We start from the raw sequence: 144,179 nt of genomic DNA, 5'->3' as shown, positions 1-144,179 counted from the left end.
AAATTCTCACCATGCACACACATGAAACATGTGGCCCTTAAAATACAGGATTTAAAAATGCAGCCTAAAGTTTCTCAAAATGTTCAGTGTTTACTCATTGGGCCTGAACATATCCACAGCCTTTTATCTTTCTCTTGCAGATGGAAAAAAATGTAGATGGACACTTTCAAGGCTTCAGACACACATCAATAGAACAGTGTAGAACTTGAGAAAGGTTCCCATAGAAATCTAATAGTGAAGGATCCATAATGAGTGAGAGAGCATGAGCAATGGGAGGAAGTAGTCTCCATTGAGCTGGTGGATTTTTGTCCACTACTCTGGTGCCTCATCATACAAAGGCGTATCTGTCTCCTGTGCCACAGGTTGATACTGGGCTCAGGTACTGTAACATGAGACTGAAGTGAACCATGTGACCATAGGGACAACGTGAAGAGGGAATGAAAAAAACAGTTTTACATAGTTAAACCTATACAGGTAGTCTACGATGACATATATCAAAATATACCCATTCAGCCACTAAAACGGCCTTGCTATCGGATTTAGTTTGCAGATTATTTTTCGGACATTGTTAGGAGAGGTTTAATCATAAACCCGTCCTGACATTTGAGCCAGTTTCGGTTCACCCACTCACTCGATTAGGTGAGGCGGCGGAAGCGAGCCGTTGTTTTTTTCGCAAGGAGTTGGATTGATCCCCGTTGCTTAAAACGAATATCAACAGTATTCGGTGAAAAGGTGTGTATAATGTTCTGTACAGCTCTGTCTATAATAAAATCCTATACTTCTTGTATTATTATATCGACTAGTTTGTTGCGGAGCAGGTGTGCGGTATCTCTTTACATAAAATGGCTTGGAAGTATTGGAAATGAATTATGGGGCACAGTAAATCCTATACTTTACAAAACTTTTATAGGGTTTTACTTTTATTTCGATAGGACGCTACTTTCACAACATTTACTAAGAATATTATTTATTAATTGGCATTTGTTATCTCAATGCCCTCCCTCCCCACCTACCGGAATAGGTGCAATTGTTCACATATCCCACTAGTTTTACTAAATCAGCCCACCTTAAACGTTTCATTTGGAATAAAGGCCTATATGTCTCAAACAAATTATCCTGAATGTGCCTTGAAGGATCTGAAAACTTTTTTGGGAGGTGGTCATGGTGCTGAATTAATCATAATTATAATTTTGCCTCTGGTCAAATTGACATTTTAGTCATTTAGCAGACACTCTTATCCAGAGGAACTTACAGGAGCCATTAGGGTTAAGTGCCTTGCTTAAGGGCACATCAACAGATTTTTTATCTAGTCGGCCCGGGGATTCTAACCAGCGAACTTTCAGTTACTGGCCCAACGCTCCTGCAGCCCTATCAATTTCAGGTTGGACAGTTTCTGACAGTCTGACATTTTTATAATAACTTGATTCAATCTGTTTTATTGTATTGTCATGGTATGGGATAATTGTTTCTCCTGGGACTTACAATAATTCTGTGAGGAATTAAGTAGAGAGAGCTGTTAGGATTTCATCTTCTCTTGCATTTTATGTCACTTTATGAACCAGACTCAATAATATTGGGATTTCAATAGAGACTCAGGCTCAATGTAGCTCCGTATGAACTGTTTTTTTTTTCTTTAACACTATCATCTTCATCTCTTTAGAGCGCCCTGGGGAGACTGACGCCAGTGTGCTTGTGCTGCTGAGCACTACTCCTGATGAAATGGCCCGACCTGATGTCCAGGCGTCCCCTTGCTGATGATCTACCCTCTCTAGAACCCATCGGTTTGAGTGGAGATGGCACTGCTCCCAGACATGACGGCCTGGCCTGGTCTCCTGGCTGGGAGTGTCCTACTACTGGTCCTGGGGAGTAATCCTGTCCGGGTTATGGGTGAGTCATGCCACCGCCTCTACAATCCCCCCGTCTTTCTTGTGAAATAACCCCATCACCACCACACTGGATTGTCTCTGACCACAGACAAACAATCTATTGTACGACTGCCTGGAACGATATGCACAAAAGCACAAAAGCAGGTTGCACACAACATTCTAGGCATTAAGCAATAAAAACTAAAGCATGCGGTAACATGCCAACAGGTTGTACGAATATTTCGTAATGCGTGAGAGCTTTGGGTAGGAACCATTGGTATGAAAAGCTCAGGCACACCCACTTTTCTTAATGTGGACATGTGATTTCTCTGATAGACGTATGGTAATACTTAATGCTCATATTTATAATGCTTTATTACTTATTTTAAAGCACATATGAGCCCTTATATGTTATATGTTACACTGCAATTCGTCAGTGCACTGAACTGTTAGTCAGGTTCATTATGAGATGATAGTAAGACGTTATAATGGGGTCATATGTGCTTATAGAACGTTTTTACAATGCATTATAGCTGTACATTACTCAGCAAGAAACAATAAATAAAGCAGCCTTTTAGTGGTTGTTCTGAGTGCTCTGGCAGTAACTCCAACAACAAACTCTTCTGCTTTTCTGGTAATGGGACAACACTGAACAATGGCTGCACTTCAATGCAGACACCTCCAAGCTGTAATGTCAACTGTAGTTAGTTTGCTACAATAAACGTATCTGGCTGTTACTGCTACAGGAGGTTTTTCGGTGTCTCATTTTGAGCAAAAGCTGTGCCCCTCCCCCAAACAATAGCCTTGTTTTTTGTTATCAAGGTGTACTTTTGCCCTTGGGAGAGTTTACTATTTTACTATTTGCCTTAGCCATGTCATTAACTTTGTTTGAAATCCCTAAATGGGCGTTTAAGTTTTCCAAGCAAGACATCTACCCTGAATTGATAGTCAATAATCACTTTGACATCGCAGTGACATGGTAATAGAAATATAGTTGTACTTTTCCGGATAATTCTACAAGTAAAACTGTTCAGGGGCTGAGCTCCACTGACCAGAGGCAAAGGCCGCATTCCAAGTCCTCTCCTCCCCCTCTCCTACATTCAAGTAGTTACTGTGCGGGATGTCACAGAGTAATCACATGGCTGGTGATGGAGAAAGTGCCTGAACAAAGCACTGGACTTGAGGAACCCAGTGATCCTATCGCATTGCAATAGGCTATTATGTTGTCGATCTATCAATCTAAAAATGACATCAACTTCTACCTTTCTGTTTTGTTTCCCCCTCCGCTGTAAATAAATTACTCTTAACTGTATTTAAGTAACTTGATGTGTTAAAACTTTTGCTTATTTGTTTATTATTTGTTTATTGGGATCCGCATGAGCTTTTGCAGAAGCTGCAGCTACTCTTCCAGTGGTCCACAAAAAAACACAAAACATGAAAAGTAACAAAACACTGATACACTGATAGACAAGGACAGTCACACAAATTTAAAATACAACGATATACAAACAATACAACAACAAAAAATTACATAAACAATACTCATATGAATGCTTGACTTTAGCCTGTTGTTCTGGTATGTGGTCATGTGTGGACATGTAGGTTGTTGCCTCAGAGCACCACAACTGTCATTTTTATCACCTGCAGTTGGTTCAGTGTGTCATTTGAAAATGTCCTGTTTTTCCACATTGTTCAATCCTATTGTGTTATCCTACATTGAGCAAAGAGAGGGTGTATTTGTATTCTTGTAGCAAACTATTACAATGACCTGAGTGGTAATCTTTAATGCTTTCTACAGGGGACAACACAACTAATGGATTACCCTCTAACACAACTGCCCCAGTGAGTAAACTGCTGCTATCTTTATCTCTGTTTCTGTTAGAGGAAATTAAACCAGAAGTATCCAGAGCTTTATTTGTGAGAATGACTGCTACCCCTGTATTGTTCTGCCTCTAGGGACCCAACATTGCAGCTATTGTGGCCCCGACTGTTATACTGGGGCTGCTGGCCATAGCATCTGCTGTGCTAACGTGGCTTTTCTGCGTGGTGAGGAAGAAGAGGCAGTCTGAGGGGACGTACCGGCCCAGTGCTGAGGAGCAGACAGGGGCCCACAGTGTTGAGACACCAGACGCTCTCAAACTGCCCAAGGAGGAGAGACTCATCTGAGTCTAGTGTCTCAGCTGTCTCTCAACACCTGTCCTGTACATCCAAGCAACAGCAAAATCCTGATGACTGAAGAAGCTCCAACTCAAGAGCTTATGATTACCTTTACCGCGGCCCCTATATTGGCCCCAATATTAGATATTAGAGGGTCATGACACAACGTTGACAGATACAGGATGGGACGAGAGGTACACAGGACCTAGCCCTGGAAGAGGAGGGCCCATGCTCCCTAGTGGCGCAGCGGTCTAAGGCACTGCATCTCAGTGCTTGAGGCGTCACTACAGACCCCCTGGTTCGATTCCAGGCTGTATCACAACCGGCCGTGATTGGGAGTCCCATAGGGCGGCGCACAATTGGCCCAGTGTCATCCGGGTTTGGCCGGTGTAGGCCGTCATTGTAAATAAGAATTTGTTCTTAACTGACTTGCCTAGTTAAATAAAGGTTAAATAAAATGAAAATAAATAAAGTGTACTGTATGTACTGCAAGCACATGGACTAGTGCTAGTACAGGACCAGGACACAAACGTTGGGATAGCTACCACAAATACCACAGCCCTCAACTAGAACAACTAGAACTAAGGTCCATGAGGTGCTGACTGCTTTCTCTATGGTGTGTTATTTAATAGCACTGGCATATTTGAATGGGATAGACATGTACACAATCATTCAAATGGTCATACTGGAAGAGGAACCAAACCATCACCTGCACTAGATGGAAGAGGACCAGTATTCAGTCTCTGCTCATACTCGTCTTTGGTAAATACATTTCACTCTGAGTATTTCAGTCCTCTGTCTAGGCAATTTGGCTCTCTCAACAGCTACTAAAAGACTGGATACAGTTGAACTTCTATAATCATAAGCAGACCTGTGCTTGCTTGATACATGCAAAAAATAATATTGTAATGTAAATGTTTGTATAAATTATTTATAGATTACTTAAATGTATAGCGTGCAATAATATTTGTTTACGAGGAAACCACTATTGATTGTCAGAAAAGCATTTCATTGTCTAGACTTTTACACTGATTACTTACCTCAATACATGTCTTACTACTGAATCAGTCCTGTATTCAGCTTTACAGATAATGACTCTGTAACCTAATATTATCTAGAAAACATTTCTCCCAGTGGGATATTCTCTGTTTGTGGATACTGTGTGCAGAACAAATAATTATTCAATTCTTAATCATATTTAAGCACAAAATGAATCATTGTTTACTCTTGAATAATTGTATTGTAGTATTTCATAATTGTCATATTAATTTAACATTGGATGAAATTGTATATTACATTAGATCGTATATTCCATGTGTGTTCTTACCAGTATGTTGTTTGTATGTTGCAAAGCCCATGATGGGATTCAATTCTCATAATGTAGAGTTGTTTTACAATGTCATGACATATTTATCTATTGTAGCCTACATGTTAAATAAATACTAATAGTCATTTTTAGAATTGGCTACCTCAGTAGATTTTTTTTGCATAATCAGTGCTGGACTTTGATCAGATGGTGTCAAGACTTGCTTCTGGGTCTCTCTGGTGTGAAAACACAACCACACTTATATGAGGAATTAACCAGAGGACAAAAGCAGAAGAAAGAGCATCATATCAGCTGACATCATGTATCAGACATCCCTAAAATGGTGAGTGTGAACTGTATGAGAAATGACACACTTGACACAGCATGCAGACCTTACTGGTCAGCTTTTGGTGAAGCTGTGATTGACAAAATAGCTTCAGACAGAATTATTAGCCAGCGGCAACTGACTGCAGGAGCTGGGAAGTGATGACGACTGTTGAAAACAATGCAGCCAAGTCTTTAACAGTCACTATACGTCAGTCTCATTTTGCCTGTTGTTACATTCTAGGAATGCATTCCAATGCAGAGTGTATTGCTCTACTAACTCATTAGCATGCACCACAGTGGGCAGTGCAGTTAGTCTTCAGCCTGTAGTGAATGCTCACTAACAAACCCAGTTTTCAAAAATCTACTTTTACCTTTGACATTTTTGGCTCATGGCTTCAAATTCACATAGCTTACAGTATGTGGAAATACTTAAGTTGTGCATGCTGACTTTAATCTAGTGTGTCATTTCAATTTCCTGTTGTACAGTAATCAATTCTATATAAGACCATATTCATTATTTATAACACCCATCAAATAAAAACAATGAAAACACAGAGTAAGTACCAATTTAATTGAAACTTTAATCATTTTCCAACTTGAAGGCTTCATAGTTAAAATCACTTGCTTTTAATTCCGCAAAGCAATGATTAGATGAATGTAGCTAAATAAAAACTATTCAGTGGATTTCCAACATACAAAAACAAAATAATGTAAAATGTTCAATACTATCTGGTAAGATCACTGTCTAATGTGGAAAAACATTCAATTCATATAGGAACATCTGCCTTCCTGAGAGAAAGCCGATGATAAGGATGAAGGGATGGAGTTGGGGACAGGACGGAGGGGAGTGATAGACTGTTTGGCAGGTGAGTGACTGGATGGTTTAGGCGGCTTCCTCTTCTCCCTCCTCTTCAAACTCGCCCTCCTCAGCAGTGGCATCCTGGTACTGCTGGTACTCAGACACCAGGTCATTCATGTTGCTCTCAGCCTCAGTGAACTCCATCTCATCCATACCCTCTCCGGTGTACCAGTGAAGGAAGGCCTTACGGCGGAACATAGCAGTGAACTGCTCAGAGATACGCTTGAACAGCTCCTGGATGGCTGTGCTGTTGCCGATGAAGGTGGCAGCCATCTTGAGGCCACGGGGTGGGATGTCGCAGACAGCGGTCTTCACGTTGTTGGGGATCCATTCCACAAAGTAGCTGCTGTTCTTGTTCTGGACATTGAGCATTTGCTCGTCCACCTCCTTCATGGACATGCGGCCACGGAAGACGGCGGCCACGGTGAGGTAACGGCCGTGACGAGGGTCGCAGGCCGCCATCATGTTCTTGGAGTCGAACATCTGCTGGGTGAGCTCAGGCACGGACAGGGCGCGGTACTGCTGGCTCCCCCTGCTGGTGAGGGGGGCAAAGCCAGGCATGAAGAAGTGCAGGCGGGGGAAGGGCACCATGTTGACAGCCAATTTGCGGAGGTCGGCGTTGAGCTGGCCAGGGAAACGAAGGCAGGTGGTCACTCCACTCATGGTGGCTGACACCAGGTGGTTGAGGTCTCCGTAGGTGGGTGTGGTGAGCTTGAGAGTGCGGAAGCAGATGTCGTAGAGGGCTTCGTTGTCGATGCAGAAGGTCTCATCTGTGTTCTCCACCAGCTGATGCACAGAGAGGGTGGCGTTGTAGGGCTCCACCACTGTGTCGGACACTTTAGGAGAGGGCACCACGCTGAAGGTGTTCATGATGCGGTCTGGGTACTCCTCGCGGATCTTGCTGATGAGCAGGGTGCCCATGCCAGAGCCAGTGCCCCCACCCAGGGAGTGGGTGAGCTGGAAGCCCTGGAGGCAGTCACAGCTCTCTGCCTCCTTCCTCACTACATCCATGACAGAGTCTACCAGCTCTGCTCCTTCTGTGTAGTGGCCCTTGGCCCAGTTGTTTCCAGCTCCACTCTGGCCTGCAGACAGAAGTGTCATAACCCATTATTTCACTGGACAAGACTTTAGTAGTAGCCTACCACCAAATCTCATATCTCCACTGAACACACCATCCACTTACCGAAGACAAAGTTGTCTGGCCTGAAGATCTGTCCGAAGGGCCCAGACCTGACAGAGTCCATGGTGCCCGGCTCCAGATCCACCAGGATGGCACGGGGGACATACTTTCCACCTGAAAAAGAAGGGAAATATTGGGCATACTGAAGCTATTATTACTGAGCACTGTATTTGTGATCATAGGGTACCTCTGAATGCCAGTCTTTTTTCATTGTTAATGCAAGAGTCTATTTCTGTTTGTTTCAATAATTGGAGACATTATTATGTGGTTTATGTATGCATTGCTATATAATATGCATACTGTACCCGAGGCCTCATTGTAGTACACATTGATCCTGTCTAGCTGCAGGTCGCTGTCTCCATGGTAGCTGCCAGTCGGATCAATGCCATGCTCATCACTGATCACCTCCCAGAACTGAGACAGCCAGAGAGAGATGGGTTGAGATGCAAGTCAATAGCAATACACAGAAGCATCCATTTAAAAAGCAAGTTAGAATGTAAAATATAAATAAATAGTTATAATGCAATGTGTATTTTCTGTTGCATGGATATTTACCTTTTTGTGAGCAACACAAATAGCATGACTTAATGCATTAAATCTTCCCTTTACATAATTATGTACACCTCTAAATGATTCAAATTAAGCATTAAAATACAATTTAGATATAAATATTTATCAGGTGAAATATGTCATGTCATAAAAGAAAGGAGGAAGGTATTCTAGTATCGTTATCTCTCCCTTCCACCGCACGCCCATTTAGGGACCGCAAATAACCATTGGGAATGAGTCAGCAGAAACAATACAAAATCAGCCCATTTCATATGCAACAGTGTTTCAAACTGATATTAATCGGATATAGCTGTTGTTTAGACTATTTCTCTTATACACATTTGTATTTTGTGCACGGAATGACCATGCATTTTTCATGCATGTTATATTATAGCCTATCGATAATGCACACAGTTCTGCACCAGCTTTCTCTATACATTCTATGGATGGATTACCAGCGGCCTTTCTTTATTTTGCTACGCAGAGTGCAAAAAGGCGTATCTAGCTCGCTTGCAATCATTCACATGAAGCAATCTATTTTCTTTGGGAAATACAAAAGAGTCAATAATGATACCTTTGCTCCGATCTGGTTACCGCACTGGCCGGCTTGCAGATGCACTATTTCGCGCATTATGGATGGGTGGACGGGCGTTGGCTGTGAGGAGACGGCAGTCGAGATTTGGCTCAGAGGACGCTTCTTCTCTTCCCACCCAGCTGACTGTCTGATGAGCCCGCCTCTCCTCCAACTACTGGGCCGAATCAATGGGCGTTATCCCCATAGTAACCAAAGACCGGAGGAGAGAACGAGGGATCCTAGGCTCGTGGAGAGCGGATAGGATGCTGTTATTTGGAAGTCTTCATCAATGAGTGTTCCAAAGATGCGCAGTTACCCGACCCTACTCACTGAGTGGTGTAGTGATAGCTGCATGCATCCTACAGTAAAATAGACTCTTGTGAGTGAGCTGAAGTGATCATTGTCATCAACCCACTAATGAATGTTCACGGGAGATTTTCCCCAGGAACACAGTGGTCACAATCACGAGTGGTGAAGCACAAGATACAAACCACACACTGTGGACTGATGATATATTGACACCAACCAAAAAAATACATATTTAAAATACCATACTGTATATGGAGGCGGATGGTAGTAGGCTATTATTAAATCAATATTCTGAAACCTACCTTGGTCAAGTGAAACACCCTGCAAGTGTGGTCAAACAGGTTGGCCACCTGTGAAGCCCCCTCCCATGATGTAAATCCAACAATTTACACAGGCTTCACAGGAAGAAACTTGGTTTGGCATTGATGTTGTGTACACTGTAAAGGGGTTGCTGTGAATTTAACAGTAATTTACAGGCAGCTAGTGGTAAGTAAGTTACTGTATTTCATATTGCAGTAGAACTACTGTAATCTAAATACAGTATCAAAGTAATGTGTAATGACACATGGTAAAATACAGTATAATTTAGTGTATTATACTGTAAAAAGTAAATGCTACCGCAATCATAATGAATGAATTACATTCATTGAGGGGAGATGGGGTTTGTATTTCACTGTAATTACATGAGATTGGTGCAAGCAGGTTGGCTGCTAGTTAATACATTACAGCATATCAATGAATATTTTGTGTTTGGTATCACTTGCACTTCTAAAGGCCTTAACAAAGGCTTCCAAACCAGCAGCGACTACAGGGCAAAACAGGCCAAATGGACATGGCAAAATGCTCAACCATTAAAGGTTGATGTCTTGCTGTCACTATTACCTGTCCCCTATATATTTTTAATTGATGGGGCACTGTAACCACATAGTGAGAATGCTGTACCAATCTAACTCCTAACGGGTGCAAAAAATATAGCCTCTTACAAGGCATGCCTCAAAATATATGAATTAGCCATAAACAAAACGTTTTTGGCGCTCCAAAAATACAGTACTGTATTCTGTGGGATGGAATTACAGTACAATTCAAAATACAGCAATTCTTTCCCCGCCCACCTTTTCCCACTGCACCACCATTTACCTGCCATGGTCCAAAGTATTATATCTGCATTCCTATGGGATATCTGACCTGCTGGTTGTACGTCAGTACTACTTACTGACATACAAGCAGCAGGTCAGATGATGGACTGATAAGAGTTTTTACAGAAAATAACTGTTGTAAACATAGAAAATTATCTCAGGTATTGAAAGGGTTATTTAAGTAAAGCAACACACCTGGCATGGAACATTGTTAATTTATTCACAATTAAATTTAGACATCTAGTAATCGAGTTACAGCTTGCTGCTTTCATAAGAAACCTCATGTTAGAATATCCTCTGACTTCTAGGATGATCTCAACGTAGCACTGAAAACCTTACAAGATACTAATTAGACTGAAGGGAACCTCTGAAGAGATGCTTGAGCACATGAATTTAATTATCACAGATTCAGTTTCCTTTTCATTAACATTAACTTAAATCAATCAAGTTGTGCTTTGGGGACAGGACGGAGGGGAGTGATAGACTGTTTGGCAGGTGAGTGACTGGATGGTTTAGGCGGCTTCCTCTTCTCCCTCCTCTTCAAACTCGCCCTCCTCAGCAGTGGCATCCTGGTACTGCTGGTACTCAGACACCAGGTCATTCATGTTGCTCTCAGCCTCAGTGAACTCCATCTCATCCATACCCTCTCCGGTGTACCAGTGAAGGAAGGCCTTACGGCGGAACATAGCAGTGAACTGCTCAGAGATACGCTTGAACAGCTCCTGGATGGCTGTGCTGTTGCCGATGAAGGTGGCAGACATCTTGAGGCCACGGGGTGGGATGTCGCAGACAGCGGTCTTCACGTTGTTGGGGATCCATTCCACAAAGTAGCTGCTGTTCTTGTTCTGGACATTGAGCATTTGCTCGTCCACCTCCTTCATGGACATGCGGCCACGGAAGATGGCGGCCACGGTGAGGTAACGGCCGTGACGAGGGTCGCAGGCCGCCATCATGTTCTTGGAGTCGAACATCTGCTGGGTGAGCTCAGGCACGGACAGGGCGCGGTACTGCTGGCTCCCCCTGCTGGTGAGGGGGGCAAAGCCAGGCATGAAGAAGTGCAGGCGGGGGAAGGGCACCATGTTGACAGCCAATTTGCGGAGGTCAGCGTTGAGCTGGCCAGGGAAACGAAGGCAGGTGGTCACTCCACTCATGGTGGCTGACACCAGGTGGTTGAGGTCTCCGTAGGTGGGTGTGGTGAGCTTGAGAGTGCGGAAGCAGATGTCGTAGAGGGCTTCGTTGTCGATGCAGAAGGTCTCATCTGTGTTCTCCACCAGCTGATGCACAGACAGGGTGGCGTTGTAGGGCTCCACCACTGTGTCGGACACTTTAGGAGAGGGCACCACGCTGAAGGTGTTCATGATGCGGTCTGGGTACTCCTCGCGGATCTTGCTGATGAGCAGGGTGCCCATGCCAGAGCCAGTGCCCCCACCCAGGGAGTGGGTGAGCTGGAAGCCCTGGAGGCAGTCACAGCTCTCTGCCTCCTTCCTCACTACATCCATGACAGAGTCTACCAGCTCTGCTCCCTCTGTGTAGTGGCCCTTGGCCCAGTTGTTTCCAGCTCCGCTCTGGCCTGCAGACAGAAGTGTCATAACCCATTATTTCACTGGACAAGACTTTAGTAGTAGCCTACCACCAAATCTCATATCTCCACATAACACACCATCCACTTACCGAAGACAAAGTTGTCTGGCCTGAAGATCTGTCCGAAGGGCCCAGACCTGACAGAGTCCATGGTGCCCGGCTCCAGATCCACCAGGATGGCACGGGGGACATACTTCCCACCTGAAAAAGAAGGGAAATGTTGGGCATACTGAAGCTATTGTTGCGGTACACGTTTTATGTATGTATTATTTAATTGTATGTCTGTAATATGTAATTTTTCCTCATTAAAACAGCAGTTTATTTAATGTATTATGTGGTTTATGTATGCATTGCTATTTAATGTGCATACTGTACCTGAGGCCTCATTGTAGTACACATTGATCCTGTCTAGCTGCAGGTCGCTGTCTCCATGGTAGGTGCCAGTCGGGTCGATGCCATGCTCATCACTGATCACCTCCCAGAACTGAGACAGCCAGAGAGAGACAGAAAGAGAGGGGGGGGGGGGGGGGGGGTTTACAGGGGGATGAGATGCAAGTCAATTGCAATGCACAGAAGCATCCATTTAAAAGTGCAAGTTAGAATATAAAATATAAATAAATAGATATAATGCAATGTGTATTTTCTGTCGCATGGACATTTACCTTTTAATGAGCAACACAAATAGCATGACTTGTATTAAATATTACCTTTACATAATTCTGTAATAGTCTAAATGCTTCAAATTAAGCAATAAAATGCCATTTCGACAGAAATATTCATTAGGTTGAATATATCATGTCATAAGAGAGAACGGAGGTTTTCTAGTAGGCTACCATTTCTTTCCCTTCCACGCCCATATTACAAGGACCCCAAATAACCATTGGGAATGAATCAGCGGAAACAATAAAAAAAAGCTCAGGACATGTCACATCATATGCAACACCGATTAAAATTTTGTTTATCTTGTGCACAGAATGATCATGCATTTTTCCGTGCACAATAGGCCTATATAGGCCTATTATAGCCTATCGAGGATGCAGTCTTATGGGTGGATTACAAGCGGCCATTCTTAATTTAGCTACGCACTACGCAGAGTGCGAAAGGCTTATATAGGTCGCATGCAATCCCTCACATGAAGCAATCTATTTTATTGATATACAAACAAGAGAAGAGTAATACCTTGGCTCCGATCTGGTTTCCGCACTGTCCGGCTTGCAGATGCACTATTTCGCGCATTTTGGATGGAAGGAAGGGCGTTAGCTGTGTGGATTCGACGGTGGAACGAGAAGGTACTAAGCTTGGAGGACGCTCTTTGTCTTCTTAACCAGCTGACTGTCTGATGGCCCCGCCTCTCCTGATACTACTGGGCGGAATCAGTGGTGCAACCTGACGTCATCCCCATGGTAACGAAAGGGGGATACATCATCCTAGGCTCGTTGAGAGAGCGGAAAGGATGCTGTGATTTGGATCTCGCCATGAATGAGTTTTCCAGAGATGCGCATTTACACGACTCTAGTCACTGAGTGGCGCAGTGGTCTAAGGCACTGCATCGCAGTGCTAACTGTGCCACTAGAGATCCTGGTTCGAATCCAGGCTCTGTCGCAGCCGGCCGCGACCGGGAGACTCATGGGCGGCGCACAATTGGCCAAGCGTCGTCCAGGGTAGGGGAGGGAATGGCCGGCAGGGATGTAGCTCAGTTGATAGAGCATGGCGTTTGCAATGCCAGGGTTGTGGGTTTGATTCCCACGGGGGGCAAGTATAAAAAAATATATATATGTATTCACTAACTGTAAGTCGCTCTGGATAAGAGCGTCTGCTAAATGACTAAAATGTAAAAATGTAAATGTGTAGTGATAGCTGCATGCATCCTACAATAAAATAGACTCTTGTGAGTAGCCTGAAATGATCATTGTTATCAAGCCACTAATGGATGTTCATCATAGATTCTCCCCAATAATATAAAGTGGTCACAATCACATGTAGTGATACACAAGCTACTAACCACACACTGTGGACTGATGATATATTGACACCAAGCAACAACAACAAATATTTAAAATACCACACTGGAGGTGGGGGCAGATGGTTGATTTGTTTTTAACCAATATCCTTCAGTTGTCAAGTGAAACACAGGTGAAACACCTCTTTTATTCCCCTTTCCTAAAGTAAATGCAATGAAACTGCACAGGCTTTTGGGGAAGAAACTTGGTTTGCATTGAGGTTGTGAAAGGGGAAGATTAGGCCTGCAGAATACCTTTTGAAGCTTTGCCCTATATGAGCATTCATTGGTGTCAAAAGCACTGGCATATAATTATTGCTTTAGATTACACAGTTATCACCATTGTACGTTTTATTAGCAAATTATAAATATAGTGCAAGGTACAAACAGGTATAACAGTTGTATACAATAGGTAATGATGTGTATGGTATTTACATTAGGCCTACATTGTACCTGCCTTTGTAATAACCATGTGAATACATATGTTTTAGGAACACAATGTAATGTGAGGCCAATTTATAATATCACTTTATTAATGATGATTTTAGCCATAATTTGTGTATTATTTTGGTTGATCATATTTTCATCCTGCTTCATCCTGCTTCATGAGATTAAATATATCCATATTGTCTATCTAAATATATATACTGTATCTTGACCGTCATCTTTCACTTTTCAGTCTTATAAAGCCTTTTGAAGTTATTGATGGTGTATTTGCACGCATGACTGTAAGTCGCTTTGGATAAAAGCGTCTGCTAAATGCCATATTATTTATTTATTTATCTCTATCCACACCCTTTAACAATGTTGCTATTCAAAACATGTAAGGCTAAACCAGTTTGCAGCTATTCCACATGTGACCAATAGGGCTCGACTTCCTGTTACAGTGGACTCTTGCTTACGTGCTGCTGTCTGTATCGCAGTACTGTGTCTCTGGAGTCACACACAAACACAACTCAACAGACAGGAAAACAGCCTGCACTTTTAAGGTCTGGCATTACAACAAGAACAATGGACTTTGAGTATCTGTTTTGAAAAGCTATAGGGAGGGGATTTCTGAAAGGAACAGTAAATAAGCTACATGTTTATATGCTTGACATGAGAATTGTTTAAGCCAGAGGATATCTTCTTCACAGAGTCCCGGTACATAGTCAGGTGAAGACAGACATGTCATCCAGTGTGTCTCTCCCAGAGGAGGATCTCTCCTGTCCTGTGTGCTGTGACATCTTCAGGGACCCTGTCCTCCTACCATGTAGCCACAGCTTTTGTAAGAGCTGCCTACAACGCTACTGGGACACCTCAGCCCTCAGACAGTGCCCTGTCTGCAGGAGAAGAGCCTCCAAGCGCACCCCTCCCTCCAACCTGGCTCTGAAGAACCTCTGTGAAGCTTTGCAACAGGGCAGGAGTCAGAGCTCAGCGGAGGGGAACGGGTTGCTCTGTAGTCTACATGGAGAGAGACTCAGACTCTTCTGTCTGGTGGACAAGCAGCCTGTCTGTGTAGTGTGCCAAGCCTCGAAAATACACAAGAACCACGACTGCTCACCCATAGAGAAGGCAGCACAGGATTGCAAGGTGAGAGACTGAATCATATTTGAAATTACTCTAGTATGTACATGCATGAAATAACTTGGCAACGTCTGTTTTCATAGTTTATGTTGCCATTTTCTCATGTAAGGAACCTGTGGCCCCTGGCAGTAAAATGCTGTTAATCAGGTCTATCCTTACAGTAAATGTGAGAGTACAGTATTAGCAGAGAAATATAGCAGAGAAATTCCAAAGTGTGTAAAGTATTATATCTGCATTCCTATGGGATAATATCTGACCTGCTGGTTGTACGTCAGTGAGTGGTGTTGATAGACATACAGTGTGTTTGCAGAGTAAAACATTTTTAAACATAGTAAATTATCTCAGGTATTGAAAGGGTTATTTTAGTCAAGCAACACACCTGGCATGGAATCTATTGTTAATTTATTCACATAATTAAATCTAGACGTCTAATCGAGTTACAGCTTGCTGCTTTTATAAGAAAGCTCCTGTTAGAATACCCTTTACTTCTAGGATGAGCTCAATGTAGCACTGAAGACCTTACAGGATACTCTGGACTCCCTCATTAGACTGAAGGGAACCTCTGAAGAGATGCTCGGGCCCATTAAGGTAATCTCCACAGATGTCATCTACATTTCCTTTTCATTCAAATGAACTCAAATCCATCAAGTTGTGCTCTACTTGCCCATTAGAATCAGGCCCTGGAGACAGAGAGGCAGATAAAGGATCAGTTTGTGAAACTCCACCTGTTCCTGTATGATGAAGAGGCAGCAAGGATAGCTGCTCTGAAGGAGGAGGAAGAGGAGAAGATAGGGGTGATGAAGAGTATGATGACAGAGGCTGCAGCAGGGATGCTATACCTCACAGAGACTATTACAGTCATAACACAGGAGATGACAGGTGCTGAAGACATGACATTGCTCCAGGTTTGCACTCTCACAACTTACACATCACACACTCAAATTAAATAAAGCCAGAACAATCATTTTTGAGGAGAGGATGGGAGTTTTTTTATTCAGCCTCAATATTACACTTTCTTTGCTTTTCAGAACTTTAAAGCCACTATAGAGAGGTATGTTGAAATCCCCCACATCTCTTTCTATCACTCTCTTTTTTCCTCCCTCTCTCTGCTTTGGAATACTGAACAGGACAAATTTATTATTTTGTCATTTCAGAGCCCAGTGCACAGGGCAGGGTCCAGAGAGGATTTCAGGGGCGTTGATTGATGTGGCCAAGCACCTCTGTAACCTCAAGTACAGAGTCTGGAAGAAAATGCTCCTGCATGTTGAATACAGTGAGTACATTTCAATGGTTAACAGAGCTGAGGAGATAAGGAGGTAACTCCCACAGCATTTTAACCTGGCGGAGAGAAGCTAAAACAGTGGTGAGTGACCCAAACCCTTTTCCTGTCTCTGGCCCATTTCCTCCTCCTCCTTTTCAGTTCCTGTGACCTTGGACCCAATCACAGCCCACCCCTGCCTCTTCCTGTCACATGACCTCACGTCCCTTCAGTACACCAGCCAGCCCCAACGTCTCCCTGACAACCCTGAGCGATTCCACATGAGTGCAGAGGTCCTGGGCATGACCGGGCTCAGCTCAGGAAGCCACTGCTGGGTAGTGGAAACAGGATGTAATGACGACTGGATTCTGGGTGTGGCCTGTATGTCTGTCACCAGGAATGTGGAGGTCCAGGCCCGGCCCGAGAACGGGTTTTGGACCATATGTCTGCGAGACAGGGAGTACAGAGCGATGACCTCACCTCCAACAGCCTTGACAGTCACAGGGAAACTCAAGAGGGTCAGAGTGCAACTGGACTGGGACAAGGGCCAAGTGTCTTTCTTTGACCCTGCTGATGACAACGATACACCCCTTTACTCTTTCTCACACAAGTTCACAGAGAAAGTGTTTCCGTATTTTTATACGCAAAACAAACACCCTCTGAGAATCCTACCTGAGAGGGTGTGTGTTACAGTGCAACATAGTGGGGCAGGACGTCCTTGTACAGTTCCCGACTGATCTTTTTTTTTTTTTTTTTTTTTTAACAATAAATGAATTTCTGTCAATCCACAAATAGGTTAACTTTTATTTACAGGGTATTGTATGTCAACTATGTAATTGATCCTCCATAAATACAAGCACAGGTTTACAGAAGGTTTCCTTTTTCATCTACTGCAGGTGACCCTTCACACAAGTATCTGTTCTGGTTAAGAAGAATTTCAATAAGGGAACTTTATGTTTACAATCTGTAAAATGATACAAATCATAAAATGTGATGTTCAGAACATGATACAAATTGTAGATCAAAGTCAACCAAAATCAATAAACAATTGAAAGTGTCAGAGAAAAACAAACAATGAGTAAATACATAGTTTTAACTAAAAACACAAAATCTACTTAAGATTTTCCCATCCTAGATAAAACAAATACATTTTCTTTCCATAGTTGAGTTAAATGAACTAGTATTTACTATTAACCACTTATAACATGTTAACTGTTATAACATAGAACCATTATTATAAAATGAATAGCTCTAGCCACGCATTGTACACTGTGTTCATAATCTTTTGCGTCCTGGAGTAAGTTCTTGATGGGGTGGTGATTGTAGATGGTTCCAGATGATTCCCATTGATACTGCTCTTCAGTGATGATAGGGAAGATGAAGAGGATGGACCCGTCCATTTTAAACAGCAGGATCCAACAAATCCATTTAAAAAGGGGGGTCAAAATCAGAATGGTCTATAGTAAGATAATATCATATTCCATTTGAACATTTTAAAGCTGGGTGTCTCTGTATGATGGCGCTCTGAATTGTGGAATAGTCCATTTTACAGGGTGTTGTGGATGAGTCCATGTTAAATAAGAGGGTATCAGAAGGGTCTCTGTAGGAAGGCGATGGGCGGGGAGCCCACACTGCTGGGGCTGCGGAGGTGAGACTCATACGAGCCGGGGGTCATACCCACAACCCCCTTTGTCTCCGGCGTCTCCCCTCGCAGGAAGTCATCCTCATCTGCATCCGAGCACTGAATCAAGAGAAAACAGCCAATCAAACCACAAAAACAACCAATAGGGAGACACACAGCATCCAATCATGTGTGTGCGTTAAAGAATACAAGAGCGTCTGTGTTTTACCCTTCTGACTCTCTTGGTGGTGACAGTGTCCATTTCAGTGTCTGCTGGCTCCTCCCACACCTGGTAGAGGGGCTCGATGAGTTTACTTGACCTAGAGAGGAGAGAAATGAAACCCCATCAGAAATGGAAAATGAACGCTGTTCTTGGACAAGTTCAGGTTGTACTACTGCCATTTCCAACCAATTTCTCCTGTTTTGTGCCTACTGAGAAGTGGTTGCTGGGAAGGGTTCATGGGTTACCTCTTGAGCAGGTAGGGGTCGAAGGGGAAGAAACTGTCCAGGGGGTTGGTGTTGGTGGACACACAGTCGCCCCCCACGGAACTGCGGACCACAGGGAGAACATGGCGGTTGTTCCTCTCGATGATTGTGTAGCAGAACACCAACTGGTACTTTCTGTGGATGGATGGATATACGTCTGGGTCAAACAACCACTTCACATTTTTAGAAGCAGACAGACAGAAACACAGTGCTGTAGCAGAGTGTAATTGATGTGTGACTGGCTGACAGGGTGGTTGGTTGGTGCACCACTGTACCTGGTGATGGCAGCAAACATGTTGGTGACGGCAGGCAGGCAGACCTTCAGAGGGTTGAGCTGACACATCACTATCCTCTCTAGGTTCAGACCCTGCAGGTACGCCAGCCCTGGGAGGGAAACAAAGACACACAGTTATATAATACTGGACACTGGTAGAGAGCACCTTCCCACATAAACACAGATTGCCAGGCCAGTGAGATATTCATACCAATTGATACAAAACAATTTGATTGTGTGTGTAAGTATGTGTTTTCCCCTACCTTTTCTCATGTTGCCCTCCAGAATGCTTCTGTGTCTGAAGAGGAGTGCGTAGAAGACGGCCTGGCAGGCGTTGTAGAAGGGCCCGTGCAGCGTGATGTCACAGTAGGCCCGGGAGCCGGAGTCCTGGCTGTCTATGTATAGGTGGAGCCAGGGGACCAGCAGGTCCAGACACGCACGCACTGTACTGCAGGACGGAGAACACAGTCAGAGAATGGTAGAGGAACTTAGTTAGGGAGTTAGGAGGGACCACAGAGAGTATACTGCATAGAACCAACCACACCCCAACATGCTCTATTGATCTCTTTCTGAACAGCAAAAATAAACTTTTGAATATTTAGGAGGACAGAGGGTGTGACTCACGCGACAGGCAGGAAGTTGGCACGGGCCAGGAAGCTGCCCATGTAGCCAGCGGCAGCCTGGCGCAGTACTGCCGGGTGAGACGGGCTCTGCAGTAACCTCCACAGGTGTTCCAGAAACGCCTCTGCCAGAGCCTGAGAGGGGTCAAACACATACACAGCCAATCAATCAATCGATTTACCCACTCAACCGTTCTATAAAATGTGACTACTATACAGCCGCACACTGTTGCGAGTACTGACCAGTCTGAAGCTGCAGAGGTAGAAGAGGGCGTATTGGACGTGACAGGAGGCGTGTGTAGGTAGGATAAGTTTGTCAAACACACACACCAGGTCCTTGTACAGATCCTTAGTCCGCTCCACATCCAGACAACCTGCCAGAGAGAGAGTAGAGGAGGGGAGAGAGATGGAGGGGTGGAAGGGGAGAGAGATGGAGGGGTGGAATGGGAGAGAGATGGAGGGGTGGAAGGGGAGAGAGATGGAGGGGTGGAAGGGGAGAGAGATGGAGGGGTGGAAGGGGAGAGAGATGGAGGGGTGGAAGGGGAGAGAGATGGAGGGGTGGAAGGGGAGAGAGATGGAGGGGTGGAAGGGGAGAGAGATGGAGGGGTGGAATGGGAGAGAGAAAGGGAGCAGCGTAAGCACAGCACTGTGTTGTCATATGTCTAGTGAGTGTGTGTGAAGCCCCTGTGCTCACCGTTGACATGGCACATGTCCTTGATGAAGGCCAGCAGCACAGCCATGAGAGTGTCCAGTCTCTCAGCGACAGGGTGGACCATCACATTGGTCTCTGCTGGACTGGACTTCACTGAACACACATCCTCATCCTGTGTGAGAAAGAGAGAGGGGAGAGAGATATGAGGGAAACTTCACACCACATCAGTTGCAAAATGGAGAACTATCACACCAGTGACTATCGTATGTAAACCCTAGCAGGTCTAGTCACCATGTCAAAGAGCCCCTCCTCCTCCTGCTCTCCTTTCATCTCCTGCTGCACAGCGTTCTCCTCCACCTCCTCTATCTCTCCCCGAGGAGCACTCACCTGGAACACAACACACAGTATTAGCACACAAAAACCACCTATTTCTCAGCGAAGAACTGGAAAGCCAACACACACACACACACACACACACAGCAGCAACTGTGGCTTAACTAACACACACACTTACGTCCAGTTTGAGCATCCTACTGATGATGAGCTCCAGGATGTCTCGTCGTAGCGAGGGGATGTACACCGCCACCCGCAGAAGGTTATGGACATAACACTCCTGGGGAGAGAGAAACAACCATACCGTACAACAATCTGACAATAAATAAATAAAAAATACCACAAAAAACACGAGGCTACTGTAGCCACTGCTTACCAGGGTTCTGGAAGATTTCTGCACAAAAGGAAAGTTTTCAATCAGAATGGGCATCAGGAAACGGCTGGTGCTGAAATGAGGAGGGAAAAAACATTGTTACCAGTCTGCATTGGGGGTCAACAATTCCCAAGGTCAGACCTGGGTCTGAAAAATACCATTAAGGCTACTTCACTTGACACACGCAAAACAGGCAAGGATCCAGCAACATGTTGTAGGATTGTCTTATGGCTACTTACGATGGGACATATCTGGCTATCAGCTGCAGGGCCTGATGACACTGGTCAAAATTTCTGGGAAGGTCTTCAAAAATCAAGAAAGAAGAGAACGGGTTAAAATTGTGCATAAATGAAAAAAAGTATTCGCTGTTTTGAACTAACATCCAACGTTGAACAAGTTGGATCTGTGAACTGGGTGTCATTCTACCCTTTATATTGTAATGGAACATGGTTCTGTAACATTCAACGTCAACGAAAGTAGTCAGTCTGACAAAAATCAGTAACACTAAGGGGTGGGATTCCTGCAGTGGAAGTCACCAGTGCTAGTCTCCGTCTATTATCTTATCTACACCTCACCTCCCCTCTTATCATCCTCACTCTTCAAGGACTTTAGAAGTGTGCTTAGTTTCCCTAAAAGGACGAGCGGAGCAGCCTTTTACCAACCGCATTCTCAGCTCACTATGAATTTACTGCAGTGTGTATTTCAATGAAACATTTCAGGGACTGTCCGTTGAACAATCTTGGTTTTCCATTGCAAACAGTAATGGAACAGTAACACCTACTTTCATCGTCATCATCCGAGTCGGAGATGTCCACTCCTCCCTCACAGATCTTTACTCTCTCTGGAAAGGAAGGAAAAAGAACAGGTCTTCAATAATAATATAATATAAAATAATATGCCATTTAGCAGACGCTTTTATCCAAAGCGACTTACAGTCATGCGTGCATACATTTTCGTGTATGGGTGGTCCCGGGGATCGAACCCACTACCTTGGCGTTACAAGCGCCGTGCTCTACCAGCTGAGCTACAGAAGTAGCCATATTGAGTTATCAGACTGTCCACGCAGACAGACAGGAACTCACTGGGTGTGAAGTTGGAGACAACCATCTTGAGGCAGGCCCGGAGGTAGACCGTCTGAGCAGATACCAGGTTACTGAGGAAGGCCAGATACTCCTCCACTACGGCAGGGCTTCGGCCCAGCCACGGCAGTCTCTGGTACACAGAGAGACACAAGGGGTAGAGTCTGCATTAGCAAACTGTTCCTGGCCTGGGCTGTACATCTCTTGATTCAAGTGTTCCATCCTCACCAGAGCCACATAGATCAGCTGCTCATGGTCTTTGCTGAGTTGTGTCACACAGTTCCGGAACTCCTGCAGCCAGTTGATGATTTGGGCATCCTGTCAAAAAAAGGAAGACACTCCGTTATCAGTAAGACCTCTGGAACATTTTCCTTGTTACACTGTACATGTAGCCGTAGCCTAATTGCTAGTCATGTCTGTTTACCTTGATATCTGGATCTGCCAGCTGATGTTTCAACAACTCATAGTCACTGGTATCTCCCTTGAAAAACAAACAACCAGCAGCAAATACTATCATATGTATACGAGCTTATAACTACATTCACTGCATTATATAGTGAATCACATAAGTGTTTTAGGCATCCATATGTTTGGTGTCACTGGATTGGAAATCTCACCTGTTTGAATTTCGCTAACGTGGCAACAACATTGCCCCCAAACCGCACCGTCTTCAATGGGGGAGTGTTCATGAAATCTCTCCCCTCAATCTCCATGCTTTACACACACGCGCTGGGAAGGAAATTGACTGAGATACAGAATGGTGAGCAAGTATTGTGAAACATAAGGAAAACACTGTCATTTAGAAGCTAATGTGAAAGCTTGACAAAACAATACAGTTAGCAACAGCTTGCTAGTTAGCTAGAAATGTGCTAGCTCCCTTTAGTTTGATAGTAATGCATTTACATTGACAGCAACGTATTTGAAAGGCTTCATTCTTACCACTCAAATGAAATATTGTACAGATAGCTACAATTCTATTTGCGGTGCAAAAGGCTGTTTCGATCGTGACAAAATGAAACGTGCCTTCTCCATGCCGCTTACGTCACAACAGGAAGAGAAAATGGTGACCGATTTTATTTACGGAAATGAATGGTAGCTTCTTCTTCCTGTACTAGCGCCGTTGTCTTCTATGGTGCGGTCCTGCTACCTACCGTGGCGGAGCATAGGCATATTTGATAGAACAGTACCATCAGACCGTGTCACCGTTGGCGTCGCTGCCTATCTGGATAGAGCGTTATCAATCAATCCAACTCTAATACTGCACTCTAAATTTATGGGGAGGGGTTAGAACATTGGACAGTGCATTTGCAGGAAATGTTTTTTCAAGCAGTAGTACACTAATTGACAATGGTTACCTCAATTCAAGACGTGGTGTATTTGTGAAATCATGAACATTCATGATGTCCTTGTCCTGCTCTGAGTGTGTCTCTTCCACCATCTCATAGTTTGCCCACCAGTCCATCCAGCAGGCTCCCGTCATGCACGACCTGAGCCACATGGGGGCGCAGAGGTTCCACCCGGGCATGTAGCCTGGTCTCATTGACTAGACATAACATAGTAAACGTAAAATCTGGAGACTCAAATTAGTATTATATGTTACAGTTGCTATGGTTACATAAGACAGATGGTTACTTAAGGCAAAAATGATAGTAGGGGTGTGGTCGGGGTAGATGGGTAGGCGTACAACGTGAACGTCTACCAATCCAAGGGTTGCGAGTTCGAACCTCATCAGGGACGACTTTAGCAAATGAGCAACTTTTCAACTACTTACTACTTTTTAGCTCTGCAACTACTTAGCATGTTAACTCTAACCTTTTTTAGTTAACCCTTCCCTAACCCCTAGCCTAGCTAACGTTGGCCAGCTAGCTAGAATTTTGACATTTCATGCATTTTGCAAATTCGTAACATATTGTACGTTTTGTAAATTCATAACATTTAATACGAATTCTAATTCGTAACATATCATACGAAATGGATGATGGACATCCACAAATTAATACATACCATACGAAACATATACTAAATGGACTGACTCGGATTTACATACAGAATAGTACGAAGTGCAATGAGGCCAAGTTGGGGCATGAGACCAAACCAGATGCTGGCTGAGCAGCAGCAGCAGTAACAGCAACAGGCCAAGCAGCAACAAGAACAGTACCTGAGACAATAGGCACTACGAGTATGTTCTTCTAACTATAGTTAGCTGTACAGTTATCCTACCGCTCCTGTTGTTCACTGTCACTTCATCCTCATTGCACAACAGACAGTGCCTTTAGAAACTCTGTTGTCATTACGCATCGATTTACAATACAATGCATCGGCTCTAGGCACATTTATTGCCACTGATTGACCAGATATCTACTCAATACTCTCAGTCGCTATATCTCAACACTACTCATACGCTCAAAGCCCTACACATCCACTCAGACATGCCTATACACACAGTATTACATATCGGTCATTGAAAATGTTGTGCCCACTAGGCACAAACAGGATGAATCAACTGTTTCCACATCATTTCTACAACAAAAAATGCAATGTGATAACGTTGAATCAACATTGATTCAAGCAGTTTGTGCCCAGTGGGTATGTTCAATGACCGAAATGTACTGTAATAGTATACTAAATTATATACAGACTTTTTTTTAGCGAATTTCGGGAATTTTTGTATTTTTTTTTACACGACGACGGCTTTGTTTATTTCACCTTGAATTGACGTTAGTTGACAGTTCAATCAAATGTAAATCAAAACTAGACTTTGAACTGACGTCTGTGTCCAGTGGGTATGTTCAATGACTGAAATGTAATACTGTGTGTTTGTGTCTCAGTTCTCAGGGCAGGGGATGCTTCAGACTCAGCAGCAGAACGCAGCACTTGTCCGGAAGCTCCAACAACACCTCTCAAGTAAGAAAGACATTTGTATCAATGGAGATCTATCATAGCCTTGTAAAGATAGAAACATTTAATGTATATAAAAAATGCGGACATGTATAATATTCCATCATATCGGCTCTGTTCATCACATTTCTATCTGCAATGTTCAACAACGTTTGCCTTCTGAACGATCTCTTATGCTCGTTATTGTGCTGCTTAGTTTAAATGTGATCTTTTTTTTTTAAACATTTGCAGTCATTTCAGGTGTGTTGATAACACTTTTGTTATTTTCCTCCCCAGATAAAAGACCAGGACAGAACACCAACCCATATTACTGATAGTTCTTGTTGGGTATTTGTGTTTGGAAGGATAGGGAGACCCTGTGTGTGGGAGTGTCCACAGCCAGCCCCTAGAGTGGCAGAAAAATGTGTCCAATGCCCCGCAGGCCCCTGTTTTAGAGATAGTAGGCTCTTAAGTGGGAAGGCTGCAGAACAAATCAGTTGCAAGGGCATTTCATTTCCATAGGGGGGCAGGTTTTTTCATGGGACCTCTCATGTGTGCACAAGCTTGCTTACATGTAGGCTACTACTTGGTATAATTCAGAGTTGGCTAAAAACACTGTAATTATTTTAATATGATTAAAGTCTAGAAATTAATATTCATTGAACAAGACCCATAGAAGTGACTTTATGCTCAGATCAAAGAAACTGGCCGACATTGTGATGCTGCATAGATGCGGTAAAGAGGTCAATCGAACTCAACTAAAACAATGGAATTGCATGGAAACGCGTGGGAGAAAGGGCTGTGGGGGAAAGATCCCGCCTCTCCTCATTGTATGCTAGCTATGCTAACCAGCTTATACGAACGGGAGTTAGTATTTAGCAGTCACTTCTTCTAAACCTGAAAAGGGACAACTTCTACATGTTATGCAGCGAAAACAGCCAAATATATTAAAATTGGACTTAAGTAACCACATTGTGGGCCTATTACAATACATAAATCTTGACGTATTTGACAAATATCCACATTGTTAGATCAGATTTGTTGAATGTGCGCCAATCTGGTCAATGGAACGTCTGCGTTCAATTGACTCCTTTACCATATCTATACTATAGTTGCCATGGTAGTAGCATTGTTGCATCGTGTGTAGAACACTGAGGAAAGCAGAGAAGTCTATAATTCTGAGCAAGCTACAATAAAGCTGACTTTTCTGTCTCTATGCGGATTATTACAAAGCTTCTTTAATCAATTCAACTCTTGCCATCTCAACACCATTGGAAAGTTTGAGCCTGTGATCTTCCCCATTGGCGCAGGTAAGAGCTAGGGTGAGTATGATTTTAATGTTGTTGCCTCTCCCATGTCCCTGGAGGAGTTTTACAAATGTGTTGTGGATTCCACCAAAGCGATTACAAACCTAAAATCATGTATGATAAAGTAGGCTTCAAAACAATAACTAGATAGGGTAGGCCTGTTACGAACCCCTTTAAAAGGGTTAGCGCTTATTAGAGCAATGGGTAACAGGTCTGCCTACAGGCCGGGATATCCCAGTTAAAGATCCGCAAGGATAGTTGCACTGTTTCCTTGGTATGGTCCCTTGGGGGCCATTGGAGAGGTGTGTTCATGTGATGGACTTGCTATAGTGAAGCATGGGGACACACTCTCTCGAACAGAGGGGATATGTATAATGAACCTAGCCTAGGTAAGGCAACGTCTTGCATCTCGCTTATCTGCAATATCTGCAGTTCATCCTGCTGCTCATGGCAACATCATATTGCTGAGTCTCACTTTAACCCTTATTGGAGCAGTGGTTAGCAGGTCTGCCTATGGGCTGGAATACCTGGGTCGAGATCCGCAAGGGTCACCTCACCGTCGCCTTTCGCTAAACATGCTACATTGGTGGCAGCCGTGGGATGGTCATTGTGGAGGCCATTGGAGAGGTATGCTCACGTTAGGACTTGCTATAGTGAAGCATGGGGACACATTTTCCCGAACAGAGGAGATAGTGTAACGAACCTTGCCTAGGTAGGCCTGTTACAATCCTTCCAAAAAGAGTAACCCTAATTGGATCAGTTGTCAAGTCTGCCTACAGGCTGAGAGATCCGGAATTTAGATCTGCAAGGGTCGTTGCACTGTCTGTTGTTGCTCCCTAAATACAAAACCGCTGCAATAGTAACACAACTTGTAACTTTGTTTATTTCAACTTAATAAAATAGAGAACAATTTCAACTCTATTGTATTTTGGGTGATTATTCAATCAGGTGCAATGCTGGCAATGTTAACAAGGTAATTCATGCTTCAGCGTTTACCGTGTATGTGATCTTTTTGTATGTCAAGAAAATTGCCTTTAAAAGGAGCATTGTCAACAACACACCTTTTATTGAATCCTGGCCTTGTTAAACTAAAGAACAATAATAAAGTTGTCCTCCGAAGAGGGGGAGGTGGTGGCAGGGCATAAAACAATGATAGTAATACAACATGTAATCATAAAGGTGTTTTTTAACTTGATCAAAAGAAGAACAAACGTTGTCCTCTGAATGAAAAGAGGTGATTGGCTAAAAGAGGGCTATTTGATTCACCAAGTTCTGCACGATGGACTCTGTCTCTGCCCTGTGGATTTTGCCAGCTACGCCTGAGTCAAGAAAGCTCAACCAGGTACGAAATATAATGCAGTACACCTTTTATGTATTCCATGTGTACACACTGCACAGTAATAACAACAAGACAAAAAAGTACTACTATTGCTTGTTATTAATATAATTTGCATGTAAACCATTGTTGCTAAGTTTTTCTTTGTTGCTTTTTCTTTGGGTAGCGGGTAGTTTGTGAGTGTTACGAACAAGCTACTTCAGGGAGCGATTTCCTGTCCTAAGCGAGTCCCAGGCTTAACTGGCCAGGCTGTCAGTAGGTAAGGGCCCCTTCCATTACGCGGTCCACTCACTAACCTGTGACATCTTGGAGGTTATGGTTACCACACCATTGGAAAGTTTGAGCCTGTGAATTTTACCATTGTTGCAGTTAAGAGAGAGCGTGAGTATGATTTTAATGTTGTTGCCTCTACCAAGTCTCTGGAGGAGTTTTACAGATCTGTTGTGGATTGCACCAAGAGCTGGGATGAGACTCATGACATCATGAGCATTACAACAAACTGGTTGAAAAGAAGAATGCACTGGTAGAAAAGGACAACAATATGTAAGTAGAACAATTTTATTTCTATCAACAACAACAACAAAAAACGTCCCGGAGTCTTGTCGGGCGGGTAAAGCTGTCAGCTCCGCAGCCATTTACTTCCCTCCGCGGCGCATCCCGGTTCAGTACCCGCATTAGGTACTGAACCGGGTTCGGAATTCTGTTGTTCTTTAACCTGCTCCCTTTCCTCCTTTCCTTTCGTAGCCACTATTCTCCTATCATTTTTGAGCTTCCTTTCCTAGTTCCATTTCCCTTTCTCCTTTCCTAGCTTCCTTTCCTTTTTTAGTGACAGGCCAGTTTTAGTGATGGGCCATGCAGCTGGATGCATCTCAGCTAGTTAACGTTACCCAGAAATACCCAAGGATAGATCCTGTCTTGTTCTGGTCCTAGAATCAAAGGGGCAGAACCCCTTTTGTGGTTTTTAGCTAGGTTTCTTGTTTTTCTTCTCCCTTTTGGTCAATCTCTCAACAACGATTGGTAAAGCGTTGTATATTTTGGCAGGTTGGCAGCCAATCTGAATTCTTTATATCTATTCAAGAGTTGGTCCTACTAACCCCTAGCAGGTTGGTAGGACCAAATTTGGCACATATTGGCCCTGAGGTCAGTTTATAAAAAGTTAATAAAAAAAACATGCAAACATACAAGAATTGGTTTAATGGAAGAATACAGCAGAGATCCTCCAGGCTCGAGTGGAAGACCTGCAGGCAGATTCTGGAGCAGCAACTGGGCGAGATGACTGCCGAAAAAGAACGTTGGTGACATTATTCCAAATGAGGATGTCTGTTTAATTGCATATATTAAATTATGATTTATGGAATCTCCAAAAATAATCGTTTGGAATAACACAGATGTCGGATCTTAATTTGATAAATATTTTGTTGCGGAAAATGTCCTGTGCATCAGGAAATTCAAATGAGTCTTGTGATTTAGATACGTTCACTGAAAACCCGCAGTTCTCTTTCTCTCTATGTGGGGGCAGTCGAGTCAATCGGACCAGAGGGGCCATATTTTCCGTATTCTGTAGACTACCTGTTATTCTATCCATTATCACATAATGAAAGGTGTGAAAAACGATAATAGGCTACTGTTTGTGTTTCCCTGGCTGAGTTCATGAGCTGAGTTGACATCTTAAGGTTTTCTAACAAACCTAAGGTTATGAATGAACTGTCAAAATTAACTTAAATTGTGACCTTGGGTGGTCTAGCGGTTAGGGCTGTTGTCTTCAGCGCACACATATAGGTGGGTTTGGTTCCAGCTCACGCCCTTCTGGCACAAATAATTACATCCTACCGATTGACTTGATTTTTTGTTACACATTTCAAATATGGACAGTCCAGGTATATTTGACCCCTGACCTTGGTAAGAAATGACCATACCAGACCCTTTTATTTTAAAGCGGCAATCAGCAGTTGAAACAATAACAAAGCGGGAGCCCCACGTCTGATTCAGTAAAAAGCTGAGGGATGGGGCTGGAGAAATATAACCTCTCTCAAATTCAAAGACAGAGCTATGGATGCAAGGACTGATCATCCATGATATCAAAATTATAGTTTAAACATGTTTTAAGGCTATATAGTATTTGATTTCATTTTCTTTGTTTACAAACATTGGCATAAAACAAGCTTATATTTTGGGTTCTGGTGGGGTACAACAGTTGAACTAAGCTCAAGACATTTATAAGTTATATTCTTCAAGAATCAATGGGTACATATCATTAATTTATAAGTCCACAAATGGATGTAGCAATTTTAAAGACAGTATTTAATGGATAACATAAATAGGAAACAAATACAATAATAACAGTAGGCAATCAACATTGGTTTCCATTCCTACCAAGTGTTGGGTAAATTGCCACAGTTGATTTGCCATGGTAAACGAGGAAATACTTTATTTCAATTGTATGGAATGCTTGTCAATTAGATAAATCACCCTTAGTCTGTACAAAAAGGACTAAGTTGTTTCCGATAATAATAACAACCACAGGGAGAACATATCTTCAAAGACTTTGGTTGCAAGCTGGACTATGGTAATGTCGACATCATCTTTCAGGGAGCGGTAATGAGGGGACCAATAATAGTTGCAATTGAGATCAGCTGTGCGGGTGAATTTAGCGTGCATTGATGGTTTAACAAGACATCAGCTGGCGATAATCTAGTGCAGGCTCTCCAACACTGTTCCTGTTGTTGTTGTTGAAAAATGTATGTACTCACTAAAAACTGTAAGTCGCTCTGGATAAGAGCGTCTGCTAAATGACTAAAATGTAAATGTAAATGTTGTTGTTCTTCTTCTTTGAGATTGGGTTGGCGGATCGCATCCAACTTTTAAGGTGCATACCCTGCCACCTACTGTCCTGGAGTGTGAAGCCAGTCACGACCTACCTACAGTTGTGGTCAAAAGTTTTGAGAATTGGTCTTCACAAAGTTCGCTGTTTCAATGTTATGAGATATTTTTGTCAGATGTTACTATGGTATACTGAAGTATAATTACAAGCATTCCATAAGTGTCAAAGGCTTTTATTGACAATTACATTAAGTTTATGCAAAGAGTCAATATTTGCAGTGTTGACCCTTCTTTTTCAAGACCTCTGCAATCTGCCATTGGCATGCTGTCAATTAACTTCTGGGCCACATCCTGACTGATGGCAGCCCATTCTTGCATAATCAATGCTTGGAGTTTGTCAGAATTTGTTGGTTTTTGTTTGTCCACCCGCCTCTTGAGGATCGACCACAAGTTCTCAATGGGATTAAGGTCTGGGGAGTTTCCTGGCCATGGACCCAAAATGTCGATGTTTTGTTCCCCGAGCCACATAGTTATCACTTTTGCCTTATGGCAAGGTGCTCCATCATGCTGGAAAAGACATTGGTCGTCACCAAACTGTTCTTGGATGGTTGGGAGAAGTTGCTCTCGGAGGATGTTTTGGTACCATTCTTTATTCAAGTGGCTTCTTTGCTGCCCTTCTTGACATCAGGCCATCCTCCAAAAGTCTTCGCCTCACTGTGCGTGCAGATGCACTCACACCTGCCTGCTGCCATTCCTGAGCAAGCTCTGCACTGGTGGTGCCCCGATCCCGCAGCTGAATCAACTTTAGGAGACGGTCCTGGCACTTGCTGGACTTTTTTGGGCGCCCTGACGCCGTCTTCACAACAATTTAACCTCTCTCCTTGAAGTTCTAGATGATCCGATAAATGGTTGATTTAGGTACAATCTTACTAGCAGCAATATCTTTGCCTGTGAAGCCCTTTTTGTGCAAAGCAATGATGACGGCACGTGTTTCCTTGCAGGTAACCATGGTTAACAGAGGAAGAATGATTTCAAGCACCACCCTCCTTTTAAAGCTTCCAGTCTGTTATTCTAACTCAATCAGCATGACAGAGTGATCTCCAGCCTTGTCCTCGTCAACACTCTCACCTGTGTTAACGAGAGAATCACTGACATGATGGCAGCTGGTCCTTTTGTGGCAGGGCTGAAATGCAGTGGAAATGTTTTTGGGGGATTAAGTTCATTTTCATGGCAAAGAGGGACTTTGCAATTAATTGCAATTCATCTGATCACTCTTCATGACATTCTGGAGTATATGCAAATTGCCATCATCAAAACTGAGGCAGCAGACTTAGTGAAAATTAGTATTTGTGTCATTCTCAAAACCTTTGACCAATTCTTTTCATTTTCCTGTTCCTCTAAGAAAGTGAAATAGAGCCCTAGACACCACTTCCCTCCCGTTTCCTCCTCTCACTACACCACCCAAACCCCAACCCCGTCCAGCCTCTCTAACCTTTTCACACAATCTCTCCCTATCTACGTTATACAGTTCACAAAATATCAACACATGCTCCACCGTTTCCTCCACTAAACACTCATCACACAGACCTGTTTCATGTCTCCCTATCATCAAACAACGTGGCATTCAAACCTGTGTGCCCAAACCGTAGTCTACTCCACACAACTTCCTCTCTCACACATCCCATACTCCCCACCTCTTCCTTAACTGACCGGTGCACGCAGTAACATTGCCTCCCCTTACTACTAACATCCCAGTCCCTTTGCCAAAGATCGAGCCCTTTTGCCCAGATCAAGGACTTGACTTCCCTATTGCCCAACGGGACCTGAATATCTACCCCCTCTCTCCTCACAGCACTCTTATCCACCACATCAGCCTTCTCATTACCCTCCACACCCACATGGGCGGGAACCCAGCAGCGTACCATCCCTCCCATCCTCTCCAATCCCATTAACAGCACCATCATCTCCACAAACAAGTGTCCCCTATCCGACCTTCACACTACACACAACACTGCAGCCGAATCAGAGCAGATCACCACTCTGAGTGGTTTCACCTCCTCCACCCATCTCAAACCTAGAATCATGGCCATCAACTTGGCCGCATACACTGACACAATCAGTTAACCGCTTACATATTCTAACATTGAAATCTGGGATATACACCCCTGCCCCCACCCTACCACTGACTGGATCCTTTGAACCATCTGTATACTGTATATCCTTAAAAACAAATACACCCGATTTAGCTATATATATCGCCACACCCCGTCTCACGTCCTCACCCCATTCTCTCCCTCAATCATATCCACATCTACACATGGTTTCGGAAACAGCCACGGAGGAACGTTCCCCAATGCAATTGCCGGCCCTATCTCGCTCTCCCCCAGTCCATATTCTACCACTTTCTGCACAATTGTCCACCCGTATGCCCTCTGCTTACCCACTCCTCGCTCCCAACATTCCCCAGTTGCCGTAACCACAGGATGTCCTTCTGAACTCCCTTTCAAGCTCGCCCAGTACGCTAATGAAAGTTTGTCCCGCCTTATCCTCAGTGGCAGTTCGCCACTATCCACTTGCAATGCCTCAACAGGTGTGGTCCTGAAGGCACCCACACACAATCTCAGGGCCCTTGACTGTATCCTATCCAGGCGCTGTAGTACCGTTCTGGCTGCCGATCCATATACAAAGCACCTATAATCCAAAGATGACCTGATCAATGCCTGATACATACGCTCAGTGTTTGTCTATCTGACCCCCAATCATATCCTGCCACTGCCCTCATGAGGTTCAGCACCTTCCTACAATTAATTTCAATATACTCAACATGTCTCTTCCACGTAAGCCTCTCATCAAACCACATACCTAAATCCTTAAAGTCAGACACCCTACCTATATCCTAACCGTATATTTGCAGCCTAACATTTTTAACCTTCCTCCTAGAAAACACCATAAAGCAGGACTTGGCCACAGACATCCTAAACCCCCATGTTACATTTACATTTACGTCATTTAGCAGACGCTCTTATCCAGAGTGACTTACAAATTGGTGCATTAGAGACCAATCTTCCACAACTTCTTCCTTCTTCCTCATCACATATTTCAAATTTCCACCTCTCTTCCATACAGCCCCATCATCAGCATACAAGGCCACACCCACTCCCTGTCCCACCTTTTTAAATATATAATCTATCATCAGGGTGAACAACACCGGACTAACCACACTTCCCTGAGGAGTACCATTGTCCACTTCAAACCACATTGACAATTCTGGCCCCACCCTCACCCGTATGACCCGATCGAACAGGAAGTCCATGATCCAGTGCACTCAACTTGATCTTATTATACAACACTAACACTGCTTCCAACACACTGTTCGGTGCATGCTTAAACATCACGTAACACACCCTATCTTCTCCAGGAGCAGTCTGCCCCCATCCCTCCAACGCCCTTGTCATCTCATACATAGAAAACTCTGCATTCATATCTTCTCCTGACTCCCCTTTTCTCTTTAAAACATCTCAATGCTCCTTTAACTTTTCCCTACGTCTCCTCTTACTTTCATCACACAGGCGCTCACATCTATGAACCGCAGTAAATGCACCACCTAGGACATTTGCCTTTTCTTTACTTAATACAGCTGTGACATTTGTTTCTACCAATACTGGAATTCCAGCATTTTTACCCTTCCCCATCATTTTTAAAAACAGTTTCCAAACCGCACCAATTTTGGTCCTTCTACCAATAGTGGAGCAAAATTCCCGCCATGCCTCCCTTCTCGCTATCTTAACTGTTCTTCTCGCCATCGCTCTCTTCCTTTGATACTCCATGAGATTCCTTTCTGTCAAGACATTCTTATGTACCAGTAGAGCTATATCCCTTTCCTGTACCACCTCTGAGCATTCATCTGTCCACCATGACACCACCCGCCTCAGCACACTCATCCACAGACCCCTCCATTGATCACTTTTGTCTTGCCCGCTCACACAGGTACTTGAACATCTTCCAGTTAGCTTTCTCAAAGCACCACCTCATGTTATTGCCTCTACTCTACACACACACACACACACACACACACACACACACACACACACACACACACACACACACACATCCATATTGACCTTACATCAAACCGGAAAATGATCACTCCCTACAGTGGTTTCTCTCATCACTTCCCATTCCTCCCTGCCACCGCCGCAGATACCAATGTCAAGTCCAAGCATGACTCTGTACCCCTCACCACATTAATTCTCGTCCCCCTCCTATCATTAACACATACTAATCCCGTTATCCGTAAATTATTCAACTATACTCCCATTGTTATCTTTATGTGTACTTCCCCAGATTTCATTATGGGCATTAAAATCACCACACCATATTACCTTCCTACCCCTACACGTCCTATCAATCCCTTCTAACTGTGCTAACATGAGAGGTTTGCAGGGGTTATAAAAATTAACTATTACAATGTTCCTCTATTCCTACATATTTCTATCCCCACACATTCCAATTCCTGTATCTCCAATACTCTGTACGCCATCCCCTCTTTAACGAACGTTGCACAACCCCCACCCGACCCCTCCGTTCTATCACTCCACTATCACACCATACCCAACTGAATCTTGGAATCACAAACTCCAGTTGAGGTTTGAGCCATTTCTCTTGTACACACACTACATCTGGTACTACATCCATGTAATATCCAGTACCAGTCAAAAGTTTGGACACACTTACTGAGAAAACGCCAAGAGTGTGCAGAGCTGTCATCAAGGCAAAGGGTGGCTACTTTGAAGAATCTAAAATCTAAAATATATTTTGATTTGTTTAACACTTTTTTGATTGCTACATGATTCCATATGTCTTATTTCATAGTTTTGATGTCTTCACTATTATTCTACAATGTAGAAAATAGTAAAAATAAAGAAAAACCCTAGAATGAGTAGGTGTGTCCAAACTTTTGACTGGTACTGTACAAACTTCTTAAACTCCTGCCCGTTAGCTATTAAGCTTCCAGCGTTCCATTGAAGGACCACAAAAACCATACTAAATAGGTTGTTCACCTCTTGGCTGATTCAACATCTCATGCATCATTGTTCCAGTTGCTTCTGTAATTCCCAGGAAATCTTTGGTGCACGTACCACCACTTCTATGCATGCAGAATTTCATCACACTACACGTGAACGCCATTAAGCCAACCCTGTTCACCACCAACTATTATTTTATGACCACACACTGATGGTCACATTTCGTAGAGACCCTAGTTTGTGCTACTCCCTCACCTCCCCCTTCCATCGGAGGCCGCTGAACCAATTTCCTCACAGGTTCTGTACTTTGAACTCTCCGTGCTGCTTCAGCATACGTTACCTTGTTTGTAATCACTTGCCGAAGTGTCACAAACTCCCTAGCATAAAAGCTGATGAATCCTAGATGTACTTGTCTCGGAAGATTCCCTTCAAACTCTAACAGCACTCTAGTGCTTTGTATTTCACCCTCCCTTTTCTTACTGCTCATTCACCTCGCCTCAACCACTTTCTCCCCGGTGACCTCCCTCTTAAACTCCTCCATTGACACCTCCATCGGTACTCCCGCAATCACCCCTCTCACTCTCGCCCTACTGCCAGGGACATGGCATTTCACCCTACATCCATTTAGCACCTCCATTTTCAATATCTTGTCCTTCTGAACTATATTAACCGCAAATATCAATACCTTTCCTTTCCCTTGCATCTTTTATATGTCCTATATCTTATATCTGACGTTATCGGATGTTACATTTTACTGGTTGGCTCAGAGAAAACCACCGTTACTTTATTCTCCTTTACCTCATCTCCCTGCATGTTTGCTCTCCTAGATTCCCCCCTTCCATCTCTGTCCCCATCTGTGGTAAATCCACCCTCATCCCCTTATCTGAACCTTTTCCTTTTTACCCCGTACAGTAACCGAATGTTATGATCGCAATCCCAGTTGTAACTAACCTGATTCAGTTTATCATAATTATTAGAATCAGGTGCTCTCCAGGAACAGGTTTGGAGAGCCCTGATCTAGTGCCATCTACCCGTTAGCCTATCAATTTTTACATAACGAATGGTGGGAAAACCGACAATAGGCTACAGTTTCCCTGGCATTTTAGGTGTGTATTCTGCTTTTCACCAGATATCAGAGGCTGCTGAACCTGACTAAGAAGGGATACAATATGACCACGGCTTTTCTGAAAGGCGGGTGTGTCCAGGAAAGCCGTGGCCGCCACCACTCCCATTACTGAGCTCTTCATAGCAGACAGACAGGTGTTGGAGCAATAGCCTTTCTGTAACAATCTCACAGATCTGGCAACATTATGCACATAAAAGATGGTGGGTGATATTCAAGTAAAGGTCACAGAGATGAAGACATGTTTTTCTTGTTGCAGGACAAAAGTACCTTGTTACATTCAATAGTAGCAGTATAAAAATAAATTGTATATTGAAAATTTTGTCAAATTATGGTATTGTGATACTACTGAAGTTTCGGTATACTGTGCAACACTACTGTGTACACACGTTCAGGGGCACATTTCCAGTAGTGTTGCACGGTACACTGAAACTTTTGTTAGGATTGTGATACCACAATTTGACAAAATGTTCAACATTACATTTTTGTAGCCCTACTTTATCAGGTTCAGCAAGGTTGCATCAGGTTTCAGTGACTGCACCCTGTGTTCTGTCTAAAATGTGTGTCCATGTGTTTGTGCATCTTTTGTGTTTTGTTTATTAAAAAATATTGATTTAAACATTATGCTTCTGATGCATTTCTTCATCACCAACAGGAAAGACAAGTTTAAGCATAGTGATTGTTTGTTTCCCTCTTGATTTATTTCCCCAGGTGCTCTAGTGTCAAAAGGTCAACAACAGCTGCACATTTGGATGTGTTGAGTGATTATAGCATATTAACTGAATTCAAGTCTTTCACTTTATTTAGATAGTCCCAATGCATATATTTGGAGTGATTATTGCATATAACTTAATGAAGCAGTCTCACTTTATTTAGAGTGTCTCAATGCATATCTACAGAGGGTTACTACAATGTTAGTGAATGAACTGAACATGCTCAACAGTTGATACATATTTAGTATGTGAAGTAGATGGTCTACAGACTATCTACTTTATTTGGATAGTCTCAAAGCATATCTACAGATATGCTCTTAAGTTGTTACTGATATTCAGTGAGATGCTGCTGATACACTGGCCTACTGGACACCCCTGCAGCCCCCGCAAGGCAGAGAGCTCACAAGCTCTTGGGGCCCATGCGTCTGTCATCGATGTCTATTGTTTTAATTCAATAAATATTTTGACGGTAACCCTACAAAAAGTAATTCATAAACCTTTTGAATTTCCATATGTACACAGAAGTTAAGTGTTTGTTTCTTGGGCTTCAGGAATGTGAAAGTGTCTCAGGCCTTGAGAAAGAAAAAGGTGGAACGTGGACAAATGCCGTGCTCAAGGCTACGACGGCGCCAGTGCAATGCGTGGAGCTTATTCAGGTGTTCAAAAGCGCATATCAGACCAAGAGCCTAATGCTTCTTAGGTAGTTCTTTATGAGTTTTAGTTTAGAAAACGATCCCTCCACAGAAGCGTCAGTTACAGGGATGGTAAAAACAGCTTGACTGCCGTAGCAACATCAGGGAAACTGGGCAGAAAGTAGTTGTGCTTCAAATACAGCAGTTCTGCAACATCTTTAATTGAGCCTTTTCATTCTCCTTAATTCTCCTTAACACGTTACGGAAAAAGATTAACTGTATAGGAAGCTCTGGGGTCAGGTTGTCTGGATACTGGACAGGCAATAAATTGGCAGTCCATTATCTCTGGTATATCTTGGCATGCATCATTCAAAACCAAGTTTAAATTGTGTGCAGTGCAATGGACATAGGCCTATAATGTACAATGTTTCAACAAAGTCAATACCGAGTATAGAAAACAGTCGGGACCGCAACCTGGACCTACAGGCCTTGGTGAAAAATTTGCACACAGAAAAAACGAGGACTACAGGAGACCAGGGGAGTCTCTCAAGTTGGATTTTAATTTAACGCGCCGAGTTAAACAATAAATAGTGGCTGAATTTATCCTCAAGCTGACTACTTCTTTCCTCATTTTTAGGCTATTTGATGTGCAATCTTTTTAAATACGGTATAGGCCTATATCTATAGATATTGCACTGCATAATGAAACAATCCCTAGTGTTTTGAGGGTGGACTGACTGTATTATTTGGCATTAATAGACTGGTTTTACACACAACAACTTTTTATCCAAGCTGGGAGAGAGCGCGAGGACGGCTCATGTCATTCAGGTTCAGGTAACCTATACAAGACAGTTGTATATTATTAAAAAAACATTTGGTAGCTAATTAGTATGCTGTTCCATCTGACATTTATTTTACAATCTGTAACGTTTGAATTTCCAACTTTAATTACATTATTGCCACCAGCCAGCAGTCTAAAAATGACAGCATTGAGACCCTGTGTATAGCTTCGTGAAATTTACATTTACATTTGACATTTTAGCCATTTAGCAGACGCTCTTATCCAGAGCGACTTACAGCAGTACATTTTCATACTGGTCCCCCGTGGGAATCGAACCCACAACCCTGGCGTTGCAAGTGTCATGCTCTACGAAGTGAGGCACACCTCTCCAGTCCAAGTCCTCCATACTCCCAGACATTCCCTGGCTCCTGTTTAAGATTGAATCCCAAATTGTACCCTATCCTCTATATAGTGCACTAGTAGGGAGGAGCATGGGCGGTGTGTTCAATAGGGCGATATGGGCGACGCACTGCCAAACGGGAAAAGAAAGGGATTTTTTTTCTAATCAATTATATCATGGCAACAGTAGTTCAGTGTTCACGTCTGATCTGCCAGCCACTAAATGTCCAATCAGGCTAAAGTCGTGCTTCAAATGTCCCCGCCCGTTTTGGGGCGATTTCAGTCAGGTTGAAAATCGCCCAGAAGTCTCTCATAGCCTCTAATGTAAAATATTTTTTTTTCAAATTTCTGAGCTTTCAATACATTCTCTATGGGTGTCTGAGGGCTTGCACTTACGCGCTTTCGTCATACGTAACGTAACGTAACCATGAACGGCAGACAGCAACGCTTGGACAGCGACTGGTGTAACCGACATGCACCATCTTTCAGAAAAGATTAAGAAAAATGAGCTGTCAAAGACCCACATTGATAGCTGTTTGAGATTGTCTGCTTTGGTGAGAGTGAATATTGCCACTCAACTGGATGAGGGATACAGGCTAGCTGTCCGCCGCCACAACGATGAGGTTAGCAACAGCAGAGTCGTGAACACTGTCTACGAGAATCGAGACGACCTCATAGAATGTTTTGAAGCCATCCGGACGGGTTCATTGGGTTCATTTGACCAGCCCACCGTACCAGAAGCTACAGAATAAGGACATCGATGCTGTCTTTATCAAACGTGCCCTCGACAGCTTCGCAAGCAGTGTGCAGGCCATAAGGTAAGATAAAGATTAAACAATATCATTCGATCTTTCTCAAAGCAGAGCTTTATTTGAAAATGTATGCATGAAAGGAGACTGCATTTGTGTTTGAAATTACATTATTGTCATTATATATGGCCAGTGGTGTAATCTATCTTATTTTATATACTATGTGTACTGTACAGTGGTGCTCATAAGTGTATGAACACATTCTAAAGCTGACTAAAAAGAGGAATAAAAAAATAAAAAAATCTGTTCATGTTCATTTTTACAAATCTATACAATTGGCCAGAATATGGTTGTTCATATTTACAAATCTATACAATTGGCCAGAATATGGTTGTTCATTTTTACAAAGCCATACATATTGTTTATGCAGTGTTGAGGAATGTGAAAGAACACCCTTGATTATTTTTACTGTGATAACTTATTTTGCTTTTGTAAGCCAACACTTTTGAGATCAGTCAATAAATGCTTCTGGTATTGACTTATATGCTGCCCCTGTCTTCATGTTGTTGCTGGACATATCTTTTTAAAAATGTGTGTAGGTCACCTAAATCATCAGAAAAATTGCCCCTCCTGAGAATTTTTTCAGGAGCCGCCACTGGGGAGGAGGGCCTTCAGTCTCACATGAATCCCCTCAGAGGGAGGTCAGGGTAGGGCCTGCTCTCAGCGGAGGGAGGGGGAGGTTGGTGCGTTGGCTGCCCCGCTGCTGCTGAATGTCCACGGTCTGCCCCCCTAGAGGACCCAGGGTTGGGTACAGGGCCAGGGTCTGGGCCAGCCTCCTTCAGGCTCCCGTTCTGGAACTGTGCGGTGAATGGCCGCTCTGCTCTGTTGACCCGGCTGAACCCCACAGCCAGGGGATAGGCGTGCTGAGCCCAGCCCGTGCTGGTGGCCTGAGACTGGGCTTGGCCGTCAGGAAGGTGCCCCTGCTGCTGAAACACACCCAGGGCCTCCACCACACTCCACTGGTGCGCTCCCCTACCATCTTCTATCCCCCGGGGACCAGTGGACTCCAGGCTGCCCAGCAACTCCTCCCAAAATGTTAGGCTTTACATGAAAAAATAGGCCTACCCCAAAATATTTATCCATTAGCTAAAGCAAAGCAATACATGCCCTTGCACCACAGAAAGCCGGGTGCTGGGTCAGCGGCAGCAGCGATTTCATCTCATTAAACACGATGGAGCAGCCAAAGGGAAAACCAGAACAAATCTGAGCCAGATTGACAGAGCTCTGACCCAATGAGATGGGGGGGGGGGGGGGGGGGGTTGCAGTTTTAAAGTTAATTTCCTGCAATTCTACACATTTTGCCATTGTTTATGATGTGTTCATATGCTATCTGGGAGCCCCGATCCCAACCCCCCAAAATTAAAATGATATAAATGTATTATTATGGGGACAAATCTACCGGTTTTGAATATTGGGGGGGACATGTCCCCTGTGACAATTTTGCCTATGCGTTGGTGACACACTGTGACACAATTTCCCAAAATAGGGGAGGGGTGTCATAAAATAGGGGAGGTTGTGAATTATTTTTTTGCTTTGGGAAGGGTTGTGTGGCTTTCTAGGGCACAGGGGAGGATAGTGCCTTTTTTCCCTGGTTTACATTTGCTCTTTTGCAGGTTTTACTATATCATTTCTTTCATCCTCGCCACATTGGGAAGGGTTGTGTGGCTTTCTAGGGCACAGGGGAGGATAGTGCCTTTTTTCCCTGGTTTACATTTGCTCTTTTGCAGGTTTTACTATTTCATTTCTTTCATCCTCGCCACATTTACTCATCTGCTTGCATGCACCTCCCCTATATTAAGGTGTTTTGGTACTTCCCTTACAGTGCATTCGGAAAGTATTCAGACCCCTTGACTTTTTCCACATTTTGTTACGTTACAGCCTTATTCTAAAATTCATTTTTTCCCTCATCAATCTACACACAATACCCCATAATGACAAAGTGAAAACAGGTTTTTAGAAATGTTTGCAAATATATATAAAAATTATAAACAGATTTACATATTTACATAATTATTCAGACCCTTTGCTACGAGACTCGAAATTGAGCTCAGGTGCATCCTGTTTCCATTCATCATCCTTGAGATGTTTCTACAAATTGATTGGAGTCCACCAGTGGTAAATTCAATTGATTGGACATGATTTGAAAAGGCACACACCTATCTATATAAGGTCCCACAGTTGACAGTGCATGTCAGAGCAAAAACCAAGCCATGAGGTTGAAGGAATTGTCCGTAGAGCTCCGAGACAGGATTGTGTCAAGGCACAGATCTGGGGAAGGGTACCAAAACATTTCTGCAGCATTGAAGGTCCCCAAGAACACAGTGGCCTCCATCATTCTTAAATGGAAGAAGTTTGGAACCACCAAGACTCTTCCTAGAGCTGGCCGCCCAGCCAAACTGAGTAATAGGGGGAGAAGGGCCTTGGCCAGGGAGGTGACCTAGAACCCAATTGTCACTCCAGAGTTCCTCTGTGGAGATGGGAGAACCTTCCAGAAGGACAACCATCTCTGCAGCACTCCACCAATAAAGCCTTTATGATAGAGTGGCCAGACGGAAGCCACTCCTCAGTAAGGCACACGACAGCCCGCTTGGAGTTTGCCAAAAGGCACTTAAAGGACTCTCAGACCATGAGAAACAAGATTCTCTGGTCTGATGAAACCAAGATTGAACTCTTTGGCCTGAATGCCAAGTGTCACATCTGGAGGAAACCTGGCACCATCCCTACAGTGAAGCATGGTGGTGGCAGCATCATGCTGTGGGGATGTTTTTCAGCAGCAGGGACTGGGGGACTAGTCAGGATCAAGGGAAAGATGAACAGAGCAAAGTACAGAGAGATCTTTGATGAAAACCTGCTCCAGAGTGCTCAGGATCTCAGACTGGGGCGAAGGTTCACCTTCCAACAGGACAACGACCCTAGGCACACAGCCAAGACAACGCAGGAGTGGCTTCGGGACAAGTCTCTGAATGTCCTTGAGTGGGCCAGCCAGAGCCCGAACTTGAACCTGATCGAACATCTCTGAAAATAGCTGAACAGCGACGCTCCCCATCCAACCTGACAGAGCTTGAGAGGATCTGCAGAGAATAATGGGAGAAACTCCCCAAATACAGGGGTGCCAAGCTTGTAGCGTCATACCCAAGAAGACTCGAGGCTGTAATCACAGCCAAAGGTGCTTCAACAAAGTAAAGTGTCTAAATAATTATGTATAAACAATTTCTAAAAGCCTGTTTTTGCTTTGTCATTATGGGGTATTGTGTGTAGATTGATGAGGGGAAAAAACGATTTAATCAATTTTAGAATAAGGCTGTAATGTAACAAAATGTGGAAAAAGTGAAGGGGTCTGAATACTTTCCGAATGTGCTGTATATGCTATGCTTTTCCACGCGCCATCTTTACTATATCACAGGTCAATATAGTCTACCAGTCTAACGGTCTATCATGCCCTCTATCCACCATTCATAGTGACAATAGTGGTAGGTGGATCATTTGTCCAGATCTGCAATAGACTAACTAGCAATCATACCACACATAAAAGCATTCAAAGCTGCATAAGAAGAAATAGGAATAGCTGAGAGGCTAGGTACATCATTGCGCATGAAAGAACAGTGAAGACACGAGACACTTAGCTCAAAAAGCTCCCCTATTCATCTTGTTTAGGGACAATACAATTATCCTACCTAGACTAGCCAACATTTATTTTAATTTTTTTATTGAATCTTTATTTTAACAGGGAATCAACACTGAGACCGAGGGCCTCATTTCCAGGTGAGCCCTGTGTACACAATACACAGCGTAATACAATATACATATTTAAACTACACTCCATAAATACAGTGGGGAGAACAAGTATTTGATACACTGCCGATTTTGCAGGTTTTCCTACTTACAAAGCATGTAGAGGTCTATCCAGAAAATCACATTGTATGATTTTTAAGTAATTAATTTGCATTTTATTGCATGACATAAGTATTTGATCACCTACCAACCAGTAAGAATTCCGGCTCTCACAGACCTGTTAGTTTTTCTTTAAGAAGCCCTCCTGTTCTCCACTCATTACCTGTATTAACTGCACCTGTTTGAACTCGTTACCTGTATAAAAGACACCTGTCCACACACTCAATCAAACATACTCCAACCTCTCCACAATGGCCAAGACCAGAGAGCTGTGTAAGGACATCAGGGATACAATTGTAGACCTGCACAAGGCTGGGATGGGCTACAGGACAATAGGCAAGCAGCTTGGTGAGAAGGCAACAACTGTTGGCACAATTATTAGAAAATGGAAGAAGTTCAAGATGACAGTCAATCACCCTCGGTCTGGGGCTCCATGCAAGATCTCACCTCGTGGGGCATCAATGATCATGAGGAAGGTGAGGGATCAGCCCAGAACTACACGGCAGGACCTGGTCAATGACCTGAAGAGAGCTGGGATCACAGTCTCAAAGAAAACCATTAGTAACACACTACGCCGTCATGGATTAAAATCCTGCAGTGCACGCAAGGTCCCCCTACTCAAGCCAGCGCATGTCCAGGCCCATCTGAAGTTTGCCAATGACCATCTGGATGATCCAGAGGAGGAATGGGAGAAGGTCATGTGGTCTGATGAGACAAAAATAGAGCTTTTTGGTCTAAACTCCACTCGCCGTGTTTGGAGGAAGAAGAAGGATGAGTACAACCCCAAGAACACCATCCCAACCGTGAAGCATGGAGGTGGAAACATCATTCTTTGGGGATGCTTTTCTGCAAAGGGGACAGGACGACTGCACCGTATTGAGGGGAGGATGGATGGGGCCATGTATCGCGAGATCTTGGCCAACAACTTCCTTCCCTCAGTAAGAGCATTGAAGATGGGTCGTGGCTGGGTCTTCCAGCATGACAACGACCCGAAACACACAGCCAGGGCAACTAAGGAGTGGCTCCGTAAGAAGCATCTCAAGGTCCTGGAGTGGCCTAGCCAGTCTCCAGACCTGAACCCAATAGAACATATTTGGAGGGAGCTGAAAGTCTGTATTGCCCAGCGACAGCCCCGAAACCTGAAGGATCTGGAGAAGGTCTGTATGGAGGAGTGGGCCAAAATCCCTGCTGCAGTGTGTGCAAACCTGGTCAAGACCTACAGGAAACATATGATCTCTGTAATTGCAAACAAAGGTTTCTGTACCAAATATTAAGTTCTGCTTTTCTGATGTATCAAATACTTATGTCATGCAATAAAATGCAAATGAATTACTTAAAAATCACACAATGTGATTTTCTGGATTTTTGTTTTAGATTCCGTCTCTCACAGTTGAGGTGTACCTATGATAAAAATGACAGACCTCTACATGCTTTGTAAGTAGGAAAACCTGCAAAATCGGCAGTGTATCAAATACTTGTTCTCCCCACTGTACAAGTTAAAATACACCAAAAAAGCAAAAACACAATCATAAACAACAGTTACATTTCTCAGCTACTAGGTCCTCAATCAACACTCTAAACTGTATAACACTCCTTTATGTAAAATTATAAATAATGGTTATTTCTCTGAGAATTTGAATTGTTAAGAGGTGTAAAACAGGGTTGCCCTCTTTCACCTTACTTGTTTGTTATGGCCATTGAACTGTTAGCTATAAAAGTCAGATCCAATGATCAAATTAAGGGGTTAGAAATTAATGGATTAGAAACAAAGGTATCAGTGTATGCCGATGATTCAAGTCCACAATCTTCAACCCTGAACGGTCTTATGGAGGACCTGGATAATTTCTCCAGTTTATCTGGATTAAAACCCAACTATGATAAGTGTACTATATTATGGATTGGGTCTCTAAGACACAAACTTTAAATTGTTATATGGTCTCCTGATTAAATAGGCAGATGGTGCAGTTGATATGCTTGGTGTGAATGTTCCTGAAAAGTTGAATGATCTTGCAACTATCAATTTTGATAGAAAAAAGATAGGATCTTGAAACCATGGAAAGGGAAACACCTGTCCATCTATGGAAAAAAATTATACTGATTAATTCTCTAGTTTAAAGTTTACCTATTTATTCATGGCTCTACCGACTCCAGGATAATGTTTTTTCAAGTTATGTGAGCAAAAGATATAAAACTTTATTTGGAATGGAAAACCATATAGTTAACGAGTATATTTATATAATGAATATACGTTTGGAGGGCTAAAACTATTAAATATCAAGGCATTAAACCTCTCTCCTAAAGCTTCTATTATACCAAAACTATATCTAAATCCAAACTGGTTTTCCAGTAGGCTGTTAAGAAAGGCACATCCGATGTTTAAAAGGGGTCTCTTCGCTGTTTTACAGATTAAAACTATACATTTCCGGTGAATTGACAATAGAACCCTGTTTAAAGTATCATTATTTTTTAATGAAGCTATACAGAGTTGGCAACAATTCCAATTTTATCCTCCAGAAGAGGCAGAATCTATATTACAGCAAATAATGTGGCTAAACTCCAATGTACTGATAGAGGATAAACCAATTTTCTTGGAGAAAATGTATAAGAAAGGTACCATGTTTATGAATGACATTGTAAACAAGGACGGTAGAATTATATTTTTATATTTTTAGTAATTTAGCAGACACTCTTATCCAGAGAAACTTACAGTTTTAGTGAGTGCATACATTTTTCATACTGGCCCCCCATGGGAATCAAACCCACAACCCTGCCGTTGCAAGCACCATGCTCTACCAACTGAGCTACAGGAGGCCAATGGCATACAACCAATTATTCCCGGTGTATGGAGATGCATGTTCAATACCAAATTATAACCAACTCATCGCAGCTCTGCAACAAAAATGGAAAAGGCTATTACTTAAAAGAGAAAGGAATGAATTAGTTTGTCTGTCACCAATTAAAAATCATAAATTGCTTCAGATTACTAATATAAATCGTAAAATATATCAGTTCCACTTACCATGGCATCAGGTTTATGAACTGTTATACAACGGGTGGGTCTAATCCTGAATGCTGATTGGTTAAAACCGCATTCCAGCCGGTGTCTATTCCACAAGTTACCACCGGCTAAATCTATGACATTAAAATGCCTATTTACTCTGTTCCATCTGACTGCGCAATCCACTGTCTCATCAGCCCAGCCATGCACTTTATAAACTATAAAAAGCATCAGGGACGTAGCTTAGTTGGTAGAGCATGGCGTTTGCAACGCCAGGGTTGTGGGTTCGATTCCCATGGGGGGCCAGTAAGAAAAAATAAATAATGTATGTACTCACTAACTGTAAGTCGCTCAGGATAAGAGTGTCTGCTAAAATGTAAATGTAGACATTATCTCACATTTCTTTTAGACTAACATTTAGTTTTCAACAGCGGAGATTTGTATAAACCTTGCTGTCTGTCTCTCCGACATTTGCAACATTGTTTCAATATTCAAATTTGATCTCCAGCTGTCCAATAGTAATGAACATGTCGGGAGTGGGGAGGAGACAGAGAGGCAGGCAGCGTTTCTCAGCCAGTCAAAATCATCAATCTGCTGGCATCATTTTTATGGATATATACAAAAGGTCAAAAGAAACTAACCTAGTTTGCAGTCTTTCCAGCTTAAGTTTGAAGTGTTTGTGTTAGCTGTGTTGTTGGCTAGCTCCTCTGAACAATAGTGTCCTGATGATTGAGTACATTTTCTGTCAGGCGAAATCGCGCCTCATTAGCTCATTGTTATGGATGTATCCAAATAAATGTCACTAGAAAACAGCTTAAACAAATGCAAATCGGCTACTTTGCTGTTATTCGGCTACTTTGACGTGCCTGTAAGTTAGCGTAGTTGGCTAGCTAGCAAGCAAGGGATAAGAACGTTGCCAGCCAGTATGGCAATTGAACATTTAGAACGAACGACTGGGTCGCGTCCATAGATACAGAACAAAAAGACTGACCGACTGGGTTGCGTCTCGAGCAACCGAACCGATAGAACGAACGACCAGCCGGCTTGGGTAGCAACCCTAGATTTGTGTCGGGACTATATCTTGTGGAAGGATGACATAGTATGAATAAATTCATAAAATAACAAAAATATGAAAATATGTCAATCATTATTTGAATATGTTGGTAACCCGTTGTATAAAAGTGATTATGCCCTCGAAGCCGGTGTTTGGAGGATATATTGGCATGGTTAACAACACCTGTGCCAATATATCCTCCAAACACCGGCTTCTCGAGCATTATCACTTAAATATACAAAACAACAATTGATGCATCAATTCGTTCTTTTTAATTTAAGTTATTATATAAAATTCTCGCTACAAAAAGAATGTTCAGTATATGGGATATTCAACGGTCAGACCGGTGTAGACTCTGCCATGCGGAAACAGAGTCAATAGAGCATCTCTTTTGCTATTGTCCATCGGTGGCTTGTTTTTGGAGTCAGGTCCAGGAATGGTTGTTATGCCATAATATCAGGCTGGGGGATTTGAAGGACCACAGTCAGTCAATAGGAAATATCATTTTGCTCTTGGGTAAAATGTTTATTTTGGGGGCAATTTCGGCAGAAATGTTGCAGATGGGGTGGTTCAAGTCCCTAGTGAAACACCATGGGAGACTGGAGGGATGTATTGCGAGAGGAAATGGTAGAATGATGATTTATTGGGAAAGATGGGTTGATCTGTGGCTGTCTGAAGGGTGGAATTGATGAGTGTTGGAATAATGATATACACAAATGTACAGTGTAAATGTTATTGTATGTTTTGCTTTAAAAAAATAAAAATGTTTGGTTTCATGCTGTGAGCCACAGACGCAATGGGTGCGCTCGCTTCCATGCCCGCCTGGGCGTTGGGAGAGGCTTGGTTTTCCCCGCCCTTGGAAAATCCCTTTGGGCCGGGGGCGGGGCCTTGCCGGCGTCTCGGGCGGGTGGGGATGAGCGCACCCTCTAACCAGAGCACCCACTGTGGGAGCGGCTATTTCTATTGTCTGTATTGTATTGTTTGTTTTAAAGAAAAATACTAATACAAAAATAAAATAAAGTATCAGCAAAAAATGAATAGAAGCTCTTTCGCTCTGATGGCAGCCTCAATCTCTCACCTACAAAAGAAGGAGAACAAACTGAAAGATGACCTCACCCGAGTAGAGGACAGTGTTTGAGGGGCAACTAAATAGCACCCTAAAGGATCTTAACAAAGAGGCCGGACAAACCTATAATAAGCTGCGAGAGCAAAAAAAAGGATACGTTTCACCGGGACCAACGAGATTACTCTGAGGGTTTTGTGTACTCTTGGATATCCAAGACAGCGGAACCTACCCCTAGAGCACAATACATAATTCATAATGAGGGCCGCCATCAACCCAGCCGGGGGAGATGAGATGTACGTGACAATTCCATGGACTCACTTCACTCTAACTCTAGTAACCACTGCTCCTACAACAAACAGAGACTGAACCACAGACGCCAATGTACAACAAATCGGGTGAGAAGCCTTTTTTAGAGAACAGCACAATGCACAACGAACCAATGGAAAGGGGGAGACAACAGAGAAAAACCAGGAGGGGAAACCTGCGGCAGAAATACACGCAGGTACAACACCAGACACAAACAACAAGTAAAATAGTCAACCTTTCCCAAAAGCATCTTGAACCAGCAGAAGTCTCCCTCCTAAATTGTGGTCTGTCTTTTGTTCCTACGGCACCTATTAATGACTTTAATATCTTTGTAGACCTTCAGAAATGTTTCAGAAATATCAGATTACAGGAGTTTGTTTTCCAGAAGTGAGGCTCAAGCCGATGTGGTTCAATTTAAACTTAAGAGTACCTTCACCCCTCCCAAACATAGAAATCATTCTGTAGAAACATACTGTCGCCTTGTGGAAGATGAGGTAAAAGTTTGGTGTGAACAGAATAATAGAATTAAGAAACCTAACCTGAGCAAAGAGGAGCTACAGTCTCTGAAAATGCTACAGTCAGACCCTACTATTACCATTCGACAGGCAGATAAAGGAGGGGCGATGGTGATTTTGAACACTGTTGACTATGTTTCTGAACGCAAAAGACAATTGTCAGACTGAAACTTCTACATGTCACTTCCCTCTGATCCCACCTCCCCCTACAATGAACCGATCAAAGAGACATTGGTGGAATCAGTGAAACACAACATCATAAATTAAAAAGAATGAGCATTCTTGTATATTCAACATCCCAGATACCCCTTTTCTACACGATGCCTAAGCTACACAAGAACATGGACAATCCTCCGGGCAGGGATTGGGAGCATAACTGAAAACACATCACTATGTCGGCCATCACCTGAAACCCATTGTCTCAACTCTTGTCATCTCATCTCAAAGACACAGGTGACTTTCTAAAACTATTGACTGACATTGAGGTACCAGAACAGTGTTTCTTTGTGTCTTTTAATGTTCAGTCCCTGTACACAGTCATTCCTCATGAATTAGGAATTGAACACTGTGTCCATTTCTTGACTTGATAACATACTCCAACCCACCCTCTTCTTTCCTAGCTGAACTCATGAGGTTGGTGCTCACCAAAAACGAGTTCAAGTTCGACGATGCCTACTTCCTGCAGTGTAGCGGGACCACCATGGGCACAACGATGGCACTGAACTTCGCTAACCTACACCTCAGGTGTGTTGAAAAGCTCACATTCTAAGGTAGATGTCCAACCCTTTTTCGAGAACCTGGTCGTTTGGAAACTCTACATTGTAAAGGTGACCTAAAGTCACTGATGTCCTTTCCCCGATTTATTAATTCCCTTACAGGACACCTGAGCTTCACTATGGAACATGACGAGGGAGGACTAGACTTCCTGGACTTACGCGCCACCAAAACAAGTACCTTCCTCTCATCTGATCTATTCAGAAACAGACAGAAACAATTTCCTCTATGCTCAAAGAAATGTCTCCATATCAGTCAACTACATAAGGCAAGCGCATCTGCTCCAGTGAAAGTGCATTCAACAGAAGAAAGGATGAACTCCTAAAAAGATTCAGAGCAAAGGGCTACAATCAGACATGGTTAAATCAAACTGAACGAAAACTCATGGATGTTCCTTGAGCACAACTACTGAGCAAGCCCAGAAGCCCTAGAGCTATACCTTCCATCCAACTGGTCACTACCTACACCCCACAAAGTCCCGAACTACTAGGCATCATCAAAAGATATTGGCATATTCTATGCTCAGACTCAGATCTAGGTGATACATTTCAGCAGCCTCCTGCGGCCGCTTACCGTCGAGCTAAAAACATTTAAGACATCAACCAAAGCGCAAACAAGACCAGCCTCCTGCCTATTCCCCCCGGCAACTAGGAGCATGGCAATTGTACTCAACGCCAGTACACGAAACGTATGAAAAGTTTTTCGCATCCCAGATCGGGTCGAGATATAAAAATCATCAATTGCAATTTTCGCAACGTGATCTACGTGATTCGCTGCCTGTGCTGCTTATTTTTCGTAGGAGAGATCACAAGGGAGTTACGCACTAGAACAGGTTACCCAATTGGTGGCCCGCGGGCCGATTTTGGCCTACGGTGGTTTTATTTGACCCCCCAACCTTTCTGAGAAGAGATTATATATATTAATTTATTTTTATTATTTTTGTGGGGACATAAAAGACTGTAAAACACCAGGAAATCAGCTCCAAATTATTTTAATTTTGGAAGCTTATTCAAAGTATTCCCACGCATAATAGAGAGACACGTGATCATATACAAATGTAAACAAGGTTTGAAATTATTATGTTTTAGTCAAATATTATATCTGTTTGGGCTTCTTGTGGGCAATTTGCAGTCTACAAATTATTTGTAATTATGTTCCGGCCCCGACCATCCGCTCAAGAAAAAATCGGCCAGTGGCTGAATCTAGTTGATGAGCCAATGTTGACAAACACCGAAGGTCCAGAAAGACGTTCTGGATCCATTCCCTAGATACTTTAGTCCCCAGAGGTCATAACCTAGTGGAGGGCCCCATCCCTTTGTTGGTCCAGTGACAACCCCCCTTCCCCCCTCCCCATTTGTCCTTCTTGTTTACGCATGGAGGGAGCTTACTAGCTCACTAACTGTTGTCCAAACCAGTTGGTAGACCTCTTTTCCTAAGCTTTTGATGTTTTGTGTTGTTTGCTTAGCCTTGTTGTTAATTTTCCAATACCTAACATATTCAACATGTATTATATAGTAATGGGTGTATATCAATTACACCTACTGCGGTTGAAAAAAGCTTGCCCAGTTTTCCAATAGTTTTTTACTGGTTCCACTTCTGTATTTCATCACTAGGTGGAGACATTGACCACAGTACCCCACACCCTGAGGACCACCCTGTATGGTCTACCACACCATATCTCATTAGCACCACCAGTTGAAGAGAGTTTTCTCCCTAATTGTCTGCCCCATGCCCTGTATGAACTTGTCCATTCCCTTTGTGATTATTCTGAAGTAGGCCATTGAAGGCCAAAACGTCAATCTTTTAAACTTGCTTAATAAAACTAGGAATTTTTAATGGTGAAAGTTGCGCCTTTTCCTTCACAATGATTTGTACACATTGTTAGGTTGCACCTGGACTCACGTTGGTTGAGCACCCTCTACTTCTTTCCAAATGGGTCTAGAGGCTGTCATAACCTGCTTGGGCAATGAGGGGGTGGAATGTTTTCTCAAAGATTTTATCACTTTCCAGAATTTACCTGGATTTCCACCACTCTCAGATACACAATTCAAAAAGTGTTGACTTTGCTTATCTAACCAGAGTAAGACATATATTTATCAAATGTCTGAAGGACTGCCAGTCACAGGAAGAATCTTAGCCTTAGATTGACTTTCATGAAATATTTCAGACAATTCATGCGTGAACCATGGGTTAAATCTGTCCTTTACCCTTAATCTCTTATATGGGGGATGCTTATCTACAACAGAGTTAAACAGAGAGTTAAAACGTTTAAGGGCCTGATCCGAGTCAGAGATAGAGGACACACCCTCCCAAACATGCAACCCCAGGTCATACAGGAAATGTTGTTCAATGAAAGTTCTAAAATGTGTCTTTGTAATAATGTGTGGACACGATTTAGGTAGCTTAGTATCTCTAATGCAGGCAATGGGACAATGGTCACTGAGCTCGTTAGCAAAGATTCCATTGGCTCTATACTTACGAGGGGTCTTTCTCAGAATGATATCCAAAAGAGTCGATTTTTCAGGGTGTTTTAAGTTGGGGCAAGTTGATTTAGTTATCAGTTGAGAGTTACATTTAGCTCAGTGCAAATATATGTCAGTCTATCTGATACTGGCATCAACCAATCCAGGTTAAAATCACCCAAAATTCTGAATTCAGAATTAGTATAGTTAGACAGCGAGTCAGATAATTTGCTAAGAGCAATTGGGAGGGCCGAGGGAGGTCAATAAACTCCCACTAACATTAGTTGGGCATTATTGCCAAGGCCCACATTTAGGACAATACATTCAAATTGCTTGGGGACAGAGGTGGTAATTCACACAGTAATATTCAAGTTGTTATTTATGAATGTGGAGACACCCCCACCTCTGCCAGCTCTGTCAGATCTTTAAACATTATATCTATTTAGAGATACATCAGAGTCTGGCACATACTTTTTTAACCAAGTCTCAGTAATTATCCAAATGTCCAAGTAAGAAGCCAGAATTTCAATGAGATCCATTTTCGAAATCAAACTTCTGACATTTACATGAATCAGTCCAAGACCACAGCTGTGGGATTTCAGATAGTCTCTAACACAAACATGCTATGATCAGTAGGTAACCCTCTACATTAAATATAGAAATTGTATAGATACAAGATTGCCTAGAACTGTGCTATTTGGTATATGCCTTGAACGAGGACGTGGATTAATACAAGACTCAATTAGGGTTACCTATTTCGGCCAGTTTCAGGTTACCTGTAATTGCATTATTGTTTTCAAGTGAGTACAAAATTCTACTCTAGGCTGCAGTGAAAATGTCATTTGAATAACGGCGCAGAAGCCCTGTGATTTGAATGTTTAATTCCATTTGGATCAGTTTTGGGTCTACTCTAGACAGTTTATAAGTTCTCGAAAGGCACAGTAGCAGGCCAGTCTGGCTGTATTTTTTACTTTTGATACTGAGTTGCGCTGTCTGTTGCGGATCATCATTCTCCCTGGTAGGCCCAGTTATTCAGGAAAGTTTAACGACCGCTCTGCCTCCTCTCCAACCAAAGGTATATTCCTCGCGCACCTAGAACCTAACACTTTAATATAGCCAACATATTTATCATTTTACTTTTTAAATGTATTACCTTTTGTGGCATAAACACAACCAGTCACAATGTTTTAATCTGATTAGGCTACTTCAAAACTTTCCTGTAGGCATGCACACATTGTCCAAAAGATAATTCCAGCCTCCTCAAAATGGTTTGACATTAACCAGGTTTCCGTCCAACCTTTTTATGCAAGTAAAGTACATGTTGGATAAAAAATGTCACGACATCATGGGAAAGCATGCAGTTTATTAGGCTACAGATTAAATCATTTATGATTAACTTCACAGGGTGGTGTTGAAAGTGCATGGTGATGAGCTTGATGCTCCTTTCACTAAATATCGAAGGTCTTATTCTGGTGACATGATGATCGATGCTTGATTAATAAAAATAGTATTGCACTTTTGTCTATAATAATCTCATCATGTATGCCAGGGTTCTTCAATTCTGGTCCTGGAGGGCCGAAACACCTCTGTTTTTCATCCTCTCCTTCTAATCAGGTGCTAATTCAGACCTGGGACACCAGGTGAGTGCAATTAACTACCAGGTAGAAATAAAAAACAGAAGTGTTTCGGCCCTCTAGGACCGGAATTGAAGAACCCGGATGTAGGCTATACCCACACTGTATCTGGGAGCTGCTGGCTAGAGCACAGGTGCCAATACCAGAGTGGCCACATTCGCTATACCTATTCAACACTTTTTGTGACAAAACCATCAGTTTGGCTAATTGGATCGAAGCTATATAGACATCCTAAAGACTCAGGCAAGTGCGCTTGTCCAGTGTCACTTTGATTATACCTGAAGATCATGGTTCACCAGCAACCCCAAATATCTAAACAATAAACTACAGACCAGCCTAAACAAGCTTGTAAAAATTGTACTTAAACCCCCACCTCATACTCATCTGGAGGTCGAGCATTTTTTTTGTCTGTACCTCTGTAATGTGTCTGTATCCATGTAATTGTATATGTATTTATCTAAATAAATAAACATTAAAATAAAAAACTGGGACCACAATGGAAAGAAGTCCCCGATTTATTGTGCATTTCCCGTCACTTCTAACAATCATTGTACTTTTTGTATACTATTTACGTTTTTTTTTTTTACTGACAAATAATATTAATCAATCAATTCAAACGGTGCAGCCGCCATTTGATGAACGGAAAGAGACATCTGTTACAAAACACCAAAAAGTGTAATGACATTCAGAGATTGTCAAGGCAAGCCTTCGATACTGCGTAGGCCTACACGTTAGGGAAGGATGTATTTTCTTTTTGTCGAAATTGAAATAGTCTATTTATTGTGGTGTTGAAAAAGCAAACCATGACATTGAAGTGGCCGAAGTCTGTATGCTTTGTTTATTGGTTGTGTGGTGCATTTGTACATAAAACTGTTGGTGTAAAATGTGTTGCATATATTTTATATAATTATATGGAATCAAAATGTAAAACATCTGATCCCCCCTAGCTGGTCATTGTCTACAATCGTAGTATAATAAAACAGGAAGGGAGAGTGAGCTCGTCCGTGGCGTTCGGCGAACCCTCTACCTTCTGGCCCGTAGCCCTGCGTGGCATCGACTGTGCCACAAAAGCATGCTGAAGTAGCAAAGTCGATAGTGACGTTTATAAACACAGGGTCGCTACAGTTATTGTTATTTGTGATCGTAAACATTATTTTCAGTTCATTCTATCAGGAGGGAGGGTGTGTAATTTATTTTACAGTACAAGGGGAGGGTCATGTGAAATTTCTCAAAATATTTTGCGTTTGTTTCACAGAAGGTTGGTGGCACTGGCTTGTGTAAATGACTGGAGCGGAATTCATGGAATGGTATCAAACACATGGTTTTCAGGTGTTTGATGCCATTCCATTTGCTCCATTCTGGCAATTATGAGCCGTTCTCCCATCTGCAGCCTCCTGTGGTTTGTTTGTAGAGTGATTCAGTTGGTTTTAGAGTGGTGGCCTTCCTAAATATTCATTTACCCATTGGTCTCCTCCCATTCCCCTGCTCTATATCATACCATCCCTACACCGTGTCTGCAACATACCTCTCGTGGGCTTGGTAATATACACACAGCTACATTGAGCTCTGTAAACTTCTATTGGAAGCTCGGTGGTTGTAGGGAGCACAGCGCAGCTCCAGCAGTTTTACATCGCTCTGTCTGCGGTGCTTTTCCAGCAGTCAACTTCAAACTTAAAAATGACGTCAATATGACAAAAGCTGTACTCCACCTAGACCGGAGAAGAGGCGAGAGGGAGGGGGCGAGAGTGCGTAATGACGGATAAAGAGCATGAAGGAGGCGGAGGGAGAACGGGAAGAAGAAACTCCGACAAAGATCAGGTTTGGCTTACTATTATAAACACGTGTCACGCAATATCGTACATTAAATAGCCCTTGTCTTTTTAGTAGTATTTTATTAGTTTCCCTTTTAGCTGCTGTCGAGGTAGCGGTACTCTTCCTGTGTCTTTCTGTAAGTCGCTCTGGATAAGTGTCTGCTAAATGACTAAAATGTAAATGTAAAATGTCCAAAAAGGGAACAACACAACATATCAAATACAAAATATACATAAATATACACTATATATACAAAAGTATATGGACACCCCTTCAAATGAGTGGATTCGGCTATTTCAGCCACACCTGTTGCTAACAGGTGTATAAAATCGAGCACACAGCCATGCAATCTCCATAGACAAGCATTGGCAATAGAATTAATGGCCTTATTGAAGAGCTCAGTGACGTGGCACCATCATCACAAATAAAGAAAAACCCTTGAATGAGTTGGTGTGTCCAAACGTTTGACTGGTAGTGTAGTTAGAGTTAAAGTGACTATGCATAGATAATAAACAGAGAGTAGTAGCAGCAGCGTAAAAGAGGGGGTGGGGGGGGAACAATGCAAATAGTCCGGGTAGCCATTTGATTAGCTGTTCAGGAGTCTTATTTAACATTTAAGTCATTTAGCAGACGCTCTTATCCAGAGCGACTTACAGTTAGTGAGTGCATACATTTTCATACTGGCCCCCGTGGGAAACGAACCCAAAACCCTGGCATTGCAAGCGCCATGCTCTACCAACTGAGCTACAGGGGACTATGACTTATGGCTTGGGGGTAGAAGCTGTTAAGAAGCCTTTTGGACCTAGACTTGGTGCTCCGGTACCGCTTGCCATGTGGTAGCAGAGAGAACAGTCTTTGACTAGGGTGGCTGGAGTCTTTTTTAGGATGCCACCTTTCCAACAAGTATGTTTGTAAAAATTCTGCCCTGCTAGAGCTGCCCAGCTTAACTGTAATTGCTGTTATTGTGAAGTGGAAATGTCTAGGAGCATCAACTGCTCAGCTACGAAGTGGAAGGCCACACAAGCTCACAGAACGGGACCGCTGAGTGCTGTAGCGCGTAAGAATCGTCTGTCCTTGGTTGCAACACTCACTACCGCGTTCCAAACTGCCTCTGGAAGCAAAGTCAGCACAATAACTGTTTGTGGGGAGCTTCATGAAATGGGTTTCCATGGCCGAGCTGCCTCACACAAGCCTAAGATCAGCATGCGCAATGCCAAGTGTCTGCTGGAGTGTTGTAAAGCTTGCCACCATTGGACTCTGGAGCAGTGGAAACACGTTCTCTGGAGTGATGAATCACGCTTCACCATCTGGCAGTCCTATGGACAAATCTGGGTTTGGCGGATGCCAGGAGAACGCTACCTGCCCGACTGCGTAGTGCCAACTGTAAAGTTTGGTGGAGGAGGAATAATGGTCTGGTGCTGTTTTTCATGGTTCGGGCTAGGCCCCTTAGTTCCAGTGAAGGGAAATCTTAACGCTACAGCATACAATGACATTCTAGACGATTCTGTGCTTCCAACTTTGTGGCAACAGTTTGGGAAAGGCCCTTTCCTGTTTCAGCATGACAATGCGCCGTGCACAAAGCGAGGTCCATACAGAAATGGTTTGAAGAGATTGATGTGAAAGAACATGACCGTCCTGCATAGAGCCCTGACCTTAGCCCCATCGAACACCTTTGGGATGAATTGGAACGCCGACTGCGAACCAGGCCTAATCGCCCAACATCAGTGCCTGACCTCACTAATGTTCTTGTGCCTGAATGAAAGCAAGTCCCCACAGCAATGTTCCAACATCTAGTGGAAAGCCTTCCCAGAAGAGTGGGGGCTGTTATAGCAGCAAAGGGGTGGCCAACTCCATATTAATGCATGTGATTTTGGAATGAGATGTTCGATGAGCAGGTGTCCACATACTTTTGGTCATATAGTGCACATTATAATTTAGTCATTCAGCAGACGCTCCCATTCAGAGCTACCAACAGCTAGTGCATTCATCTTAAGATTGCCAGCCGAGACAACCACATATCACATAGGCTACATAATACAATGCAAAATATAATAGAAAATGCATAGGTATGTCTGTCTCTTCAGTCCCTGTCATGCCGTAAGGTGTTTTGTTTTTTAAAATCTTTGGGCATGCCAAAATCGTGCCTGAAGGGTAGCCTACAGCATATGCACAAGTGATTCTGTTTCTGTGTTAAATATTTCACTGAATGCAGCGAGTATAGCATTAACATACTTTTATTATAGAATAAAGAACATGTTTATGGCAAAATAAAAATCTACTTGAGGTTTTTGAGGTAAAATTGCAGTAATTTAGCCTACTGCAAATGTCATTCCTGTCCATGTTGTGGTATTTCTTTATTTAAGCAATTGCTATTTTTTGTTGTTGCTGAAATTCTGTAGGCTAAAGTGCTTACAGCACCACTAAACTTGATCTTGATCTTACAGTTCCACTTCCTGTTGTACCACAATCTTGATATGGCCTACATTCATCTATGCCAGTAGCTTTACATTCATTTCCAAAAGTCTATTGCCTCAATGCTCTATAGTATAAAGCTATTGTGTTTGGCAAGTATTTATTTATAAATCAGCACAACTGCAAATTGATTGTAAATGGCACATTATTCCTATATGGTGACATGGAGACAAGAATAGCTGAATTATCAATCCATGTGACAGTTACTTACAGACCATCAATGTAGGCTAGTCTTCTGCAGGACAAATGCCTATAGGCCTAGTTCTAGACATACTGTTTTGTTCTTTTAAACAAGGTTCTGTATGACTTTATTGTATTTTTGTTGTCGATGTTTCACCGTTTAACAGTGGCAATAGCAGTAGAATGACTGTCTGCGCTGTTGTAAAAACATAACGCTGGTGACATGCACGTTTCGAATCACCAGGGCAAGCAAGTCCATCTTTTTCACACATGAACTCATATGACGAGAGGTTGGACATATGACTCATTTAAGCTCTACAGCAGCTGCCAACTGTCACACAAACAAAGTCGTTTATTTAAAAAACATGATTTTTAGGGCCCTCTGGTCTCTTGACATACAAAAGCTGAAAGGTTTTTCTAACCCTGTTTGAAAGGAGTGAAAAAACAAAACTCCATGAGTGACAATTGGCCCATAAATTCTGTACTGCAGCCTCTCATAAACTAAACTTGAGAATTTAAATGACAATTTGTGTCAGTCACAATTAGTCAGTCACAAAAGATAAGGCATGATAGCCCACATGCTAGAATGGTTGTAGGCCTGCTATGCATTCAATTAATTGATCAGAGAAATAGAAACAAAGGAGAGATAAGCAATTGAAGGCCGGACAAAACTCTGTTCAAGAGAGAGAAAATACAGACACAGACCACATTTCCATGGGACAATTGTCATACAAAATAAAATCACTACAGCTGTGATGGAAACAGGAAGTGTCAGTACAATTATATAAATGTGACAGACAATGTTCGTTCCACATGGTGGGATCTTTTTGTGTCCGTAAAATTAATCCTCATGAAATGGCGGTGGAAAATGCATTAATGTGCAAATATATCGAAGTAAACTTGGATTCACATGATTATACAGTGCCTTCGGAAAGTATTCAGAACCCTTGACTTTTTCCACATTTTGTTACGTTACAGCTTTATTCTAAAATTAATTAAACACTTTTTTCCTCGTCAATCTACACACAGTACCCCATAATGACAAAGCAAAAACAGGTTTTTTGAAATGTTTGCTAATTTATTAATAATAAAAACACAATAATATGACATTTACTTAATTATTCAGACCCTTTACTCAATACTTTGTTGAAGCACCTTTGGCAGTGATTACGGCAGAGTCTTCTTGGGTATGACGCTACAAGCTTGGCACACCTGTATTTGGGGAGTTTCTCCCATTCTTCTCTGCAGATCCTCTTAAGTTCTGTCAGGTTGGATGGGGAGCGTCGCTGCACAGCTATTTTCAGGTCTCTCCAGAGATGTTCGATCGGGTTCAAGTCCAGGCTCTGGCTGGGCCACTCAAGGACATTCAGAGACTTGTCCCGAAGCCACTCCTGCATTGTCTTGGCTGTGTGCTTATGGTCGTTGTCCTATTGGAAGATGAACCTTCGCCCCAGGCTGAGGTCCTGAGCGTTCTGGAGCAGGTTTTCAAGGATCTCTCTATACTTTGCTCTGTTGATTTGTCCCTCGATCCTGAGTAGTCTCCCAGTCCCTGCCGCTGAAAGACATCCCCACAGTATGATCCTGCCACCACCATGCTTCACCGTAGGGATGGTGCCAGGTTTCCTTCAGACGTGACGCTTGGCATTCAGGCCAAAGAGTTAAATCTTGGTTTCATCAGACCAGAGAATCTTGTTTCTCATGGTCTGAGAGTCTTTAGGTGCCTTTTGGCAAACTCCAAACGGGCTGTCATGTGCCTTTTTCTGAGGAGTCGCTTCCATCTGGCCACTCTACCATAAAGGCCTGATTGGTGGAGTGCTGCAGAGATGGTTGTCCTTCTGGAAGGTTCTCCCATCTCCACAGAGGAACTCTGGAGCTCTGTCAGAGTGACCATCGGGTTTTTGGTCACCTCCCTGACCAAGGCCGGTCCCCCGATTGCTCAGTTTGGCCGGGCGGCCAGCACTAGGAAGAGTCTTGGTGGTTCCAAACTTCTTCCATTTAAGAATGATGGAGGCCACTGTGTTCTTGGGGACCTTCAATGCTGCTGACATTATTTGGTACCCTTCCCCTAGATCTGTACCCCAACACAATCTTGTCTCAGAGCTCTACGGACAAGTCCTTCGACAACATGACTTGGTTTTTGCTCTGACATGCGCTGTCAACTGTGGGACCTTATATAGATAGGTGTGTGCCTTTCCAAATCATGTCCAATCCATTGAATTTACAACAGGTGAACCAATCAAATTGTAGAAACATCTCAAGGATGATAAATGGGAACAGGATGCACCTGAGCTCAATTTCGAGTCTCATAGCAAAGGGTCTGAATACCTTTTTTATAAATTTGCAAAAATTGTATAACCTGTTTTTATTTTTGTCATTATGGGGTATTGTGTGTAGATTGCTGAGGATTTTTTTACAAATGTAATCCATTTTAGAATAAGGCTGTAACGTAACAAAATGTGGAAAAAGTCAAGGTGTCTGAATACTTTCCGAAGGCACTGTATGTGTTGTCCTCCTACTATGACTTGGATGCAATTTATTAACCTACAGATGTAATAAGTTATGATAAACTTCACAGGGTGGCGAAAGTGCACGGTGATGAGGTTGGTGCTCTTCTCCAATAAATATCGAGGGTCTTATTCTGGTGACATGATGATTTGATTTATTAGGATCCCATTAGCCGATGCCAATGGCGACAACTAGTCTTACTGGGGTCCGATATATAACGAAACATACATTACAGACTAAATACTTTACAATTTATATACATTTAAAAACATTAACATGTCGTGTGTGTGTGTGCATCTATCAGTTACACATACATGTCAGTACATACACACAAGAAGTAGGTCACATGGGGGAGAGGTGTTGTGCAGTGAGGTGTTGCTTTATTTGTTTTTTTGAAACCAGGTTTGCTGTTCACTTGCACTATATAAGATGGAAGGGAGTTCCATGCACTCATGGCTCTGTATAATACTTTATGTTTCCTTGAATTTGTTCTGGACCTGGGGACTATGAATAGACCCCTGGTGGCATGATTCTTGGCAGCCATTTGACAAATACAAATAATCTTGCTCTTGTCCATAAATAGCAAATGAGATTATTAACTCAACAGTTTTTTTATGACAAAACCAGTAGTCTACAATTGAAAATGCAATGGAAATACATTGAACACGCAGAATGTAAATGCCCACAGCAGTAGAAATCCTATTTTTCGAGCTGAAAGACGATGGCCAGAGCTTACCCATGATGTTGCACAATGATTTAAGTCAAGAAGTCCTCTTCAACATGGTTCACAGGATGATAGAAAGCACTCTATCATCTAGGAACTCTCATGTGAAATCAGTGAAAGCATTACCATGTTTATCTCAATACCACAAGGATGACGCAAGTGATGTTTAGTCTAGTGCTGTAGGTTGGTTCTTTGAATGCAACAGGAAATTATTCTTAGTAATTAGTTAATGTAATAAGTTTATATATCAATTCTGGGGTCAATTTGACTAATGGTTTATGTTAAGATTTGTGAAATATATTCAGCATTAGTGTATAGGTATACACTACCGGTGAAAAGTTTTAGAACACCTACTCATTCAAGGGTTTTCTTTATTTTTACTATTTTCTACATTGTAGAATAATAGTGAAGACATCAAAACTATGAAATAACACATATGGAATCATGTAGTAACCAAAAAAGTGTTAAACAAATGAAAATATTGTTTAAATTTGAGATTCTTCAAATAGCCACCCTTTGCCTTGATGCCAGCTTTGCACACTCTTGGCATTCTCTCAACCAGCTTCATGAGGTAGTCACCTGGAATGTATTTCAATTAACAGGTGTGCCTTCTTTAAAGTTAATTTGTGGAATTTCTTTCCATCTTAATGTGTTTGAGCCAATCAGTTGTGTTGTGACAAGGTGGGGGGGTATACAGAAGATAGCCCTATTTGGTAAAATACCATATTATGGCAAGAACAGCTCAAATAAGCAAAGAGAAATGACAGTCCATCCTTACTTTAAGACATGAAGGTCAGTCAGTATGGAACATTTCAAGAATTTTGAAAGTTTCTTCAAATGCAGTCGCAAAACCCATCAAGCGCTATGATGAAACTGGCTCTCATGAGGACCGCCACAGGAATGGAAGACCCAGAGTTACATCTTCTGCAGAGGATAAGTTCATTAGAGTTACCAGCCTCAAAAATTGCAGCCCAAATAAATGCTTCACAGAGTTCAAGTAACAGACACATCTCAACATCAACTGTTCATAGGAGAATGTGTGAATCAGGCCTTCATGGTCGAATTGCTGCAAAGAAACCACTACTAAAGGACACCAATAATAAGAAGAGACTTGCTTGGGCCAAGAAACACGAGCAATGGACATTAGACCGGTGGAAATGTGTCCTTTGGTCGTGAGTCCAAATTTGAGATTTTTGGTTCCAACCGCTGTGTATTTGTAAGATGCAGTGTGGGTGAACGGATGATCTCCGCATGTGTATTTCCCACCATAAAGCATGGGAGTGCTTTGCTGGTGACACTGTCAGTGATTTATTTAGAATTCAAGGCACACTTAACCAGCATGGCTACCACAGCATTCTGCAGTGATACGCCATCCCATCTGGTTTGGGCTTGGTGGGAGTATCATTTGTTTTTCAACAGGACAATGACCCAACACACCTCCAGGCTGTGTAAGGGCTATTATACCAAGAAGGAGAGTGATGGAGTGCTGCATCAGATGACCTGGCCTCCACAATCCCCCGACCTCAACCAAATTGAGATGGTTTGGGATGAGTCGGACGACAAAGTGAAGGAAAAGCAGCCAACAAGTGCTCCGCATATGTGGGAACTCCTTCAAGACTTTTTAATAAGAATTCCAGGTGAAGCTGGTTGAGAGAATGCCAAGAGTGTGCAAAGCTGGCATCAAGGCAAAGGGTGGCTATTTGAAGAATCTCAAATATAAAATATATTTTCATTTGTTTAACACTTTTTTTTTGTTGTTACTACATGATTCCATATGTGTTATTTCATAGTTTTGATGTCTTCGATGTTATTCTACAATGTAGAAGATAGTACAAATAAAGAAAAACCCTTGAATGAGTAGGTGTTCTAAAACTTTTGACCGGTAGTGTATTGTGGTCATCATTGAATTCTGGGACTTTATTTGTCAATCTGTTTGTGTAAATGATTTTCAATCTCAGTTGATACACTCAGCATTAGCGTACCAAAATACTTCAATACAATCTCACAGCTTTAATACACAGACTGCGCAAGCGGCAGGACTTGCGGTTTCTAATTTTCCTGAATAATAGATCCACTTTACACTACGTTCAGACCACATAATAGGGCAACAATATGTGATTATACAGATATACTAATCAAAATATTAATTCATTATTTAAATCTAACATTTGCATGAGACAAAGACCACTTGATCAATAGTTTTTGCTCTAGTATCGTCTGGTGCCAATGATATCCATAGTGCCACCAACTGGTCTGGTGCAGCCATCGAAGGTTGAGTGACTATATTCACACAGCTTCTAAAGACATATACATAAGGTTTCCAGACCAAATTTCATGCCCCCATGTCCATCGGTTCAGTTCTTTATAGCCCTGGTGTGATATGGTGCCATTTAGTGGTTTAGCATGGCCGACTTTAAATGCAGCAACTAATCATTCTCAAATTCATTGAGTCTATATACCAAATCGGGAGTTAATCTGATTTATCATTCATGAGAAGAAAATGTAAGTATTTTTTACTTTAGCATATGTGCTAATGTACTTCTATATAGGTACAGTGTGGCCATATTTGAATGCAGCAACTATTTTTAGACTGATGTAATGAGTCTAAATACCAAATCTGGAGTGAATCTGACACATGGTTCATGAGAAGATGATTGCAGATGATTTTGAGCATTAGCGTTACGTATGCAATGAATTAGTGGTTAATAGTTTAATTTTATTTATATTTTTTGTCAATACCAAATTCAGTGTGGTTCATCTTAGGTACTGGCCATAATAGTGATTTATTTATTTCACCTTTATTTAACCAGGTAAGCCTGTTGAGAACAAGTTCTAATTTATAACTGCGACCTGGCCAAGATAAAGCAAAGCAGTGCAATTAAAAACAACACAGAGTTACATATGGCGTAAAACAAAACATAAAGTCAAAAATACAACAGAAAATATATATACTGTGTGTGCAAATGTAGCAAGTTATGGAGGTAAGGCAATAAATAGGCCATAGTGCAAAATAATTACAATTAGTATTAACACTGGAATGATAGATGTGCAAGAGATGATGTGCAAATAGAGATACTGGGGTGCAAATTAGCAAAATAAATAACAATATGGGGATGAGATAGTTGGGTGGGCTAATTTCAGATGGGCTGTGTACAGGTGCAGTGATCGGTAAGGTGCTCTGACAACTGATGCTTAAAGTTAGTGAGGGAGATAAGTGTCTCCAGCTTCAGAGATTTTTGCAGTTCGTTCCAGTCATTGGCAGCAGAGAACTGGAAGGAATGGCGGCCAAAGGAGGTGTTGGCTTTGGGGATGACCAGTGAGATATACCTGCTGGAGCGCATACTACGGGTGGGTGTTGCTATGGTGACCAATGATCTAAGATAAGGCAGGGATTTGCCTAGCAGTGATTAATAGATGGCCTGGAGCCAGTGGGTTTGGCAACGACTATGTAGTGAGGACGAGCCAACAAGAGCGTACAGGTCACAGTGGTGGGTAGTATATGGGGCTTTGGTGACAAAACTGACGGCACTGTGATAGACTACATCCAATTTGCTGAGTAGAGTGTTGGAGGCTATTTTGTAAATGACATCGCCGAAGTCCAGGATCGGTAGGATAGTCAGTTTTACGAGGGCATGTTTGGCAGCATGAGTGAAGGAGGCTTTGTTGCGAAATAGGAAGCCGATTCTAGATTTAACTTTGGATTGGAGATGCTTAATGTGAGTCTGGAAGGAGAGTTTACAGTCTAACCAGACACCTAGGTATTTGTAGTTGTCCACATACTCTAGGTCAGACCCGTCGAGAGTAGTGATTCTAGTCGGGTGGGCGGGTGCCAGTAGCGTTCGATTGAAGAGCATGCATTTAGTTTTACTAGTGTTTAAGAGCAGTTGTAGGCTACGGAAGGAGTGTTGTATGGCATTGAAGCTCGTTTGGAGGTTTGTTAACAGTGTCCAATGAAGGGCCAGATGTATACAAAATGGTGTCGTCTGCGTAGAGGTGGATCTGAGAGTCACCAGCAGCAAGAGCGACATCATTGATATACACAGAGAAAAGAGTCGGCCCAAGAATTGAACCCTGTGGCACCCCCATAGAGACTGCCATAGGTCCAGACAACAGGCCCTCCGATTTGACACATTGAACTCTATCTGAGAAGTAGTTGGTGAACCAGGCGAGGCAGTCATTTGAGAAACCAAGGCTATTTAGTCTGCCAATAAGAATGCGGTGGTTGACAGAGTCGAAAGCTTTGGCCAGGTCGATGAAGACGGCTGCACAGTACTGTCTATTATCGATCGCGGTTATAATATCGTTTAGGACCTTGAGCGTGGCTGAGGTGCACCCATGACCAGCTCGGAAACCGGATTGCATGGCAGAGAAGGTACGGTGTGATTTGAAATGGTCGGTGATCTGTTTGTTAACTTGGCCTTCAAAAACTTTCGAAAGGCAGGGCAGGATGGATATAGGTCTGTAACAGTTTGGATCTAGAGTGTCACTCCCTTTGAAGAGGGGGATGACCGCGGCAGCTTTCCAATCTCTGGGGATCTCAGACGTTACGAAAGAGAGGTTGAACAGGTTAGTAATAGGGTTGCGACAATTTCGGCGGCTATTCTTTGAAAGAAAGGGTCCAGATTATCTAGCCCAGATGATTTGTAGGGGTCCAGATTTTGCAGCTCTTTCAGAACATCAGCTATCTGAATTTGTTTGAAGGAGATGCGGGCAAAACTGCTCCAGCTCTTTCAAGTTGGATGAGTTCCGCTGGTGTACAGCAATCTTTAAGTCATACCACAGATTCTCAATTGGATTGAGGTCTGGGCTTTGACTTTGCCATTCCAAGACATTTCAATTTTTCCCCTTAAACCATAGGCAAGTTGCAGCGGAGGGTGCAGAGCTGGTGGCCGGGGTAGTGGTAGCCAGGTGGAAGCACGGCTGTTGTTTGCGTGTGCTAGCGGGCCTGGGCTAGCAGATTGATCTTCGTGGTCGTCGCAACGGGAAGCCTGTTTCAAGTGTCACCCCCATGTTTCAAGTTGATAGGCCACTGTGGAGTGGATTTACAGTGGTTTAAATGGAAAATCCCTTAGCTTTTCTCAAACTAATTTAAGATTTACAATGGGCCTACATTCCAAATTTGGTGCCATGTAGTCCTATCGTTCATGAGAAGTATTTTTAGCATATTAGCGTATGTGCTAATAAGCATCTACTGGTATAGTGTGGCCATGATTTAGGACTTCTAACCCCTTTTAAACATTGTGTGTTTGAGCTACAGATTTCTGGGTTGTACCATTTTGGATTTGTACCATTATGGGCTAAGCTAGAGCAGTTTTTGTGAGACAAGGGCGGACCTAGAAGGGGCCCTGGGCTGGGTCTTTTTTTACAAAAATCAGTGGTTTGAGCTACAACCTATTAAAAGCCGAGACTCATGAAAACGTGTAACATGTTTTGCTCTATGACACTCACAAGCAACACAAGTAGAAGGTAAGGGGTTCTTCTACATAGAATATCATAGGAAATCCAGGGACATAGTGTGTATAATACTGCAATAAGCTCACATTGTTACTCTCACAAACTCCAAACTCCACATAGTTGTCACTGAGTATTGGTCTTCACAAAGTTCGCTGCTTCAGTGTTATGAGATATTTTTGTCAGATGTTACTATGGTATAATTACAAGCATTCCATAAGTGTCAAAGGCTTTTATTGACAATTACATTAAGTTTATGCAAAGAGTCAATATTTGCAGTGTTGACCCTTCTTTTTCAAGACCTCTGCAATCCGCCCTGGCATGCTGTCAATTAACTTCTGGGCCACATCCTGACTGATGGTAGCCCATTCTTGCATAATCAATGCTTGGAGTTTGTCAGAATTTGTGGGTTTTTGTTTGTCCACCCACCTCTTGAGAATCGACCACAAGTTCTCAATGGGATTAAGGTCTGGGGAGTTTCCTGGCCATGGACCCAAAATGTCGATATTTTGTTCCCCGAGCCTGTAAGTAAGCATTTCACTGTAATGTCTGCACCTGTTGTATTCGGCGCATGTGACCAATAAAATTTGATTTGATTTGAGTTATCACTTTTTCCTTATGGCAAGGTGCTCCATCATGCTGGAAAAGGCATTGGTCGTCACCTAACTGTTCTTGGATGGTTGGGAGAAGTTGCTTTCTGAGGATGTGTTGGTACCATTCTTTATTCATGGCTGTGTTCTTAGGCAAAATTGTGAGTGAGCCCACTCCCTTTGCTGAGAAGCAACCCCACACATGAATGGTCTCAGGATGCTTTACTGTTGGCATGACACAGGACTGATGGTAGCGCTCATCTTGTCTTCTCCGGACAAGGTGTTTTCTGGATGCCCCAAACAATCGGAAAGGGGATTCATCAGAGAAAATGACTTTACCCCAGTCCTCAGCAGTCCAATCCCTGTACCTTTTGCAGAATATCAGTCTGTCCCTGATGTTTTTCCTGGAGAGAAGTGGCTTCTTTGCTGCCCTTCTTGACACCAGGCCATCCTCCAAAAGTCTTCGCCTCACTGTGCGTGCAGATGCACTCACACCTGCCTGCTGCCATTCCTGAGCAAGCTCTGCACTGGTGGTGCCCCGATCCCGCAGCTGAATCAACTTTAGGAGATGGTCCTGGCGCTTGCTGGACTTTCTTGGGCGCCCTGACGCCTTCTTCACAACAATTTAACCTCTCTCCTTGAAGTTCTTGATGATCCGATAAATGGATGATTTAGGTGGAATCTTACTAGCAGCAATATCTTTGCCTGTGAAGCCCTTTTTGTGCAAAGCAATGATGACAGCACGTGTTTCCTTGCAGGTAACCATGGTTAACAGAGGAACAACAATGATTTCAAGCACCACCCTCCTTTTTAAAGCTTCCAGTCTGTTATTCTAACTCAATCAGCATGACAGAGTGATCTCCAGCCTTGTCCTCGTCAACACTTTCACCCGTGTTAACGAGAGAATTACTGACATGATGGCAGCTGGTCCTTTTGTGGCAGGGCTGAAATGCAGTGGAAATGTTTTTGGGGGATTAAGTTAATTTTCATGGCAAAGAGGGACTTTGCAATTAATTGCAATTCATCTGATCACTTTTCATGACATTCTGGAGTATATGCAAATTGCCATCATCAAAACTGAGGCAGCAGACTTTGTGAAAATTAGTATTTGTGTCATTCTCAAAACTTTTGACCACAACTGTATAAGCTTGGCACATCTAGCCACTGGGATTTTTGCCCATTCTTCAAGGCAAAACTGCTCCAGCTCTTTCAAGTTGGATGAGTTCCGCTGGTGTACAGCAATCTTTAAGTCATACCACAGATTCTCAATTGGATTGAGGTCTGGGCTTTGACTTTGCCATTCCAAGACATTTCAATTTTTCCCCTTAAACCACTTGAGTGTTGATTTAGCAGTATGCTAAGGGTCATTGTCCTGCTGCAATGTGAACCTCCGTCCCAGTCTCAAATCTCTGGAAGACTGAAACAGGTTTCCCTCAAGAATTTCCCTGTATTTAGCGCCATCCATCATTCCTTCAATTCTGACTAGTTTCCCAGTCCCTGCCGATGAAAAACATCCCCACAGCATGATGCTGCCACCACCATGCTTCACTGTGGGAAAGCTGTTCTCGGGGTGATGAGAGGTGTTGGGTTTGCGCCAGACATAGCGTTTTCATTGATGGCCAAAATGCTAAATTTTTGTCTCATCTGACCAGAGTACCTTCTTCCATATGTTTGGGGAGTCTCCCACATGCCTTTTGGCGAACACCAATCATGTTTGCTTATTTCATTCTTTAAGCAATGGCTTTTTTTCTGGCCACTCTTCCGTAAAGCCCAGCTCTGTGGAGTGTATGGCTTAAAGTGGTCGTATGGACAGATACTCCAATCTCTGCTGTGTAGTTTTGCAGCTCCTTCACGGTTATCTTTGGTCTCTTTTGTTGCCTCTCTGATTAATGCCCTCCTTGCCTGGTCCGTGAGTTTTGGTGGGCGGCCCTCTCTTGGCAGGTTTGTTGTGGTGCCATATTCTTTCAATTTTTTTCATAATGGATTTAATGGTGCTCCGTGGGATGTTCAACGTTTGTGATATTCTTTTATAACACAGCCCTGATCTGTACTTCTCCACAACTTTGTCCCTGACCTGTTTGGAGAGCTCCTTTGTCTTCATGGTGCCAGTTGCTTGGTGGTGCCCCTTGCTTAGTGGTGTTGCAGACTCTGGGGCCTTTCAGAATAGGTATATATACTGAGATCATGTGACACTTAGATTGCACACAGGTGGACTTTAACTAATTATGTGACTTCTGAAGGTAATTGGTTGCACAAGATCTTATTTAGGGGCTTCATAGCAAAGGGGTGAATAAATATGCACACACCACTTTTCCGTAATTTATTTTTTTGAATTTTTTGAAACAAGTTATGTTTTTCATTTCACTTGACCAATTTTGACTATTTTCTGTATGTCCATTACATGAAATCCAAATAAAAATCCATTTAAATTACAGGTTGTAATGCAACAAAATAGTAAAAACGCCAAGGGGGATGAATAATTTGCAAAACTATTAATCCCCCTTGTAGCTAGCATCTGCAACAAAATACAGAGCCATGAGAAGATTCTAGCTAGTGTATCCCTCTGTAATTTTTTTTTTTTTTTTTTTTTTTACTGTTGTTGGATGTGGCTGTTCGGTTTATCAAGTCCCAGATCCCATCCAGCAGGCTCCCAATGACCTTTTATGATTTGTTTATTCAAATTCAAGTACAGTTCAGTCTGTTCACTATCTGATTGAGCAGATCCAGAAGAACTGAGCGCACATTTCAGCACCCCAGGATGTCCATTTACTTTGCAGTCCCCCCTCATAGCAAATAGCTGGCAAAACAAACCAATCACTGGGCACGGCCCAGCCCGCCCGCAGCTGCTGCTGGCAGAGTAGTAACTGAACAGCTTGTTTTGTGTACACAAATCTACCACACTTTTATGAGCATTTATTTTCTCTCAAATCAAATTGTATTTGTCACATGCGCCGAATACAACAGGTGTAGACCTTACTGTGAAATGCTTACTTACAAGCCCTTAACCAACAATGCAGTTCAAGAAAGAGTTAAGAAAATATTTACTAAATAAAAAAATATTTCAAAAAACAACAGAGTAAAAAAACAATAACGAGGCTATATACAGGGGGTACCTGTACCGAGTCAATGAGCAGGGGTACATGTTGAGGTAATTTGTACATGTGGGTATTTAAAAATATATATTTTTACATAATCCATGAATTATAACATACATATATATTTTTTGACAAGTCACAAGTGTATTTATGTAGTATGTTATATAATCATTATTTATTCGAGAAACACATTTCCATCATTTGTCGCTATAAAGAAAGTTAGGCAAAATTAAAATCCATCCCTGTCGAACAGATAAACATTTAGTCAATCTTTTAGAACATTTCTTTTTAGCTGCCCTTTCCATTACACATGTCATAATAGTATTTTTTTGTGACATTGCTTTTGTTGAATAAATGCATCTTGTCTAGTGATACCTTTTTATCTTGTCCACTCATTTACCATCTCCTGTCTCTCTCTAATGTACTCTGTTGAATAGTGGTGCTTGAGTGGACGGTCAATATTTGTATATAGAGAGACTGTGTTTTTTTTATTTATTTTATTTAACCTTTTTTTTAAGCAGGGAGTCATGCTGAGACCACGCTCTCTTTCTCAGATGAGCCCTGCATGAACACATCAATAAACAACAATTACACTGTACTGTGCATATACACATCAATTACACATGGAAAAGCAAACACAAAACACAAATACCTAAATAAAATCATATGAAACAAACACATTCTTCAGTAAAAAGACCCTCTAACATCTGCTTGAATTGCCCTAGAGGCACCAACTCCACCAACTTTAAGTATGTTTGGAGATCATTCCACATGAGAGGTGCAAAAAAACTAAAAGCAGATTTATCTAAATCGGTGGAGATTGAAGGGATCTCGAGGTTTAGCCATCCCTGAATCCAGGTCTGGTAACTTATAAGTCTGAAGGTTAACAATGAGGTAAGGTATGGCGGAAGCTTATGCAAGAGGGCTTTATAGACAAAAAGAGCGCAATGCATCGCTCTACGAGACTTCAAGTAGGGCCAGCCTACTTTCTCTTACAAAATGCAATGATGTGTACTGAACCTATCGCCCGTAATAAAGCACAAAGCACACTTTGATAAGCTGCGTCCAATTGCTTCAATACAGTGGCAGCTGCCTTCATATAGACGATATTGCCATAGTCAATACCCGGAATGAATGTTGACTGAATGATTTGTTTTCTGCTATTTAATGAAGGACAGGACCTGTTCCTATAGAAGAAGCCTATTTTAATTTCTTAACTCATCATCATGCTTTTTGAAAGATACCTGTTTGTCAATCCAAATGCCCAGACATTTATAAGCGGGGACACAATCAATGAGGGCTCCATCCAAAAACAAATGCATGAATCATCAGAAATGTCTATGTGATTTGGAAAATAAAATATACATGGTTTTACCTGCATTAAGAACTAATTTCAGTTCAACAAAGGCAGATTGAAGCTCTGACAGAGCCTGGTCAGCTGTGGTTGCAATAGAATACACCACAGTGTCATCTGCATACAGGTGAAAGTTGTTTTATTGTATTTTTTTCAGATGAACAAATAGTGAAAAGAACCGGACCAAGGATCCTGTGGGACACCCTTTGTTATGTCTAGGCAACCTGATTTAACACCATCAGTAAATACACACTGTATTCTGTCCATTTAAATTATTTTCAAACCAGCTACCGGTCAAGGCCAATTGATGGAAGACCCTGAATAAGTAATGGGTGATCCACAGTGTTGAAGCCGGCATTAGACAGGTCAATAAAATGGGCCACACAGTGTTTCTTCTTAGCCAAACAATGAATAACATAATTTAAAATCAAAGAGGCAGCAGAGATGGTGCTATGACCTGGTTTGAAACCTGACTGGTGTACATTTAGAATATATTTACTAGTTAAAAAGGATCTAAGTTTATTATTTACAGAGGTTTCTAGTATTTTTGCTGCTAGGCAAGATCATTTGGAAATGGGGTGATAATCCAGACCCTGGGGATGATACCAGAAATAATTGTAAATAATTTATTATTATTAATAATTTTTCTTTTCAGGGGGTGCTGCAGCACCCTCAGAACCCCGACTTCCGTGGCTATGAACAAACTCGGAGAGTCGAAACTGAAAGCCAATTTTCACTGGTGCCCACTTGGGGTAGTGTCATTTCAACCAAATTATATAAAAAAAATAATTAAACAATTTCAGAAATATCAATTTTCAAAAATATAGTATGCTAACAATGCTAGCACCGTAAATGATCTTACTCTGGATAATTTCTGCTTCTGAAGAGAGATGGAATGTTATTTTTTTTAATCAACGTCTACTCACAGCCAATTAGCCAGCAGCCGCTGGCAATCAGCGCTCCACTCATACCTACCTTTCCAATATGAATTTGTGAATCTGTTTGGACTGAACAGCTAGCGCGACACCAAAAAATAACTAGGAAAAAATACGATTTCAGCTAACAAGAGAAGTACAGTGGGGGGAAAAAGTATTTAGTCAGCCACCAATTGTGCAAGTTCTCCCACTTAAAAAGATGAGAGAGGCCTGTCATTTTCATCATAGGTACACATCAAATATGACAGACAAATTGAGAAAAAAAAATCCAGAAAATCACATTTGTAGGATTTTTTATGAATTTATTTTTAAATTATGGTGGAAAATAAGTATTTGGTCACCTACAAACAAGCAAGATTTCTGTCTCTCAGAGACCTGTAACTTCTTCTTTAAGAGGCTCCTCTGTCCTCCACTCGTTACCTGTATTAATGGCACCTGTTTGAACTTGTTATCAGTATAAAAGACACCTGTCCACAACCTCAAACAGTCACACTCCAAACTCCACTATGGCCAAGACCAAAGAGCTGTCAAAGGACACCAGAAACAAAATTGTAGACCTGCACCAGGCTGGGAAGACTGAATATGCAATAGGTAAGCAGCTTGGTTTGAAGAAATCAACTGTGGGAGCAATTATTAGGAAATGGAAGACATACAAGACCACTGATAATCTCCCTCGATCTGGGGCTCCACGCAAGATCTCACCCCGTGGGGTCAAAATGATCACAAGAACGGTGAGCAAAAATCCCAGAACCACACAGGGGGACCTAGTGAATGACCTGCAGAGAGCTGGCACCAAAGTAACAAAGCCTACCATCAGTAACACACTACGCCGCCAGGGACTCAAATCCTGCAGTGCCAGACGTGTCCCCCTGCTTAAGCCAGTACATGTCCAGGCCCGTCTGAAGTTTGCTAGAGTGCATTTGGATGATCCAGAAGAGGATTGGGAGAATGTCAGATGAAACCAAAATATAACTTTTTGGTAAAAACTCAACTCGTCGTGTTTGGAGGACAAAGAATGCTGAGTTGCATCCAAAGAACACCATACCTACTGTGAAGCATGGGGATGGAAACATCATGCTTTGGGGCTGTTTTTCTCCAAAGGGACCAGGACGACTGATCCGTGTAAAGGAAAGAAGAAATGGGGCCATGTATCGTGAGATTTTGAGTGAAAACCTCCTTCCATCAGCAAGGGCATTGAAGATGAAACGTGGCTGGGTCTTTCAGCATGACAATGATCCCAAACACATCGCCCGGGCAATGAAGGAGTGGCTTCGTAAGAAGCATTTCAAGGTCCTGTAGTGGCCTAGCCAGTCTCCAGATCTCAACCCCATAGAAAATCTTTGGAGGGAGTTGAAAGTCTGTGTTGCCCAGCGACAGCACCAAAACATCACTGCTCTAGAGGAGATCTGCATGGAGGAATGGGCCAAAATACCAGCAACAGTGTGTGAAAACCTTGTGAAGACTTACAGAAAACGTTTGACCTGTGTCATTGCCAATAAAGGGTATATAACAAAGTATTGAGAAACTTTTGTTATTGACCAAATACTTATTTTCCACCATAATTTGCAAATAAATTCATAAAAAATCCTACAATGTGATTTTCTGGATAATTTTTTCTCATTTTGTCTGTCATAGTTGACGTGTACCTATGATGAAAATTACAGGCCTCTCTCATCTTTTTAAGTGGGAGAACTTGCACAATTGGTGGCTGACTAAATACTTTTTTTCCCCACTGTATCTAACAAATTAACAACATTATGGCATTTACTAATCATAAAATATTTACATATAATAGAAAATTGGGTGCATTTGTGGACTTACTCAACCTTTTAATTTAACACTGAAAAGTGTGGACCCATATTATAGACAATGGAACAGTGTTCATTATAAACCGGGTACTTTGGGCCCTTGATGCTGATTGTCTGAAAGCCGTGCTATATCAGACAAAATACCACGGGTATGACACAAAATTACTTGTTTACTATTCTAATTGTGTTGGTAACCAGTTTATAATCGCAATAAGGCACCTTGGGGGTTTGTGGTAAATCGCCAATATACCACGGCTAAGGGCTGTATCCAGGCACTCCTTCTTGTGTCGTGCATAAAAACAGCCCTAAGTCGTGGTATATTGGGCATACATACCACACCTCGGGCCTTATTGCTGAAATATAACACTCTGTGTTGATTCAGCACTGGAGAATATGCTGTGTACAATGATGAATCCACCTGTGCCATCTTATTGACATTATTTAAATATTGTAATGCAGGGCGTGGCTTTTAGTTATTTTTTAATAGAGTTTGGAATTTTATTCACCTGCATTCAGAATGACAGTCAGGGGTAGGAACTTTGGTTTAAAAAAAACTACCTTGAAGTATATAAAAAAAACACAAAACAACATTGATATTTGGCCTTACTGCTGTTAGCATTGAATAACAGATTTACTACATGGAACAACAGATAGTCCCAACAAAAAATCTAAAGGAAGTTTGTTCTAAAGTGTCTGTCCTATATCTGAGCGATATAAGAAAGATCAGGAATTATTATAATAAATTTTTTTACATGTATTTAAATCCTTATTTTTGGCACTAAACAGTCTAAGCCTTGTCTAAGCTGGGGGATTCTACTAAGCTATATGGAATTGTTTTAAGAAGGTCATACCAAGGATCATTTTGCTATTTGATTTAGAATTTTAAGACCCCTTGAAGTATCAAAAAATATATTCAAATTATTTGATGAAAAAAGTTATTTGGCCTTACTGCTATTAGCCCCCAAAAAAGCATTGAAAAGCAGATACATGAAAATAACAGTTCCCCACCAAAAAAATCTAAAGGAAGTTTGTTCTGAAGTGTCTGTCTTATATATGCGAGATATATATGCAGGTTTTCCTACTTACAAAGCATGTAGAGGTCTGTCATTTTTATCATAGGTACACTTCAACTGTGAGAGACGGAATCTAAAACAAAAATCCAGAAAATCACATTGTATGATTTTTAAGTAATTAATTTGTATTTTATTGCATGACATAAGTATTTGATACATCAGAAAAGCAGAACTTAATATTTGGTACAGCAACATTTGTTCGCAATTACAGAGATCATACGTTTCCTGTAGGTCTTGACCAGGTTTGCACACACTGCAGCAGGGATTTTGGCCCACTCCTCCATACAGACCTTCTCCAGATCCTTCAGGTTTCGGGGCTGTCGCTGGGAAATACGGACTTTCAGCTCCCTCCAAAGATTTTCTATTGGGTTCAGGTCTGGAGACTGGCTAGGCCACTCCAGGACCTTGAGATGCTTCTTACGGAGCCACTCCTTAGTTGCCCTGGCTGTGTGTTTCGGGTCGTTGTCATGATGGAAGACCCAGCCACGACCCATCTTCAATGTTCTTATTGAGGGAAGGAGGTTGTTGGCCAAGATCTCGCGATACATGGCCCCATCCATCCTCCCCTCCAATATGGTGCAGTCGTCCTGTCCCCTTTGCAGAAAAGCATCCCCAAAGAATGATGTTTCCACCTCCATGCTTCACGGTTGGGATGGTGTTCTTGGGGTTGTACTCATCCTTCTTCCTCCAAACACGGCGAGTGGAGTTTAGACCAAAAAGCTCTATTTTTGTCTCATCAGACCACATGACCTTCTCCCATTACTCCTCTGGATCATCCAGATGGTCATTGGCAAACTTCAGACGGGCCTGGACATGCGCTGGCTTGAGCAGGGGGACCTTGCATGCGCTGCAGGATTTTAATCCATGACGGCGTAGTGTGTTACTAATGGTTTTCTTTGAGACTGTGGTCCCAGCTCTCTTCAGGTCATTGACCAGGTCCTTCCGTGTAGTTCTGGGCTGATCCCTCACCTTCCTCAAGATCATTGATGCCCCACGAGGTGAGATCTTGCATGGAGCCCCAGACCGAGGGTGATTGACCGTCATCTTGAACTTCTTCCATTTTCTAATAATTGCGCCAACAGTTGTTGCCTTCTCACCAAGCTGCTTGCCTATTGTCCTGTAGCCCATCCCAGCCTTGTGCAGGTCTACAATTTTATCCCTGGTCTTGGCCATTGTGGAGAGGTTGGAGTCTGTTTGATTGAGTGTGTGGACAGGTGTCTTTTATACAGGTAACGAGTTCAAACAGGTGCAGTTAATACAGGTAATGAGTGGAGAACAGGAGGGCTTCTTGCAATAAAATGCAAATTAATTACTTAAAAATCATACAATGTGATTTTCTGGATTTTTGTTTTAGATTCCGTCTCTCACAGTTGAAGTGTACCTATGATAAAAAATTACAGACCTCTACATGCTTTGTAAGTATCAAATAATTTGAAACTTTTGGTATTGACCAAATACTTATTTTCCACCATAATTTGCAAATAGATTCATTAAAAATCCTACAATGTGATTTTCTGGAGAAAAAAAATCTCAATTTGTCTGTCATAGTTGACGTGTACCTATGATGAAAATTACAGGCCTCTCTCATCTTTTTAAGTGGGAGAACTTGCACAATTGGTGGCTGACTAAATACTTTTTTCCCCCACTGTATTTTACATATATTTAACCCCTTATTTTGGCACTAAACAGTCTTCATATATACAGTACTTCCATTCATTTTTTTCAACTGGTTCCGGGGGACCTTCAGATGAGGCCTGTGGGTGTCCTAGAGCAAAACAACCGACATGTATTTTTTCGTGAGAGTCTCACCTTTCCATAGAGGGATCACTACAAATGATTTTGTGAGAAGACCGAGTTTCAGGATGTCTCATGGTCTGACAAACGCCGCTCTAGCTCTGTCACTTTTCACCACACATGCGGAAGTGCGACATAGTTAAAACTGACAGATTGTTATGGGGATTTTTTGTATTATTCTAATTAGATTTCCTCGGGGGCGCGGACATCAACCTTATGGGGTTAAAGCCCTCAGACGGCCCCTAAATCCCTAGCAGCCCTTGCACAATATCATGTCCATGCAGTCCACACACGCACACACTCACACATGCTTTCGTACAATGTGTATGATGACTTGGCTATTTGCTAATTGCTACTATACATCCAGTTTCACATAAAATTCAACATCTGTAGCCGAGATAAAGTCCCTGTTAGTTGCTCTTAATCAACTCTTTCTCTCCCAGAGCTGGATCCCCAACATCATCAGGAAGAGAGTATGCACCACATTCGTAGAGGACTCTTTAAGGTACAGCCTCTCTCTGGGTCGATGCGTTGTCCCAATATCTGACACAATACAGTTACATTACAGTGACAATGCAAAATGTGTCTGGTCCATGCAAAGCAAATGTTGTTTGTGTGTGTGCGTGTGTGTGTCTTTCTCTCCCTGTCAGCAATGGTTTGTTGTGTCAGTGCGGGGGCATGCGGGAGACACACGGCTCCAACGCTACAGGAGACTATTTCGGAGCCGCCATTGTCAGCCAGTGGGACAGCTCCCAGCACTCCTCAGAGTACCCCACCGACGCCTTCGGAGAGCTGGAATTCGCAGGGGCTGGCAGGAGACACAGCCATGTGAGTAACACACACACACACTTAAGCGCATGCACATACCAACATATGCACACACGTGCGTGCATACACTTACAAACACGCGCGCATACACACACTCATGCAAGGGCAAGATAACACAAACATTGGTGTCCTGGGTTTGGCCTCTGGCCCTTGTTGATGACCTCATAGAGGACGGTGTGTGTTTATTCAGCTGTGTCCAGCACTCAATCAATCAGCCCAGGGTATTACTAAGGTATAAATAACACTAGGACACACACACACACACACACACACACACATCTGTCTGTATGGTGGCTGGCTGATTCGTGAATTAGGTAGCTGGCTTAGTGCCCGTCTACTCATAACCATCAATTGACTCCGCTATGTTACCACATGACCCTAGTGAGAGATTGAGTTCATGCTAATCTCATGATGTTATACAATGCTATATGTTATGAAGTGAATACGTCACACAGCCATTCATTAACACTAAATGACAAAAATGTGAATGTACACTACCGGTCAAAAGTTTTAGAACACTTACTCATTCAAGGGTTTTTCTTTATTTTTTACTATTTTCTACATTCTAGAATAATAGTGAAGACATCAAAACTATGAAATAACACATATGGAATCATGTAGTAACCAAAAAAGTGTTAAACAAATAAAAATCTAATTTATATTTGAGATTCTTCAAATAGCCACCCTTTGCCTTGATGACAGCTTTGCACACTCTTGGCATTCTCTCAACCAGCTTCATGAGGTAGTCACCTGGAATGCATTTCAATTAACAGGTGTGCCTTCTTAAAAGTTAATTTGTGGAATTTATTTCCTTCTTAATGTGTTTGAGCCATCAGTTGTGTTGTGACAAGGTAGGGGGTATACAGAAGATAGTAGGTGTTCTAAAACTTTTGACCGGTAGTGTAGTTCATTTCAATATTTTGCTCATCTACATCGGGTCTGGTTGAGTGTACATTGCTAGTGAAGTGTTGTTCATAAATACAGAGAGATTTAGTAGTGGTGAGATATGAGGCTGTCACAGCAGAACGTCTGTCTGGCATTCTATGGAACCATGGCAAAGGAGTCAGTGTTTTAGCAGTGCTGCCAGGCCTCACAACATTGGCTCAGTCAGACGGAATGTTCTCACCTGTACCGACATCTCTTCACTTTCGATTAGCTACATCATATAGGCAAAACAAGCAACTAGCAAGCAGCACTTTATGAAGCCTCTTGATCGTCATAACTTTGTGTGGCGATACTCATTGTCCCTTCCCCACCCTCTTCTCCTCTTCTCTTCCTATTGGTCAGTTCCTGCGTCTGTCATTTGACACCCCACCTCAGATCGTGTACAGCCTGATGACGGCCCACTGGGGGGTGCCCTCCCCCAACCTAGTGGTTTCTGTTGTGGGGGGTGGGGGGTGCGAGAAGGTCAAGACCTGGGTCAGGGAGGTGCTGAGACAGGGGCTGGTCAAGGCGGCACACAGAACAGGTGAGACACACACACACAAACAGACACACACTGGTGTCCTGGGTTGGGTTGACTCTCTCAGGCAGGATGAAAACGACTACATCGACCATGATCCATTGCTAGTTACGGCCACTTTCACCATGATCCTTTGCAAGTTACAGCCACTTTCACCATGAGCCTTAGTGGTTTTTTTTTGTGCCATTCAGCCCCATTCAGCAAATGGCACGCTTCAAATTCAATCGCCAGGTCTGCACTCGTTCCTTGAGACGCCACAGCCTAGCAAAGCCAATTATTCTGTGGAGCGAAACTCATCAACTTTCTTTACGCGCGACTCATGTCCTTGGCGTACTCGATGTAGGAGTGGACTTATTGTCCAGAGGGAATCCCCTTCACGGATATTGGAAACTCCATTCCCGAGTAGTGGAGAAATGCGGACAAGCATCCGTAGATCACGTCGCATCGCATGAAAAGGCACAATGCCCGTAGTTCTTTGCGATATCAGGTTATGCACCTCTAGGGCTGGACGCTCTCATATACTGCTCTACGCTTTACCCCGTATAGGCATCATACTCCCCACTCCAGCCATGTCGAGCATCCTGGTAGCCCCTCGATGGCCATGCAAGTTCTGAAAATGTCCCAGTTCTTCCACATTTGGGATGCTCTGGATCGACGTGTACGACAGCGTGTTCCAGTTTCCGCCAATATCCAGCAACTTCTCACAGCCAATGAAGAGGAGTAGGACAACATTCCACATGCCACAATCAACAGCCTGATCAACTGTATACGAAGGAGATGTGTCACGCTGCATGAGGCAAATGGTGGTCACACCAGATACTGACTGGTTTTCTGATCCATGCCCCTACATTAAAAAAAAGATATCTGTGACCTAGACATGCATATCTGTATTCCCAGTCATGTGAAATCCATAGATTAAGGACTAATGAATTTATTTCAATTGACTGTTTTCCTTTATATGAACTGTAACTAAGTCAAATCTTTGAAATTGTTGCATGTTGCGTTTATATTTTTGTTCAGAGTAGTATTTGTCCAGTAGGTTTCCATAAGGAGAAAGCCCCCTACTTCTACGTCAAAGATAATAAAACAAAAACATTGTAGTAAATACTACAGTAATGTCCCCAAAAACACTACAGCACATACTACAGTCCGCAAAAACTCTACAGTAAATACTATAGTATACCGTACTACAGTCTGTAAAAACAGTACAGTAAATACTATAGTACAGGGGTTCCCAAACTTTTTTGGCCCACGACCCCATTTTTATATCTGAAACTTGTCCCGAGCCCAACCATGTAAAATAAAAAAAGTAATTAACAGCCAATGTTTACTTTTTTAATTGGGGCTATGGCAGTCAATTGAAAAACATTCTAACAGTATTTCTGATTCTCTTCTCAACTCACCATAGTATACTTTTAAAGACGCACTCCAGCTATTTTTGAACTTTTAAAAACAATATCCCACTTATAAATACAGTAATGTACTTAAAGGTTAAAAAAAAAAGGTTTTGAGCAAAATAGGTTTTTTAGACAAAAGTACAAACTTCATGGAGTAAGCCATTCAAGGAGTTGGCCTGATGTCATCAGCGTTCTCCTTTGGAGATGTGCCTTTTAAGTAAACCAGGTAATAAATTAGCTGAGAAGGAGACTGGCGTAGGAACTGGAGAGACTGGTTTCTGGAGGACAATGCCATGCTGACTGAACTGGTTAGATGTTCACATGACCACCTAGGCCAGGTTCATTAAATCAAGGCAGGGAAATAAGCAAGTTCAGCCATAAACCAGTAGGTCAGATGACAGCTGATCCAGAGAAGGAACAGGATATACAGAACAGTAGTTTCATATAAGTGCATAAGTGAGCATTCAAATTGAGTATTTGAAAGAAAACCCTTTCTGGGCCTGATTCCAATACATAATCATTGATTTGACATCATCTTTCACTGCCATTAAATGGACAAAATAACTTTTAAAGGAAAGGATGGATGCATCTCACATATTTTCACAGTGCCCACTAATAACCAACAGGCTCCTGTTCCTTATCTGTATATTGTTTGTCTATGATCCTTTGTTGCTTAGTTGGTAAGAATGTGGTGCTTGCTATTCCAAGGTTGTGGGTTCAATTCCTACAGGAATTACATACTTATTCAAAAAATGTATGCACTTACTGTGTCATAAACATTTCTCTCTCACTCCCCCACTTCCCTCTCTTCCCCTCCCCCTTCTCTCCCCACATTTCCCCCTCCTCTTCTCTTTGTCACTTCCTCTCTCTATCCCAGGGGCGTGGATAGTGACGGGGGGGCTGAGGGAGGGGGTGGGTCGTTGTGTTGGGGAGGCAGTGAGAGATCATGCTGCGGCAGCGTCCTCCCTCTCCCAGAAGAAAGTCATTGCTGTGGGCGTGGCCCCCTGGGGGATGGTGCATAACAGAGAGCAGCTAGTTAATGCACAGGTACACACACACACACATATGCGAGCTCAGAGACACAAACACACTTACACACACGAATGCACACACACGTCATGACCACACACACACACAATGTTCAACGTATACAGAATGAAACATGCACAGACACGCACGTAAGAAGGCACAGGAACACACTACTGGACACTGTATACAAATAAAGAATGTCCTTCACTTTCCTTCATCTCTCCCCTCTTTGCTTCTCACCCTCTCTCACTCAGCAAAGCAAAACCACAGGAAATATAATTAGTAACAACAAGGACATTGTAATACACAATGGATGGTGATCACAATGACCTCTCTTTCTCTCTCTCTCTCTCTCTCTCGCTTTTTCTCTCTCCCCTCCTTTCTTTTCTCTACCTTGACTGAGCCCCTTCTCTACCCTTGCTCTCTCCGTCTCTCCCCCTCCCCCCTCTCTTTATACCCCCCTCTCTTTCTCTGTTTCTCCTCTCCCCTCCTCCCCCTCTCTCAGGGTAGTTTCCCAGCGAGGTATTATGTCCAGAACACGTCCCGTGACTCGTGCTGCCTGGATAATAACTACCAGGCCTTCCTGCTGGTGGATGATGGTAGTGTAGGCCGGCGGGGAGAGGAAACGGCCTTCAGGTCCAAGATGGAAGACTACATCTCCCACCAGCGCACCGGCATATGGGGTGAGACACAGTACACACATACGCAAAGACACACACATACTGTTAAGACTAGCGCCCATCTCCTAAAAGTTTATAAAATGCATTACAGGTGTACAGGTGAAGTGCAGTATGTTCAAGCCGCTCATTGAAGGTGTACAAGTTCAGATCGACAGTGTGACTTTTCTTATCACCAATCATGTTTCTTGTGCACAGATTTCAGCATGCTAGTGTGAGGTTACGGTAAGCCAAAGTTATGCTGTCTGTGGAGTGGTCATTATCTGCCATCTAAAGACCCTATCCTATTCCCACGTATTTACAATTATAAAACTTGATTTAATTCTCATAACGTTCGAGTACGAGTTTTCACCTACATTTCACACCCAATGTCCTTTGCGATATGATATAGACTATATAACTCAGTGATGCTCGTGTAACGCTTTTGTATTGATTATATTCCGTGGATTATTTATATATTTCAGAAAGAAAGACTAACAATGTTTGACAGTTCATCCAAAGTTGAACTCATCTGGTGAGCAACCAATGGGAGTTTCTGTTGTTGACATCATGACTACACTGGAAAAAAAACAGATGTTGATTCATCATACAATTGTAAGGCAACTAGCTGCAATAGGATTGTGTTTGCTCAACATTTGGGCATATAACTGAACCAACATACATTTTCTAGTTTATTTATATATTAACTCAACTTGGAATTTATTCTACCTTATTAGCGTATTTCCCCATGTAATCATAAGGCCTTTCTTTGAAGGCCCAGTTACACCCTAACGCAGTGGTCTGAAACTCCTGATTTACATGCTACATCAAGCCTGCAAGTCACATTATGCTGGCTTGCAAAGTGATGTGTACTTCCTTTTTGGGGGTATGGGGGGATTATGTTTTTATTGAGATCAGACAGTGAAGAGGAGACAGGAAAGGTAGGAGAGATTAGGGATGGGTCGTTCGCGAACGAAAGGCTATTTTTGAACAGCTCTTTTTTGTGAACGTTGGGAACTGAATCGCATTGGTTAAAGAGACGTTCAATTGGCTCTCTGATTTGCGTACTGCTACTACAGCTTTTTGATCTTCAAACAACAATTATCTGCAAATAAGTTACACAATCATTGTCTGAAGATGGTGAATCATCACTGCAGAAACAATAAATAGTGGGGGAGCACATCGTTCTGGTCCATCATTTTTGCAGTGAGCATTATTATTATTATTATTATTATTATTATTATTATTATTATTATTATTATATATTTTTTCTTCAGGCGGTCTAATAATTTGGCCAGGTAAAAATGTAGCTATTTGAACATGCATATCATGATCTGACATAATGGTAGCCTACTTTTTTGGCTTTACATTTCAGATGTGTGCATTTTTTCAGATTTTCAAGCATTTTGAATGAAGAGCCATTTGGAGCCAAATGATGCGGCTCTTTTACATAAACAGAGCCAAATACTGCGGCTCACATGAAATACTCGGAATGCCCCATGACAATGGACTCGAACCCATGCCGACTCTGGTAGCCTAGGCTGTGCATGTGTGCCGGGGTCCGGGGCTTTAACCATTGGACCAGACAGGCCACATGATGTGCAATTCCGGCCAGAGTGAGACTATCCAACAATTGGTACTTTGAATCACCCGCATTGAGAATGACAGCCAGGGCAAGGAAAATGTATTGAGACTACCTAAATCATATAAACTGGAACAGCCATCTCGGTAACAGGTGCAGAAAGTCCAATTACTAACAGATTGGGTTAGTTTAGATTTTTTTTTTTAAATGTTTGTGTAATTAACCAATCAATGTACATGCAAAAACACAGGTATTGAAATAAAACAAATCTGAAAATCAACCTGCGATAGAGCATGCTGGGAGACACTGTATGATAATGATGGGCGTGGTTTTGAGCAAACATACATTTGTAATTTTACTCAACAAGCTTGTTCAAATTCGTCTCACTTCGAGTTTGTTGATTCAACGTACAATTGTAAGGCAAACAGCTGCTATAGGATTTTGAGTTTGTCCAACATTTGGGCATATAGCTGAACCAACATACAGTATAGGCAAACATGAATTTGAAATTTTACTCAAACTTTTTCAAATGCAGCTCACTTCGAACAGAGTTTGTTGAGTAAACAATCTTTATTAGCTCAAATTCTTGTCCATTTGAAGTCCACTCAACTCACATAATAACGCTTTTGGTTAAGTTGGCTTTTTTTACAATGTATTAATGCAAGGAAATCTCCTTCTCTTTTGTGACCAATCCGTCGGGGCACATATTTAAATTGGATTGATACAGAGAAGATTAGCATGGTCTCCATGCGCAAGGATGACACGCACTATCGTGAAGTGTTCCAATTTTTTACATATATATTTTTTATAAGGAATACGTATACCTAACCGTTCTAAACCCACAATGCTTGTGGACATTCTTATGAAACATTCACACATTAAAATTAATATGATGGACATTCACAATGACATCTGATCAATGACTCATGACTAAAAACGTAATTTGATGGATTTCTCCCATCCTCCCCTTCCCTGTACCTGTTATCTTCCAGGTAGTGGCAGTATAGAGATCCCTGTGCTGTGTATGCTCATCTCAGGGGAAGCTGCCATGCTGAAGGTAAGCGATTATAACATCACTATCATCACTTTTAACTTTACTGTCCATGTCCAGAACATTCCCTTCTCCCACCAAACACTCTCTCCCTCCCTCCCTCCCCCCCAGAGGGTGGATCTCTCTCTGAGGAAGGCTACTCCCTGGCTGGTGTTGAATGGTTCTGGTCCAGCGGCAGACCTTATCTGTGAGCTGCTGGATGCCCTGTCAGATGTGCCCATGAGCTGCACCTCTCCCCCGCCAGAGGGTGAGGGGAGCAAGAGCCCAAGCGTGGAGCTGCGCGAAAGGACCCGTGAGAGGGTCAGGAGGCACTTCCCTGCCGAGGCAGACCGGGAGAAGCTTGTGGACAGGGTGCGTGTGGAAGGGGTGGGGTGTGTGTGTGTGAGTGAGTGAGAACTTCATCATACTGCTTATTTCTCTCTTTCTCTCCCTCTCTCCTTTGTTTTTCTGTCTCTCTCTCTCTGTCTCTCTCTCCCCTCTATCTGTCTGTCTCTCTCCCCTCTCTCTGTCTGTCTCTCTCCCCTCTCTCTGTCTTGTCTCTCTCCCCTCTCTCTGTCTTGTCTCTCTCCCCTCTCTCTGTCTTGTCTCTCTCCCCTCTCTCTGTCTTGTCTCTCTCCCCTCTCTCTGTTTGTCTCTCTCCCCTCTCTCTGTCTGTCTCTCTCCCCTCTCTCTGTGTCTCTCTCCCCTCTCTCTGTCTGTCTCTCTCCCCTCTCTCTGTCTGTCTCTCTCTCTCTCCCCTCTCTCTGTCTGTCTCTCTCTCTCTCCCCTCTCTCTGTCTGTCTCTCTCTCTCTCTCCCCTCTCTCTGTCTGTCTCTCTCTCTCTCCCCTCTCTGTCTCGCTCTCCTGTCTCTCTGTCTCTCCCCTCTCTCTGTTTCGCTCTCTCCTCTTTCACTCTCCTTTGTTTTCGCTCTTTCTTTCCCCAGGCTCTGAGCATCTATCAGAACAGAGATCTGATCTCAGTGTTCCACGGGGAGCAGGACAGTCCTGATGATTTTGACACAGTGCTACTGAAGGCTCTGGTCAGAGGTAGGTGTGTGTGAGTTGTGTGTTTGCGATCTGTTGACAGATATGTTGAACATGATCCTGGTCAAGCTATTCATTCATTCTATGTAATTTTCTGTCAGCCAGTAAACGTGTGTCCAGCGATGCCAGTGAGTACACAGAGGAGCTGAAGCTTGCAGTAGCCTGGAACAGGGTGGACATCGCTAACAGTGAACTCTTCAATGGAGACATCCAATGGAGGGTGAGCTGCTCCTCACTTCTGACGCCACTGTTTAACGCCATTTATTTACTTTTTTAATGTTATTTAGTTGACAGTGCATTTATTCTATTCAAAATGACAGACACAACTTCTCTGTATCTGATAACATGAGGAAAATAAGGAACGGCTTCACGAATTGGAAATTGGAACAATACAGAGAAGATAGGCTGGTGAAGGGAAGTTGGAAATCACAACTACTTCCAATTTGTGAAGTGTTGCTTTATTTTCTCTCTCGGTAGGATGGTATTATTTCACTTTTGACAGACAGACAGACAGACAGACAGATAGATAGATAGATAGATAGATAGATAGATAGATATGTTTATAAAAACATCCTCCCGCAGTACGAGGACCTGGAGGACTCCATGACGGATGCCCTGATCAACAACAAGCCCCAGTTTGTACGTCTTTTCAACGAGAACGGCCTCAACATCCTGGACTACCTGAACTACCAGCGTCTGGAGGGCCTGTACCGCTCGCTGTCCAACAGCTCTCTGGCCTACACGCTTCTCCAGCGACGCCTCACAGAGAGGCAGAGCCTGGCCAGATCCCTGCCCACTGTCCCCTGCTCTCCGGACGAGCCCACGCCCCTCAAGAGGCCCCAGAGCCCTATGAGCCCCATATCAGGACCCTCCTCTGCCAAAGAACTCAGCTTGTATGAGGTGAGGAGGGGTTGCACTTTATTTTATGGTACAGAAACGACTAGGTATTTATTGAGAAATGGCATGGTAAATTGGTAAAATAGTAGGTGTGAAAGGGGAGGTATGGGGTCATTCGCTGTGTGTGGAGTTGAGGTGCATTTAGTCTAATTTAGGTGTTCTGTTCTCAGTTATATGTGACTTCCTCTCGCCTCTCCCTCCAGGTGTCACGGTTACTATGGGACATCCTGGGAGATGTGTGTCAGCCCTTCTACTACAGACCTCTGGGTTTGGACAAGCGCACCAGCACCTGGAGAACACTGAAGGTAGTGGCTGCCATAGCTGCGTTCCAAATAGCACTCTCTCCCCTATACACTCTTAGAAAAAAAAGTTGCTAAGTAGAACCAAATAGGGTTCTTCGGCTTGTCTCCATATGGGAACACTTTTTGGTTATATCTAGAACCCTCTATAAATGGTTCTACCAAGAACCCTTTTATCGTCTAAACCCACTGGGCACAGACATCAGTTCAACGTCTATTTTTGATTTACATTTGGTTGAGTTGTCAACTAACTTGAATTCAACGTGAAATCAAGAACAAATGTCACCATGACATTGGATTTAGGTTAGAAGTTGGGTGAAAAGAATACGAAATTCCCTTACGTTGATGACTTTTTGCAAATCCAATCAGTTTTTCCCATTTGATTCAATGTCATCACATATAATTGTTTTGTTGAAATGATGTGGAAACAATGTTGATTCAACCACTTTTTGCCCAGTGGGAAGGTTCTTCCTATAACCCTCTATGAAGGGTTCTACCGAGAAACCTTTTATCTTTGAACGGTTCATCGTATAACCCGCTATGAAAAGGTTCTAACAGCTTTATTAGCCTTTAAATTAACCTCTTTTATCACAATACATGACATACTGTATATCATAATGCCTTACTTTGAGGGCCTAGTTATACCCTAACACAGTGGTCTGAAGCTCCTGGTTTACAGGCCACATTAGGCCTGCAAATCACATTATGCTGGCTTGCATCTGTAATTATGAAGTGCTTTGAAAGGCTGGTCATGACACACGTCAACACCATCGTCCCAGAAACCCTGGACCCACTCTAATTTGCATACCGCCCCAACAGATCCACAGATGATGCAATCTCAATTGCACTTCACACTGCTCTCTCTCACCTGGACAAGAGGGTAAATAACTATGTGAGAATGCTGTTCCTAGACTACAGTTCGGCGTCCAACACCATAGTCCCCTCCAAGCTCATCATCAAGCTCGGGACCCTGGGACTGAACGCCTCCCTCTGCAACTGGACTTCCTGACAGGTCGGCCCAAGGTGGTGAGGTTAGGCAACAACTACACCTCCGTCACACTGACCCTCAACACGGGGGCCCCTCAGGGGTTTGTGCTTAACCCCTTCCTGTACTTCATGTTCCCCCATGACTGTGTGGCCACACACGATTCCAACACCATCATCAGAGAATTGGCAGTGTGGTGCCAGGACAACAGCCACTCCCTCAACGTCCCAAGACCAAGGAGCTGATCATGGACTACAGGAAAAAGACGTCTGGCAGGGCTATAGTGGAGCGGGTTGAGAGCTTAAAGTTCCTTTGCGTCCACATCACTAAGGACGTAACGTGGTCCACACACCTGCACAGTCGTGAAGAGGGCACGACAGAGCCTCTTCCCCTTCAGGAGGCTGAAAAGATTTGGCATGGGCCAAAAGGTTCTACAGCTGAAGCATCTAGAGCATCTTGACTGGCTGCAACATCGCTTGGTATGGTGCGGGAGGTAGCTTAGTGGTTAAGAGCGTTGTGCCAGTAACCGAAAGGTCGCTGGTTCTAATCCCCAAGCCGACTAGGTGAAAAATCTGTCTATGTGCCCTTGAGCAAGGCACTTAACCCGAATTGCTCCTATAAGTCGCTCTGGATAAGAGCGTCTGCTAAATGACTAAAATGTAAATGTATGGCAAATGCTTGCCCTCAACCCCAAAGCATTAAATAGAGGGTGGTGCGGACAGCCCAGTACATTTTTTGGGCCGAGCTCCCTGCCATCCAGGACCTCTAATATCAGGCGCTGTCAGAGAAAGGCACGAAAAATTGCCAAAGACTTCAGCCACTCAAGCCATAGACTGTTTACTCTACTAACGTCAGGCAAACAATACCGAAGAATCGGCTCTCAGACCAACAGGCTCCGAGACAGCTTCTACCCCCAAGCCATAAGACTGCTAAATAGTCTGGGTAACCATTTCATTAGCTATCTGTATTGACCCTATCTTGCACTCACTCTATGCACACTCACAATACTATTTAGCAGGGGTAGGAACCAAAATTATGTTTCAATCGTTCCGTTCCACTGTTCCGACCAGCAAAAGAAAGTTCTGAACCGGTTTGAACAAAAAAAAAGTTTATATAATTCCTTTCTGTTCCTTTTTTAACCTGTAAAATCAACCTTTTTTTTACATTTAGCTCATTAAATTACCAATCAGTGCGGATAGAGCAGGCAAGCTATTTGTTTACATGCGTGATGGACAGACAAGCGTAGCCTATGGCGCAAGATGAGATGTGGGTGGGGAGAAAGCGAGAGAGTGTTGAGGAGGAGGCTTGAAGCGCTGGGCATCTTGTTATGACATGCATTATCTGAATTAGGTTCACAGAATTATACCTAGTATGAGCGGCTCCTATGGAGGAACTTTTTTTGTCCTTTGAGCTAGCTAGCTAACAGGCTGGAGCTAGCTAGCTAACAAGCCTGTGTGTGCAGAGTGGCACCAGAATTAAAATGTAAAAACACATCTTACCTTTTTTTAGTTAAAGTGAGGGGAAAAAGTATTTAATCCCCTGCTGATTTTGTAAGTTTGCCCACTGACAAAGAAATGATCAGTCTATAATTTTAATGGTAGGTTTATTTGAACAGTGAGAGACAGAATAACAACAGAAAAATCCAGAAAAATGCATGTAAAAAATGTTATAAATTGATTTGCATTTTAATAAGGGAAATAAGTATTTGCCCCCCTCTCAATTAGAAAGATTTCTGGCTCCCAGGTGTCTTTTATACAGGTAACGAGCTGAGATTAGGAGCACACTCTTAAAGGGAGTGCTCCTAATCTCAGCTTGTTACCTGTATAAAAGACACCTGTCCACAGAAGCAATCAATCAATCAGATTCCAAACTCTCCACCATGGCCAAGACCAAAGAGCTCTCCAAGGATGTCAGGGACAAGTTGTAGACCTACACAAGGCTGGAATGGGCTACAAGACCATCGCCAAGCAGCTTGGTGAGAAGGTGACAACAGTTGGTGCGATTATTCGCAAATGGAAGAAACACAAAATAACTGTCAATCTCCCTCGGCCTGGGGCTCCATGCAAGATCTCACCTTGTGGAGTTGCAATGAATATGAGAACGGTGAGGAATCAGCCCAGAACTACACGGGAGGATCTTGTCAATGATCTCAAGGCAGCTGGGACCATAGTCACCAAGAAAACAATTGGTAACACACTACGCCGTGAAGGACTGAAATCCTGCAGTGCCCGCAAGGTCCCCCTGCTCAAGAAAGCACATATACAGTGCCGTCTGAAGTTTGCCAATGAACATCTGAATGATTCAGAGGAGAACTGGGTGAAAGTGTTGTGGTCAGATGAGACCAAAATGGAGCTCTTTGGCATCAACTCAACTCGCTGTGTTTGGAGGATGAGGAATGCTGCCTATGACCCCAAGAACACCATCCCCACCGTCAAACATGGAGGTGGAAACATTATGCTTTGGGGTGTTTTTCTGCTAAGGGGACAGGACAACTTCACAGCATCAAAGGGACGATGGACAGGGCCATGTACCGTCAAACCTTGGGTGAGAACCTCCTTCCCTCAGCCAGGGCGTTGAAAATGGGTCTTGGATGGGTTTTCCAGCATGACAATGACCCAAAACACACGGCCAAGGCAACAAAGGAGTGGCTCAAGAAGAAGCACATTAAGGTCCTGGAGTGGCCTAGCCAGTCTCCAGACCTTAATCCCATAGAAAATCTGTGGAGGGAGCTGAAGGTTCGAGTTGCCAAACGTCAGCCTCGAAACCGTAATGACTTGGAGAAGATCTGCAAAGAGTGGTACAAAATCCCTCCTGAGATGTGTGCAAACCTGGTGGCCAACTACAAGAAATGTCTGACCTCTGTGATTGCCAACAAGGGTTTTGCCACCAAGTACTAAGTCATGTTTTTCAGAGGGGTCAAATACTTATTTCCCTCATTAAAATGCAAATCAATTCATAACATTTTTGACATGTGTTTTTTTCTGCATTTTTGTTGTTGTTATTCTGTCTCTCACTGTTCAAATAAACCTACCATTAAAATGATAGACTGATCATGTCTTTGTCAGTGGGCAAACGTACAAAATCAGCAGGGGATCAAATACTTTTTTCCCTCACTGTAGTAAATTCAACGTGAAACGTGATAACTAGGCCTATAATATCCTTAACTAGCATTGAAGACGTTAATCCATTCTTCTCTAGCGAATTTAAAATCTCTTTCCCTATCTTCTGAATCACGATTGAAATGTTTGTACAGTAGCCTATGCTTCGGATGGGGGAGGGGCAGGTAGCCTAAACGTGCGCGCGCACACACTGACAAAGATTTTCAGCTTGCATGCAGTCACTGGACAGAGTGGGGGTTTTGCATAGGCTCTTTGTAGTGTTTTTTTGTGGAACTAGAAAAAATGCCTGAAACGTAAAAGAGATATTAACCGGTTCCCATGCTTTTAAAATAACGGTTCTGTTCTGGAACAGTGTGGATCACTGTTGTTCCAGGCTCTGTTTCTGTTGCTTGAAAAATGTTGTTCTGTTCCCTGAACCGGTTCCAACCCCTGCTGTGTTCCATAACATAGACTGACCAGGTGAATCCAGGTGAAAGCTATGATCACTTATTGACGTCACTTGTTAAATCCACTTTAATCAGTGTAGATGAAGGGCAGGAGACAGGTTAAAGAAGGATTTTTAAGCCTTAAGACAATTGAGACATGGACTGTGTATGTGGGCCATTCAGAGGGTGAATGTGCAAGACAAAATATTTAAGTGGCTTTGAACGGGGTATGGTAGTAGGTGCCAGGTGCACCGGTTTGAGTGTGTCAAGAACTGCAATGCTGATGGTTTTATCACGCTTAACAGTTTCCTGTGTGTGTCAAGAATGGTCCACCATCCACATCCAGCCAACTTGACACAACTGTGGGAAGAATTGGAGTCAACATGGGCCAGCATCCCTGTGGATCGCTTTCGACACCTTGTAGTTCATGCCCAAACGAATTGAGGCTGTTCTGAGGGCAAAAGGGGGTGCAACTGAATATTAGGAAGGTGTTATTAATGTTTTGTACACTGTGTATATACACCATACTGTATATACACTCACACACACTACACTGACACTCTCACACAAACACACACACATCCCCCTCACACACATGCGCATAGTGACGCCACACACACATACTTTCACACTCATTATATGCTACTGCTACTCTGTTCTTTATTTTACTCTTATTATCATCTATCCTGATACCTAGTCACTTTCTCCTGCCTTCATGTACATATCTACCACACATACCTGGTACCCCTGCACAGTGAAATGGTACTTGTACTGCCTGTATATAGCTTCATATTTGTGTATTTTATTCCTGGTCTTATTTTTTAAATTTCCATATACATTTTTTAAAACACTGTGTCATTGGGAAGGGAAATTAAAGGGAAAGTGGGATACCTAGTCAGTTGTACAGAAGGGCTCATAAGTAAGCATTTCATGGTAAAGTTTATACCCGTTATATTCGGTGCATGTGACACATTTTTTATTGGATTTTTGGAACCCTTTTTTCTAAGTGTATAGTGCACTACCAGGGCACATTAATTACAAATACATCTGTTCTCAATGACAAGGTCCAGTGATGTGTACTAACTTGGCCTACTTACTAGGCCTGTAGACTCCACCAATATAGTTGAATTATCAACGCTGCTAAGGTGATACCACTTTATTACTGGTCATGGGAAACTGTGACTGCTGTGCTAACCAAGCTGTATTTACTCTCTCCCCTCTCAGCAAGTGAATAAGTTGTTGCTGGGGGATTGTCCGTACAGGGAGCAGCGCTGTGTGTATCCCTGGGCCTCTCTGTTTATCTGGGCTGTGCTGCAGAACCGCAGCGAGATGGCCATCTACTTCTGGGAGATGGTAATTGATTAAATCATGATTTTATTTCACTTTTGTCTGACCAGGTAAGTCAGTTAAGAATGTATGGGACCAGGCAGCAGTAATGACAACAATGAACAATGACTCTCAAATGGTTGGGTACTTGACTCTCAGAACTGTATCAATGCAGACACATTTTAGCATCTTTCTCCCCTTTTTCTTTTTTTGTGACTCATTTTTCATTTCGTTTTGTCATCTTTTTTAGAGGGGAGGGGTTACAGGAACAATCAAAGAAATACATACAAAGATAACCCCAACCCTTTCCCCCCCTGTCCCCATCCACCTGCCTGCATCCTCCCTCCGCACCTGAAAACCAAGTTTCCCACCCCGCCTAGCCCCTCACCCCCCACCCGACCCGACCTGAAGAAAGCATGCCTCCCAACCCTTCCCATCCCACCCAGCAACAGAGGTTGCTTATCAGTCCCCCTCCCACCCATCCATCCCCTGAGTCTCCCCTTACATTCCCCCCAATCCCCACGCCCTCCCCCCACAATGACCAGAGACCCCTCCACCCTATACCATCACTTCCCCATGGGCCTGAAAGCAAAGAAAGTAACAAAAGTCTAGATAGATAGATAGATAGATAGATATAGATGGGGGGCTTTAGCCTATAATCAGAGAGTATATGCTGGAGAGCCTTGGTTGCATGTGAATTGTAGTTAGTCTTATTAGCTTTTTCCCACACGTCCAAAATTGCATTAATGTCTGTCCCAATAACCAGATGGAATTCAGTTCATTCTAACAGACCGCATATACAATTTTCTTTCCATTATGGATACATTTAAGGAAAGTGATTCTACCTTCTTGGTCTTCGCCTTTACCCAAGATGGTAATTTTTAGTTTCTTATGTATCATTATGATTACACCTTTAGTTTTGTTTGGGGCTGATGGAAAAAGCGGACAGTTTGTACAAATTGTTCTCTGTTCTATGTGAGTCCTTTTGGAGCAGGTGTGTTTCTTGGAGCGTTGCTATATCAACATGGTTTGTTGCTAGGATATCAAGACAGCTGGAACGTTTAATAGGACAGTTTAGGCCTTCCAGATTTCAAGAGAGAAGAGCTAGTGTTGCCATTGTTTTAAAAATAAAATATTATTAATTATGTTATTGTTATCTTTAGTGTTAATAAGCCCATGGATGTGAAACAAAAAGCAGGACTCACAGGGAAACCCACCCATTGGTCGTTCCCCACCCAGAAACCCCCCACGTGAACCATTCTCCCCTCCCTATCCACCAACCCCCCCCTTCCCTAAAGATCTCATAAACAATCTTTCAAGCACAATCCCATGTGCTAGTGAGTAGCCAGCTAATCTATTTGCTTGCTAACAAGGTAGAAAAGTTGAACTGTTATGGAAAACACCCTCCTGTCCATTCCTAACTGTTTAAACAACGTAGCCTGTTCACCTTGTTTAGATGTTGAAATCAAGTGGCCTACCTGGATAAGATGCTTGTTTCTCAGAATGAGAACGAGTTGCCAATTCCTCATATAAATGCATATTTTTATGCACATTGCGCATTTTATAAAACACAGACTAGACAGCTAGCACATAAGTCTGTGGCTAAAATGCTGCTTGCGGTATGTGGTACTGCAATGCCACGTGCGACAGAAACTGAGCATTAATTTTCCAAAGTCATGTTCATTCATAGTCCCGTTTTAGTAGGGTCTGCTCTGTAAAAACAAATTGGGAGTTCAGACTTAAAAGGTTATCCACTCTTACAGTAAAATAATGTCTCAATGTGTTTCGGTGTCCATATGACTGATCAGTTGAAACTGCTTGTCAGAGAGGAAGAAGGGATCTTTCATCAGAGGGAGGGGCTTGGTGTCTGCTTGGGAAGGTCCACAGTACACACAGCACAGAAGGAGCAAAGGAGACGAGAACAAAAAGGCTGAAACGCTAATAAAAATAGCTGCTGGAGCGAAATAGACCTGCTATTGTTCCTTGTAATACAGTGAACATCCCACACCTTAATGTGATATTACTGTATGTGTTGACAATTATTTGAAAATAAGTCAGTTAATTCATAGTTCTTTTGCAAAAGAAAGCCAAGCGTTTCAATGCCACCGGAACTCTGAATGTTACTGATGTTAAAACAATCCCCTTTCTCTCTCTCTCTGTCTCTCTGTCTGTCTGTCTGTCTAGGCAGGGGAGTCTGTCCTCAGTGCTCTGGCAGGCTGTAAGATTCTGAGGGAGCTGTCTAAGCTGGAGAGTGAGACGGCGGCCAAGCTCTCTATGAAGGAGCTAGCACAGAAGTTTGAGAACTTGGCCCATGGTGGGTTAGCCTTATTCTGGCTTTTTGTTTGTGCAAAGGGTGTCAATTTTAGTTGGTTCCAAATGTTTTGCTAGTCTGATACTTAATGTGATGGGCTGCTCCCTGACATTCTGATTCCCCAATTAAAGCCTAGACAGTCAATGTATCCAAGTAATGCCTTGGGGCATGTATCTGTTTTGCATACAAGTGAGCAGCTTGTATTTTGTGAGTTTAGCAATACACCCCATAATGCCTAGTAGCGGGTCCGGATCAGAATGCAAGGGACCACCTGTTCGAAAAGTCTGCTTGAGGGCATCCCAGTCTGGGACCATTTGCAATATTTTCAGACTCAAGGCCTGTAGGATGAGGATGGAAGCAAACCAATTCGCACCCCTTATTCCTAATGTGAAAACCTGTGACCTGTTTCCTCTCTCTAGACGTGTTCAGTGAGTGTTGAGAATGAACCCTTTAATAATCTCTCTAGATGTGTTCAGTGAGTGTTGAGTGTTAACCCTTTAATCGTCTCTCTAGATGTGTTCAGTGAATGCTACCAGAGCAGTGAGAGTCGCTCTTTCACCCTCCTTATAAGGCAGTCTCCAGTGTGGGGCGACGCTACCTGTCTGGAGATGGCCACCGCAGCCGATGCCCGCATTTTCTTCAGTCACGATGGCTTGCAGGTCTGTATTAAACCAAGGGATCAGGGGTCAGAGGACAAGGTGTGTGTGCGTGTGTGCGTGCGTACGTGTGTGAATCTCTGTGTGAATCTGTGTGTACGTGTGATCTGTATGTTCACATTCATCTTGTGTGTGTGTTAGAACATGGAGGGTGGTTAATTGAAGTTTCTCAGGACTAACTCTGCTCCTACCTCTTCCTCTGGCAGTCTCTGGTGGGGAGACATGGAGAGGAGCACGGAGGTCTGGAAACTGATCCTCACCTTCTTCTTACCCCCCCTCATCTACACCAACCTCATCAGCTTTAGGTTAGTGGCTACCTGTCTGTCTGAGAATTTCCAAACCATTAAGCATAATAAGCATTAAGATACAGAGAAGATTGGCTGCCCACTTGGAACAAATACTACAGTTTACTATAGAATACTACAGTACTTACAATAGAATGTTGTAGTAAACTTTAGTATACTGTAGAAAAGTGTACTAACAGAGGATGTGAGCGGAGTTGAGCGGTCGGAAATCCTGCTCATCGCTCAACGTCCACATTCACCCGCTTTGCAAAAAAACACTAACAGGAAAAAATAACTTCCACTCCAAATTCGCTCCATTCATTTTAGTTTAAAAACATAATTTAACTAACCCTACTGTACCTTTGTGACTATGTACCATTTGGTTTTGAAGTAGCTCTCAACCAAGGGTGTAGGAGCCAGGTTACAGGGGGGACATGTTCCCCCCAATTAGGGCTGGGCGATATGGCCAAAATATCACATAATGGTATTATTCAAATTTTTGACGGTATGACAGTATTTGACGGTATTTAATGTTTTTGAATAATAAAAGTTATAAATGTTCTTTATGATTAGTGTGTGACCCTAGTGTGTCAACATACATTCTAAGTGATTTCAATGGGTCTCTCTCCATTCTGATTTGTTTTATACTGTTCAATTAAACTTCAACCAAAAAGAATTGCACTCATTTGAGATCATTTCCACACTGCCATGTAGGACTGCAAGATACGGGCAGAACATCTAGGCCTTATTTTTGATGTTGCGATTTGATTTGAAATTTAGATCAAAACACTTGGGTGAACTGTTGGAATCATGGGAAAATAATAATAATTCTAATTCTATAGTTAGAAGATAATAGCGGGCACTTTGAATACAGTGTTGTTTGACATGACAACAAATGAAAATGCCAGGTAGGAGTTAGTGTGACATGGTAGGACTTGGACTCAGGACATTTATTAGCTAGCTAGCCATTAGATAAAAAAATGTGCCCTCCCGCATCACTTTATACACAGAAGATCTCCGCTAAACATAGTGGTTTATCCGTCGCTGGTCCGAGTGGTCTGAGGCAGGTGTTAGATTAGATTAGATTAGGAGCTTTTCAAGTGCAACGTTAATAACGATGGTTTTGGGAAACAGCTTGGAGATTTAATGATGCTCCTATGAAAGTTCTAACGATGAACTTAGCCTTAAGATGCTTTTGGTGCGGCCTACAATAACCATTGGCGCCTATCATTGTAGGAAAAAAGCCAAAATCAAATGAAAATTAATTTTGTAGTAATTGTTAATTTTGTGGTTTTTAACACTTTAAACCCTTTATTTTATTATAAATAATGTACATATATGTAATGATTACTGAAGGGAAACAGTTCATTTTAGTTAGCATGCCCAATGCAATGTGAATACTCTAGCTCAAACTTCCCCTTGTTGCAGCTGACTCGGGCAACTCAAATCAAGTTTGTCACATGTTTCATAAAGAACAGCTGTAGACTGACAGCGAAATACTTCCCTATGGGCCTTTCCCAACAATGCAGGGAGAAAAAAAGAACATTGGAGAAAAATTCAAAAATAATATTATTATAGAAAAATAATAACACAAGGAATAAATACACAATGAGTAACAATAACTTGGCTATATACACAGGGTATCAGTACCGAGTTGGTGTGCAGGGGTATGAGGTAATTGAGGTAGATATCAAGATAACTTGCTACAGATCAATGAAATCAGGCTGGATTAGAACAAAATAATTAGCAAGCTAGCTATCTAGTAATGCAGCACTATAAAGCTGTCATTTACAATCAATTATGTAGTTGTGAACACAAGTGGTCCGATTTGCTGCTAACATTTTGTCCATTCATAATGAGGTTCACACTTCTATTGCCGATGTAATTTGCTTGCCTTGATCTTTGGTAATTTCCTGTCCAAAAAAACATGAAAAGTGATCAAAAATATGTAAAAGCATTGGGTAGGTGTAGATGAAATGTCTACCAATACAGTTACACCAATCCACTGCTTTTAAATCTTTGAGGGGGTGTGAACGAGTGCAGAGGCGAGAAGGGTTGCGGGATTTGTAGCCCTGTGTAGCTCAGTTGGTAGAGCATGGCGTTTGGCAAATGTATGCACTCACTAACTGTAAGTCACTCTGGATAAGAGCGTCTGCTAAATAACTAAAATGTAAATGTATAAAAATGGGATTGGGCTCCTGTCATCCTATAGTAGCCTAGCGCACCCCGTTACTGCTTTCTTAGTCATCAATCATCGTTGAAGCTGATAGAGGACTATCAGAATAAAAGCTTGTTGTTTCATTTAGCTAATTAGTTGTTATTACTATGAGCAAAGTGGTCAGTACAGTATTTAATTTGCATATACCCTGCCTATTCCCTTCTCCCGTATCCCAATGTGTGCCACCCATAAGTGAGAAACCTACATGCCAAGTATAGACCATATTGTGTTCCCTACAGGTTATAGAAAAGAGCAGAAGCTCTGAACTCTCCGTTCAGACCGCAGTCCTATTTAGAGGTTTTGGAAAATGTGCTCTTTTAGTATTTTGTCCAGTAGGTTTCCTTAAAGAGAAAGCCCCCACTTCAATGTCAAAGATAATGAAACAAAAACACTATAGTAAATGCTACAGTTAATTGGAAGAGGAAGTGTAAACCCTAACATAGTCTATTAGCTAGAAAGGTATCTTGGCAGCGTAGAGAACATTTAGCTGTTGTAAAGAAAATGTTCTGCAAATCGACAAAATTCATTAAGGTGAGAGAAAATGTTACAGTTTTCAAACAGATTTCCTGCAATTCTACACAGTTTGGCATGGAGCTAATGCTGTATTCCTCTGCCCAAACATTATAGCAAAATCAATGGGTATGTGTCCAGAATGCCCGGTTTAGGGAATTTTATGTTCTCCCTGACTGTCTAGCTTTTATTTGATTGTTATATACAGTATAGTTCAATAGACACAAACCCTGTAATTAGTTGCAATGACAGTCATTTCCTCCATATAAAAAATATATTTGTCTACTTCCCCAGAGTCGGTTGAACAGGACCAGCTAGCATGCTAACTGTTCCTGTAGACTTCCAGTCACACACTAGTTAGCATTGGCTCGTGAAACTACGTCTAACTTTCTTCATACTGGAAGAAGACATTCCATTTTTTATCCACGATGGTATTCTGTTACAGCTAGTGATATTCATTTTTTTAAAATATTCACATAAAAAAATCCCCCCCCAAAAAACATTTCCAAATGTGCATTTTTTTTTCGTGGACCCCTGCAGTATCTCCGTTGACCCCAGTTTGAAAACCCCTGCAGTATACAGTTCGCAAGGACAATAACTATAGTAATACTAAAGTATTTACACTATAGTAAACTATATTATTTTTTCCATGTGGTTGGTGGTGAAGGGAAAAAAAGTTTCCAATATGTGGCAAATGTCCAATATGTGAAGCATTCCTTATTTTCCTCATAGGGTGTGAATAAGAGAAATTAGGCTGGTGGTGAAGGAAAGTTTCCTCTGCGCAATGTTTGTCAGTTCTCTCTCTCTCTCTCTCTCTCTCTCTCTCTCTCTCTCTCTCTCTCTCTCTCTCTCTCTCTCTCTCTCTCTCTCTCTCTCAGGGAACCTGAGGAAGAGGGGAAGACTGAGCAGGTGTCTCATGGTGAAGACACAGACAGTCTGGACGGAGGAGATGCCACCATGTTCTCCCTCACCGACATCATGTAAACGCACACGTTCACGTAAGCACGCACGCACACACACACACACATGCACACACAAATAATTATTCTCATTCTTGTCCTCTCAGGGATGAGGATGCTGAGGAATATGCTGCTATAAGGGTCAATCTGAAAGGTGCCCCCTCCTCCAATCCTAAGAGGCCCTTCGTACTGCTGCGCTGGAGGGAGTTCTGGTTCGCGCCCGTCACCGCGTTCCTAGGCAACGTGCTGATGTATTTCCTGTTCCTCTGCCTGTTTGCTTTCGTCCTATTGTTAGACTTCAAGCCCCCGCCCCCTCATGGCCCGTCCACCTTAGAGTTTATTATCTACTTCTGGGTCTTCACCCTGGTCTGTGAGGAGTTTCGACAGGTAGGACGCATCGCATGCAAACACACACAGACACACAATATTTACAGGCAAAAACATATACAGTCAGCTCTAAAATTATTGGTACCATTGATAAAGATGAGCAAAATAAATATCGCAAATACCGAACTCTAAACCTAAAATTAGATAAAGGGAACCTGAGTTTACAAATAACAACAAAATGGATGCTTATTTATTTAATTAACAAAGTTATGCAACACCCAATTCCCCTACGTGAAAAAATAATTCCCCCCTTACTCTCAATAACTGGTTGTGCCACCTTTAGCTGCAATGAATGCAACCAAATGCTTCCTGTGGTTGTTGATCATCGCTGTAGAGAATTTTTGGCCCACTCTTGCATGTAGAATTGCTTTAACTCAGCGACATTTGTGGGTTTTCAAGCATGAACTGCTCGTTTCAAGTCCTGCCACAACATCTCAGTTGGGATTAGGTCTGGACTTTGACTAGGCCATTCCAAAACTTCAAATGTGTTGCTTTTTAACCATTTTCATGTAGACTTGATTGTGTGTTTTGGGTCATTGTCTTGCTGCATGACCCAGCTGCGCTTCAGCTCACAGATGGATGGCCTGACATTCTCCTGTAAAATTCTCTAATACAGAGTTGAATTCATGGTTCCTTCTATTAAGGCAAGTCGTCCAGGTCCTGAGGCAGCAAAGCATCCCCAAACCATCACACTACCACCACCATGCTTGACCATTGGTATGAGGTTCTTACTGTGGAATGCAGTGTTTGGTTTTCGCCAGACATAATGGGACCCATCTCATCCAAAAAGTTGATTCAAGTTTGCCAAAAAGTTTGCCATCTGGAAGCACCTGGATGATCATCAAGACTCTTGGAAAAATGTTCTATGGACAGATGATTCAAAAGTATAACATTTTGGACGACAATGATCAAAAACACACAATCAAGTCTACATGAAAATGGCTTAAAGCAACACATTTGAAGTTTTGGAACGGCCAGACCTAATCCCAATTGTGGCAGGACTTGAAAAGAGCAGTTCATACTTTAAAACCCACAAATGTTGCTGTTGAAGCAGTTCTGCATGGAAGAGTGGGCCAAAGTTCCCCCACAGCGACGTGAGAGATCGATCAACAACTACAGGAAGCGTTTGGTTGGAGTCATTGCAGCTAAATGTGGCACAACCAGTTATTGAGTGTAAGGGGGCAATTACTTTTTCAACACAGGGGCATTGGTTGTTGCGTAACTTTGTTTATGAAATAAATGAAATTAAGTATGTAATTGTGTTATTTGTTCACTCAAGTTCCCTTTATCTAATATTAGGTTTTGGTTGAGGAACGTTCAGCATCAAAAATGTGCAAAAGTAGAGAATTAGAAAGGGGGCAAATACTTTTTCACAGCACTGTGTATTTTTTGGTCATCTTTATCAAGGCTGCCATTAATTTTGGCGGTGACTAGATGCATATTAATGACAATTTTTTCTCTCTTGCGCTCTCCCTCCCGCTGTGTCTCTCTCTCTCTCTCCCTTTCTCTCTCCCTCTCTGTCTTTCTCTCTCGCTCTCTATCTATCAGACGTTCTTCAGGGGCAGCACTACTTTATATCAGAGGATGAAGCTCTACATCCAGGACATGTGGAATAAGTGTGACATCATGGCCATCTCACTCTTTGCACTGGGCATGTGCTGCAGGTGTGTGTGTTTATATGTACAGTTGAAGTCAGAGGTTTACATACACTTAGGTTGGAGTCATTAAAACCCGTTTTTCAACCACTCCACAAATTTCTTGTTAACAAACTATAGTTTTGGCAAGTCGGTTAGGACATCTACTTTGTGCATGACAGAAGTAATTTTTCCAACAATTGTTTACATATGTATTTCAAGGCCTACCTTCAAACTCCGTGCCTCTTTGCTTGACATCATGGGAAAATGAAAAGAAATCAGCCAAGACCTCAGAAAAGAAATGGTAGACCTCCCACAAGTCTGGTTCATCCTTGGGAGCAATTTCCAAACGCCTGAAGGTACCACGTTCATCTGTACAAACAATAGTACGCAAGTTTAAACATCATGGGACCACGCAGCCGTCATACCGCTCAGGAAGGAGACACGTTCTGTCTCCTAGAGATGAACGTACTTTGGTGCGAAAAGTGCAAATCAATCCCAGAACAACAGCAAAGGACCTTGTGAAGATGCTGTAGGAAACAGCTACAAAAGGATCTATATCCACAGTAAAATGAATCCTATATCGACATAACCTGAAAGGCCGCTCAGCAAGGAAGAAGCTACTGCTCCAAAACCGCCATAAAAAAGCCAGACTACGGTTTGCAAATGCACATGGGGACAAAGATTGTACATTTTGGAGAAATGTCCTCTGGTCTGATGAAACAAAAATAGAACTGTTTGGCCATAATGACCATTGTTATGTTTGGAGGAAAAGGGGGGATGCTTGCAAGCCGAAGAACACCATCTCAACCTTGAAGCACGGGGGTGGCAGCATCATGCTGTGGAGGTGCTTTGCTGCAGGAGGGACTGGTGCACTTCACAAAATAGATGGCATCATGAGGAAGGAAAATTATGTGGATATATTGAAGCAACATCTCAAGACATCAGTCAGGAAGTTAAAGCTTGGTCGCAAATGGGTCCCCAAGCATACTTCCAAAGCTGTGGCAAAATGGCTTAAGAACAACAAAGTCAAGGAATTGGAGTGGCCATCACAAAGCCCTGACCTCAATCCTATAGAACATTTGTGGGCAGAACTGAAAAAGCGTGTGCGAGCAAAGAGGCCTACAAACCTGACTCAGTTACACCAGCTCTGTCAGGAGGAATGGGCCAAAATTCACCCAACTTATTGTGGGAAGCTTGTGGAAGGCTACCTGAAACGTTTGACCCAAGTTAAACAATTTAAAGGCAATGCTACCAAATACTAATTGAGTGTATGTAAACTTCTGACCCACTGGGAATGTGATGAAAGAAATAAAAGCTGAAATTAATCATTCTCTCTACTATTATTCTGACATTTCACATTCTTAAAATAAAGTGGTGATCCTAACTGATCTAAAACAGGGAATTTTTACTAGGATTAAATGTCAGGAATTGTGAAAAACTGAGTTTAAATGTATTTGGCTAAGGTGTATGTAAACTTCTGACTTCAACTGTATGTGTTTATATATACATTTTTCAGATGTAATTGGTATATTTTTTAAAAACTCTGGTAAGTACAAAACTCTAAACTGATAACACTTGTAAGTGTTCCTGTCTTATGTTCAGAACCTTTGATTGTGAATTCATTGGGGTTTCACACATCTTTCTCGCCTGAGTCATTCATTTCTGTGAAATACCATGAAAACATTTTGTTTAGTCACCAGTATATCAGGTAATGATAGGCTCACCATTTAGTCATTTTAACTGCCATTTTCATCCAATAGCAAAAAATACAAGAACAACATTTCACACTGTTCTTTTTTATACTACATTTTATATCAAATATAATTTGCCATACAGTATATGACTATAACTTGACATTGCACTGTATTTTTTTACAATCATTTGTATCCTATGGCAGGTTTTGAGCATGTTGAGAAATATGTCAGTCTTTTACAGTTTCATTATTCTTATACAGTACATACGTAGGCAGTGGCGGCTCCTGAAAAAATTCTCAGGAGGGGCAATTTTTCTGATGATTTAGGTGACCTACACACATTTAAAAAAAGATATGTCCAGCAACAACATGAAGACAGGGGCAGCATATAAGTCAATACCAGAAGCATTTATTGACTGATCTCAAAAGTGTTGGCTTACCAGGGTTGGTGGAGCCCTCAGTTTCATCTTTGCCTCGCAAAGCTAACTCAAACACTCCGCAAAACTTCACACACTGGATTAGCCGGCTGAGGATGTGGCGGTTCTTGCTAATGTCGTAGTAAATATATTTGTTATAGTGAATATGGAATATGATATGTTGAGTAAAATGTTGTGCTAAGATCTATTTAGGTCAGGAGCTGGTTATAAGTTCTGTTCCTATCCAATAACAATGGACAAAAGGGTCCTATCTTGTCAGCCTTGTCAGCAGGTGGCCAAGGACAACACCCACGCCATAGGCCTCTCAGTTCTTCCAACTCACGAGTTCTTGCTCTGAGGACACACACACACACAAACACACACACACACATCATCACTGTTAAACACACACACACACACACATCATCACTGTTAAACACACACACACACACACACACACACACACACACACACACACACACACACAAAAATCCCCTCTCTTAGGCTGAACATTTGAAGACAGAGAACCCGACTCAGAGCCAATGCAACAGTGACAGTAGCCTGGAGGTGACCTCGCCCAACTCATCAGGACCAATCAGAAGATCAGAACTACTAGATTGAACCTACTTCATTTATTGCATAAAATGTCTGCACACAATGTTTCGGGGCTCTCTTCAGATAATAATAATAATAATAATAATAATAATAATAATATGCCATTTAGCAGACGCTTTTATCCAAAGCGACTTACAGTCATGCGTGCATACATTTTTGTGTATGGGTGGTCCCGGGGATCGAACCCACTACCTTGGCGTTACAAGCACCATGCTCTACCAGCTGAGCTACAGAAAGTGGATACTCATGGATGCGCATTGCAATTGTAAAATGTCAACACAATTGGAGACACCACGTCATTTTTGGAGACATGTTATTGACAGTAAACTATTGTAGATGCGACTGCTAACTAAATAAAACATTTTAGCTGGCTAGCTAATCATCTTAGCTAAATGTGGGGCAAACAATTCAGTTATTTACCGTTCATTTGAGGGATTGGGGTGAAAGAAATCGAGTTACATAGTGATACTTTACGATATACTGTATTGACAATATCGCAATATTTTAGCGCTAGTTGGCTGTACCTGCACCAAAACACCATTATTGTTCCTTCATAGCTTGTTCTCAATCTTTTCACATTGGGAGCCAATTTGTTTTCAGCACTTTTATTTCCATGACTGATCAAAACTCGTTCTCATGGCTTTCTGATCCCTCTGCAACAGACATATGGTGCGCAATAAAATCACAGTATCGAATCGCAATACGTATAGAATCATGAGACTCGCAATGCTGATGCATATATCTTATCGTGAGGTTCCTGGCAATTCCCAGCCCAAGTTCATTTGCCACAACAAATCTCTTTGCTAGCAAACGCGATGTCTTCTCCAAAACGGCAATGTGTCTCCAGCAATGTTTACTTTTTTGACGTTCTATGGCATCTCCACTTTCCAAGCATATATGACCACATGTAATATTTTGGTAAGTGATGCAAATAGTGAACTATGTAGGGCCAGGATGTAAAATATATGTAGCTGCAGCAATTTCTCTTATCTGATATGGTAAGTAATGGGGCTTAATTTATAGCTCCCTAAGAGTTTGACGAACGGGTCCGTGAACGCGATTCCAGATATATTTACCTCTGAATAAACTGCCTTTATTACACCATATCCACCCTGTCCAAAGTCTCTACTTGGTCTCAGTTGGTTCTCCAGTAAACTTGTGATTATCAACACTAACCTCATCGTTGTGGCGGCGGACAGCTAGCCTGTATCCCTCGTCATCCAGTTGAGTGAGTGGCAATGTCTTTTTTCGTTCGTACCAATTCTTGGAAAATCCTCGGGTGTAGGACTTTCCGCCTTTAGTAGAAACCTGTTGAATTATTAAATTTGGTCTGGGAGGTCCTAATTGTTTCGTTGCCAATTTATCTTCATTTGTTCGCCGACAAAAAGGAACTTCTTTCAAACAATCCACTCTTTTCTCAGTTACGTTCATGGTTACGTAACGTATGACGAAAGCGCGTAAGTGCAAGCCCACAGACACCCATTGAGATTGTATTGAAGGCTCTGAAATTTGAAAAAAATTGATTTTACATGGGAGTCTATGACAGACTTCTGGGCGATTTTCAACCTGACTGAAATCGCCCCAAAAGGGGGGGGAGCCATTTGAAGCACGACTTTAGCCTGATTCGACATTTAGTGGCAGTGTGGCACTGTGGCAGATCAGACGTATAGATTACAACACTGATAACTACTGTTGCCGTGATATAATTGATTAGAAAAAAAATCCCTTCCTTTTCCCGTTTGGCAGTGCGTCGCCCATATCGCCCTATTGAACAGGCCGCCCCTGTACGTAGGACAAATCATCAGAAATAGGGGTATTGTAACGCAGTTGGCTACTGTAAAAACGTAGCACAGTGTTGTATGCAATTTCTGCCACATGAAACATTGTACAAGATCACCTTTTCTACATGACTTGTCAACTGATACAGTATCGCCTGTCTCTGCTTGAAATTCAGATAATGAGTGGAATATATTGTATTTCAGCAGTGCATTCTAGACTACACTATAATTCCAATATAGTGACTCTTTCCACTTAATCCTATTGAAAAACACTGGATGATGGAGAATGATTATGTAGTATTTACAGCCACATCCATATATGATTTTGGTTTTACCTTCCAACTTAAAGGGTAGGTAGCATATGTAACATATGGATTTGCATTAGAATAAGCATCAAAAGTCCCAATGTGAAGTTAAACCTCGCTTTTCTATTTTTCAAGGTATTACATAAAACCGATCAGAGTGCCGAAGTCAATACCAGATTTTTTTTTGTGTGGGGTGTGACGTTATATGAAGGTCCCGGCAAGCCATGCTATTCCCAATAATATAAATTCCAACAGAAACTATTTCAAATGTATAACTTCAAATTAAACAATTGTTTGCACTCACTGGTTTCAATAACATTTTCAGTCAACTTACAAGCAAATAATTTATGAATTTATTGTTACAAATCAGCTTGCAAGGTTGCTAGCCAACTATTCTATTCTGCTAATGTTAGCCCTACTAGCCTGCTAACGTTAGCCCTACTAGCCTGCTAACGTTAGCCCTACTGACCTGCTAACGTTAGACCTGCCGGCCTGCTAACATTACGTTTTGATATGTATTGTGTTCAAAAGTTATCAAGCTGTATACGTTAACTAAGCACTACATAATTTTGGTTCAGTGGTTATCAGTTTTGAGCAGTTTGATTAAGTCATAGTTCATTTTGTTAACAAATGACAAGAAAATGTCAAAAGTAAAGTGAATATTGCATTTTGAAAAGCAGATACTTAGATTGAATATGTATCCAAATCCTGATAAAGTTGGGTAGCTGATATTCAGAGCTTAAATAGCCAAATGGATTAGTCACAGGAATCAGGACTAATAAATCCAATGCAACGGACTGTTTTACAAATGGTGGGCCTATCACATGGATGGGCATTCATGAAATTCCATTTCTGTCGACATGGTAGGCTACACCCCAGTAAGCACGAGCGGACATCTTTTTTGGTGTTCTACAAATGGTAGGCTTACCACATAGATGGGCATTCATAAAATTCAATTTCAAGCAACGCTGTAGGCTACACCTCAGTAAGCACAGGCCGATGCCTTTTGGACGACTTTTTGGTGCAGTCCGGGCCGGCCTTGATTTCCACATCCACGGACATTGTTGTTTGTTCTGGTCCCGGCAAAATCTGAACCAATCATAGATGTCTATGTTTACTTCAGATTTGGTGCGGTCCAGACCGGCCATGATTTCAATGTCCACGGATATAGATTTGGACCAGCCTTAATTTGGCCCAAACATAGACTTCTATAAATTACATATTTTCTACTTTCATTAAGAACCAGAAATGAGCCTGATTTTAACATCCGGAAAATAAGTATTTTCAACTTTCATTCAGAACCGAAAATGTACCTGATTTCAACACCCGGAAAATACGTATTTTTCAACGTCCGGAAAATATGCCTTTTCAACGTCATGGAAAATATGTATTTTAAGCGTACGGAAAATACCTCTCTTCACCTTTCATTCAGAACCTAAATTGAACCTAACTTGAACGTCTGGAAAATACGTATTTGACCCGTCTTTTCAACTTAAGGGCATTGTTTGGTCTTTCCTAGGGCGGCAGAAAGGCCCTGTGTTTGTGACCCTGTGACTATAACCAGGCGTTTGTGTGTTCTAGAATGTTCCCATGGTCCTATGAGTTTGGCCGGGCTGTGATGGCTGTGGACTACATGGTGTTTACCCTCCGTCTCATCCACATATTCGCCATCCACAAACAGCTTGGACCCAAGATCATCATCGTTGAAAAAATGGTGAGTGCTTTTTAAAAAGAGGGATAAAACCCTTTTTACTACAATGAGTCTAGATCAGGGATGGGCAACTTTGATGGTTGTGGGGGCCACAAAAAATTGGTCATGAGGGGCTCTGCGTACCCACATCCATACACATATTTACATGCAGTCAAAGTCCTATCCTTAAAGCCTTTTGGGGGCCATAGCAACAAATAGTTTCAGAGTTAATTTCCTGCAATTCTATACATTTTGCCATGGGCGTAGAGAAAATGTTGCACTTTTAAAGCAAGTTTGCAACAAAAAAAAATGAACAAAAATGAGATGGGGCGGAGAGAAGATGTTGCAATTTTATAACACATTTGCAATTCTACTCATTTTGACATGGGGCTGAGAGAATTTTTTTTGACTTTTCCAGCTGGATGGAGACAAATGCTTGCAGTTTTTAATACGATATCTGATGATCAACCGGGGCCACCCGGTCAGTAATTTGACAATGATTACTACAAGTTTAGATAGCTGGAGGCTAGACTAACTTACCAATCAAAAAATGGTAGCTGACATGGGGTAATTGAGTAACTGTTAGTGACTGACATAAGAGAAAAACTGCTGATGCACAACATTTCAAAATTGCACCTTGTAAAGAAAAATAAGTGTGTGTGTGTGTGTGTCTAATTATTGATTGTGAGAGCATAGACAGCACCATTGAGGCCATCTCCATTTTGAAGTAGTCAATTTTCTTTTACTACTTCTATGAGTTGGCAAACAAACTGAAAGGGTGCAAACAAACCACACTGAGTGTGTTGTTTGAAAAGGTAATGAAGCCAAGGAATGTTTGCTCACAAGTATAATTCATTGTCTGATCCCTCCTAATGACCCATATGTGCTCCTTCCTTAACCCATAGGAAGTCCCATCCATTTGACTACTTCAAAATGGTGAAAGTCCATAATGGCACTGTCCATGCTAAAACTGGCTTTTGGGAAGGAGAGTTCCCAACCTGCCTTGCAAAAGTATTCAGACCCCATAGATTTCTTCACATTTTATTAACATTGATTTAATTGTAATTTTTTTGTCACCAATCTACTCAAAATACTACTTTTTTTGAGAACTCAAATATTGTAGTTGCATAAGTATTCAGCCCCTTTGTTTAGGCAAGCCTAAATAAGTTCAGGAGTACAATTTGGCTTAACAAATCACAATAAGTTACATGAACTCACTCTGTAAAATAATAGGAGTTGACATGATTTTTGAATGACTAACCCTTCCTCTGTCTCCCATACATACATATGTAAGGTCCCTCAGTCAAGTATTGAATTTCAAGCACATATTCGACTAAGACCAGGGAGCTTTTCAAATCAGACATGGAATATCTCTTTCAGCATGGTCAAGATAATAATTATGCTGTGGATTATGTATTAAACCACCCAGATACATCAAAAATACAGTCGTCCTTCTGAACTGAGCTGTAGGACAGGAATGAAACTGCTCAGGGATGTTACCATGAGGACATTGGTGATTTTAAAACCATTAGAGTTTAATGGCTGTGATGGGAGAACTGAGGATGGATAAATAACATTATAGTGACTCCACAATAATGACTTAAATGACAGTGAAAATAATACAAATATACATAATGGGAATATTCCAAAGCATTCACCTTGTGTGCAACCAGGCACTAAAGTAACTGCAAAAAAAGACTGTTAAGGAATACATTTTTTGGCCTAATTGTAAAGCCTTGTGTTTGGGGAAAACACAACACACCACTGAGTAGCTGCCTCCTTATTTTCAAGCATGGTGGTGGCTGCATCATGGTATGGGTATGATTGACATCTGGAAATACTAGTTTTTCAGGATAAAAAATAAATGGGATGGAGCTAAACTGAGGCAAAATCCTAGAGAAAAACCTGGTTCAGTCTGCTTTCCAACAGACACTGGGATAAGAATTAATCTTTCAGCAGGACAATAACCTACAACACAAGGCTAAATCTACACTGGAGTTGCTTACCAAGAAGACAGTGAATGTTTAAGTGGCCAAGTTACAGTTTTGACTTAAATCTGCTTCACAATCTATGGCAAGACTTGAAAATTGCTGTCTAGCCATGATCTCCAACATCTTGACAGAGGTTGAAGAATTCTGGAAAAAAAAAAAAAAAAGCTAATATTGCACAATCCAGGAGTGCAAAGCTCTTAGACTTACCCAAGACTCACGGCTGTAATCACTGCCAAAGGTGTTTCTAACAAGTATTGACTCTGGGAGCTGAATACTTATGCAACAACTATATTTTAGTTATTTAATTTCTGTTAATCTTTAAGAAAAATATAAATAAAATGTTCTACTTTGACATTCAAGTATTTTGTGTAGATTGTTGACAAGAAATGACAAATCTCTTTTAATCCCACTTTGTAAATCCAGAGGTCTGAATACTTTTGCAAGGCACTGTATGTCTATGGTCTAGATCCAGGTGCTGGTTTTGGCAGGAACAACTAGTATCCAAAAACAAGTGTAAAAACTGTGCACTAGAAAAAACAGGCAATGTAATTTTCTCCCCTTAATATTCTGCTCCCCTCCTGATTGGCAGATGAAGGATGTCTTCTTCTTCCTCTTCTTCCTGGCGGTGTGGCTCATAGCCTATGGCGTAGCCAATCAGGCGCTGCTCTACTCTTACGATCCTCGTCCCGGTTGGATCTTTCGCCGAGTGTTCTACAGGCCGTACCTGCACATATTTGGACATATCCCCATTCACGAAATGGATGGTGTGTTGATGTTGGTGTATAAATGTGGTTTGAATGTGTATGTAGCATAGTACAGGTAACTGCCAAAATAAAGGAAACACTTGAGTAAATGACGGATACAAAGTACTGTATATTGAAGCAGGTGGTTCCTAAAAGGAGGTTAGGAGATTTAATCTGTGTGTGTCCACAAAGCACCACATTATGGAATTTCTCATGGAATAAAAGGTGTTGCATCCCTCCAGTAGAGTTCCAGACACTTGTAGAATCTATGCCAAGGTGCATTGAAGCTGTTCTGGTGGCCCAACGCCCTATTGAGATGCCCTGTTGGTGTTTCCTTTATTTTGTCAGTTACTTGTATATATACAGTGAGGGGAAAAAAGTATTTGATCCCCTGCTGATTTTGTACGTTTGCCCACTGACAAAGACATGATCAGTCTATAATTTTAATGGTAGGTTTATTTGAACAGTGAGAGACAGAATAACAACAAAACATTCCAGAAAAACGCATGTCAAAAATGTTATGAATTGATTTGCATTTTAATGAGGGAAATAAGTATTTGCAAAACACTTGGTGGCAAAACCCTTGTTGGCAATCACAGAGGTCAGACGTTTCTTGTAGTTGGCCACCAGGTTTGCACACATCTCAGGAGGGATTTTGTCCCACTCCTCTTTACAGATCTTCTCCAAGTCATTAAGGTTTCGAGCCTGACGTTTGGCAACTCGAACCTTCAGCTCCCTCCACAGATTTTCTATGGGATTAAGGTCTGGAGACTGGCTAGGCCACTCCAGGACCTTAATATGCTTCTTCTTGAGCCACTCCTTTGTTGCCTTGGCCGTGTGTTTTGGGTCATTGTCATGCTGGAATACCCATCCACGACCCATTTTCAATGCCCTGGCTGAGGGAAGGAGGTTCTCACCCAAGATTTGACGGTACATGGCCCCGTCCATCGTCCCTTTGATGCGGTGAAGTTGTCCTGTCCCCTTAGCAGAAAAACACCCCCAAAGCATAATGTTTCCACCTCCATGTTTGACGGTGGGGATGGTGTTCTTGGGGTCATAGGCAGCATTCCTCCTCCTCCAAACACGGCGAGTTGAGTTGATGCCAAAGAGCTCGATTTTGGTCTCATCTGACCACAACACTTTCACCCAGTTCTCCTCTGAATCATTCAGATGTTCATTGGCAAACTTCAGACGGGCATGTACAGTGGGGAGAACAAGTATTTGATACACTGCCGATTTTGCAGGTTTTCCTACTTACAAAGCATGTAGAGGTCTGTAATTTTTATCATAGGTACACTTCAACTGTGCGAGACGGAATCTAAAACAAAAATCCAGAAAATCACATTGTATGATTTTTAAGTAATTAATTTGCATTTTATTGCATGACATAAGTATTTGATACATCAGAAAAGCAGAACTTAATATTTGGTACAGAAACCTTTGTTAGCAATTACAGAGATCATACATTTCCTTGGGGTTGTACTCATCCTTCTTCTTCCTCCAAACACGGCGAGTGGAGTTTAGACCAAAAAGCTCTATTTTTGTCTCATCAGACCACATGACCTTCTCCCATTCAGGATTTTAATCCATGACGGCGTAGTGTGTTACTAATGGTTTTCTTTGAGAATGTGGTCCCAGCTCTCTTCAGGTCATTGACCAGGTCCTGCCGTGTAGTTCTGGGCTGATCCCTCACCTTCCTCATGATCATTGATGCCCCACGAGGTGAGATCTTGCATGGAGCCCCAGACCGAGGGTGATTGACCGTCATCTTAAACTTCTTCAATTTTTTTATAATTGCGCCAACAGTTGTTGCCTTCTCACCAAGCTGCTTGCCTATTGTCCTGTAGCCCATCCCAGCCTTGTGCAGGTCTACAATTGTATCCTTGATGTCCTTACACAGCTCTCTGGTCTTGGCCATTGTGGAGAGGTTGGAGTCTGTTTGATTGAGTGTGTGGACAGGTGTCTTTTATACAGGTAACGAGTTCAAACAGGTGCAGTTAATACAGGTAATGTGTGGAGAACAGGAGGGCTTCTTAAAGAAAAACTAACAGGTCTGTGATAGCTGGAATTCTTACTGGTTGGTAGGTGATCAAATACTTATGTCATGCAATGAAATGCAAATTAATTACTTAAAAATCATACAATGTGATTTTCTGGATTTTTGTTTTAGATTCTGTCTCTCACAGTTGAAGTGTACCTATGATAAAAATGACAGACCTCTACATGCTTTGTAAGTAGGAAAACCTGCAAAATCGGCAGTGTATCAAATACTTGTTCTCCCCACTGTATATGTGCTTTCTTGAACAGGGGGACCTTGCGGGCGCTGCAGGATTTCAGTCCTTCATGGCGTAGTGTGTTACCAATTGTTTTCTTGGTGACCATGGTCCCAGCTGCCTTGAGATCATTGACATGATCCTCCCGTGTAGTTCTGGGCTCCTCACCGTTCTCATGATCATTGCAACTCCACGAGGTGAGATCTTGCATGGAGCCCCAGGCTGAGGGAGATTGACAGTTCTTTTCTGTTTCTTCCATTTGCGAATAATCGCACCAACTGTTGTCACCTTCTCACCAAGCTGCTTGGCAATGGTCTTGTAGCCCATTCCAGCCTTGTGTAGGTCTACAATCTTGTCCCTGACATCCTTGGAGAGCTCTTTGGTCTTGGCCATGGTGGAGAGTTTGGAATCTACTTGATTGATTGCTTCTGCGGACAGGTGTCTTTTATACAGGTAACAAGCTGAGATTAGGAGCACTCCCTTTAAGAGTGTGCTCCTAATCTCAGCTCGTTACCTGTATAAAAGACACCTGGGAGCCAGAAATCTTTCTGATTGAGAGGGGGTCAAATACTTATTTCCCTCATTTAAAATGCAAATCAATTTATAACATTTTTGACATGCGTTTTTCTGGATTTTGTTGTTGTTATTCTGTCTCTCACTGATCAAATAAACCTACCATTTAAAATTATAGACTGATCATTTCTTTGTCAGTGGGCACACGTAGAAAATCAGCAGGGGACCAAATACTTTTTTCCCTCACTGTATATATAGCTGTATACACACTGAATGTACAAAACATTAAGGACACCTTCCTAATATTGAGTTGCAGCCCCCCTTTTGCCCTCAGAACAGCCTGAATTCGTCAGGGCATGGACTCTACAAGGTGTCAAGTGTTCCACAGGGATGCTGGCCCATGTTGACTCCAATGCTTCCCACAGTTGTGTCAAGTTGGCTGGATGTCATTTGGATGGTGGACCATTCTTGATACACACCGGAAACTGTTGAGCGTGACAACCCCAGCAGCATTGCAGTTCTTGACACAAACTGGTGCGCCTGGTACCTACTACCATACCCCGCTCAAAGGCACTTAAATCTTTTGTATTGCCCATTCACCCTCTGGCACACATACACAATCCATGTCTCAAGGCTTAAAAATCCTTCTTTAACCTGTCTCCTCCCCTTCATCTACACTGATTGAAGTGGATTTAGCAGGTGACATCAATAAGGGATCATAGCTTTCACCTGGTCAGTCTGTCATGGAAAGAGCAGGTGTTCCTAATGTTTTGTACACTCAGTGTGTGTGTGTGTGTGTGTGTGTACAGTGGGGAAAAAAAGTATTTAGTCAGCCACCAATTGTGCAAGTTCTCCCACTTAAAAAGATGAGAGAGGCCTGTAATTTTCATCATAGGTACACGTCAACTATGACAGACAAAATGAGAAAAAAAATTCCAGAAAATCACATTGTAGGATTTGTAATGAATTTATTTGCAAATTATGGTGGAAAATAAGTATTTGGTCAATAACAAAAGTTTCTCAATACTTTGTTATATACCATTTGTTGGCAATGACACAGGTCAAACGTTTTCTGTAAGTCTTCACAAGGTTTTCACACACTGTTGCTGGTATTTTGGCCCATTCCTCCATGCAGATCTCCTCTAGAGCAGTGATGTTTTGGGGCTGTCGCTGGGCAACACGGACTTTCAACTCCCTCCAAAGATTTTCTATGGGGTTGAGATCTGGAGACTGGCTAGGCCACTCCAGGACCTTGAAATGCTTCTTACGAAGCCACTCCTTCGTTGCCCGGGCGGTGTGTTTGGGATCATTGTCATGCTGAAAGACCCAGCCACGTTTCATCTTCAATGCCCTTGCTGATGGAAGGTTTTCACTCAAAATCTCACAATACATGGCCCCATTCATTCTTTCCTTTACACGGATCAGTCGTCCTGGTCCCTTTGCAGAAAAACAGCCCCAAAGCATGATATTTCCACCCCCATGCTTCACAGTAGGTATGGTGTTCTTTGGATGCAACTCTGCATTCTTTGTCCTCCAAACACGACGAGTTGAGTTTTTACCAAAAAGTTCTATTTTGGTTTCATCTGACCATATGACATTCTCCCAATCCTCTTCTGGATCATCTAAATGCACTCTAGCAAACTTCAGACGGGCCTGGACATGTACTGGCTTAAGCAGGGGGACACGTCTGGCACTGCAGGATTTGAGTCCCTGGCGGCGTAGTGTGTTACTGATGGTAGGCTTTGTTACTTTGGTCCCAGCTCTCTGCAGGTCATTCACTAGGTCCCCCCGTGTGGTTCTGGGATTTTTGCTCACCGTTCTTGTGATCATTTTGACCCCACGGGGTGAGATCTTGCGTGGAGCCCCAGATCGAGGGAGATTATCAGTGGTCTTGTATGTCTTCCATTTCCTAATAATTGCTCCCACAGTTGATTTCTTCAAACCAAGCTGCTTACCTATTGCAGATTCAGTCTTCCCAGCCTGGTGCAGGTCTACAATTTGGTTTCTAGTGTCCTTTGACAGCTCTTTGGTCTTGGCCATAGTGGAGTTTGGAGTTTGACTGTTTGAGGTTGTGGACAGGTGTCTTTTATACTGATAACAAGTTCAAACAGGTGCCATTAATACAGGTAACGAGTGGAGGACAGAGGAGCCTCTTAAAGAAGAAGTTACAGGTCTGTGAGAGCCAGAAATCTTGCTTGTTTGTAGGTGACCAAATACTTATTTTCCACCATAATTTGCAAATAAATTCATTAAAAATCCTACAATGTGATTTTCTGGATTTATTTTCCTCAATTTGTCTCTCATAGTTGACGTGTACCTATAATGAAAATTACAGGCCTCTCATCTTTTTAAGTGGGAGAACTTGCACAATTGGTGGCTGACTAAATACTTTTTTCCCCCACTGTATATATAACTTGCCTCTCTCTTTCTTGGTTCCTCTATCTCTGTATCCCATCTCAATTCCTTACTCCAACCCCTGCCCAATCTACCCTCTTTGTCGTACCATTTTAAATATTTATTCTTTACACCCTTCCCCATTTCTTCCCATCTCTTTTGAACTCTCACCGTCTCCCTCCCCTTCCTCTCCCTCCCTTCCTCCTCTCCCTCCCTCCCCATTTCTTGCCATCTCTTTTGAACTCTCACCGCCTTCCTTCCTCCCTCCCTCCCTCCCTCCCTCCCTCCCTCCCTCTGTCTGTAGCTGATAAACTGGAGGAGGGGATAGAGTGCACCAATAACGTCACCCTGATGGAGGCAGGGGCAGAGCCCTGCATGAGTACCTACGCCAACTGGCTGGTGGTCATTTTATTGGTCATCTTCTTGCTGGTCACCAACATCCTCCTGGTCAACCTGCTCATTGCCATGTTCAGGTAACGGACCCTCTGTCTGTCTCTCTTTCTCTCTCTGCCCCTCTTTCTCTCTCTGTCCCTCTTTCACTCTTTCACCATCTTTCACTCTCTGTCCCTCTTTCACTCTCTCACCATCTTTCTCTGTCCTTCTTTCTCTCTCTGTCCCTCTTTCTCGCGCTGTCCCTCTTTCCCATCTAGCACCCCCTCCATATCCCTGTTTCACTCTCTTTGTGTTCCCCTTGAGAGATCATCACTCATTCAATAGGCCTCTTTAATCCGTGGGCTGAATTCCTCTTATTTTATCTAGTTCCTCACTGTCTCTTCAATAGTGTTGAAGGATTTGAATTAATCAACTTGATTGAATTTGTGAGTGTCTTATTTGATACTAGCCCTGCATGTTTGAGTGCCATATATTTTTCTGGCTCTGCTTTAATGTGTGTCATTGGGGCCCAAAACGTCATTAACCAAAAAGTATAATAAAACCAATAATTTGTTATGAGTGAGAGTCACCTATTCCCTGCAGTTACACATTCTCCAAAGTGCAGGAGCACAGTGACACCTACTGGAAGTTCCAGCGCTACAACTTGATCACGGAGTACCACTCTAGACCCTGTCTGGCACCACCCTTCATCATCCTCTCCCACCTCCACCTCTTCATCAAGAGACACATCCGCAAGATCCCCTCCGTCAAGATCAAACACTTTGGTGAGAGAGGGAGGGAGACTGGGGGAGGGAGGGAGACAGAGGAAGGGAGACCAATGATCAGATAATTCACTTCAAGTATTGAACTTGAAGTATTTTAGAGTCCTCATCCATTGTCCTTCAAGTGTGTTTTTCTAATTTTCTCTTCTTCCCATTTTCTTTGTTCTTCTCTCTTTTCCCCTCCTCCTCTATCCATCCTCCAGTTCTGGATATCCGTGGTAGGCAGGCCAGTAGACTGAACACATGGGAGGCCATCCAGAAGGAGAATATACTGTCTGCCCAGAACAAACGAGAGCGAGAGAAAGAGTCAGAGAGACTCAAACGCACCTCTGCCAAGTGAGACATCTCTCCATCTCTCACCCTCGGCCACTTATTTATGTCATAGACTAAATGCCAGATTCATTTAACAGCTTCAGTTAACAGCTCGGCTTGATCTGGCCTATGAATAGAATGGTTGTGATGCTGTAGATTGATTGTCTTCCTGTGTTACATTTTAAATTCATGAATCAAACTAATTAATACACTTCCTAAATTGACTGAGAAGTGATAAGTGAATTGACCACTAACCTGTGTTGTGGTTGTGTCTGAAGGGTGGACAGCGTCCTAAAGCAGATGGCAGAGATCCGGGACCACGGCTGTAGGCTCAAAATGCTGGAGACAGAGGTCAGTGTCACCATGGGCTGCTGCCCGCAGCTCTCACACACACCCTGCTTTATCTGCCCAGTGGCAAAGAGACACGTTTCAGTGGTCCTTGATGGGGGGATGGCTAAGTGTGTGTGTCTGTGCACGCACGTGTGTTCGTTAGTGTGTATTCGTAAGTGTGTGTACATGACGGGGGCTCAATGCGCCTCCCCTGGTTTCTCCCTCAACATTTGGACTGCAGCTGTTGTATCTGCCTGCTCTGCACCCCTCTCACCCTCCCTCTCTGTTTTCCTCCTCTTTCACGCTCTCTCTTTCTCTCTCTCCTTCTCTCCCTTCTTTCGTTCCCAGTTGGAGTACTGTTCTAGTGCCCTCTCCTGGATGGTGCAGGCTCTCTCTCAGAGTAACTTGATAAAGCCCACATGTCCTCCGCCCGCTCTCCGAGGTAAGGTTACATACAGATATGTAATACATATATGATATAGGTTACATACAGATATGTAATACATACAGTGAGGGGAAAAAGTATTTGATCCCCTGCTGATTTTGTACGTTTGCCCACTGACAAAGAAATGATCAGTCTATAATTTTAATGATAGGTTTATTTGAACAGTGAGAGACAGAATAACAACAACAAAAATCCAGAAAAACGCATGTCAAAAATGTTATAAATTGATTTGCATTTTAATGAGGGAAATAAGTATTTGACCCCTATGCAAAACATGATTTAGTACTTGGTGGCCACCAGGTTTGCACACATCTCTGGAGGGATTTTGTTCCACTCCTCTTTGCAGATCTTCTCCAAGTCATTAAGGTTTCGAGGCTGACGTTTGGCAACTCGAACCTTCAGCTCCCTCCACAGATTTTCTATGGGATTAAGGTCTGGAGACTGGCTAGGTCACTCCAGGACCTTAATGTGCTTCTTCTTGAGCCACTCCTTTGTTGCCTTGGCCGTGTGTTTTGGGTCATTGTCATGCTGGAATACCCATCCACGACCCATTTTCAATGCCCTGGCTGAGGGAAGGAGGTTCTCACCCAAGATTTGACGGTACATGGCCCCGTCTATCATCCCTTTGATGTGATGAAACACCCCCAAAGCATAATGTTTTTACCTCGTTAATGTTTCTACCTACCATGTTTGACGGTGGGGATGGTGTTCTCAGGGTCATAGGCAGCATTCCTCCTCCTCCAAACACGGCGAGTTGAGTTGATGCCAAAGAGCTCGATTTTGGTCTCATCTGACCACAACACTTTCACCCAGTTCTCCTCTGAATCATTCAGATGTTCATTGGCAAACTTCAGACGGCCCTGTATATGTGCTTTCTTGAGCAGGGGGACATTGCGGGCGCTGCAGGATTTCAGTCCTTCACGGCGTAGTGTGTTACCGATTGTTCTCTTGGTGACTATGGTCCCAGCTGCCTTGAGATCATTGACAAGATCCTCCCGTGTAGTTCTGGGCTGATTCCTGTTCTCATGATCATTGCAACTCCACGAGGTGAGATCTTGCATGGAGCCCCAGGCCGAGGGAGATTGACAGTTATTTTGTGTTTCTTCCATTTGCGAATAATCGCACCAACTGTTGTCACCTTCTCACCAAGCTGCTTGGCGATGGTCTTGTAGCCCATTCCAGCCTTGTGTAGGTCTACAATCTTGTCCCTGACATCCTTGGAGAGCTCTTTGGTCTTGGCCATGGTGGAGAGTTTGGAATCTGATTGATTGATTGCTTCTGTGGACAGGTGTATTTTATACAGGTAACAAACTGAGATTAGGAGCACTCCCTTTAAGAGTGTGCTCCTAATCTCAGCTCGTTACCTGTATAAAAGACACCTGGGAGCTAGAAATCTTTCTGATTGAGAGGGGGTCAAAAACGTATTTCCCTTATTAAAATGCAAATCAATTTATAACATTTTTGACATGCGTTTTTCTGGATTTTTGTTGTTGTTATTCTGTCTCTCACTGTTCAAATAAACCTACCATTATAATTATAGACTGATCATGTCTTTGTCAGTGGGCAAACGTACAAAATCAGCAGGGGATCAAATACTTTTTTCCCTCACTGTATATGATATAGGTTACATACAGATAAATGTAATAGATATATGATATAGGTTACATAGGTTTCTATTTCTATGTAATGTTGCCTCCGAGAGACCTTTCAAGTCTTTTATTACTTGGTTTTATGTACTAATTCCAGTTTCTGTTGTGTTTTCTCTTTCTGATCTGACTCTCCAAGTAGCTGACCCAAGTGATGGAGAATAGTGAAATCTAGACACACACAAAAAGAAAATCACTGTCACTCAGGGCCAAAGAATGTCAAGAAATGCCAAAGCCGGACTCGATGTTCATTCATCCATCATTTCAATGTCCTTTTATAAACTTTGATAATTTGAACTGCTGCCATTTTGTATGTGGACCATTGTTGCTCTTCTATGTTACACTTGTTGTTCCTGTGTTGTTCTAGAAATCTTGTTCCTGTGGGTTCTAGAATGGATGGGCGTCTGTTCTTAATGTAATATGTACAGAGATTTGTAAAAGTGCAATTCAAATTTCTCTACACCCATAATGACATGACCAAGTACAAACGCATTCAACCTGACACGATCACAAAAACATACATTGTTTGTATGTTGCTTTTTGGTTTTGCACTTGAAGACTCTCCACTAAAGGCTATATTCAATCAGTTCTGCCTTAATCCGCGATAACCGACAACTGCATAGCAGTTTCACGGTTTTTATTTAGGCGATGTCAGAGCTGTAGCTATGTTGGAGCTGTCAAATCAGAAAACTGCTCCCTGCTTTACATGATCACTACACCGACTACGAGCGTGCATCTGCGTGCACCATCGTGCGCGTGTTGATTTTGTCTATCCCCACCAGACGCGATCAGGACAAAATAGCAATGAGGGGAGCAGAATGGGGGAGAACACAAGACTGGTAGTAGACATGAGGAAGGTCGTTACATTTATGACAGCAGCAATCACTTGCACAGAAAAACTGCTTAAACCTACTTTATATTTTGTAATACAAGGTTATCTTGCAGTCCGTAGAGATAGGGTGGCAGGGGGAGGATTGGACTGAGGAGATGGATATTTGGGAAGTGGAGTGGGGACAGTTTCAGGAGTTGAGTGAACGGTAGCTGTCTCAGGTTGATCTCAATTTTACATTTCAGTCATTTTAGCAGACGCTCTTATCCAGAGCGACTTACAGGAGCAATCAGGGTTACGTGCCTTGCTCAAGGGCACATCGACAGATTTTTCACCTAGTCGACTCGGGGATTAGAACCGGTGACCTTTCGGTTACTGGCACAACGCTCTTAACCACTAAACTACATGCCGATATAGAAACAGTGAATGATGGAGTAAGAGGAGCAATAGTAGGGGCTGCAAGGCAGGTGATTCCTATGGGTACAGGGGGGAGAAAGAGGAATGCAGTTCCATGGTGGAGTGAAGAGTGTAGAGAAGCAGTGAAGAGTAGGAACAGGGCTATCAGAATGTTGAAAAGGTCCCATAATTACCAGCACCTGATTCAGTATAAACATGCACAAGCAGTAGTAAGGAGGATCATTAGGACAGCTAAGAGGGAGTATTGGTGCCGGTTCTGTGGAAACATAGGCAGGACCACTCCCGTGGGAGAGGTATGGGGGATGATTAAGGGGATGAGTGGGGTCAGACGAGATTGTTGCAGTGAGATAAATGGAAAAGGCTGATATGTTAACCTAGGCATTTGTGAAGGTGCACAACTCAAATAATCTGAGAAGAGGGGCAGTGTGGAAGAGAGAGTCAGAGGAGAACATTCGGGGGTCGTGGATCAGAGAGAGATGGTGGGGGATGCGTTGAATGGCCCTTTCACGTTGGCGGAGATGACGAGAGCATTAGCTAAAGCTGGGGTAGCATCTCCTGGGAAGGATGAGATGTGTTACATCATGCAATGGGGAAAGTATTGGGCTTTTACAATAAGGTGTGGCAGGAATGGAAACTGCCTGGAAGTTGGAAGCAGGCTGTAGTGGTGCCGATACGGAAACCAGGAAAAGATCCTACTAGTCCTTCAAGCTATAGGCCGATTAGCGTTGACATCTCATGTATCCAAACATATTATAACGGAAAGGCTGACTTACTTTCTGGAGAGTAGAGGACTAATGTCACCAGATCAAAGTGGGTTCAGGAAAGGCAGGGGAACGATGGATCCTGTACTTTGCCTTGAGTCAGTCATACGGAAGGCACAGGCAAATAAGGAGGTGGTGGTAACAGTTTTCTTCGATGTAGAGAAGGCTTATGATATGATGTGGAAGGAAGGCCTACTTATCAAGCTGGATATCATGGGGGTTGGAGGAAGGGTTTTTAACTGGATAAAGGATTTAATTTTTGGCCGATCAATACAAGTGAGGGTGGGGAGCTCTCTGTCAGAAAGCTATGAGGTAGATAATGGTACTCCCCGGGGAAGTGTCATTAGTCCTTTGTTGTTCTCCATTATGATTGACATTCTTCCTGGTGAGATCTTATATGGGGAGGTCATTGTTTGCGGATGATGGGGCACTGTGGAAGAGAGGGAGAAACATTACCCACACAGCCAGGAGAGTTCAAGAAGCAATCAATGAAGTTGAGCAGTGGTCCCTCAGGTGGGGCTTCAAGTTTTCAGTTGAGAAAATACAGACTATGTTTTTTCTAGAAGGAAGGTTGCGGAGGAAATATACTTGAAGTTGTATGGAAGGAATCTGGAGAGGGTGGGAGAGTTTAGGTTCATGGGGGTCTGGTTTGGCACTTGAATGATATGGGCAGAGTATATTAAAACCTCTTAAGGATCGAACCCTTTTTTTTTCAATTTTCGCCTAAAATGAAATCTAACTGCCTGTAGCTCAGGACCTGAAGCAAGGATATGCATATTATTGATGCCATTTGAAAGGAAACACTTTGAAGTTTGTGGAAATGTGAAATGAATGTAGGTGACTATAACACATTAGATCTGGTAAAAGATAATAAAAACAAAAAAACATGCGTTTTCTATTTATTTATTTTGTTCCATCTTTGAAATGCAAGAGAAAGGCCACAATATAATATTGCAGTTTAGGCGCAATTTAGATATTTGCCACTAGATGGCAGCAGTGCGTGTGCAAAGTTTCAGATTGATCCAGTGAAGCGTTGCAATACTGGACTATTTTGTATCAAGTCTGCCAAAATGTGCCGAATTGGTCAATTGATACATTTTCAAGTTCATAACTATAGAGAACATACATTTTGTATTACCATATCATTTTTGTAAGTTTACACACTCCCAGGAATGTCATACATGATGGCTCATTAGCTTATACACTAACTTTCACACATCTAGATGGCCGGGCGGGGTAGGTGTGTAGCCAGAGACAGCAGGGGTTCAAACTGTAGAACCCAGTTCTTACATTTGAATATAAAAATGAATTTTATCAAACAAAACTATGCTACATTTTATCTCTGGGACCCTTAGGATGACAAATCAGAGCAAGATTACTGAATGTAAGTACATTATTTACCTTCAGAGGTGAATGTATCAAACCAGTTGCCGTGATACGTTTTTTGTTGTTGTGCACTCTCCTCAAACAATAGCATGGTATTTATTCACTGTAATAGCTACTGTAAATTGGACAGTGCTGTTAGATTAACAAGAATTTAAGCTTTCTGCCCATACAGTGAGGGGAAAAAAGTATTTGATCCCCTGCTGATTTTGTATGTTATAATTTTAATGGTAGGTTTATTTGAACAGTGAGAGACAGAATAACAAGAAAATCCAGAAAAACGCATGTCAAAAATGTTAGAAATTGATTTGCATTTTAATGAGGGAAATAAGTATTTGACCCCTCTGCAAAACATGATTTAGTACTTGGTGGCAAAACCCTTGTTGGCAATCAAAGAGGTCAGACATTTCTGACGTCTCCTGAGTGGCGCAGTGGTTCGATTCCCACGGGGGTCCAGTATAAAAAAATAAAAAAATGTATTCACTAACTGTAAGTCGCTCTGGATAAGAGCGTCTGCTAAATGACTAAAATGTAAATGTAAATTTCTTGTAGTTGGCCACCAGGTTTGCACACATCTCAGGAGGGATTTTGTCCCACTCCTCTTTGCAGATCTTCTCCAAGTCATTAAGTTTTCGAGGCTGACGTTTGGCAACTCGAACCTTCAGCTCCCTCCACAGATTTTCTATGGGATTAAGGTCTGGAGACTGGCTAGGCCACTCCAGGACCTTAATGTGCAGATGGAATTGCGTTGAAAATGCTATATATAGTGCTGGTAAGGTCATCACTGGTTTTTGGAAATATAGCATATGGATGAGCAGCTCAGACATCTTTTAAAAAGCTAGATGTAATCCAGGCCCAAGCCCTAAAAATATGTTTTGGAGCACTCAGGACCTCCCCGGTGGCAGCGATGTAGGTAGAGTTTGGAGAGATGCCGGTAAAGTTAAGAAGACAACAGCTAACCATGACATACTGGGTAAATCTACATAGACATAAGGTTACACGTCCTACAAAAAAAGTACTCCTAGAGTTCTGGGAACATAAACAAAATCTGAATACACATTTTGGGTGGATAGGCAATGGTATGGTGAGAGAGATGGGGTTGTTTGGGAGGGAGTTTAGTCCCTCTGGTTCTTCCTGCTATTCCATCTTGGTTGCTCCCTCAGCCAGTGATAGATCTAGGGTTGCTTGAGAGGGTAAGAGCTGTTGAGGAAGGAGTAGATTCAGTTGTAAGTGAATATTTGAGAACACAATATTATGTTTTTTTGAATATATTCACAGATGGATCTAAGGACCCAAAACCAGGGAAGACAGGTGCAGCTTTTAGTGTTGCTGAGTTTAAGGTGGCAGTGACAAAAAGAGCAACAGATAATTTATCTGTTTACACAATGGAGTTGTTGGCCATACTATTGGCTGCAGAGTGGGTGGACGAGGTGTGGCCAGACAGGGTAGTCATCTGCTCTGACTCCTGTGCAGCACTGATGAGCTTAAATTCATTTGTGTCTCGTAGCAGACAGGATATATTGTATGAGGTTTTGCAGTGTTTGTATAGGGTGAAACCGATGGGGGTATTTGTGATGTTCCGCTGGCTACCAGCTCATGTGGGAGTAGAGGGGAATGAGGAGGTGGATGTTATCGCCAAGCAGGTTCTTAAACATCCTAATCAATTGCAAATCAATCCCAGAACAACAGCAAAGGACCTTGTGAAGATGCTTGAGGAAACACGTACAAAAGTATCTATATCCACAGTAAAACGAGTCCTATATCGACATAACCTGAAAGGCCGCTCAGCAAGGAAGAAGCCACTGCTCTCAAACCGCCATAAAAAAAGCCAGACTACGGTTTGCAACTGCACATGGTGACAAAGATCGTACTTTTTGGAGAAATGTCCTCTGGTCTGATGAAACAAAAATAGAACTGTTCGGCTATAATGACCATTGTTATGTTTGGAGGAAAAAGGGGGTTGCTTGCAAACCGAAGAACACCATTCCAACCGCGAAGCACAGGGGTGGCAGCATCATGCTGTGGGGGTGCTTTGCTGCAGGAGAGACTGGTGCACTTCACAAAATAGATGGCATCATGAGGAAGGAAAATTATGTAGATGTATTGAAGCAACATCTCAAGACATCAGTCAGGAAGTTAAAGCTTGGTCGCAAATGGGTCTTCCAAATGGACAATGACCCCAAGCATACTTCCAAAGTTGTGGCAAAATTGCTTAAGGACAACAAAGTCAAGGTATTGGAGTGGCCATCACAAAGCCCTGACCTCAAACCTATAGAACATTTGTGGGCAGAACTGAAAAAGCGTGTGCGAGCAAGGAGGCCTACAAACCTGACTCAGTTACACCAGCTCTGTCAGGAGGAATGGGCCAAAATTCACCCAACTTATTGTGGGAAGCTTGTGGAAGGCTACCCGAAACATTTGACCCAAGTTAAACAATTTAAAGGCAATGCTACCAAATACTAATTGAGTGTATGTAAACTTCTGACCCACTGGGAATGTGATGAAAGAAATAAAAGCTTAAATAAATCATTCTCTCTACTATTGTTCTGACATTTCACATTCTTAAAATAAAGTGGTGATCCTAACTGACATAAGACAGGGAATTTTTACTAGGATTAAATGTCAGGAATTGTGAAAAACTGAGTTTAAATGTATTTGGCTAAGGTGTATGTAAACTTCCGACTTCAACTGTATATACTCTACTGGTCAAAAGTTTTAGAACACCTACTCATTCAAGGTGTTTTTCTTTATTTTTACTATTTTCTACATTGTAGAATAATAGTGAAAACATCAAAACTATGAAATAACACATATGGAATCATGTAGTAACCAAAAAAGTGTTAAATAAATCAACAAATATTTTATATTTGAGATTCTTCAAATAGCCACCCTTTTGAGCTGCTGGAAAGTGTGATGAAATATCTCTCATTTAAGACCACTTTACTGGTCGCCCTTAGGTCCGCAAAGCCAGTGAGTGAGCTGCATGCACAGTCAGTTCACCATTCGTGCCTACAGTTTGCCCTGGGTTTTTCCAAGGTTTCCTTGTTGCCCAACCCTGCCTTTATGCTTAAGGTCAGCGGCAATTACATTTGTTTTGCCTTGGAGCTTGTGGCTTTCCACCCGCCGCCCTTCCCTCTATGGAAGAAGAGCGTCTCCACCGTTTGTGTCCAGTACATGCATTGCGCATATACTTGGATTGAGCGAGAGCTTTGCGCAAGAGTGACAACTCTTTGTGTCCTGGGCACCTCCCTGCTAGGGGAGGTCCCTCTCTCGTCAACAGTTATCACATTGGATTGTGGAAGTTATTATATTGGCCTATAATAGCAAGGGGTTACAGCCTCTGGAGGGCCTGATGGCTCACTCCACAAGAGGTATGGTTATAGTACCTCTTGGGCACTATTCATGGGCATCTCCTTACTGGATATTTGCGACGCGGCTTGTTGGGCATTCCCCACAGGAGGCTGCTGAGGGGAGGACGGCACATAAGTGGATGGAATGGAGTGAATGGAACACCATGTGTTTGATGAGTTCGATTACCATTCCATTTATTCCATTCCAGCCATTACTGTGAGCCCGTCCTCCCCAAGGTGCCACCAAGGTGCCACCAACCTCTTGTGGCATCCCCTCATACTTTTATGAGGTTCTACTGGCTTGACATCACTAAACCTTCTTTGGCGCATACTGTCCTCAGTGTCAGGCCTCTGAGGGTTGATATGTTGAGACTACCTGGCTTCGGAGAGCATGTTTGCGGTAAGGGAGTTGGCTATATCCCACATGTGAGATATCGAAAACAAATAATTGAAAGAGAACTCAAGGTTACTTATGTAACCTAGGTTCTATGATATGAGTGAGATATCTCACTGCATACCCCTACTCGCAAGAGTGTGAGGAAGTTCAGCATGATCGAGACAGATCAGAGGCGGGCATTTGGTCCTTATAATGACAGGAGGGGCTCACCTCATTCGCCACTCAATCTGTTTGTCTCCGACAGACATGTAAATTGGTTCTTCGAGCTTCTGAGATTGGGGTGAATCCCACGTGAGATATCTCACTCATAATATCAGAGAACCTGGGTTACGCAAGTAACCTTACGTTTTTATTGTTGTTATTAATATAATTGCATATAAACCATTGTTGCTAAGACTTTCTTTGTTGCTTTTTCTTTGGGTAGCAGGTAGTTTGTGAGTGTTACGAACAAACTACTTCAGGGAGCGACATCCCTGCCCTACGCCAGTCACAGGCTCAGCTGGCCCTACTGTCAGTACCAGGTAAGGGCCCCTCCCAAGGTTATCCTGTCCACTAACTACCTTGGAGCGCCTTGGAGCTTATGGTTACCACACCATTGAAAAGTTTGAGCCTGTAATCTTCACTATTGGTGACGATGAGAGTGAATTTGATGATGTTGCCTCTACCCTGTCTCTGGAGGAGTTTTACAGATCTGTTGTGGATTTCACCAAGAGCTGGGATGAGACTCATGAGGGAGTATTACAGCAAACTGGTTGGAATGAGGGATGCACAATAAATGTGAATATTGGTGAAAAGGACAGCAATATGTAAGTAGATTTACATTTACCAGTACATTTCTCATTCTCTCACATTGTTGGGGCTGCAAATGTAGTGAGGCTTTCAGTTAGCAGGTTTATAAATGTAAGTATTACATTATGACTGATGGCCACTAGATGGCAGAAGTACCCAACAACTAAAAATGTTGTGTTTATGTCTCATTATCTTAATGTTGAATAAGAAAGAGTTCCGCTAACCAGGTCATCAGGCCCTGAACCTTTCACTGCTGCTTGTAGGGTTCTCAACGTGCATCGGGTAAAAACTGAGCTAGTGTCCCTCCTACCTAAAAATCCAGTATTGGTGAATTTTTGTTAAAGATGGTTTGCATATTGCCCTCCTAATGTTGGCATTAGCAGAAATGGTTCCTGAGGCAAAGTGACGGTGACAATCTTTCTGTGCTAGGGGGTCGGTCAAGTGGGTGCCCCTGTCCTTCATTAGCAGAGTGCTTCATTAGCCCAGCTAGCTGCCTGTACCAAATGCCATTGATTTCCCTGGGCCTTATTAAGATTAGCTATAAAGATACCCATTAAGTCTATGGTTGTGATTACATTTGCGATCAGCTCTCCAAAGCAATAAACAGGAGCGACAAGTGATTAAATATGACTTAGCCTCTGGTCAGAGACAACAAGCTGCTGGGTGGAATAAGGGATAGGCTGATTACCACTGGGTGGCTGTAAACACTGGCTGGTTAGTCACACCGTCATGGCTGACAGCAAATTCCCCTATTCAACAGCAGTCTCCCAGGCACCTGCTATCTAACTAGTCCTCACTGTCTCAGAGGTGTTTGTAAAGGCACGGACAATACATTGTGAAGTATGTGGCTGCCCACTGGGCAAAAACCGGTTGAATCAACGTTGTTTCCTCGTTCATTTCATTTTTTTCACCCAACTTTTAACCTAAATCCAATGACATGGTGAAATGTTTTGTTGATTTCAAGTTTAATTCACATTAGTTGACAACTCAACCAAATGTAAATCAAAACTAGACGTTGAAATGACGTCTGTGCCCAGTGGCAGGTAAGTTCCTATCTATAGTAGATGTTATTTGTCATGGCCTGATGAGATGAACAAATCCTTCATTCATTCTGACAAACTACAGGTGAGTTCTACTGAATAGTGGAATTATTTTGGTTTCAGGCATGAAGGACGAACTGCTGCCAAGGTGAGTCACAAACAGGGAGAAATTGAAGTGTAGATGTGAATAATGGATGATTTCCAGGTGTATGACCCAAGTTTGAACTTTTTCTTCCCAAGCTGGCAGCAAATGGCAGACATTCTGATAAACAGGAAATAAACAGAGCTTTGATACCTTAAGCGGTCTTCGGATAGGAAATTCCATTGTGGTACCAATATCGGTATGTGGACACCCCTTCAAATGAGTGCATTTGGCTATTTCAGCCACACCCATTGCTGACAGGTGTATAAAATTGAGCACACAACCATGCAATCTCTATAGACAAACATTGGCATTAGAATGTCCTTACTGAAGAGCTCATTGATTTTCAACGTGGCATCGTCATAGGATGCAACCTTTCCAACAAGTCAGTTAATCAATTTTCTGTCCTGCTAGAGCTGCCCCGGTCAACTGTAAGTGCTGTTATTGTGAAGTGGATACGTCTAGGAGCAACAACGGCTCAGCCGCAAAGTGGTAGGCCACACAAGCTCACAGAATGGGACCACCGAGTGCTGAAATGCGTGGTGCGTAAAAATCGTCTGTCCTTGCAACAATAGTTTTTTTTTTTTAGGGGGTAGATCAGCTTTAATATTACAGATAGATTGTAACTTCCATCAATGTAATTGTCTGCATCACTTCCAATCCCCCATATGTTTTTTTATCTCGCAAATATATATATATATATATACACAGTGAGGGAAAAAAGTATTTGATCCCCTGCTGATTTTTGCCCACTGACAAAGAAATGATCAGTCTATAATTTTTATGGTAGGTTTATTTGAACAGTGAGAGACAGAATAACAACAACAAAAATCCAGGAAAACGCATGTCAAAAATGTTATGAATTGATTTGCATTTTAATGAGGGAAATAAGTATTTGACCTCCTCTCAATCAGAAAGATTTCTGGTTCCCAGGTGTCTTTTATACAGGTAACGAGCTGAGATTAGGAGCACACTCTTAAAGGGAGTGCTCCTAATCTCAGCTTGTTACCTGATTAAAAGACACCTGTCCACAGAAGCAATCAATCAATCAGATTCCAAACTCTCCACCATGGCCAAGACCAAAGAGCTCTCCGAGGATGTGAGGGACAAGATTGTAGACCTACACAAGGCTGGAATGGGCTACAAGACCATCGCCAAGCAGCTTGGTGAGAAGGTGACAACAGTTGGTGCGATTATTCGCAAATGGAAGAAACACAAAATAACTGTCAATCTCCCTCGCCTGGGGCTCCATGCAAGATCTCAACTCGTGGAGTTGCAATGATCATGAGAACGGTGAGGAATCAGCCCAGAACTACACGGGAGGATCTTGTCAATGATCTCAAGGCAGCTGGGACCATAGTCACCAAGAAAACAATTGGTAACAAACTACACCGTGAAGGACTGAAATCCTGCAGTGCCCGCAAGGTCCCCCTGCTCAAGAAAGCACATATACAGGGCCGTCTGAAGTTTGCCAATGAACATCTGAATGATTCAGAGGAGAACTGGGTGAAAGTGTTGTGGTCAGATGAGACCAAAATCAAGCTCTTTGGCATCAACTCAACTCACCGTGTTTGGAGGAGGAGGAATGCTGCCTATGACCTCAAGAACAGCATCCCCACCGTCAAACAAGGAGGTGGAAACATTATGCTTTGGGGGTGTTTTTCTGCTAAGGGGACAGGACAACTTCACCGCATCAAAGGGACGATGGACGGCGCCATGTACCGTTAAATCTTGGGTGAGAACCTCCTTCCCTCAGCCAGGGCATTGAAAACGGGTCGTGGATGGGTATTCCAGCATGACAATTACCCAAAACACACGGCCAAGGCAACAAAGGAGTTGCTCAAGAAGAAGCACATTAAGGTCCTGGAGTGGCCTAGCCAGTCTCCAGACCTTAATCCCATAGAAAATCTGTGGAGGGAGCTGAAGGTTCGAGTTGCCAAACATCAGGCTCGAAACCTTAATGACTTGGAGAAGATCTGTAAAGAGGAGTGGGACAAAATCCCTCCTGAGATGTGTGCAAACCTGGTGGCCAACTACAAGAAACATCTGACCACTGTGATTGCCAACAAGGGTTTTGCCACCAAGTACTAAGTCATGTTTTGCAGAGGGGTCAAATACTTATTTCACTCATTAAAAAGCAAATCAATTTATAACATTTTTGACATGCGTTTTTCTGGATTTTTGTGTTGTTATTCTGTCTCTCACTGTTCAAATAAACCTACCATTAAAATGATAGACTGATCATGTCTTTGTCAGTGGGCAAAAGTACAAAATCAGCAGGGGATCAAATACTTTTTTCCCTCACTGTATGTATGTATATATACATACATACATACATACATACATACATACATACATACATACATACATACATACATACATACATACATACATACATACATACATATCCTTTAAAAAATATATATATTTCCTTCATTACTTTCCAACTACACCACCCCTTCCCTAATTGGAATAAACTAGTGAACAACAATGCTTAGGCCTCTACTTCCAACTTATACATACTATATACATTTTATGGACACAGTCAATTTTACAATAATTCTATTTTGTTTGTTTTTACCCTTGAACTTCCACTACCCTCAACCTCTGTGATCATTTTCATGATGTCCATACGGTTTGCTTCTATATGCCATATCTTTCTAACTGTGCTATTTCACAAAAGCTCTCAACCTATAATATGGATGATTTTCAAGTACATATGCTGTAGAATTAAACACCTATATGCCTTAAAATGTTTATGGATTGAGAACCAGTTGAAGGGTTAATACAGAGCAGAGACATTTATGTGTTTTTCATAAGCTCCCTGCAGCTGGGCTGGGTATGTCAATGACATGTGTGGAGATTGGAGTAACAATGGAACTAGTGTTATCATTTCTTTGTGCTTATGACCTGACACATGGCCACATGCACATAATCTCAGGGGCCGGGGAGGATGATAAATGTTTAAATGTATGTGGTTGAGAATGGGTTATGGATGACATGTATAAATCATGTTTAAGTATGAATGGATATGTTTTATAATGTGTTATGAAATGATAATGGTGAAACAGAATGAACATGAATGATACTTTGTACTCCAGATGCATGCCTAGATAGTGAATATAGTCAATACAGAGTGTGATTGTTCTTTAACGTACGTATGTACATAATTTTTTGAGTCATGCCACTAATAAGATACAGTGGCCCCACTTAGAGAAGCGCAAGTAGCCCTCGTGAGCAGCCAACATGTGATACTGAAAGATGCTATTGATTCACATAGGGAGGAGTAACCATCAGTTGTATCAATGTGTCTGTATAAAAAGGAGCACTCCGGTTCAGGACAAGCAGTTGTTGCTCCATGGAGCAAGCTCGGCTTTGTTATGCAAATAATAAAAGTCTAAATTCACAAGTTCCAGTCTCTTGAGAAATATTTTTAAGTTGACTACTTTTTGAGTCAAATATTTCTACGACATATTTGGCGAGCTAGCCAGGAGTTGAAAAAAAGGGTCCAGAGACAGTGTACATCTGTAGTTATGAAACGGCTTGGACGGACCATACAAACAAAAGCGGCCGCTTTTAAAAGGTAAGCCAAGTTCTTACTTATATAGTATAACGTTTGTGTGGTCCGATCCGGGGCACGGCATCAGCTGCAGAAATACCAAGTAAGGTCTCTCCAAATTTAAGAACCAGAACATTAGAGACTAGGAGCTTTTGAATTTAAGAATACATGTCTTTTAATACATGTCTTTATGTCGATGTCACTCTGTTGTTTGTCTGAACCGTCTGTTCAATTGATTTGATTCATTTGATTCATTTGATTCATTTGATTCATTAGATTCATCCTGCTGATCGCTTTGTCTGAATCATTTCGGCACGGGTGGTTGTCCATCTGGTTGAGCGATCAGACAATAACATGTTAAGTCCTGCGAATATCGCTATAAACGTGTAGCGAAAGTGTATCGTTTATAGGCTGCTTAGGTAGGCAGAAATCCTGTGTAATACCGCTCCTTTTTCTGTGTTGAGGAAGTGTAACAGAAAAAATAGGGCAGAATTTACAGGTCGCTTAGGAAAGCGTAGTAGAAGTCCAGGTGTGTTGAGGAAACACCTAGGGGGCTAAATAAATAGAAATCCTGTCGATACCGCTTTGGAGAGCTAAAATTAGCACTCCAGAGGTCTGAATGGGCAGGTGGCTACCTACGGTTACCGCTCTAATGAGGAATTCATTGTTAAGAGGTCTGCTCGGGTAGGTAGGGCATCATCCTGTGTTGTGGTGATGCCAAAATTAGGTAGGGTCGATCAGGTAAAAAAGTTAGGTCATCCGGCGTAGGTGACACCATAAATTGGAGTAACACCGGTCATCCTGAGTAGGTGAACGGGTTAAATAGCTACAAGGGCTTCAAAATTTTGATAAAGTGTTAAAATAGAGTAGGTCTGCTCATCTCGTATGAGTGAGTGGTTTGCTTTGGTGGCTGTGAGTCATTCAACTGTCTGATTCATTTGGGCACAAGTGGCTGCTCATCTGTATGAATGAGAATAATAAGAAATCCTGCAGATAACAGCTTATTTTCTGTGTTGAGGAGAGAAGCTGTGTTTGAGGTCGTTTGAAGTGTCTGTGTTTGGTGGAGAAAGGTTGGCGCACCTTTCCTGGACCGTTGTTTGAGTATAACCTGGTAGGAAGGACGCACCCGGTCTCACACCAAGAGAGGAAGAGTGAATGGTGCGTGGATATTCATTGACCAACTGAGTGTAGAAAAATTCACGTTACCAGGAGGGGTAGAATAAATCCTGTTGGAGGAACAGGTCACGTGTACCGGTGTGGTCATATGACGTCTATGCATTGTATTTTGATAAATCTTTTAGGGTATGTTTCTGACATTATATTTAGACACTTTAGAGGTGATGTAGTATTATGATAAATTGACTACAGTAAAATAATAACTAGGATAGGGTTAACATTCCAAATTTGGGGCCTTTGATAGAATAAAATATTCCTGTAGGTTATACAAATAGTAATTAAGGGCGTTTAAGAACAACATTGTATAAATATGGAATAAAAGTGGTATAATGGTGTAAATTAGTCGCACTCTGAAGTTTGAATGATGAGATATAGAGGTGTGTTTGATAATTATATATACGTTGGAATAATAAGCTTTTCTTGTAAATTATATCTTGGAGTTTCGTACAACAATGCCTGTCATAGAATTTTGTAAGATCAGGGAATAGTGACCAGCATATATGATTCTAGGAGGATTCTATGACTGAGGGAAAGGATTTGGGTAATTTGTTGTTTGTTCCGCTGAGACTAGATGGTGATTAACTGATTTGTGGCAATAAAGAATACTTAGAAACATGAATGGTTTGGTAGATATGAATATATTGGAATATAATGAATTTTATGTGAGTGTGATTTAATACGAGGGATTGGATAAAATTATAGGTGTTGACTTGCCAAAACACGTACGGGCGGCAGGTAGCTTAGTGGTTAAGAGCGTTGTGCCAGTAACCGAAAGGTCGCTGGTTCTAATCCCCGAGCCGACTAGGTGAAAAATCTGTCGATGTGCCCTTAAGCAAGGCACTTAACCCGAATTGCTCCTGTAAGTCGCTCTGGATAAGAGCGTCTGCTAAATGACGTAGATGTAGATGTAGACGTAGACGTACGTGGAAATGGGAGAGAGTACATAGGACATGTGGTAGAATTAAGCATTATAATAAACTATCTATTATTTCAGAAGCAGATATATAATTCATTTGGTTAGATCTGTTTCCAAATCAATGAATGTGGGGTTTGACTTGTTGACTGCTAAGTTGATTACGTTGAGCGTGTGAGATCTGTGTCCTTCAAAGCTATTTTCTGATAAAGTGTGGTATGTGCCAGATACTAAAACTACTGACCATTATCATTGGAATAAAGGAGGATTAACTTGTCATTTCAATAAAGCATAGATTCTGCATCGCTGAACAGAGTCTAGGTTTTCTAAGTATAGTTTAGCTATAGTTGTGGGTTGTTTAGATTGAAGGAACAGTCAGGATAAGATTGGAAGATTTAGCAGCCTGAGTCTTTTCAGACTGAATTTATTCTTATTCAACGGGAAAGAAGGAGGAGTGTCTATAGTCTAAATCAGAAAGGACAGTTACATTTGAATAGCGGACTGGCAATTTGGATAAGAGATTTGGCCATAATTTGAATTGTTTAGGTAGACTGGAATGAAAGTAAGGTATTTTAATAATATGAATATACATATATTATTAGTTATTGTTGGGATGTGAATAGACTTTACTAATGCCATGAACTAGTTTCCGGGTAAAATAGAGTTGTACTTGCTTTACTGTATCGAGCTGAAAGAGTTATTTAAAGCAAGTTTGAATAGTTGGATGGAAAACATTTATTTGACAAAATTCTAATTGTTATTACTTTATTCTATGGTTTGCGTCACCAGTGGTGTATGCGAATATTTGGTGAATTGTAGCATGATAATGTATTTTCGTTACGTAAACCAGGGGATGCAAGGAGCTTTGGCTTTTATGCTGAGGGAATAGCATCAATTTATAGTGGGTTCTAGATTTGTTGAATAAACAAACTTATATTTTAAACTAAAGTAATGCAATAGGCTACAATTATAACATTATCAGAAAAAGGCACTATACGCTCATCTGTGGTCCTCTGTAGCTCAGTTGGTAGAGCACGGTGCTTGCAACGCCAGGGTTGGGTGTTCGATTCCCAAGGGAGGCTAGTATACAGTGAGGGAAAAAAGTATTTGATCCCCTGCTGATTTTGTACGTTTGCCCACTGACCAAGACATGATCAGTCTACAATTTTAATGGTAGGTTTATTTGAACAGTGAGAGACAGAATAACAACAAAAAAATCCAGAAAAACGCATGTCAAAAATGTTATAAATTGATTAGCATTTTAATTAGGGAAATAAGTATTTGACCCCTCTGCAAAACATGACAGTACTTGGTGGCAAAACCCTTGTTGGCAATCATAGAGGTCAGATGTTTCTTGTAGTTGGCCACCAAGTTTGCACACATCTCAGGAGGGATTTTGTTCCACTCCTCTTTGCAGATCTTCTATAAGTCATTAAGGTTTCGAGGCTGACGTTTGGCAAATCGAACCTTCAGCTCCCTCCACAGATTTTCTATGGGATTAAGGTCTGGAGACTGGCTAGGCCACTCCAGGACCTTCATGTGCTTCTTCTTGAGCCACTCATTTGTTGCCTTGGCCGTGTGTTTTGGGTCATTGTCATGCTGGAATACCCATCCACGACCCATTTTCAATGCCCTGGCTGAGGGAAGGAGGTTCTCACCCGTGATTTGACGGTACATGGCCCCGTCCATCGTCCCTTTGATGCGGTGAAGTTGTCCTGTCCCCTTAGCAGAAAAACACCCCCAAAGCATAATGTTTCCACCTCCATGTTTGACGGTGGGGATGGTGTTCTTGGGGGTCATAGGCAGCATTCCTCATCCTCCAAACACGGCGAGTTGAGTTGATGCCAAAGAGCTCGATTTTGGTCTCATCTGACCACAACACTTCCACCCAGTTCTCCTCTGAATCATTCAGATGTTCATTGGCAAACTTCAGACGGCCCTGTATATGGCCTTTCTTGAGCAGGAGGACCTTGCGGGTGCTGCAGGATTTCAGTCCTTCACGGCGCAGTGTGTTACCAATTGTTGTCTTGGTGACTATGGTCCCAGCTGCCTTGAGATAATTGACAAGATCCTCCCGTGTAGTTCTGGGCTGATTCCTCACCGTTTTCATGATCATTGCAACTCTTCGAGGTGAGATCTTGCATGGAGCCCCAGGCCGAGGGAGATTGACAGGTCTTTCGTGTTTCTTCCATTTGCGAATAATCGCACAAACTGTTGTCACCTTCTCACCAAGCTGCTTGGCGATGGTCTTGTAGCCCATTCCAGCCTTGTGTAGGTCTACAATCTTGTCCCTGACATCCTTGGAGAGCTCTTTGGTCTTGGCCATGGTGGAGAGTTTGGAATCTGATTGATTGATTGTTTCTGTGGACAGGTGTCTTTTATACAGGTAACAAACTGAGATTAGGAGCACTCCCTTTAAGAGTGTGCTCCTAATCTCAGCTCGTTACCTGTATAAAAGACACCTGGGAGCCAGAAATCTTTCTGATTGAGAGGGGGTCAAATACTTATTTCCCTCATTAAAATGCAAATCAATTTATAACATTTTTGACATGCGTTTTTCTGGATATTTTGGTTGTTATTCTGTCTCTCACTGTTAAAATAAACCTACCATTAAAATTATAGACTGATCATTTCTTTGTCAATGGGCAAACTTACAAAATCAGCAGGGGATCAAATACTTTTTTCCCTCACTGTAAGTATAATAATGTCGTTTGGAATAAGAGCATCTGCTAAAATGTTAACGGGTATGGAGAGGAGAGTACGTGGTAGTCATTGAATAAGGTTTTGCTAGATTAAACGAGTGACAATGGTGGAATATGTCTATAAATAAATTGGATTGTAACAAATGGATGATTTCAATATATGATGGTAAACTACAGCAAGTGTTTGGTGTTACTTGTAGCTTACTTAGAAAGGATAAATTAATAGATCTCATTCATTCTGATAATGGCGGAGTGATGGTTTAATTGCGTGGCATGATTTTAGTTGATTACAGGAGAAATAGGATATAGTTTACGACGCATGGAGAAGTGAATGTCTTATATGGTAATAGATCAACTGAACCAAACATGACGTTACTACGGCAATTTAGGATGGTTAATGTTGTTAAGTTCGTTTTTAAACCCTATGATAGAGGTAAATGCAGAACGCTGTTTGAAAGTGTTTTATTAGGTCTGCTAGTAAAAATGGAAGAATTTCCATTTTTGTCTGTGGGTGTTAAACATTGGGGCTTGCTGAAACGTGAGAACGCTATAAGGGACATTATGGGTTAAGTTAGGTGTACAAGGATCGCAAATTTTGTATGACTGTAAGTCGCTTTGGATAAAAGCGTCTGCTAAATGGCATATTATTATTATTATTATTATTATTATTATTATTATTATTATCGGCAGGAAATTGCTAGCTAGTTAGCGGTGAGGGCCTGGACATGTACTGGCTTAAGCAGGGGGACACGTCTTGCACTGCAGGATTTGAGTCCCTGGCGGCGTAGTGTGTTACTGATGGTAGGCTTTGTTACTTTGGTCCCAGCTCTCTGCAGGTCATTCACTAGGTCCCCCTGTGTGGTTCTGGGATTTTTGCTCACCGTTCTTGTGATCATTTTGACCCCACGGGGTGAGATCTTGCGTGGAGCACCAGATCGAGGGAGATTATCAGTGGTCTTGTATGTCTTCCATTTCCTAATAATTGCTCCCACAGTTGATTTCTTCAAACCAAGCTGCTTACCTATTGCAGATTCAGTCTTCCCAGCCTGGTGCAGGTCTACAATTTTGTTTCTGGTGTCCTTTGACAGCTCTTTGGTCTTGGCCATAGTGGAGTTTGGAGTGTGACTGTTTGAGGTTGTGGACAGGTGTCTTTTATACTGATAACAAGTGCAAATAGGTGCCATTAATACAGGTAACGAGTGGAGGACAGAGGAGCCTCTTAAAGAAGAAGTTACAGGTCTGTGAGAGCCAGAAATCTTGCTTGTTTGTAGGTGACCAAATACTTATTTTCCACCATAATTTGCAAATAAATTCATTAAAAATCCTACAATGTGATTTTCTGGATTTTTTTTCCTCAATTTGTCTGTCATAGTTGACGTGTACCTATGATGAAAATTACAGGCCTCTCTCATCTTTTTAAGTGGGAGAACTTGCACAATTGGTGGCTGACTAAATACTTTTTTCCCCCACTGTATGTATGATGTTTTGTGTGTAATTACTATCTTTGGATTGTTGATTATATGTTAACGACATGTATACTTTTTCTTCCAGGAACATGGGGATTTCTTTATTGGGAGGTTTAAAAAAGTCTGTAGGCTAGGGTGGAACTAGTTAGTAAAATTAAGTAGTTTTATTTTTAGGTTGAGATAGGGAGCTACCAAAATAAATAAGGCCTGGCCATTTTTGTTTGTTTATTGTTTTACTATATGGTGTTTGAATAACCACAAACAAACTACTTAGTATGAAATGTTAGTTGTATAGGATTTTTATTTCTATTTGGGTTTTTTTGATGGGATGGAAGTGAAATATCTTAAAGGGGCATACACATGTAATTTGGGTTTTATTTACTGAGGGATAAGTAAATATGTGTGATTTATTTTGAAAAGAGCTGTACTAAAGACTTACAACATTTATGAAAGGTCTTGATGGTTGTTAGGAGTAGTATACTATTGGATGAAACAATTCATTGAATGATTTCAATGACCTCTGAAATCTATCCTGGCTTTATAGTGCGACCTGATCACCCGCACTATGAATTCTAGAGGCATGCTGAATTAGGGGGTTAGATATAATAAGGATAATTGTGAAGAAGTTTATAATTTGGAAAAAATCCTATATATAAATTGGTCCAAACAGGACAAGGATGAAGTGAGAGAGTTAGTCCTGAAAGAGAGGTATTCCTTGAATAGTGTTATGGGATACAGTTAAGTAAAGATATGCTCAAGGGTTGTCATTTTCAGTTTAGTTATTATTTTTGGTTTAATAGGCAATATTGTTGTTGTTTTGTTTTTTGAACACATGAATCACGATGTGATGCATGTGTCCAAGGGGGGAAGTTGGGCTTACAGAGGTTTTAATGTTTTATAATGGTTTTGTGGGGAAATATGCAAGGTGTATTAAGGATATGAGCAGTAGTAATAATGTGTTATGGGTTAGGTTAAATCTTTTTTGTTTTTGTGATAGGAGGCATGAAATAAGTGGACTACAACAAGCTGGAAGCAGGTGTGCTTCATAATTTCAAGGCTTCTCTTGACGGATGAGAGGACATAAGTAGCATACTGTGTCTCACCTAACCTAACAATGTTCTTAAGATTGTCTTTTCATGGGTGAAGATAACTCTGCCCAACTGAGTAGGAGAATCTGAGTATTTTCTGTGCCCTGGAGACTATGTGATGGCAAAAGACTACAGAAGAAAGAGCTGGAAAGACCCTAGGTGGAGGGGCCTGTACCAGGTGTTGTTGGCTACCTTAATGATGGTAAAAGTGGTGGAGACAGATGCTTAGATCCATGTTTCCCACTATAGGAGTGTTCCAACCTCAGCCATTGGGTAGCATTGTTGTCTTTTGTGTGTGTCTGTGCTTGTGTCTTTGCAGCAGTAACTCTGAGCTTCCCTAGGGGTAGGCTGATTGAAGGACACTTTTCACAGACCGATGTCGATAGATTGAGAGGGACTCTGGCTGATCCGGAGACCCTAGTGACGGGGGAAGGTTAACAACTGAAGTGACCATACACATCGTTGTCCAGGTTATACCAACGATGGTACGGATAGAGGGGAGTATCGGGTATCATCTTAACCATTGTACCAGAGTGAGGGAACTGATGATTAAGAGACTTTAAGGACCTTCCAGATCGCCGAGAGATTCCAGACCACCGAGAGATTCCAGACCTCCAAGACGCACCAGATATCCTTATCATTGATTTCTCTACACTTGACTAGTTACCTGAGAATAAGGGGAATGGAGTACTGATAATAATAAAGAGCAGAAGGAAAAGACACAGAAGGGATCACTATTAGAATACAAGGGTTAAAATATTATTGGTGTGTGAGAAACCAGCACAAAGAGTATGGGGAAGTCACATGGGGTAGTGTGACCTTAAGATAATGAAAGAAAGAGACAGGTGAATCATAGACATAAGGAGAACAGTCCAAGACTTAGATAAACAATTTGATGTAGTATTTGGTGTTAGATTTCCAGGGGGAAGTGTTATTGGAGTAGTTATTCCTTGGGAAAGTGCATTAAACCCTGTATATGTTAGAGCTATACCAAATACAGAAGAAAGGGAATTGAAGGAGCCGTTAAACAATGATTGATATAGATGAGTACAATATATTATATTACAATTAAATAAAGAAAATAGTCTAATATGCACCACATCTCCGTTTAAAGAATTAACAGTAGTTCAAAATCTTCGCAGTTACTAGGACTGTGTTATGATTCAACTACAACTTTTGTCATATAAGGAACTCGGAAAGACCATATTGGCCAGCAGAATGTTTGTAATATTTAGGAAATCCTAGATATAAACAATTTTATGATCAACCAGGATGATGAGAGAAGTGTAAGCAATTGTTAGAATAGGAACAAGGAAAGGGAAACACCAGAGTAATGTCAAATAGAGTATGAGCAAAAATATAGGAATGTTACAATAAAACAATTGGGTTATATAATTTGGGATAATTCAAGGGAGAATGTGAAACATAATGATTTGTCATGTAGACAATGTTAATAGGGATATTTTGGATTGGAAATTAACTCAACTGAACTGTTATGATCTGTCCTTTCCTGAGGTTACTACGGATGGTGTCATAATGCATTGCAGAGATCATTTGGCCCAGAACGGTGTAAACCTCAATAAAAACCAAAAATCCTCTACTCGGCTGAAGAGGAACAACAAAGGCGTTGAAGACGTTCCTGTCTGAACCACTTCTGCCAGGAGACCTGAATCCAGCATCAAATCAAAGCAATATACTGGTTTGCACATGGACAAAACAGGATGATGGTGGAGGTGTGGCTGTTCAGGTGTGACATTGGAATTGGGACATTGCTATGGGTAATCCAAGATGAACTATGAAGCTATCTGAAGAACATAATGAAGACGCCAGAAGATTGAGTGCAGGTAGAGTAAGGGAGTGTTAGTTAAGGTAGTATGTTGATTAAGGAGGTATTATACACTACTAAATTTATAGTAATTTGGACAATGCATTAGGGTACTGATCTGTTGTAATTCTCGTTATGAGGAAGTTAATGCTAGAATTATTATAATATAAATATACATTCGGCCAGTGTCAATATGTGCCAAGGTGAGAGATTTAACTTTGAATGATGGAACCAAAGTGAATAACTAAGAATTGTCATTCTAAATTTGTTTTGGGTAATTTATCTGATAATGACTATGAATTATAAGGTGACTGATTGATTTGAATAAGTTATTAATATGTTAACTAATGATGTTGACATTGCAATGAATGGATTAGATATTGATTATTTTGATTGTTATAATAATTGTGATATGGGTAAAAAGATTATGTAAGCTAAAGATGTTGACACTATTCTTAACATGTCCTAAATATTATGGTTAAAACAAAGTTGCATTTATTTCTTATATATTTTGATGTGTTAGGATACTACCACGTATATTGAAAATACAACAAAACAAAAAGGGGAGCAGTGGTTACAAAGCTC

The 144,179-nt window shown here is 42.2% G+C and overlaps 6 protein-coding genes across 10 annotated transcripts; 3 read left to right on the top strand and 3 right to left on the bottom strand.

Annotated features, from left to right (window-relative positions):
* Positions 1-391: 391 nt before the first annotated feature.
* Positions 392-5,336, top strand: LOC311103746 (protein crumbs homolog 3-like). The gene is made up of 4 exons (XM_084145388.1): positions 392-732; positions 1,661-1,887; positions 3,664-3,707; positions 3,822-5,336. The coding sequence occupies exons 2-4, from the start codon at positions 1,794-1,796 to the stop codon at positions 4,029-4,031; spliced, it is 348 nt and encodes a 115-aa protein (XP_084001514.1). The 5' UTR covers positions 392-732; positions 1,661-1,793; the 3' UTR covers positions 4,032-5,336.
* Positions 5,337-6,210: 874 nt separating this feature from the next.
* Positions 6,211-8,958, bottom strand: LOC311103739 (tubulin beta-4B chain-like). The gene is made up of 4 exons (XM_084145377.1): positions 8,818-8,958; positions 8,000-8,108; positions 7,698-7,808; positions 6,211-7,596 (listed from the first exon to the last, which is right to left on the bottom strand). The coding sequence occupies exons 1-4, from the start codon at positions 8,872-8,874 to the stop codon at positions 6,539-6,541; spliced, it is 1,335 nt and encodes a 444-aa protein (XP_084001503.1). The 5' UTR covers positions 8,875-8,958; the 3' UTR covers positions 6,211-6,538.
* A 1,500-nt stretch (positions 8,959-10,458) lies between these two features.
* LOC311143856 (tubulin beta-4B chain-like) lies at positions 10,459-13,324 on the bottom strand. The gene is made up of 4 exons (XM_084179732.1): positions 13,023-13,324; positions 12,219-12,327; positions 11,934-12,044; positions 10,459-11,832 (listed from the first exon to the last, which is right to left on the bottom strand). Exons 1-4 carry the CDS (start codon positions 13,077-13,079, stop codon positions 10,775-10,777), a joined length of 1,335 nt encoding a protein of 444 aa, XP_084035858.1. The 5' UTR covers positions 13,080-13,324; the 3' UTR covers positions 10,459-10,774.
* A 1,459-nt stretch (positions 13,325-14,783) lies between these two features.
* Positions 14,784-17,455, top strand: LOC311105492 (zinc-binding protein A33-like). 2 transcript variants are annotated; one of them, XM_084147661.1, is made up of 6 exons: positions 14,784-15,414; positions 15,901-15,996; positions 16,080-16,313; positions 16,437-16,459; positions 16,563-16,681; positions 16,829-17,455. In XM_084147661.1, exons 1-6 carry the CDS (start codon positions 15,010-15,012, stop codon positions 17,401-17,403), a joined length of 1,452 nt encoding a protein of 483 aa, XP_084003787.1. In that variant the 5' UTR covers positions 14,784-15,009; the 3' UTR covers positions 17,404-17,455. The 2 variants fall into 2 exon arrangements, with proteins under 2 accessions (XP_084003787.1, XP_084003788.1); XM_084147662.1 differs by lacking the exon at positions 15,901-15,996 and having other exon boundaries at positions 14,927-15,414.
* Positions 17,453-23,588, bottom strand: LOC311105468 (RNA polymerase I-specific transcription initiation factor RRN3-like). Of its 4 annotated transcripts, none has more exons than XM_084147638.1 (18): positions 23,460-23,588; positions 22,722-22,833; positions 22,529-22,585; positions 22,333-22,422; positions 22,108-22,237; positions 21,807-21,866; positions 21,265-21,328; positions 21,029-21,098; positions 20,834-20,932; positions 20,611-20,706; positions 20,362-20,491; positions 19,911-20,041; positions 19,672-19,802; positions 19,311-19,495; positions 19,049-19,157; positions 18,756-18,908; positions 18,517-18,607; positions 17,453-18,407 (listed from the first exon to the last, which is right to left on the bottom strand). In XM_084147638.1, the coding sequence occupies exons 2-18, from the start codon at positions 22,815-22,817 to the stop codon at positions 18,255-18,257; spliced, it is 1,845 nt and encodes a 614-aa protein (XP_084003764.1). In that variant the 5' UTR covers positions 22,818-22,833; positions 23,460-23,588; the 3' UTR covers positions 17,453-18,254. The 4 variants fall into 4 exon arrangements, with proteins under 4 accessions (XP_084003764.1, XP_084003763.1, XP_084003762.1 ...); XM_084147637.1 differs by having other exon boundaries at positions 22,722-22,849; positions 23,460-23,586; XM_084147636.1 differs by lacking the exon at positions 23,460-23,588 and adding an exon at positions 23,044-23,185.
* Positions 23,589-48,664: 25,076 nt separating this feature from the next.
* On the top strand, positions 48,665-121,922 carry LOC311139565 (transient receptor potential cation channel subfamily M member 4-like; the record flags this gene model as incomplete). Its single annotated transcript, XM_084174463.1, has 30 exons — positions 48,665-48,812; positions 50,376-50,499; positions 55,881-55,902; positions 56,339-56,443; positions 78,862-78,923; positions 79,069-79,246; positions 80,534-80,714; positions 82,983-83,152; positions 83,640-83,817; positions 86,365-86,429; positions 86,535-86,774; positions 87,347-87,449; positions 87,548-87,666; positions 88,029-88,346; positions 88,547-88,648; positions 94,396-94,524; positions 96,682-96,811; positions 97,322-97,493; positions 97,671-97,769; positions 101,355-101,456; positions 101,543-101,822; positions 103,371-103,486; positions 109,848-109,980; positions 112,537-112,711; positions 118,175-118,343; positions 118,846-119,027; positions 119,228-119,360; positions 119,615-119,687; positions 120,015-120,108; positions 121,900-121,922. 30 exons carry the CDS (start codon positions 48,665-48,667, stop codon positions 121,920-121,922), a joined length of 4,125 nt encoding a protein of 1,374 aa, XP_084030589.1.
* Between the last annotated feature and the right edge of the window lie 22,257 nt (positions 121,923-144,179).

This window comes from Coregonus lavaretus, assembly GCF_964263955.1.
Source record: "Coregonus lavaretus genome assembly, chromosome: 2".
In the NCBI taxonomy this organism is placed as follows: Eukaryota; Metazoa; Chordata; class Actinopteri; order Salmoniformes; family Salmonidae; genus Coregonus; species Coregonus lavaretus.
This window is presented reverse-complemented; position numbering and strand designations above follow the sequence as displayed.

Bases quoted from the DNA above. Each gene is read 5' to 3' on its own strand.
- LOC311105468 (XM_084147638.1), bottom strand. From the start codon at position 22,817: ATGGAGATTGAGGGGAGAGATTTCATGAACACTCCCCCATTGAAGACG. The intron at 20,933-21,028 runs GTAAGCAGTGGC...CTCTCTCCCCAG, and splicing joins AGAAATCTTCCAGAACCCTG to GAGTGTTATGTCCATAACCT. The intron at 20,492-20,610 runs GTGACTAGACCT...TTTCTCACACAG, and splicing joins AGGAGGGGCTCTTTGACATG to GATGAGGATGTGTGTTCAGT.
- LOC311103739 (XM_084145377.1), bottom strand. From the start codon at position 8,874: ATGCGCGAAATAGTGCATCTGCAAGCCGGCCAGTGCGGTAACCAGATC. The intron at 8,109-8,817 runs GTATCATTATTG...TGGCTGTCTCAG, and splicing joins GTAACCAGATCGGAGCAAAG to TTCTGGGAGGTGATCAGTGA. The intron at 7,809-7,999 runs GTACAGTATGCA...CTTCTTTTTCAG, and splicing joins GTACTACAATGAGGCCTCGG to GTGGAAAGTATGTCCCCCGT.
- LOC311103746 (XM_084145388.1), top strand. From the start codon at position 1,794: ATGGCACTGCTCCCAGACATGACGGCCTGGCCTGGTCTCCTGGCTGGG. The intron at 1,888-3,663 runs GTGAGTCATGCC...TGCTTTCTACAG, and splicing joins TAATCCTGTCCGGGTTATGG to GGGACAACACAACTAATGGA. The intron at 3,708-3,821 runs GTGAGTAAACTG...TTCTGCCTCTAG, and splicing joins CCTCTAACACAACTGCCCCA to GGACCCAACATTGCAGCTAT.
- LOC311143856 (XM_084179732.1), bottom strand. From the start codon at position 13,079: ATGCGCGAAATAGTGCATCTGCAAGCCGGACAGTGCGGAAACCAGATC. The intron at 12,328-13,022 runs GTATTACTCTTC...TGGCTGTCTCAG, and splicing joins GAAACCAGATCGGAGCCAAG to TTCTGGGAGGTGATCAGTGA. The intron at 11,833-11,933 runs GTAAGTGGATGG...TTCTGTCTGCAG, and splicing joins GCCAGACAACTTTGTCTTCG to GCCAGAGCGGAGCTGGAAAC.
- LOC311105492 (XM_084147661.1), top strand. From the start codon at position 15,010: ATGTCATCCAGTGTGTCTCTCCCAGAGGAGGATCTCTCCTGTCCTGTG. The intron at 16,460-16,562 runs GTATGTTGAAAT...TTGTCATTTCAG, and splicing joins TTTAAAGCCACTATAGAGAG to AGCCCAGTGCACAGGGCAGG. The intron at 16,682-16,828 runs GTGAGTACATTT...CCTCCTTTTCAG, and splicing joins GCTCCTGCATGTTGAATACA to TTCCTGTGACCTTGGACCCA.